Genomic DNA, 127,749 nt, shown 5'->3' with positions numbered 1-127,749 from the left:
TGTCAAAGCCCTGGCTTTCATTTCCTCCCAAGTCCGGGGTCTTAGCGGCGCAGTGCTGGAGGCTGGGGTGGTTTGGAGCGGAAGTTGGGAGTGGGTGAGGAATAACTGCATGGCACGTCCACCCCTTTACCCCGCGGCCGCCCGTTTGGCAGCCGAGAGGTCAGGGGACAAGGTGCCGAGTCTTGAACCGGAGTCCTGCTTCAGACGCTCTAATCTACTAGTTCTTGCAGGAGGCTAAGAACAAGGATAAAACCGGAGGGGGGGCGGAGCCCCAGGCTCCCAGGCATTTAACAGCTATATGCATACCTCTGGCATCGATTTGCATAGTTTTGCATTACTGTGCTCTGACATTGTCTATGAAATTGTTTTACCTTCTTGAGGAGACTGAATGAATCAGATAGTCCAGGACAAAGACAAAGAGAGCAACATTGTTTATGTAAAGGCAAGTTCAAGAAAAGAGGAGGGGTTGATGCAAAACTCGTGCACATCCTGATAACGGTCTTTCCCACGGGGAGCAGTGGGGAGAAACCATGATCCCCTCTCCTCCGTCCAGACTGCTTCTGAATTTTCTGCAGTTCTTTTTACCTGAAGATCTAGTCCCCCACCGCCCACCCACCCGTCCACTCGCGCGTGTACACACACACTCACTCGCTCACTTTCCTAGGCTGGAGATAGCATTGGGGTGTCGAGGGAAGAGAGACCGGGGGCTTCCTATCTGGGGTAAGGTCGTGTTGATGGCTGAGTGGTGGAGTTCTAGCTCAGTCATCAGTTTCTGTATGATGAGATCACCTTAGTGGGGTCGCTTCTTCTGACCTGGGAGGGGCTAGGTGAACAGGTCGAGATCCAGAGAGGCGTCTGCTATACGGTCGTAGAGCTCCACAGTAAGCACACTCAAGAGTTGGGAGTATTCGGGCAGGCAGCGCTCCAGTGAACCGGAGACTTTGTCAAAGGATGGCAGGCTTGTCCCAAAACTCCACCCTCAATCCACACGCTGGCCCCTGTGGCCTCAAACTAACAAAGTAACAGGTGTTTAGGTATCTTCCTACCCTCTCCAGTCAGCTTTGCCCTGAATTTAGCAAAGCCGGAAGCAAAGGTGCTGGGGGTGGTGGGGGTGGTGGGGGTGGTGGGGGTTGGGGCGCGCAGACAGAATTGTGGGAGGCAGCGCCCTGGGAGCTGTTCTTTCAGCACCTCCTCTGCCCGTGCTGAACTTGGGGTCTGGCGCCCCACAAATGGCTTAAATCCGAGCAGACCATGAGGCTGAAATGAGTTGGGGTAGATGAGAGAGGGGGTAGCGACACATTCTCTCTAAAGCACCAGGATACTAAAAGATGGGATATGACGCCTGTCCCTTACCCCAGGGCCAGGCTGCATTCAGGTAACATAGAATCTAAGGGATAGGTTTCCCTCACCAGAAATCAACCCGTTCAGGAATGACCAGCCCAGAAATGAGTTCTGATCCCATATATGCCAATTAGAAGACACCATCGCTCTGGACTTCAATTTCCTCATCTGTTAAGGAGAAATTGTACTACTTTCTCTGCTCTGATGCTTCAGATTTCTGGCTGGGGGCCCTCTGCTCTGCCTCCTGCTGACTGGGGTCACCCAGGTTCCATCACACCAGGGCTAAGGCAGGACAGAAATCCGGGGTCCTGGCACCTGGCCCTGCTGTGGGGCGTGGAGGGTTGCAGCAGACAGGAAACTGCATCCTGCCATGTGGCTCCTGCCCCATCCTAATCCCCTGATTTGCTCCCTGTCGGCCTCTCAGCAAACACAGCGCCTGCCAGCGTCTAGGGGCTTGTCACCCTGTTAGCAGATTTGTTCCCTGAGACGGCGCAGTTAATTGGCCCTTTATGTGGGGATCAGGGCGTATTTGCTCAGGGTTCCCTGAGCGGAGGCTGCAATTCAGCCCATGGGCGAGGCTGCTTCCTAATCCCTGTCATCCTGATTTGGAGGTTTGACAAATAGTGGGGCCACTCTCCTTTCCGGGACCCTCCTGGCCTGAATCTCCCATTCCTCTTCTACACCTCACCCCTTCTTGGTACATTCTTTTTCCTATCCACACCTTTCTTCTTGTTTCTCTCTGTTCTTTCCTTCCTTTGTACTTCTCTGTATCTCCAGAATACTCTCCCATTAAACCAAGTCAGACCTAATGACAAAAATTAGGTGAATACTCAACTGGGGGTATACTGGAGAACAAATACCTCCCAAGTCTAAGTTCCCTCCCCCTGCCCAAGTGTTCCTAGAACCCTAGAACCCAGAGAAAAGACAGAGAAGGCCCAGCAGGGGTCACACCTTCCAGTTCTGCAGCCCACTCTTTCCCTTCCTTTCTTTACTTAAAGTCAAAGGGGCAGCATGAAAACTGGCCCTGCACCTTTTCAAGTACAACTTTTCTCTGGGCTATTCCCAGAGGCCATTATAGAAGGAGTTTGCCTCCTATTTGTCTCCTCACTGGCCGCCCCTCTCCTCCCACAAAATACCAAACTCTGGCTTCTACCTCTTACGTAGAGAGAGTAAGTAACTCTATCTCCATTTCCTGACTTGTAGACTGTAGGTGCTTGTGTAGCATCTGAAACACTATGTGTGCATTGCAATCACAGGGCCCTTGTGTAGGGATCCATTCAATTCATTTGTAAGTTTCCACCTTAGGCTGAAAAAAGAATCAGAGTCGAGTTCTGGGCCCATCCCTTCTACTGTGTCAGGAGACTACTTCTTTTCCAGAGACTTATCAGTAATAGAGTCTGCACTTTATTTTTTTTTTTATGTTTATTCATTTTTGAGAGGGGGGAGGGGCAGAGAGAGAGGGAGACAGAGGATCCAAAGCAGTCTCTGTGCTGACAGCAGAGAGCCCAATGTGGGGCTCAGACTCACGAACCCTGAGATCATGACCTGAGCTGAAGTCAGATGCTCAACTGACTGAGCCACCCAGGCGCCCTTAGAGTCTGCACTTTAAAAGGAAGTGTAAGGTAAGGAAGAGAAAAGGAAGTTTGGAAGTTAGCAGACAGAAGAGAGAGTAGCAGCAGGCAGGGAGGTTGGGGAAAGTTAAGCCTATGGAGAAAGAAGTTTGTTCTGATAGGGTTATGGTATCTAGGGGGAATGTGTGTGTGTGTGTGTGTGTGTGTGTGTGTGTGTGTGTGTGTGTGTGTTGAGGGAGAGAGTAGTTACCCCAGGCCAACTTGCTTGGCCTAGGGCCAGCACAGAGGCCAGAGAATGTGGCTGGGAATTTTCAGTGACCGAGCTGGGGGCTGTATAGGAGGCTTCTTGGTGGTCCAAAGCCTGCATGCCAGCTGGTAGTAGATGAAGCTGCTGGCATGTAATTGCCCAGGAGGGCAGTCTGAGGACAAACCTCCCCCCAATCCACACAGATTACTGCCACTGTCTGTCTCCCCAGTACGTTCGCATGTGCACACACCCACCCACACACCCACACATACATATCGCCCAGTCCATTTACATCCCCCTAGAGCCTGCAGCTCCTCTCCTCCATTACTCTCTCTGCCTGGACCTCTTCCCAGAGCACTGGTACACATTGAGCATATGTGTGTGTTTTGGGGAGGGGCAAGGAACTAACATCTGTCCTCCACCCCTACTAGGCTATGCCTGCGAATGGCCCAGCAGGGTCGCTGGCTTCAGAGTGAGGATGCCAGGGGGCAGTGACCCAGCCAGCAGGGGCCAGAGGGCCAAACAGTAGGGGGGATCAGAGAGCAAAGAGCAGACACCCGGCTGGAAAGCAGACAGCAGGAGCCTGCCCCCGGCAGGAGCCAGAGTTTGTTGGCTCGACCCCTGTAGCTGCTGAGATAATAAGCCAGGGCCCCCTGCCCAAGGGTACCCTTTCCCCCCAGGGCTCCAGTGGAGGAGCGTGCAGGGAGACACTTTGCAACACACTCCAGCAAGTCTGGAAATCTGGAGGCAACTGGGCAGAAATATCCACACCTCAGTCCAAACGGAACAACAATGACTGAGGGAGAAAGAGCTTTCTCAGTTCCTTTTATAAAACTTGGTATGGAGCAAGCACTCCGTAAATACTGGTTTAGTGATTACATCTGATTAACGCCTAGTCCTCACAACTGCGCCCTCAGAGCCCACTAGCCTTCTCTGCCTGGCTGCCTCCACCCTACTCCCCTTCTTATATTATTTCTGAGGCCTGCTGTTATGAAGTACCACAAACTAGTGGCCTCACACAGCAGAAATTTATTCTCTCACAGTTCTGGAGGCTAGAAGTCTGAAGCCAGTGGGTCAGCAGGGCTATGCCCTGTCTGAAGGCTTTAGGGGGAATCCTTCCTTGCCTCTTCCAGCCTCTGGTGGATGCTGGCAGTCCTTGGCTTTTACAGCATCACTCCAATCCCCGCTTCCATTTTCATATGGCATTCTTCTGTGTGTGTGTGTGTGTGTGTGTGTGTGTGTGTGTGTGTGTGTGTGTGTTATAAGGACAGCAGTCATTGGATTAGAGCCCACATCAGTACAGCATGACCTCCTCTTAATTATCTCTTCAAAGATCCTAATTCCAAATAAGCTCACATTCTGAAGTTCTGGGTGGATATCAATTTGGGAGGATATTATTCAACACAATGTGCCTTCTTTTCCTGTTTTTCTTTCTCCCTTTCCCCCTCTACTGTTCCTGATGCTCTCCTAGGGGCCCTATTTTGCTAGTTTTAAAAATAGTTTTGTTATTATAGGTATGATACATACGTGCACATGCAAAAATACCCAAGCAGAATAAGAGAGTATCAGATGGATGGTCAAAGTCCCCACCACTCTTAAGTCGTTCTTCATCCTATAGACCCATTTGCCTGGGGTAGCTACTGAAGGTTTCTTGTGTATCTTTCCAGACTTCTAAAAAGCATATCTCTATCTTTTTTAAAGCACAATTATCATCATACTATTTGTACTGTTTCACAGCTTGCTATTTTAAACTTATCAATATTTTTAGGGCATTGTTTCATGTCACTATATGCGTCTCCATCTTTTTTACTTCAATGACTGCCTAATATTCCATCGTGTGATTTATCATTCAATTGTAATCAGTCCCCTATTTATGGAAATTTGGATGGTTTCTTCTTTTTATAAATAAGCAAATCGACAAATAAACATACATGTATCTTTTCACGCATGCATATCTGTAGGGTAAATTCTCAGAAGTGAAGTTGTGGGGGCAAATAATAGCTAATGTTTATCGAGTGATTCTATTCCTTCAACCACCCAGCAGATGTTCACCAGGCACCTACTTTGCGCCAGATGTTTGGATGTGGGGGCTACCAGTGTGAGAAAGATAAGACAAGAAATCTGGCCTGAGCATTCTGAAAGCATATTCTTGTGCAATTTTCGCAGGAAATTTATGAGGTAGGTACTGTTCTCTCAAATTTTCAGATTAGGAAACTGGGCCTAAGAAAGGATAGTATGTAATTTTACTTAAGTAAACTGCCCAAAGTCACTCAGGAAAGCTTTTGAGCAGAGGAGTAACGTAATCTGGCTTATTTTAAACAGGATTTCTCTGGCTACTATGGTAGGAATACACTGAAGATGGGCAAAGGTAGAGAAGGGAAAACAAAACAGAATGCTTTTGCAATAACACAGTCAAGTGATGATGGTGATTAGGACCAGTCGTGATGAACAATAGCCAGATTCTGGATGTATTTTGAAATTAGAGCTGGCAAGATTTTACTGAGGTTGGGGAAACTCAGATTCAATGCATAATCTCAGGAAATTTCTCAGGAAATCTCAGGAAACCTAATTTCCTGTTAAGTTTGAGATGCATGTTCGAAATCTTGGTGGTGTCATCACATGGGCAGTTGGATGGATGACCTAGTCTGGAAGTTCAGAGGAACAGTCTAGGCTAGGGATATGAATTTGAGAGTCCTCATCATACAAATAGTATATGAAGCCACAGAACAAGATGAGATCATTAGAGGAGGTAGAAAAAACATGGACAAGTCCAAGGACTGGGCGTTTGGGTACTCTAACATTTAGAATTTAGGGAGTTGAGGATGAAGTGAAAAGAAAACTAAAAAGGGACCAGAGACCTAAGAAGGAATCTGGGAGAATGTGATGTCCTGGAACGCAAGTTAAGAAAGGGGAACCCAGGGGCGCCTGGGTGGCTGAGTCGGTTAAGCGTCCGACTTCGGCTCAGGTCATGATCTCACAGTCCGTGAGTTCAAGCCCCACGTCGGGCTCTGTGGTGACAGCTCGGAGCCTGCAGCCTGCTTTGGATTCTGTGTCTCCCTTTCTCTGCCCCTCCCCTGCTCATGCTCTGTCTCTCTCTGCCTTAAAAATAAGTAAAAACATTTAAAAATTTTTTTAAAAAAAGAAAGGGGAACCCAGGGGACAGAGGAGGGATCAACACTAAGTGGGGTAAGATCAATTAGGATGGAGACAAAGATGAACCACTGGATTTAGTAACGTGGAGGCCACTGTTGGCCATGTGAAAAGCAGTTTTGGTGGGTTGGTGGAGACAAAATCTAATTGGAGTGGATTCAAGAGTAAATGCAAGGAAAGAAATTAGTTTTGCTGAAATGAGAAGATTCATATGGAGGTGGCTGGAAAAAAGTAGGATAAGAAATATCTTTACAAAGATATAAATTTGACTGAATTACCTAATAGGGAAAGGAAATCCATGATGTAAAGAGGGAGAGCTCCTGGAGCAATGTCCTCAAATAGGAGAGAGGATGAAGTCTAGTCCATAAGTAAACAGGTTCAAGTAGTTAGTAACATCGTTCATCCACAGTAACAGACAAAGGGTAGGGTGTGTGGACACATACAAATAGGTGGTAAGGTGTGGTTGGAGCCAGTGGGAGCTCTCTTCTGATGGTTTCTCAATTGCCCATGAAATGGGAAGAAAAGTTATCAGCTAAGAATGAAGATAGGGAAAGAGGTGTGGACAGTTTGAGAAGAGATGAGAGTGTATGAGAGTTGTGTGGGAAAGCAGAAGACTTAACGACTGAGGAAATACAATATAACTGCTAGACAGCAGTAGAGGACTGCTTGAGGTTAGTAATCATGAATTAAAAGTGAGACAACTGTGCATGATTTTGTATTTTTTTTCCAGGTGCATTCAGGTGCTTGGGTGCAGGTACAGAAGAGGTAGAGAGTTGGATTTGACCAAATTTGTGCATTAGCCAAACAAGCTTATAGAAGTGAGAGTCATGGGGGAAGTTGAGAATGTATGCAAGAAACCAATCATGATGATTGATGATGGGAATTTATGCTGAGGAAAAAGGAAAATAGAGGGGTGCCTGGGTGGCTCAGTCAGTTGAGGGTCTGACTCTTGATATCAGCTCAGGTCATGATCCCAGGGTCATGGGATCAAGTCCTGAATCAAGGCCCCATGCTGAGTTTGGAGCCTGCTTAAGATTCTCTCTCTCTCTCTTCTCTCTCTCTCTCTCTCTCCTCCTGCCCTTCTTCCCTGCTTGCACGTGTGTGCACACTCCCTCCCTAAAATAAAATTTTAAAAAAGTGAAGTAGAGCCATGAGTTGATAAACCAAAAAAGTGATAGTGAAAAGGAGTTGAAATCAATGGGAAAAAGTGATCAAAGGATTATGTTGATGGGGTCTAAGGTTTGTGGGAATTGGAATATCAGAAGAAGTGAACAGGAAAAAATAGGAGATGCTGATTAAAAATGAGAATGCTTGAAATTAAGATTATGGCTAATTAAGATTATTCGTTTATTGGTTATGACAAGGTCCACCAGGGTATGACCACAGGAATTAATGGCTAGGGTAGAGCAGACAACAAGATTGTGGTAGGAGAGATCAAGAGACTGAGCTGCAAAGGTACTGGATGGATCATCTAAGTGGCTATTAAAACCATCAAGAATTAGAGCAAGGGAAGAGCTAATGAGGGACAGTAAGCTGGGAGCTAAACCCCACAAGCAACAAGGTGGTATGCCCAGGAGGAGGTAGTGGGTGGTCCTGAGATGGTGGGTGAGTCTTATGACATTAGAGTCAAACTTGGAGAGTTTTTTAGGGAGGAGGGTGGGTGAATGGTTCAGATTCGACAATGAAGAGCAAGGAGTATGTTTATCCCCCTCTAGGACCAGTGGTACAGGTCTGCGGAGGAAAAAAGCCACCTCATTTTTATGTCCTTTAGTAACTTGAAAAGTTTTCATCATGTAGATCTTGAACACTCCTTGTTTGTTTATTCCAATGTTTATTATTGTTGTGTTTCAATTGTATACAGGATCTTTCTTTTAAATATATATTTTTTTAACATTTGCTTAATTTTGAGGGAGAAAGACAGAGTGTGAGTGGGGCAGGGGCGGAGAGAGAGGGAGACACAGAACCCAAAGCAGGCTCCAGGTTCTGAGCTGTCAGCATAGAGCCCGAGTCAGGATTTGAACCCACAAGCCACACAAGCCACATGAGCCGTGAGATCATGACCTGAGCCAAAGTCCGCTCAACTGACTGAGCCACCCAGGCGCCCCAATTCAGGATCTTTCTTTTGAACTCTTTCTAACTTCTTCATATCCCCCTTAAACTCTGAACCCCAGAATGCTTGGGTGGCTCAGTCCATTAAGCATCTGACTCAATTTCAGCTCAGGTCATGATTTCACGGTTTGTCAGTTCAAGCCCCATGTCAGGGATTCCACACTGACAGTGAAGAGCCTGCTTGGGATTCATTCTCTCTCTCTCTCTCTCTCTCTGTCTCAAAATTAATAAACTTTAAAAAAAACCTCTGAAACCCAAGGTGAGCATGCCACTGCCGTGAGTTTTTGAGAGGCATTTCATCAGTTCTGTACCTCCTGCCCATCTCCAGTGCCATGGCCTCACTATCTTTCATTCTGACAATTGCAAACGAACTCCCTGCATCTACTCTCCCAGTGAGAGTCCATTCTCCACACTGCTGCTTAGGGGAGTTGTCCTATGGTTGTTCAACCCCCATTTAGTAAGCACCTACCAAGTACCAAGCTACATACTTAGCTCTAATGTTCAAAACTGATCATGTCGCTCACTCGAGAATTATAATGGCTCCTCAGTTCCTATGGGGTAGATCTCATATACGTGGCACACCATTATGGCCATAGTCTGGATGCTATCTGTCTTTCCTCCTCCCTCCTGGCCATCTATATCCCACCACCAAGCTACCTTATTTCTGTAAAGGGTGGTGTTTCCCATCACCTCTTCCTGAAATGCCGTTTCCTCTCCATCTCCACCTGCTGGATTCCTTTTCTCCTGGCAATCCAGCTTTAGTCACCTGGTTAATGGAGCCTTCCCTGACTCTCCCACATAGACTACAGTGTTTCCCCAGACCACTTGGTTTATTCCCCTACTGTATAACTTAACATACGATGTTTTAATTATTTGCTTACATGTCTATCTTCTCCCATAAGCTCCAAGTTCTCCTTAAAGAATAGGGACTATATCTTATCTTTGCACCGCTGGTGCCTAACTTAATGGGTAGCATATAGTCAGTGTTCATTTAATGTTAAGGAAAACATGAATTACAATAGATAACATTTTTTTTTAATGTTTATTTAGTTTTGAGAGAGGGAGACAGAGCACGAGCAGGGAAGGGACAGAGAGAGATGGGGACACAGAATTTGAAGCAGGCTCCAGGCTCTGAGCTGTCAGCACAGAGCCCGACACAAGGCTTGAACCCATGAGCTATGGGATCATGACCCGAGCCGAAGTCTGACACTAATCGACTGAGCCACCCAGGCGCCCCACAATGGATAACATTGATTGCAAGCTTACTCTCACCAGGGCTGTTCTAAGTGCTTTATTCATGTAATTCTCCTAAAACTCTATGAACGGGTACTGTTATTACACTCGTTTTACATATGGAGAGATTGAGGCACAGAGTGATTAAGTTGCCCAAAGTTACTTGGCTTAACTCAGGCTAAGGCTACAGCTGTGTGCTTAGTATATTACAACTCTGCAAAAGACCTGCATCTGAGGATATCAGAAGGAAGACACCCCCACTTCCTCGTCCAACATTCTATGCTTACGTGTAATTCTAGTAACAGAATAACTTCACACTCGTGTTGTTGAGTATAATCAACTAAGCATTCATATCTTTTCCTTCCATTCTGTTTTTTGTTCCTAAATGCCCTAGTCCCTGGTACCTGCCATTATAATCCTGCTGCTTTTTGTATTTGCTCATTTCTGTAATTCTGACACTTTTACAGCTTCAGGGAACCCAGAAATGGACTCTGTTTCTCTCTCTCTCTCTCTCTCTCTCTCTCTCTCTCTCCATGAGTATCAAATTCACAAAGGAAGAGACTAATTAAGATCTTCAATTCCTCCACATCCAACAGAGGATATCCCATTTTTCAATTAAAGATGACTGTTCCCTTGCCTCTAAGGATTTACATTCAGAAGGAAATGCTTTTGCATTAAATATATGTGAACGGTTTTCCACTTTACACTACTAAGTCTTTATTCCCTGTGTTACTTTGGTTGCTTGTGTGTGTATTCATAGATTTGTTTATATTTACCTTGAATACCATAACTATCTCCTGTATTTGCAGAGAGCCCTCTATCCTGGAGTCCCTCCATCCACCGTTCTACATGGATCTTTGGTTTTCTATACCATAAGGGGCTTCTTTTTATGACATATCCTGGAGCTCAGTTCCTTGGAATGAAGATGACGACAAGATCTCTGTGGGTCCCACAAAGAAGCACAGTCTGACCAAGGAAAGTTCAGCTTCACTGTGACCTCATTCTCCATCTCCACGATGGGTAGAGAATCACCTAGATTTTAGGAGCAGCAGAGAAGTCACTATTCTGACCAGTAATGGGAACCTCCCTCCCTCCCTCCCTCCCTCCCTCCCTTCCTTCTTTCCTTCCTTCTTTCCTTCCTTCCTTCCTTCCTTCCTTCCTTCCTTCCTTCCTTCCTTCCTTCCTTTCCTTTCATGTGCCCTTCTTCTTTTCCCATGGCTTCTCTGCCATGTCCTCTCCCCTTCCATTTTCTCTACTCCCATCTTGCTGCCTGTTTATTTTTAAAGCCTTACCTCCTAGGTCCTGATTGCATAGCTCATAAATATTCAACATTTCCTAGAAGCAACCTCTGAATGATATTTCACCGCTCAGTGTTGTTCCTTCATCTAATCAGAAATGGGGCTAGACTTTTCTCAGGGTCACCTGCCTCCACCCCTGAGCCCTGCACTTATCAGTATGGGTGCCTTACTTTCCTCTCCATGATCTTAATCATAAAGGGATTGCCCACTGAGACTTTGGAGCTCCTCACTGGCTCCAGCCTTGATAGGCCCTGAGACCCCTATCTCTCAATGTGAGAATTCTCAAATATTCCACGATGAGAAGGTTTACCTATTCTAGGGTAATAACCCTGGCATAAGAAGAGGAGAAGGAAATATAGGAACAGATCTGGAGTTATGATCGGAGTAGAAAAATTACAAGCATTCTGCTTGACCCACAGAAGATATTTAGCAAATATTTTCATCGTGCTGAATGATTTCCTATATGCATATAAAAATGGAAAGAGGGGTGCCTGGGTGGCTCAATCAGTTGAGCATCCTGACTTCGGTTCAGGTCATGGACTCGTAGTTCATGGGTTTGGACCCTGTGTCAGACTCTGTGCTGACGGCTTTGGAGCCTGCAGCCTGCTTCGGATTCTGTGTCTCCCTCTCTCTGCCCCTCCCCCACTTGTGCTTGTTCTCTCTCTCTCTCTCTCCCCACCCCAAAATAAATAAATAAACATTTTTAAAAATAGAAAGAAAAATAAACTGAAATATAAGCAATATTTGGTTAGGTGTGAGGGAATATCTACAATGTTTCCATCTTTTCTCCATTTAACAATATTTTGTTAATTAATAGTGGACAATATAAAAGTATAATTTTTAAAAAACAATTAATGTTTATTTATTTTTGAAGGAAAGAGAGACAGAGCGCAAGCAGGGGAGGGGCAGAGAGAAGGAGACACAGAATCTGAAGTAGGCTCCAGGCTCTGAGTTGTCAGCACAGAGTCCTATGTGGGGCTCAAACCCACAAGCCATGAGATTGTGACCTGAGCCAAAGTCAGACGCCTACTGACTGAGCTACCCAGGTGCCCCTAAAATTATCATTTTTAAAGTGTTAAGTAGAGGAAGGAAGACAGGGAGGTTATGGGTCCAGGACTCTTCTCAGGACATAAAGCCCCTGCTTCAGTGGGCATGAATGTAGGAGCAGCCCAACCCAGGCAGCAGCCAATCTCAACTTTCCTCCACTGGTTTGGAAAAAGGCCCAGCAAAGCCACCACTCTCTTCATGGGGGAAAGGAGCGAACAGAGATGAGGGAATAGGACATAAATGCAAGGAATCCAAGAGTGGTAGGTCCCTTTGCAAATATCCTCCCCAAACGTCCCTCTATGACATTTCAAACAGACCTTATCCAGCCTTGGCTTGAATCCTTCCAGAGACAGGGAGCTTAAAGGCTGGCAGGGAAGCCTAGTCCATGATGAGGCAGCTCCAACAAAGAGAACAGCTCTTTTCTGTGGATATCTGCTATAGACCTAGCTTTGTCTCTAGCTGAAGTATTGGTCAGGAAGTGGTTCGGAAGAGAAATGGGATCAAGGAACAGAGATGGAATCCAAGAATCAAAGGAAAAGAAATCTCTCGTTATGATTTCAATAACAGTTGAGACACTGGAGACTGAGGGCCAAGTTCCCCTTTTTAACATTGCCATGAGCCATCTCTGCCCAAAACCCACAAGAAGACCTAGATTGGCAGAGGTTGGGGATAGTGTGAACAGCAATGACTTGGGCCAGTGTCCAAAGAAGCAGCTTCATGGCCCCCTTTTGGGCCCTATTTTGGCACCGCTTAGGTTGGAGAGGGGAGTGAGGAAATATTCTATGGGACTATTTCAAAAGGCTAGGGCTGCTGTCAGAGGAAGCTGTAAAAGTGTGTGTGTGAGGGGGGAGGGTCGGTGTGGGGACAGGGCCCATGTGTTTTGGGCTCTATTAACTAACTCCCTCCCATCCATCACAGCCTCCCCCCGGGGCCGCTGCAGCCCTGGCAGCTGGGTCACCCCGGGGAGGCTGGGCTGGGGGTCCCTAAAGGGAGCCAGGCTTCAGGCAGAGGAGCGGAGACACATGTGTGCCTGGCTGGGTTGGGGCTGGCGCCTCATTGAGAAGGGGGCTCTCCAAGCTGGGCTTCATTAGGGCAGTGGCACTAATAGGGGAGGGGGTGCAGGGGGCTGGGCTGACAGCCAATTACTTGCTCGTCTGCATTATGGATTAACCCATCTGGGCCTGGGAGATTGGCTCTGAAAGGGGCACAAAAGGGGGGGCGTGACCACAATCACACACTGAATTATCCTGTCTGAGCGCAATTGTCCACCAACAAACGGGGCCTCAGGATGGGTGACCCCCTTGGGTTCTCTCCTTCCCCCACCCCTCACCCCACAAGAAGAGCCAGAGATAAACTGCTGCCTGGTTAAAAGGCAGGGTCTGGGACAAGGACAACAAGGATGCCGGTCCAGAGAGGCAGGGGATTTAGGGGAGGAGGCTGGGTTTGGGATGAAGTCAGAGAAGCCAGGAGCCAAGCAAAAGTTCTCCCAACAGACTTTTGTACTTCACTCCTCTACCTCAGAGGGAAAGCGTGACCTAAGAAGTTCCCCCATCTGAAATATGGAACAGAACCAGAGAGTAGAGGGTCTCAGTAGAGTCTAGGGAAAAGAATGAAAGGAAGGGCCCTCAGAGTCAGGTGTCTCACATCTCACCCATCACCTCTTCTAAGGCTAATTGATTCCAGACATGAATAAGGGGTCCTCAGATGGGGTCTTGGAGGACCCCTGCCCTGCTCTGGCATCTCTGATGCTCTCCCAGTGGGAGTGCCTGCACCCTCCCCCCACACCTCCTCCTCCAGGAGTAAGCCCAGGAGCAGGGTGAAGGAGAGAAGAATGGGAGGGGGCGGCAGGCAGGGGGGCTCTCTCTGGCTAATCCCCTCATTACCATCTCATAATCAGAATCACGCTTTCAATGTAAATGGGGATGTTAAATATTGGTTTCTCTAGGCACAAGCTCCTTTGGAGAAAATTACTGATGCTCCCCTTTTGCCAGTGCTGGCCAGCTCCCACAGTGAGGGGGGTGGTGTGGAACATTAGTGAGGGCTGGGGGCTTCAGTGTCCAGTTGGTGGGGAAGATGGAGGTGTCTGACAAGACAGGGCAGACAGATTTGGTTTTCGTTGGCCTGGGCAGCCTCCATTTCCGTGATTCTGCAGAAGAAACTCATCCAGAGGAAACTGGCTCATTTCAAGCTCACCAAGACTTTGTTGGAGCTGGTTGGCTTCTGGTCTCACACCACTCTTGACTGGAAGAAATCAATATGGAGTTGCAGATCCCAAAGTCAGATTACTGGGGTAAGGGAGGTATGTTCATCAGGGAGCTCAGGTGCTGTTGCCCATTGCTAGACCCGCCTGGCACACCCCAGGGGGAAGTGACCTGGACTCTCCTTCCAGGAAATACAGTATCTGTATTTCCAGATACAGATCACATCAAGTTACAAAAGCTTTTAAATGGAAAGCTTCGTGCCTGTCCTTTTACATCAGTCCCATGAAATAGGTATATGGCCGTTATCATTCCCAACTGGCAGGCTCGGCGTCCTCAAGCAACTCACTCAGGTTCACACGGATGGTCCATGGCAAAGTCATACTGTAACATGGTTCTTCTGAGTCCAGCCTCATTGTACCACACTCCAGCCTTTAAAACTGAGGCTACTGGCTACTGCTCGTATGCCACTTGTGGGGGCACAGAGGACACTTGGGGTGTCTGTAGTCTGACCATAGAAGTATGTGCCCGGAGGGGTAGGTACAGGGGGCTCATGCAGAGGCCATTTTCTGTTCTTCTCTATCAGCATGGTTAGGACACAAGGCCACAGACTGATGGAGAGGCCATCACACTGCCTGTCCTCTCTGTTCAGGATCTCCATCCCTCATTGCCTCCTCTCTACCCCAGGTTCAAAACTGGGAATGAAAGAACAACTATTTATTATTTTTAATTATTTTTAATGTTTGTTTATTTTTGAGAGGGGGTGTGTGTGGAGGGGCAGAGAGAGACACACACACACAGAACGGGAAGCAGGCTCCAGGCTCTGAGCTGTCACCACAGAGCCCCATCCAGGGCTCAAACTGGTGAACTGCAAGATCATGACCTGAGCCCAAGTAGAAGGCAACTGAGCCACCCGGGCGCCCCAAGAATGAAAGAAAGTATTGTCAATATTAATAATGGTGGCTTCTTCTCAGGTTTGCTTAGCATTTTACAGTTCACAAAGTCCTTTTCGTGTGTTATATGATTAGATTCTTGTAACCACCTCATGACCTAGCACCGTTGCTTAATGCTTAAGGACACAGGTTCTAGAGTCCCACTGTGGGTTTACTACACAGGCCTTCGTAGCTGGGTCATCCCAAGCAGGTAGCTAGGTGACCTCAGGTAGGTTATGTCCCATTCCCTGCCTCAATGTCCTTATCTATGGAATACAGATGATAACAACAGCCTACTTCCTAGAGTTGCTGGGGACAATAAAAGAGATTACAGGGGCGCCTGGGTGGCTCAGTTGGTTGGGCAACCAAGATTTCGGCTCAGGTCATGATCTCACAGTTCGTGAGTTCGAGTCCCGCATCGGGCTCTGTGCTGACAGCTCAGAGCCTGAAGCCTGCTTCAGATTCTGTGTCTCCCCCTCTCTCTACGCCTCCCCTGCTCACGCTCTGTGTCTCTCTGTCTCTCAGTAATAAATCAACATTAGAAAAAAATTTTTAAAGAGATTACACATCCCACCTGCTTAGGGTCTGGCATATACTAGGTTCTCAATCAGGGTTAGCCAGTTTGAAGGGAGTAATAAGGAGTATGACCCAATTTTACAGATGCAGAGACTGAGGCTCAGATTACCAGGAATTTGTTTAAGGTTACTCAGTTGATAACGACAGAGCTGATTTTTAATTCCAGGTGGGAATGGAATCTGCAGGTGGTCTGGGACTCCTACCCAAACGTTCCTCAAGGTGAAAAGAAAAGGGGCGGTGGATCTTCTGGGGTCCTTTGTTGTGTTGTGGTTGGCAAGGGCAGGTTCTTTTTCCGTTTAGCCAGGTTAGGCACACGCGGAGGAAGGAGAAGCGAGTCCCCCACTGTGGCCAGCGTGCGCCGGCAGCGACCCCTCCTCTCCCCGGCCGGAGGCGGTGAATGGAGCCAGGGGCACCATGTGGCTTGCGCTAAGCCTCTCCTGAAAAGAGAGGGCGGGAGATGCCTTCGGAGGGCCCCCTCCGGGGCCTCGGAGATGGCTTCCGCTGCTCAGCTCCCTCCGTTTAGCTTTCTCCTCATTAACTCCCCGGCCTCATTAATCAGCCCCGATGAAATGCGCCCCCGGGAACACTGCCGGCCAGCTCCGCCGTTTGGCGCTTTAATTATCCTCCCAGCGGGAGGAGGCGGGGTGGGCGAGGTGCTCGCGCGGACGGACGGACGCGCGCGCGCACACACACACACACACACACACACACACACACACACACACCGGTCGGGGCGCGTGCACACACACCGATCCTCCCGCACGTTCGCGTGCACACACCAGCCCGCGGATGGCCAAGCCCAAGCAGGTCCTGGGTCGTGACCCAGCCAGGGCAGCAGACACCGGGCTCGGTTCCCAGGAAGCTCCATCAGCCCCAGGCAGCGCTAGCTTCTACTGGGCATCTGTCGAAGGAGTACTATAGAGTTGTCATTTACATCAAGTCCCCTTCCTACAAGGGAAGGGAGAACTTCTGTCCAAAAAAGTCCTCAAACCTTCAACTCTTTAGTCTAATTTCATTTACTCCTCAAACCCTCGCTGCCCCGCCTGCTGTGTGCTGTGGTTTCAGGTGCTGGAGACACAGACACAGTGGCTGGTTAGGCTTCAGGGAGTTCCCACACCATCCAGGAGGGAGACAAATGGAAAAAAATCCAATACAACTTGAAAACGCAGCAACAAAAACAAAAACCCACCATGGCAAGGTGATGTTCTTAAAAGAAAGTATAGGATGCTACAGAAGTGCAGAAAAGGACCTGGAAAGAGGCCAGGGCACGCCAAAAAAAAAAAAAAAAAAAAAAAAAAGGTTTTCCTGAGAGGATCACAGCTGGAAGTGGGACGAAAAGTCTAAATGGGAGTTAGGTGGTGCCGGAGTAGTGCAAACAGCAAATACAGAGGACAAAATATAGGCAGCACTGTGTGTGCAAAGCCCTGTGGGTAATTTGATCTGGTTGGAGCACAGGGTCCTGACCACGGGACAGCACCCAGGTGATGAGGGGCTTTGTGTGCTATGCAAAGGAAGTTGACTTAGATCTAACCTAAAGGCAACGGAGGAGTTACAGACGGATTTTAAAGCCAGACAGTGACATGATTAGACTAATGTTCTCGAAAAACCTCTTTGCCAGCGAGGAAGAGGATTTGGAGGAGGACAGGAATGGAGGCAGGGAGGCCAATTAACAAGTTAGGTGACTGATGTGGTGTGGGAGGAGAAAGAAGAGGGGGGGTTTCAAATATTCCCAAGTTTCCTCTGTAAAGGGTGGTTGTGGGAATTGGGAGGAAGATTATGTTGAGATATTCCAAGGTGTCTGACTCAACTCAAATTAGAGGGAAGGCTGACTCCAGCTACTTCTGCCCTCGTGGGAGGCAACCAGGAGATTTATCTTCCAGGCCTAGGTAAGTAAATTACCTCATCGGCTTTCTCGTCCATAAGATGAAACACGGATTGGATGGGGTTTACAAACTCACACCTGTAGGGTCCAAGGAAGATAAAAGAAAAGATCTAAGCAGACCAGGGTGAGAATAGGTGCCCACTAAGAGGGCAGTGCCCTTCAACCACAGACTACTCCAGCCATGCTGGAAAGAGGCTCAGGATTGCCAGATGATCTATAGGAAAAGCCAGAGCTCAGTATTTTTTTTAAGATTAAAAAAAAAATTGTTAAAAGTAATCTCTACACCCAACATGGGGCTTGAACTCACAATCCTAAAATCAAAACTCCCATGCTCTACCGATGAAGACAGCCAGGTGCTAGAGCTCAGTGTTTTTAATATGGTATCTCCTAATTTAAAAATACCCATGCAATTAAAACATACTTGGTTTGAAACATATCAAATATATTGAAGTCCATGAATTTGTAAAGATATATTTTTAGGTTTATTTATTTATTTTGAGAGAATGCAAACAGAGGAGGGACAGAGAGAGAGGGAGACAGAGAGAATCCCAAGCAGCTCCCTGCTATCGACACACTGAGCCAAAGCTGGTCGTACAGGGCTTGATCTCAGGAACCCCATGAGATCATGACCTGAACCAAAATCCAGAGTTGGAGGCTTAACTGCCTGAGCCACCGAGGTGCCCCCATAATTTTATATACATACATATATAATTACATTTATATTTATATATTTAAATCACTGCTCACCTTTAGATGATGCTAAGTAATCAACTTGTTATTTTGAGAAAGAGTGAAGAGAGGATCAAGCATTTATCCTACCTTTCCTATTCAGAATGTATCTCAGGATAAACAAATCGTCTATGACAGGTTTTCTTTTTGCTTTTTTTTCCCTTAATGCTTATTCATCAATTTTTGAGAGAGAGACAAGAGCATAGCTGGGGAGGAACAGAGAGAGGGAGACACAGAATCTGAAGCAGGCTCCAGGCTCTGAGCTGTCAGCACAGAGCCCGATGCGGGGCTCGAACTCACGAACTGTGAGATCATGACCTGAGCTGAAAGTCAGACACTTAACCAACTGAGCCATCCAGGCACCCTGATGACAGGTTTTCTTTACAGAAGTATTCCAGCTAATAAATGAAGATGGAATCACAGAATTAGAATGTCACAATTTGGCAATCCTTAATGAAATAATGGGTCTGGGTAATAATCACTGCTGGATGCTAATATAACAACACAACAACAAAACAGACAAGCAGCCATTACTCTTGGGACAAACGATATTGCCTATGAAGTATTCGTGCAACAACAACAACAACAACAACAACAAACCCAGACATTAATTGATTGGGCTTCTATATCTGGCAACCAATTTACAGAAAATATAGGGGCAGAAGAACATGTTAAATGACACCATAGGGATACATTCTCACAAAATCCAGACTATGGGAAATTCTACAGAACAAATGACTCAGTTTTTCAACAAATAAATTGCAAGGGAAAAAGAGAGATTACGTGGAGAACATCAGGTTCAAAGAGTCATTGCACAGTACAGACTCATTTGGATTCTAATTTGAACGACAATACCAATGAAGAAAAATAATTGAGACAAGTGGGGAAGTTTGAACGTTGGTTATAGAGGATATATTTTAGGTTGATAATGGTGTTGTCATTACATTATGTAATGAGTCCTTACTTTTTAGAACTACATTGAAATATTTACAGAAGAAATATGATTTCCAAGATTTGCTTTCAAATCATGAGGGGAGTGTGGGGGTATAGATGATGGAGGTTGCCTTTCAATGGATAAGTGCTGAGGCTTGGTGATGGATATACAGGGCTATTCTATTATTCTATTATTCTATTATTCTCTCTAATTTGGGGTATTTTTATTATCCATAATATGCTCTTATCCATAGTAGAATGTTTTAAAAATACTTTATGGGCCAAAATGTGTCTGTTGCCTCAGTTTGGCTCATGGGCACCAGGTTGTGGTTCCACTCAACTCTAAATTGCCTGTGAACCAAACCATCAGTGGTGAGAACCTTTATTACTAGACCTCATCATCCCAAACCTCTTCCTGGTCCCTTTTCAGCTTCTTTCTCAGAGGTGCCCATCTCCCAGGGAACAGGAAATGGTGTGGCAGAGGGGAGCATCAACAAAGCCATGAACACTAGGAAGAGTTCCCTGGGACAGAAGACACAGGGATTAGGGAGACTTGGAACTGCAGGTTAAGAGCTGTCACAACCTAGCACCCTTCCTTAAAATCCCTGCCTGCGCCCTTCCCATATCCCACTCTTTCTCAACCTTAAAGGTACACACAGCATCCGGCTGGACCTCCCACCGTTTACCTCTGCGTTCCAGAACCCAGACAAAGGCATCCACTGCCCAGAAAACAAATAAAATAATAAAAGACAGGAATCTCCCCCGAGGCAGTTCAGGTTAGAGAAGAGCTTGTCAGTATGGGGAGACAGAGCATTTGGGGTGCGGGCGGGGAGCGAGTGAAAGTCCCCTTATCCGCCGGCTCCTGTGGGGGACTGAGTTGGACCCGGGCTTAGTGCTTTTTCTGTGCAGCCTCTTCTGGTTGCATCCCCTCCTCCCTCCACCCCTACTTCTCCCTCCGCAGTGGACGACCCTTCCCCCGGCACGTGTCTGCGCTGCTAGCTGCTCATTTAGAGCCGAAGAGGCGGGCTGGGAGAATGAATTACGCGATCTGAAGGCTGGGGGTAGCGGCGGGGCCCGGGACGCCAGGCGGGCGCGGAGGGGAGACGGACAATAGGCAATCAGCAGACCCCGGGGCTGGGGAGCGGCGGGGGCGGGGGCGGGGGGGGGGGGAACGCCCACAGGGAGCGCGCTCCCAGGGCGCGTCCCGGCCCTCCCCAGCCTGCAGGCCTCTATTGTTCCTCGGCTCCTCCTCTCCCGCCCGGCCCTGGGAGCCCAGCTTGGCACCGGCCGTAGGGGTTTAGCAAGGGTCGGTTCCGGGCCGCTACCGAACCGGTGTCCTCTGTGCAGGCCTCGTCCCTCCACTGTCGCGCGCTTCGGCCCAGGGGTCTGCGAGCAATGGTCAGGAGGCCGGCCCTCCCTTGCTCCCAACTCTTTCATCATCCGCTCCTCTGCGGGTCCCGGTAATGAGCTCCTGGTCCCGCGCCATTGTGTACACGTTAGGGTGAAGGCGGGTCTCCGCGGTGCGATGGAGGGTGACCGCGCGCGCGGCTGCGACCCCCCGCTTCACACCTGCTCCCCGCCCCCAGCCCGGGGCCGACGCGGGTGTGTCCTCTCCCTCCCCGCGGGAGGGGTCTCAGCTGGGGCTGCACTTGGTAAAGAGGCCGTGGAGAGGACGGCAGCGGCCGGAGGAGCAGCTATAAATTTGGAGCAGATGCGGCCTGACAGTCACCCAACCCGGGGAGGTGGGGGGCGGGGAGGGCTCTGTGCCCCTCCCAGGCCCCATCTTCGAGTCTGCAGCTGAGTTAGACGCACTCCGGGCCCGAGGTTGACCGGGACTTTGGACAGCCGGGGCCTGCCTCCTCGACTCACACCCTCGCTTCTGCTCTTTGTGTGCCCACGTTGGGGGGGGGGGGGGGGAGGAGGAATGGAGGTCAGACAGATACCTGAATAAGTTTTATTATTTTTCTGCTTAAAAAAGGTGTTTTGTTTTTTGTGGTTTTGTGTGTGTGTGTGTGTGTGTGTGTGTGTGTGTGTGTTTTCAGAAGAGACTGACAAAGTCTGCGCCCCTGGCTCTGAGCTGGCACTTCTGGGCAGCAGCTAGAGGAAAATAGCAGAAGCATGCTAACGTTGTTCTTTCCACTCTTTTTTAAATCAAGTGCCCATTTTGTGCTAGAAATGCCAGGTAGGGAGGCTCAGGCAGACAGGACGAGGCTGGGGAGAGGAGAGTGGGAAAGGATGGGAAAAAAAAAAAAAAAAAAAAAAAAAAAGGAATAATGCCTGCCCTGAGTATTCTATATACAGCAATACTGTACATTTAAATAGCATTTCCTTTAGTAAGTAGTATTCTCCCCATTCAAAAGAGGAGGGAGCAGGGTCCAGAGTGCCACCAGAGGTTTGGTGGGTTACTGTTAAATCCAGGCATCCTGAACACTAGTGTGCATGGGGGCGGCGGGGGGGGGGGGGTTATCACTACACCACACTGCCAGGGAGGTCCAATGGGAAGAAAGGGAGAGAGTTGGAGCTGAGCGTGGGTACCGGTGGCTTATCTTACCTGCCCTGGACGGCTCCCTCTCTAGAGTAGCATGAATTGAAGGCTGAGTCTGTGTTTCTAGTGTGAAGATCATGGTACCATAGCCAAGCCGACGTAGAGTGAATTTGGGGGTTAGTGTCCACAACACAGAGTTGCCAAAAGCCTCTGCAATGACTCTGTCATCCCTCTTTGCAGGTGTTCCTCTGCTTCCTCGAACACTGTGGGGCTAACTGCACTGGCTTGTAGGATCCATTGCTCTTTCTCTTCCCTTCCACTCTCACAAGTCTTGCTGGTCCATGCCCAATGGCTTACTAGACCAGTGGTTCTCAGACTTTAACTTGCATCGAAATTACTCGGAAATCTTAAAATACTTCCAGTTTCTGATTCAGTCAGTCTGTGGCAGGGTGTGAGAATCTGCATTTTTAAAAGTTTCCCAGGTGATGACCCTGCTGATGCCTGGGACCATACTCTGAGACCAGCCTAGGCAGAAAGGAAAAATAGGGGCTGGTGAATGAGGAAAGGACTGTAGTACTGTATGTGTGGTATTGGAAATGGTTATTGGCAGTTCAGGCTCTCAAGGGTACTGGAGTATCTTCTCTGTGAGGGAAAGATAGACTAAATCCCCAAGGAATTGTGGGCATAGTTCTGAATTAGCCCAGGGTATGATACTTTCCTGGAGACTTAGCACTCCCCCTAATGGACTCTAATGATTCTGCACTTTCCTCAGCCTTACAAATGGCAGCAAGAATTACCCTAATTTTCCCAACCTAATTTGGTTCATCCACTCATCTCTTTGTCACTAAAGGAAGAGGGGTGTTGTCATATACATTTGTTTGCAAACTGGTTAGCATAGGTTTTTGCTATTCAGCAATGAATCAGTGAATGTGTATGAATTGTCTTTTTCTTCTCTATACGAGAGCCCTAACACTTACAAGTCCCCTCCTTCTCACCTTTGCTTCTCCCAGCTGTTCTAAAACACTTTAAAGGTGATTTAAGATGGTTGAATTCCAGATATTTGCTAGAAAATTCTCTTTGAGGTGTCAGTATCTTTATCACCAGTTAAGAGCCTTTGTCAGGTGGCAAGCAAGCAAGTCTTAAGTCAGAGGCTTAAGGATGGGTTTGCAAAAATTGAATTAAGGGTGAGGCGGCTAGGTGGCTCTGTCAGTTAAGCGTCAGACTTTGGCTCAGGTCATGATCTTATGGTTCATGAGTTCAAGCCCCACACTGGGTTATGCACTGACTATGAGAGCCTGCTTGGGATTCTCTCTTCACTCTCTCAAAATAAATATATTTAAAGAAAGGGAGGGAGGTAAGGAAGGAGGGAGAGAGATAGGATGAAAAAAGCAAGTGGCATTTTATTTCTTACCACCAGGTGGCAGACCATGCCTCATGAATGAGAAGAACCCTACATTTGAAGCCCAGCCTAAGCTCTACTTTTTTCAAATCAGAGCCAGGACAAAAGGGCTGTTCTCTAATTAGAAGACTTGGGAATTGAGGCAGGGAGACCAATTGCTTGTAAATACCTTAGTAACTGCTGCCAAGGTACTTGAGTGATTCCCTGAGCTTCCTCATCAGTGAGAAAGGGAGCAATGGAATGTTCTAGTTTTTCCTACCGGAAAAGAGGTACACCCTCTTTGCAGATTTAAGAAAATGGGTTATTTAACTAAGAAAAATACAAAGAATGTCACTTCAAACCAGAGGTTTCTGATGCCTTAAAGACATATGGCAACTCTAAACCACTTTATAGGCACATCTTTGTTCTGTTGTTCATACTGAACTTTTTTTGAACATAAAATTAAAGCTTTATTCTAACTCTAGAATCTGCTCAGGGGTTTTCTTACTAAATTCCAGTTGGCAATCTAAGGGACACGTGGATGGTCTCAAATGATCATGCCCTCAGATGATACTCAACAGTCAACAAAACCTAAATCCTCCAATAAGTAAGCAAGAGTTACACACGTACAGCACAAACATATGTATATATCTCTTACAGGAGGGCTCAATGAAAGTTTTGAGAGAAGGGAAGGTGAAGATTTCTGTTTTATACACCTTTCTCATTTCAGGTGTACCAACAAACACTGAAAATACAGTAGTATCCACCACAATGTCAAGGTCAGAACAGATCTATTCCTTACATAGAAAACAGGAAATTGTAGGGTTGCCTGGGTGGCTCAGTTGGTTAAGCATCTGACTTTGGCTCAGGACATGATCTCGTGGTTCATGGGATAGAGCCCTGCATTGGGCTCTGCACCAGCAGCAGGGACGGAGCCTGCTTGGGATTCTCTCTCTCTCCCTCTCTCTCTACTCCTGTACCACTCACTCACTCACTCTCTCTCCTGTAAGTAAGTAAATAAATAAATAAACTTAAAAAAAAAGGGGGGGAACCAGGAAATTGTATATACCAGTATCAGGCTCTCTAACATAGATGGGATATTATCCTGTTAGCCTGCAGGGGACATTAGTTCTCTTAGTTGATCAACTTTAGGCTTCCTCCCTCATTCGGGAGTGGGAAGATCCCAAGTACACACTGACCATCTCAGACTAAGCAAAGCTTCCCAGCCCAGAGTACTTCATTGATCAATTCTCTGCCACTGCAGCAGCCCCTTGTTCACTTTCAATGTTTATGGATATGAGTGGTAAAGACAGAGACCATGAGAAAAAAAATATGATTTAAATGGTACATATTTGGGGTTTTTTTCTTTGTGGGTTAACAAAGTCACTCAAAACATATTTATGGAATGCCTTCAGGGCACATAGCATGGCACTTCACCCTTCATTGAAAATCCATTAAAACAATTACCAGGTCATGCTTGGAAACTTTTTTTCACAAAGGAATTTGCTTTAGTTGTTGGGTTAGCAGAAACTAATTTGAGATGCAAAATTAACAACCCCGTTTGTACTAGGAAGCCCTTATGTAAACCGTCACACAGTGAAAATAATATATGTGAATTTATTATACCTATGTCTGAGCATATGGATTTAGAAGCTACAAACCTAATGAGACAGTGTTCATATGAGGGAAGAATGATTTTAGAAGTTAATGAATCATCTTCTATTAATGCTCCAAAGTTAAATGTTTACCTGGAAGGTTGTGCCCTGGTTATAGGCCATTAATGACCACCAAAAAATGAAATTATGTTCACATCTATAACACTTATGGAATGTCATATCCTCTTGACTCATACCAAGAATCTAGGCTCAAAAACAAAAAACAAAAAACAAGCAAAAAACCCTACTTTTTACTGAGATACTGTTGATCAAGGCAAATATCCAGATTCATCCAAACCAATATCTCGTCTTTGAAATTAATTTATAATTGTTTCTTCCCACAGCTAACTTTAACAACCTTTATTAGCATATGTACGTATACAAAGTTGGTTCTGTCTTCTTTCATTATTCATTTCACAAGGAATTTCCATTGCCTACATAAGGCGCTGAAATGGAACTTTCCCCCACATCTTGAAAAGCCCAAGTTATCTAGCAGAGAGATGTTTGAAAGAGTTGTGGGGTCTTGTTAATGGTTCCCAGTCGCAGTAGGACTGCCACCATTCTATTTCTGTCCCTTGTTTCTAGTCCTAAATCTTTCTGCAACCAGTGTCTAATCCAAACTTCTCTACTGTATCCCCTGCCTTCTCAGGGCAGGAGGGGAGACAAAAACTAGAGATGGAGAGAGGGTCCAACTCTGCCTTAAAAGAAGGATACAGTTGAGGCACCTGAGTATCTCAGACGGTTAAGCATCCAACTCTTGATTTTGGCTCAGGTCACAATCTCATAGTTTGTGGGATTGAGCCCCAAGATGGGCTCTGTGCTGTCTGCAGAGAGCCTGCTTGGGATTCTCTCTCTCCCTTTCCCTCTGCCCCTCCCCCACTCGTACACGTGCTCTCGCTCTCTCTCAAAAATGAATAAACTTTTTTAAAAAAAGGAGACACTTTCCATCAAATTGTAGAGCTGACATAAGGTGATTAACATAAGAAAAATAATACAGGTTTAGAGCATAAACTGGTATCAGATAATCTCAGGTTTGAAGTTCAGATCCACCACTGACCAGTGATATGATTTGGGGCAAGTAACTTAACTTCTCTGAGCTTAAGCTAACTTCACTGTAAAGTGAGGTTTAAATAAGGTAATGCATATAAAATGCTTAGTGTAGTATCTACTAGAAAGCATCAGTGAATGAAAGCTCTTAGTATCCACCAGACCCTAAGCTCTGTGACAACAGCAGCCTATATCACCCCTGTGGCTTCAGGTGATTTCTGGCAAACTTTTACCTGTGATGGAGAGAGTGTGAACAGACTAGCAATACAGCAGAAAGCTCATTGAACTGTCAGTAAACCAGGGTACTGCATCATAGCGACTTTCTTTTCTGGGAAAAAAAAAACAAAAACAAAAGCTCTGTTGTGAGTAAGTAAGTAAGTAAGTAAGACCCTCTCCCTTTCTTCTAATTGTCAGTAGGTTAGGTGGGTCCTTCCAGAGGTAGACACTGAGACAAAGATTAGAGAGCGAGGAGTTTATTTGGGGAAGAGGATTACCAGTAGGACAACAGAAGCGTGGGAGTGAAAGGAAGGAAGCCGATAAAGGCTGGGTTGCGGGTACCTGGCATTTTATCCCATCAGGGAACTCTGGGAGATGGCACAAGACACATCTCAGAGTTATACCATGTAGGAGCAAGAAGTTGGGCTATTTAGCTACTAACTCTCCATCCAGCATTGGTTAAGATCTGCTTCTGGGAATGTTTAAAAGGACGGACATGCAACAGGACCCTCAAGGTCTATCCTGCAGCCTTCCTAATGGAGCCTGCAAAGGACTACTGGCACAGGCGTCCACGACAAATGACACCAGCCTCCTGGAATCGACTAGTCTTACGGCCTAAGCAGTAAGGCCAGTGAAACTGCAGCCAGAACCTGCTGCAGGGAATCTGCCCTTGCTCTGGGCCCCCCTCAAAACTTGTTCCTCTATACACAGATTGAAGCAGTAATCCTAAGTGTGGTATATGTTGTCTCCAAAGTCCGAAGAGGCCTACCAGTAGGGCAGCTCTGAGTGGTAGCAAAGGCAAGTCACTTGTCCCCAAACTTGGTGTGGACATCTTGGCATCCTTCAGACACCCGGCCTCCTCGAAGCTTCACTGATGTGGTAGACCCCTGACTCATTTCAGCATTTGTTTCTTCCCCTCTGGTATTCAAGTGATCCAATTAACATAATGCCCTCAAAGTAGGGGAACTTTGTGTTGTTATATATACGGTCTTTTGGGCAATAGTTTGAGGCTGCTGTGGGAAAATATCCTGAAGATTCTCAGAAGCCCTAGTCGAGAGAGCCCTTTAGACATTACCTTAAATCATTCAGGGTCTTAACAAGGGTTTACAGCCATACTCTTTTTTTGATTTTTGGCCTCAGACTCTCTTACTATTTTTTTATTTAAAAAAAATTTTTTAAGGTTTATTCATTTTTGGGAGAGACAGAGAGACAGACTGTGGGGGGGGGGAGGGGCAGAGAGAAAGGGAGACACAGAATCTGAAGCAGGGTCCAGGCTCTGAGCTGTCAGCACAGAGCCGGATGCAAGGCCCAAACCCACGGACCATGAGACCATGACCTGAGCCAAAGTCGGACTCTTAACAGACTGAGCCACCCAGGCATCCTGGCCTCAGACTCTTAGCTTTGAGAAATTTTTACCAGCTGGGAGAACTGGGGGAAAGTTATGTTTTCCAAACCAGCTAATCCTTGGGCTTTGAGATACCCTTGAGATTCTTCTTCTAAGTGCCATAGTTCTTGCTTTTGCTCATCTCTCTCTTCCTGCCCATTGTCATATGGTTAGAAGCAGCCAAATGGCATTTTCAACATTCTGTCTGGAAATCTCCTTAATCCTATTTCTGAAAGTCTATTAGGTATCTTTTCCATCTTTCACGTTTTCACAGGCAACCATTTGCCAGTTACTGCATCACTACACAACCAAAGTTGTCCTCTCTCCGGCCTCTGATAACCATTTTCTCACTGCATTCCCAGCCTCCAGCAACTGTTTGTCCTCCACTCCTCCAGTCTTTGCTAATAGCCTCTTTGGTGTTTCTCCAGCCTCTAACCACCAACTGGTCCAAGGGCAGAATTCCAGGAGCATGAGAGTGGAAGTTACAAAGCGCTTGAGGTTAGGCTCTGGAACAGCATCACTTCTGCTACATTTTATTGTAGCAAGCCACAGGGCCATTCCAGATTTAAGGAGTCTGGGGAAATAGACTCATCTTTTAATGGAAAGGCTTGTCAGACATTGTGACAATGCTTTGCAATCCACAGCAGACATCTTTACACTGTGTGTAGATACATCTTCAGAATAAATTCCTGAGAGTGAACTTGCTGATGAGTCCAGTGCAAATATGTATTTGTGAAATATTGCCAGTCACCCTTCACAGAGGTTATACAAATTTTGAAACTCACCAGCAACATATAAGGATGCCAGTTGAGGTTTCCCCAAATCTCACAACACAATGTGTTTTCCAAATTATTTTCTCTGCCAATCTGATAGGTAAAAATGACATCTTCTTGTAGTTTTAATTTGTATTTTGCATATTGTGAGTGAGATTGGGAATATTTTATTAAGAACCAATTATATTTTCTCTTCTTGAAACCAGCCGGTCATATGTTTGCCATTTTCCATTTGGTTTGTAGGTATGATGCATCATCTTCCAATGCACTTAAGAGTGGGATACTTGGATACCAACTCTGGGACAGGTTCTCTTGAGTCTCTGAACTAAAAGATTTCTTACATACCCAATTTTGGTCTTGCTGAGAGTAACAAATTTTCTCCCTTGGGAAAGGCAATTACTATGAGGAGACCATAAATGAGCTCTAAGGAAATATGTAGTTCTCTAACTGGAGAAGACCCAAGTTTCTAGATATCTTCCTCCAAATCTCACTGCCCCCAAAGGAGAAAATCAGGTGGGAGAGAATCCTAAGTCTGGAGGGACCCAGGTGCCTTCAGTTTCCTAAAAGGTGCTAATGGAGAACTGATCATAAAGATTCCCTGCCCTCTCCTGCATATGTGTTGTAACTGACTCCTGTAGCTTGTGGGCTCTGGTATAAGGAGTTCTGCATTGAAGTAGAAGGCCGTGTTTGAGTCTAGTGACTTCGGACAAGTGTCTTCCCCTTCACTTCAGTTTCTTCACGTGTAAAAGGAGGGTGATATTACCTGTTTTGAAGCTCAAATATGAAAGTAATTTGCAAAGGTAAGATATAAAAATATATGTTATGATGTTTACCTAGAGGTTCTAGATGCCATCCAGAATCTAATGCAACATGTGGAAACTCAGCGATTCTAAACCATCATTGCCTGAAGGACACCACCATCTTTCTCAAGCTGAGATACTAGATATGCCTGCCCAACTTCTTCTAGTGCTACCACGAGGAGCCAGAGTTGAGGGTAAGGGCACAGTCCTCCAGGCTTCCAAGTGTACCCAAGACTCCAGGTACCAGCTGCAAGTTCAGGGACCCCTAGGGCCACCTTTACTTCCGATCAGCTGGCTACAAATTAGGGAGCTCTCATGACCACCATCAGGTTCAATAATTTGTTGGAATGACCCACAGAACTCAGGACTTATGATTACAGTTTTACTATAATGAAAGGATACAAATTAGAATGAACCAGAGGAAGAGACACATATGGCAGAATCTAGAAGTGAGAGGGTTCCGAATGCAAACTTTTGTGTCCTCAAGAATGGGTCTCCCTCCTAGCATTGATGTGTGGTAACATGCAGAGTGTTGCCAATCCAAGACGCTCATCCACATGCCTTGTGTATTCAAGAAACAGCAAGGAAGCCAGTGTGACTGGAGGTTGGAGGCAGCAATAAGAGATGAGGTCAGAGAGGCAACTGAATGGAAGCAGGAAGACCACTTAAGCAGTTCTTGAAATAATCTAGGCAAAACATGATAATGACTTGGAACAGCAGTGGAAGCTGTAGGAAGTCATATTTTGAATTTGGAAGGTAGACCTAGCAGGATTGGCTGATAGCTTGGACACAGAGTGAGAAAGAGTCAATGACAATACCATGGTTTTTGGCCTTTGAACAGCTGGAATGATGAGGAAGACTGGAAGGAACAGGTTTGGAAGAGAAGATCAGAAGCTGTCTTGTACATTCAGTTTGAGAAGCCCATTATGTGACCATGTGGAAATGTCAAGCAGGCAGCATGTTATACAAGTGTGCAGTTTGGAAGAGAGGCCTTGCCTGGAGATATACATTTGAAAGCCATCAGCATATGGAGAATTATTGAAAACTGTGAGACTGGAGGAGATCACCAAGGAAATGAGTGTAGATGAAAAGGACAAGAAGTCTAAGAACTGGTTCGGAGGCACTAGCAAAGGAGACTGAGAAGGAGCAATAAATGTGGTAGGAGGAAAACAAGGAACCAGGAAAAGTATAGGTTTCTGAGAGCGAAGTGATGAAAACATTTGAAGGACGAAGGTGAGATCAACAGTGTCAAATAAGGCCGCCAGTTCAGGTAAGATAAAAATGAGATTGTGCCTATAGAACTTAGCAACATGGGGGCACCTGGGTGGCTCAGTCAGTCGAGCATCTGACTTCGGCTCAGGTCATGATCTCTCGGTCTGTGGTTGGAGCTCCACGTCAGGCTCTGTGCTGATAGCTCAGAGCCTGGAGCCTGCTTCGGATTCTGTGTCTCCCTCTCTCTCTGCCCCTCCCCTGCTCCTGCTCTGTCTCTCTTTCTCTCTCTCTTTCTCGCTCTCTCTCTCAAAAATAAACATTAAAAACAAAAACAAAAAAAACAAACAAAAAACGGGTTTGGCAAGGGGCAGGAGGAAGGAGACAGGAATTGAACGTGAAATACTGAAACACTTTTGAGAAGCTTTGCTCAAGAGGGAAGAAGAGAGAGGATCATTTCTGGAATGGTAGTGTGAGGAGCTCTGCGGATGCCCTCTCCAGTGAAACAGCCATAACTGGTGAAAACTATTTCTTAAAAACCAATCTTTCAGTCCCTGTAAATTGTCCTAAGGGCATCAAGCAAACAAATATTTATTCAACAAAAGTGTATTAGATCTCAGTTTAAACAGGGAGAGTCTGTGACACTTAAGCCACAACACCCCTCCCCCTCTTGACCACTCTCCCATCTCAGCTGGATAGAAACCCTGCATGGCAGCAGTGGCCATGAAGACAGGGCTTCCTTTCTCTCCAGCTCCCAGTCACAGACTGTTATCTCCCTGTGCAGGGCAGGCTACCAGCATTTTCCATACCTCCAAACTCTGTGTGGCAGAGGTTAAATTCCAGGGAAGTGCTGCCAAGAGGCTGGAGTCTCTCCTCCTTCACCAAACCCCCATGTGTAGGTCGGAGGCCTAGAACACTGGGGCCCTCATCACTCACAGACAGAGGTTCCATATGGCCAGAAGCAAGCCAAGGAGATCAGATGGTTACTACCCCCACCCTGTGCCCTGCAGAGGCAGATCACTTTGAAATACTTGGACAACTGTCCCCACCACTGGCCCTAAAGCAGTAGTGTAAGATTTTGCCCTAGAGGAGAAGTAGGCCATAAAAACAGAGAGTGCCAAGGCTTTCATCAAGGGAACTAACTTTATTTGGAACACAGTGTGGGGAAGTTCAAGCCTAAGGGCACTTTTGAAAACAATGGAGATTTTGGTGGTAAGCAATTAAAAGGCTGGTACCTCCATGAGGACAATAAGCTAAATTGTAAGCCAACAAGTTTACCAGAGAGAACTGGGGAAAGAGTCAGCTAAGAACAGCCCTCCTGGGGTCAGGACAAACCTCAAAAACTACCCCTGCAGGGGGAGCCTGGCTGGCTCAGTAGGTGGAGCATGTGACTCTTGATCTAGGGGTTGTGAGTTCAAGCCCCACACTGGGTGTAGAGATTACTCAATAAAATCTTACACACACACACACACACACACACACACACACACACACACACACCTACCCCAGCAAAGAGAACCAGATTTCATTGGTTCCCACTGTGGGACAATATGTGCCCCACTCTATTATAGAAAACAATAGACCAATCAGCTGGCAATTAGTGGTACCTAACTATCAAGTGTGAATGTAGATGTGAAAATCCTAAAAAGATAAAAATACTAATAAACTGAATCCAGCAACATATGGAAGGGATTATAATACATAACCAAGTAGGATTTATCCCCAAAATACAAAGTTGTTTAAACATCTGAAAGTTCATTAATATAAGTCACCGTATCAATAAAGGACAAAAATCATGGACAAATGATCATCAATAAAGGACAAATGATCACCATATCAATAAAGGACAAATGATCATCTCAATAGAAGCTGAAAAAGTATTTGACAATATCCAACACTCCAATATCCCTTCATAATAAAAATATTCAACAAACTAGGAATAGTAGAGAGTGTCCTTAACTTGATAGAGGACATCTACCAAAAACTCACAGCTAACAGCATTAATGGTGAAAGACTTAATGCTTTTCCCCTTACCATCAGAAATAAGATAAGAAAATAAGATAATTACCTTCTAGCCAAGGTAGTTAGGTGAGAAAATGAAGTAAAAGACATTCATATTGGAAAGGAAGAAGTAAAAATATCTCAATTTTTTTTTAAATTTTTTTTTAACGTTTATTTATTTTTGAGACAGAGAGAGACAGAGCATGAACGGGGGAGGGTCAGAGAGAGAGGGAGACACAGAATCTGAAACAGGCTCCAGGCTCTGAGCAGTCAGCACAGAGCCCGACGCGGGGCTCGAACCCACATACTGCGAGATCGTGACCTGAGCCGAAGTCGGACGCTTAACCGACTGAGCCACCCAGGCGCCCCTAAAAATATCTCAAATTTTTAGATGAAAATCATGTAGAAATTATATAGAAAATTATATAGAAAATAATAAATAATTCACTAAAAATTATTAGAATAAACAAGCTAACAAGGTTGGAGGCTACAAGATCAATTACATACATCAATAGGATTTCTAGACACTAGCAATGAACAATCTGATAATGAACTTAAGAAAATAATTCCACTTGGAGTAGCATCAAAAAGAATAAACTACCTAGGGATGTATTTAGCCACAAAAAGTGTAAAACTTATACTCTGAAAACCACAAAACTTGTTGAAAGGAATTAAAGAAGACCTAAATAAATGGAAAGATATTCTATTTTCATTGATTGGAAGATTTAATATTGTTAAGATGGAAATTGATGTACAGATAAGTTGCAATCACTACCAGATATATACTGGCTTTTTTGAGGGGGAGGGCAGAGCACAAATTAACAAGCTGATGCTAAAATTCATATAGACATACAAGGGACCCAGGATACCAAAACAATCTTGAATTTGAATTGGAGGACTTACTCTTCAGAATTTCAAAACTTACTATAAGGCTACAGTAATGAAGACAGTATGATTATGACAAAGTGATAGACAGAAGATCAGTGGAATAGAATTGAGAGTCCAGGGGTACCTGGGTAGCTCAGTCAGTTGAGCATCCAACTCTTGATTTTAGCTCAGGTCATGATCCCTGCATTGTAAGATCAAGTCCCATATATAGGGCTCCATGCTGAGCATGGATCTTTCTTAAGATTCTCTCTCTCTCTCTCTCTCTCTCTCTCTCTCTCTCCCCCCCCCCCCCTTTCTCCGCTGTTTGTGCTCTCTTGCTCTCTCTAAAAATAAATAAATAAATAAATAAATAAATGTCCAGAAATAAACCTCACATTTACAATCAATTGATATTTGACAGGGAGGTGGGCAAAACAATTCAATTGGTAAAGAATAGTCTTCCCCACAGTGTTGGGACAACAGGATATCCAGATGCAAAAAAAAAAAAAAAAAAAAAAAAAAAAAGGAAAAAAAAGTTGGACCCCTTCCTCATTTAATATGAGACAAACAAAGGCATCAAATAATCTAGTCATGCAGGAGAGTGAGAGAATGAATGAGGGAAATAAAATGATTGTTCAACCATATCAAGGGGCCACTTGAGGTCAGCAATCACCATTTAATTGATAGGCAGACCAGTCATTCTGATTTGTGGTTTTCTCCAACCAACAGCAGCTGCATGGTGCAGGGTTCATAAGCAGACAGTCGGATTTAAACAGGATTGTGATTTTGCCAATGAGTGCTACAAAGACAGAAAAGGAGCAAGTGAACGAAAGATTACAGCCCTCGTTTATAAGGGTTGAAGCTGGAAGCTGGGGACAGCCAGGGTTTACTAGGAGCAAGAAGGTGTACAGAAGGGTCAGAGAAGAAACTGAGGACATAGAGAGTTTTTTTGATCACTGATCACAAACCCTGGAGGACACAGGAGTTTGAAGGGGTGGGTAATGGAATCAGAAAAGAGAATTTACAGTTTCAGGGTTATTAAATTCCATGGCATTTAAGATGTCCTTATATTCCTGTGAGGAGTGACTTAAACAGGGAAAAGGGTGTGATGAGATTAGTTCTGATAGTCCCAAGTCTGATAGCGGTAGTGTAGAGGTAGCAGTCACAAGGCTGTCACTGTTGTATTGGGTCGGGGCTTGGGGTGGGAGCAGCTATCTTTTTTTTTTATGTATCCACCTTTAGAGAGAAAATGGACACACACACACACACACACACACACACACACACACACACACACGTGCTTGTGAGTTGGGGAGGGTCAGCGAGAGGTGGAGAGAGAGAAATCCCAAGCAGGCTCTGGGCACTATCAGCGCAGAGCCCAATGATGACGTGGGGCTTATACCCCCAAGTGAACCATGAGATCATGACCTGAGCTGAAACCAAGAGTTGGATGCTCAACTGATTGAGCCACCCAGGCGCCCCAGCAGCTATCTTCTATTAAGTGCACTTTATCATTATCTTATCTATGCTTCATACATTTCCTAAGAGGTAGGCACTATGTCCCCATTTGGGAACAAATTGACACAGTACACATTCAGTGTTATAGTGCCCACAAGTGCTACAGCCATGGGAGAGAGGGAAAATTATTGCATTACTTCTTCCAACACTTCTTTTTAAATTAACTGGGTCTTAAAAAGCAGAATCAGACCTGTAAACCCAAAGAACAGACTGATCATTGCCAGAGGGGAGGAGGGGTGAGAAGATGGGCAAAATGGGTGAAGGGAAATGGCAGGTACAGGCTTCCAGGTATGGAATGAGTAAGTCACGGGAATAAAAGGCACAGCATAAGGAATACAGTCAATTATACTGTAATAGTGTTGTAGGGCGACATATGGTAGCTATGCTTGTGGTGAGCACAGCATAATGTTTAAACTTGCGGAATCACTATGTAGTACACCTGAAACTAATGTAACATGTGTGTTAACTAAATAAATAAAATATTAAAATAAATAAAAATTTAAAAATTAATTAAAAAATAACTGAGTTTATTTTGTTTTCTTAGGTATCACAAAACCATCATTTTTTTTCTTTGTGAGAAAACAAAGATCAACAGCAAAATGAAAACCAGAATTAGATACAGGCAGTATTAAACACTGTTGCATATTATTTCAACCCTTTTAAAAGTTAATAAATTGTATGGAAGCCTATTTTTCAATAAATTATTAATAGACATTTTTTTTTTCCTTAGAGCAGCTTTAGGTTTACAGAAAAACTGAACAGAAAGTAGGGACAGTCCTCCTCGCCCTGCAGTTTCCCCTATTATTAACATCTTGCTATCCTGGTACATTTGTCACAATTGATGAACTAGTCCTGAAACCTTACTATTAATTAAAGGCCACAGTTTACATTAGCACCTGCCCTTTATGTCCCAGAATTGTATGGGTTTTGGCAAATGTATAACGTCAGTATCCATGTGTATGTCAGTATCATACAGAATATTTTCACTGCCCTAAAGATCCTGTGCTCCACCTATCCATCCCTTCCTCCCTTCCTGCCCAACCTCTGGCAACCACCGTTCTTGGTCTTTCCTCATTGTCTCCATTGTTTTGCCTTTTCCAAAACATCATATAGTTGGAATCATGTAGCTTTTCAGACTGGCTTCTCTCACTTAGCAATATGCATTCCTCTATGTCTTTTCATGGCTTGATAGCTCATTTCCTTTGTTCGTTGTGTGGATGTACCACAGTTTTTTATTTTGTTTTATTTTTTTCCATTCACCTATTGAAGGACTTCTTGGTTGCTTCCTGGTTTGGACAATTACGAATAAGGCTGTTACAAACATTCACATGCAGGTGTTTGTGTGCATGTAAGCACCACCATTAGATCTCATAGTAAGACTATGATTAGATTTGTAAGTGGTTGTACCATTGCCTTGAAATCCATTGTTTCATATATTTTGTCTGGTTTTCTAGCTACTTAAGATAGGAGGGTATGTCTAGTCCGTTACTCCATCTTTGTTGATAGTGAAACCTGCCTGACACCATTCTAAGTGCTGGACCTATTAGAAGAGAACAAAATGGACACTCTTGCTTCAAACAGCTTACATTCTAGAGGGGGAGGGCAGACAATAAATACATGAAAGCAAAATAAATGTGCATAAATAAATGATTTTGGAAAATGTGTATTTTTAAAATTTTTATTTATTTTTGAGAGAGAGAGAGTGTGAACGGGGGAGGGGCAGAGAGAGACGGAGACACAGAATCTGAAGGAGGCTCCAGGTTCTGAGCTGTTAGCACAGAGCCCTACGCGGGGCTCGAACTCACAGACCGCAAGATCATGACCTGAGCAGAAGTCAGACGCTTAACCAACTGAGCCACCCAGGTACCCTGGAAAATGTGTATTGATAAAATAAGACAGTAATGTGGTAGAGAGGCAGATAGAAAGACATCTCTAGGGAGGTGATTCATGTTTGAGGAGATGAATTATGAGAAGGAGGCTACCACTTAAAGAGTTAAGATGAGAGTGTTCTAAGACAAAGGATCTATGATCATCCCAAAGGCCTCAAAACAGAAATAAGCTTGACTTGTTTGATAGGACATATATAAGGCCAGTGTGGCTGGAGTGGGAGATGAGGTTGGTGAGGTAGGTAGATTGAGCTTAGAGTAAAAAGGGCCTTGTAGACCATTGTTCCAATTACCTATCACTGCATAACAAAACACCCTAGAAGATAGTGGCACAGAACAACAACAATCATTAATTTTGCCCATGAATCTGGGGATACCTGGGGTCAGCTAGGCAGCTCTTGCTAGGGTCTCTCATGTGGGTACAGTCAGGTGGTGGCTGAGGCTAGGATTGTCTCAGAGCTTCTGCATTCACATGTCTGGCTAGGTACACAATAACTGGAGGCTGGAACATTTCTGGCTCCTTGGCTTTCTCTGTCCACATGGACATAGGGTAGCTCAATTTCTTACATGGTAGCTAGAGGTTTTCAGAGCAAGAGAAACTGGCAGAAGCTTCAGGGTATTTCTAAACCTATCCCTGAAAGTCACACAGTGTCCCTTCTACCACTTCTGGTTCATTCAGGCAATCACAAAGATTCACCCAGGTCCAAGGGGAGGGAATGCAGACTCACCTTCCTGTTGGAAGAGTGTCAAACAACATGTGAACATGTTTTAAAATCACCATGGTCACTGCGAAGAGTTTGGATTATATTTTTATAATAAGAAGCCATTGGTGGGTTTTTAACAAGGGAATGACATGTAATGATTTACAGTTTTAAAAGACTGTTCCATCAAGATTACTAGGTACAAAATAAACACGCAAGAATCGATTGTATTTTTACATACCAGCAAAAACAAGTAGAGAATAAAATTTAAGAAATGATACCATTTATAAGAGTGTTAAAAAATATACCAACCACCCAGGGATAAATCCAACAAAGTGTATAGGACCTTTGTGTAGGAAACTATAAAATTTTATTGAGAGAAACTAAAGACTAATGAAGGGATATCATTCCAAGGATATATCCCAAGAGATATCATTTCCTTTTCTTTTTTTCTTTTTCTTTTTCTTTAGAAAGAGAGAGTGTGAGTAGAGGATAGAGGCAAGGGGAGAGGCGATCTTAAGCATGCCCCATGCTCAGTGCGGAGCCTGACGAAGGGCTCGATCCCAGTGGGGAGCCCAATGTGCAGCTCAATCCCACAACTCTGGGATCATGACCTGAGCTGAAATCAAGAGTCAGACGCTCAACCAACCGAGCTACCCAGGCACCTGAAGAGACATCATTTTCAAGGACTGTAAGACCAATTATTATAAAGATGTCAGTTTTTCTCAAATTGGTCTATAGATTCAGTGTAATACCAATCAAAATGCCCACAGCTTTTTCTGTAGAACTTGATAAGCTAATTCTAAAATGTATATGGAAATATTAAGGATCAAGAATAGAAAGCCACTCTTGAAAAAGGAGGAGGAAGAAAAGGAAGAGGAGGAGGAAGGACTTTCTCGACTTGACATAGCCTTATTATAAAGCCAGTGTGACTCATTATTGTGGCAGTGTGATATTGTGGCAGGGAACACAGAAAAATAGACAGACAAATAGACCAATGTAATAAAAGAGCCCAGAAACAGACCCATGCACATATGGACACTCGATTTAAGTCAAAGATAGCATTGCAAAAGGAGGAGGGAAAGGATGGTCTTTTCAGAAAATGGAGTTGGAATAATTGGGTATACACATGGAAAGAAGGAAGAGAAGAAGGGAGGGAGGAAGGCATATACTCTTGACCATATGCGCTGGGAGACATGGACAAGAATGTTTGTAGCAGCATTATTCATAATATCCTAAATTAGAAACAGCCCAAAATTCAATAGTAGGATGGATAAATAAAATTTGACGTATTCATAAAATAAGAGTATTTTACAGCAATGAAAATGAATAAACTGTAGCCTCATACAGAATAGATGACTCTTAATTAAAAACATAATACTGAATGAAAGAAGCCAGATATACAATACATGTGATTTCACTTACAAAAAAAAAAAAAATCAAAACCAGGAAAAACTTTTAGTGATGTAGGATACATCACTAAAATTATTGTAAATAATTTTAAAATTAAAATTAAAAAAATAATTGTAAAATTATTGTTTTTGGGGGGGAGGGGTTCGACCAGCAAAGATTTGTTTTTTCTGCAGTGCCATATTTTTAAAAAAATAATGCAACATTTTAAAATTAAATTTAAGAAAATTTAAAAGCCAGACTTCTGGCCTTCCTTAAAAGTTGGAAGCTTGGCAAGGTGGGCCTACATTCCTTTCTGACAGTGCTTGGGTGGATGAGATACAGTGATAAAATTATAAAGAAAGGCAAGTCAGTATAGTGGTTATCTCTATAAGGGAGATAAGGGTTTAACATCGGGAAGGGATTATGGGGCAAAGCTTCTAGAGTGCTATCTACATTCTATTTCTTTGACTTGATTGTGGCTATGCACTATTTGCTTTATAATAAACCATAGAGTAGTTGTACATGTATGTTTCATATACTCCTCTGTATTCATGTTACATTTCACAAGAAAAAAGTTTTAAAAAACCAAATTCACCTTGGCTACTGTGTAAGCAGACAAGTGTGCACATAGAAAGTCCACTTGTCCAGAAAAGACATGATGGAGGCTAGAGTTGAGAAGTAGTCAGATTTAGGAAAGATTTCAGAGGTAACAGGACTTGATGTAGAATATGAAGGGAAAAAAAGATGAAACAGCAAACACACTGACAGTCATAAAACACAGCAAGGGAGTAAGTATATAACAGAATGAATAAAGCTTTTGAAACAGAAAACATTAATGTGAAATGCTAAATTGTGTGAGTGGGTACTAGACGGAGAACTTTTTTCCAACTGATTAGGAGAGGCTTCAGACAAAAGTTGGAAATACAAACACTGGGCACAGAGGAATATGCACTGGGAAATAGATGGTCTTTTCAACAAATAGTGCTGGGAAAACTGTACAGCCACATGCAAAAAAATGAAACTGGACCACTTTCTTTTAAAATAAACTCAAAATGGATTAAGGACCTAAATGTGAGACCTGAAACCACAAAACTCCTAAAATAGAACATAGGCAGTAATTTCTTTGACATCAGCCATAACAACATTGTTCTAGATATGTCTCTTAAGGTAAGGGAAACAAACACAAAAATAAACTACAGAGACGACATCAAAAAGCTTCTGCACAGTGAAGGAAACTGTCGACAAAATGAAAAGGCTACTACTAAGTGGGAGAAGATACTTGCAAGTGATACATCTGAAAAGGGTTCATATGCAGACTATATAAAGAACTTATACAACTCAATACCCAAAAACTCCACAAACAATCCCTTTACAAACTGGGCACAGGACCTGAACAGACATTTCCAAAGAAAATATACAGATGGCCAACACACACATGACAGGATACTCAACTTCACTAATCATCAGGGAAACGGAAATCAAAACCACAATGAGATTATCACCTTATACCTGTCTGAATGGCCAGAATAAAAAAGACAAGAGGGGCGCCTGGGTGGCTCAGTTGGTTAGTCCAACTTCAGCTCAGGTCATGATCTCACTGTCCGTGAGTTCAAGCCCTGCATCAGGCTCTGTGCTGACAGCTCAGAACCTGGAGCCTGCTTCAGATTCTGTGTCTCCCTGTCTCTCTACCTCTCCTCCACTCGCATTCTGTCTCTCTCTCTCTCAAAAATAAATAAACATTAAAAAAATTAGAGTAAAAAAGACAAGAAATAAGTGTTGATGAGGATGTGGAGATAAAGGAACCCTCATGCACTGTTGGTGGGAATGTAAATTGGTATAGCCACTGAGAAAAATGGTATGGAATTTCCTCAAAAAACTAAAACAGAAATACCATACAATCTAATAATTCCACAATAGGGTACTTACCCAAAGGAAAATGAAAGCACCAATTTGAAAAGTTATATGCACCCCTATGTTTATTGAAGCATTATTTACAATAGCTAAGATATGGAAGCAACGCAAGTGTCCATTGACAGATGAATTGATAAAGAAGACATGGTATATACACAATGGAATATTACTCATCCACAAAAAGGATGAGATCTTGCCCTTTGTGACAACATGAATAGACCTAGCGAGTATAATACTAAGTGAATTAAGTCAAAGACAAATAGCATATGGTTTCACGTATATTTGGAATCCAAAAAACAAACCAAACAAACAAGCAAACAAAAAGCAGAAATAGACTCATAAATACAGAAAACAAAGTGATGGTTGCTGGAGGGGAGGGAGGTAAGGAAATGCACAAAAGAGATGTAGGGGAAGGGAAGATTCAGGCTTCTAGTTATGGAATGAACAGGTCATGGGAATAAAAGATACAGCATCGGGAAGATAATCAACGGGGGGAAAAAAGAACGAAAAGTTGAGAAAACAAATACTGGGCATAGATTGTGGAGGAAATGGAAAAGGGGATGATGCAATTAAAGGGAGGTAGTTGACAGTTTACAGGTTGATTACTCTGTATCGTTCTGACCTCTTTTGCACATTATTTTGAGACATTGTATACATTATCTCTCAAATAGGTTTTTCATCTACTCATGCTACCATTTGAATCCACAAAAAGTGTAGTACATTACTTCAAACACATTCCAGAAATTCTGATTGAACTATGAAGCCTTGAAGGAGCACATCACACAGCTCCAGGAATCCAGGATCAGCCATGGTTAGACAGCATGACAAGCACATGATCCAGGTTGCCTATGCAGCAATGCCTCCATACTGTGTAGTACATATTAGTGGCTTTTATGTTATTGAATTAATTGTAACCTCAGGATATTACTGGAAATTTTATTTTTGACACTTTTTCTCATTGGATAGACTGATGAGCTGTGGGAATAAAGGGGGGGGCATATAGAAATAATGTCTAGAAACAGAAGTTTGTGGGAAGGGAGACTTCCCAGTCAACCCACTTTATCTAGGAAGGCTTCCTGCATGAGTCAGAGTTGATTTGAGAATCATCCAGAATTAACAAAAGAAGGAGGGAGGCTCTTTTTCAGGCTCCTGGGAAAATGAGAGCAGGATAAGCAGTGATTTTAAAACTCTTCGGAGTCTCTGATTTAGGCATGACTCTCCCCTTTCATGCACATTAAATACCTTGTGACATTAAAAAACGTACTGTTGGGTGGAATAAGAGTGAATTTTGCTTTGACAGGTGTTTGAGATGCCATAAGAGCCCTTAAAAGAACTGAAAATGAAGACACTGAAAGCTAGTGGTGGAGAGAAAGCGACAAAGGAAAGAGTCTCTATTAACTAACCTACAGTAGTCCTCCTTATCCACGGAGGATTGGTCCAAGACCCCCAGTGGATGCCTGAAAGCACACATAGTCCCCAACTCTACATGTACTATGTTCTTTCATATACATACATACCTAAGATAAAGTTTAATTTATAAATTAGCCATGGTTAGAGATTAATGACAATAACAATAGCCCAATTATAACAACGTATTGTAACAAAAGTTATGTGAATGTGGTTCCTCGCTCTCAAAATACCTTATCGTACTGTACTCACCCTTCCTGCGATGATGTGAGATGAGATACTGCCTACACGAGATGAAGAGAAGTGACTGACAGAGGCATTGTGAGATAGCTTTAGGCTATTGACCTTCTGGCCATAAATCAGGACGATCTGCTTCCTGACTGCCTTTTGGCACTGGCAACTGAAACCCTGAAAGTGAAATCGTGCATAAGAGAGGACTGTCACATAGCCCAAATGAGATAATAGCTAATGTTCATCTAACGTTTACTGTGAACCAGGCACCCTTCTAAGGGCTTTACCTGTATCAACCCATTTAATTCTCATAACAATGCTGTGAGGTCATCCCCATTTTATAAATGAAGAAAGCAAGGTACTGAGAGATTGCTTAACTAAATTGGCTGAGGTTGCACAACTGGAATTTGAAGCCAGGCATTTCGACTCTAGAATCCAAACTTTTTTGTTTTTTTAACCCCTTCCCAACTCCCATAGAATCCATACTCTTCACCAAGGTGTTTGACCATGTCTTTTTCTTAGAAAAAGAGGAAAATATAGCATAAATTCTGGAACTTCTTTATGATTCCTCATACTGAAAACTATGGGGGACTTTTAATATGATAGAGACGGTTACCTCCTCTACTTCATCCCTACTGCTTATTCCTTTGGCTTTCTAAGCATATTATTCTCTTAGTGTGATTCTAGGGTGTAGCTGACCTCAGCTCTATATTTATTTATTTATCTATTCATTCATTCATTCATTCATTCATTCATTCATTGTTTCCACACCGGGCAGGAGCCCAATAGGGGGCTTGAACTCACCACCCTGAACTCAACACCTGAGCTGAGATCAGGACTCGGACACTTGAGGGACTGAGCCACCCAGGCACCCCCTCAGCTCCATTTTCTTTTAAAAACCTAACAAATATTTGCTTTCCAAAAAAAATTCCACATATTTGAAAAAGATCCGCTGAGGCTTTTAAGTTAAGGATTCAAGATAAACAATCAGATATTTGGCTTTGAAGATTATTGAAATACCTTACAGCTACTATTGGCTTTGGCGTGCTAATGTTCATTAAACTGCAGCACTTTGAGGAGTATTCAGGAACGGCTGATAAACTAATTACCAGAGGTCACAAGAGCTGCCATAATTGGCAGTCGTCTTTTCAAACTCCTTACACTCCAGGGTGTGAAATACAGTAGGAAAACGAGGCAACTTCCAAATCGGGGATGATGGAGAATGGTTTTGGAAAGTAACTTTTCTGCCGGGCCCCAGAGTTCCTACATGTTTGAACTACAAAGTACAGACGCGATAAAGACATCTAAGTTTTTCTACACATGGTCACACCTACCCAGGCTAACTGGAAAACAGATCTTAACTGGAGCCAGAGTTGCTGTTCCTCAAATAATGGCGCAAGGGTTTCTCGAAAAGCCACAGCGAACCAACTCTAACCCTGGTCCACAACTGCTTTTTAAAGCCTCCCCCAGAAATGCTCTCCTTCAGCCTCGGCGCTTCCCGGAGAAGCCCTCGGCAGGTTTCCCCAGTCTCCGCCCTGGACGTCAGCCTCGGCGCCCCGAGGCGAGCTCAGAGGGAGGGGAGGCAGAGCGGAGGGAGAGAAGAGAGAGAGCGAGGGAAATGGTCAAGTCCTCCTTAACTCTGGGCCCCCTCGCGGGCCTCACCCCTCCTCCCGGGGGCTGAGATTGGAGAGGAAGTGGGAAGGCTCCAATCTGTTCCTCACACCAGCGCCCTCATGCCCCCACCCTTCTCGTCAGCTCGGGGCTTCGGCGCGCCTCATCCCCGCCCCTCACCCCGGGAGAGGAGCGGGCGGCGCGGTAGGGCCCGCGGAGAGAGGCCGGGGGAAGCGGACGGCCTCCGTTCGGCAGCAGGGGCGCGTAGCCGCCCGCCCTCGGGCGAGCCAGGCCCGAGGGCAGCCCCGGAGACCGCGGCGGCCGGATGCGCGGGCGCGTCACTTCCGGGCGGTGCAGCGGCGGCCGCTTGGAAGATGGCTGCGCCCTGTGGCTCGGAGCTGCCCGCCAACTCGCCGCTAAAAATCCCGAAGATGGAGGTGCTCTCCCCGGCTTCTCCTGGTGGCCTGAGCGACGGAAATCCATCGCTGTCCGACCCTTCCACGCCTCGGGGTGCCTCCCCGCTCGGGCCGGGCAGTGCGACGGGCTCGGGGGCAGCGGCGTCTGGGGGTCTCGGGCTGGGGCTGGGGGGCCGCAGCGCCGCCTCGTCCTCGGTCTCCTTCTCCCCTGGTGGCGGCGGTGGCGGGGCTGCGGCAGCCGCCGCCGCCGCCTGCCGGGGCATGTCGTGGACGCCGGCCGAGACGAACGCGCTCATCGCAGTATGGGGCAACGAGCGGCTGGTGGAGGCGCGGTACCAGCAGCTGGAGGGAGCCGGCACGGTGTTCGGCAGCAAGGCCCCTGGGCCAGCCATGTACGAGCGCGTGTCCCGGGCCCTGGCCGAGCTGGGCTACGAGCGGACCCCTTCCCAGTGCCGGGAGCGCATCAAGGTAACCGGCCGCCCGGCCTGGGGCAGCGAACCAGAGGCAGAGAGAAGGCGGGGAAGCGGGCCTCGGGGGCGGGGGCCGGTCTGAGCTCAGGGCTCCCCTCCGGGGCCCGGTGGGCGATTCGCATCTCCTCCGCCTTTTTCTTCTTTCCCTGGGAAGGGGGCTTTTTTCCAGATGGCCGCCAGCCCGTAGGTTTCCTGAGTTTGAAGTTGGGCGTGCCTGCCGCCGCCCCTCTTTCTTGCCAATTGATGTTCCTACGCTCTGAAGTTGGTAGTTTCTCATTGTGCGCTGTGCGGCAGTTCCCGTGTCGCTGGCGCCTCTCGCCCCCACCGCCGGGGCCCCTCGCTTTGTTCCAGGCTGAGGGGCTCCCAGGCCGAGGCTTACCAGCCGGGGCGGAATTGAGGAAGGATAGAAGAGGGGGGCCGGTGAGCCCTCAGTTTAGGAATTTTCAAATGAGTGGCAGTGCAGAGCCACGCAAAAAGCGCCTTTGGACGACTGGCCTTTGTGTCAGTCGCCTTGCTTTTCTAACTTGAGCTTCGAAGGATAAGACTTGAGATGCTTTGGAGAATTGAAGAGGCTCGGTTGTAGTCAGATAGTGTATTGTTATCGCGGAGTTAGGGGCACAATTAAAGTTAGCCTGGCTGAGAGTTGGTCTGGAATTTGTAGAGTGTCGATGTCTCCAGAGTTAGGTTGGCTTGAGGCCCTTCTATGTTTCTGACTAAGCTCCTTCACGAAAGCCAGTTTTTCCCTGCTTTAGTTATTGTGCCGGATGTGGTGAAAAGTAAAGCTCTCAGTGTGCATCTGGCTATCTGTGGATCTGAGTGTTCAGGTACAGAGGCTTAATTTGGGCTAGAAATTTTTACCAGCAGCCAGGTTATCTTTCCGTTGTTTGTTTTGACCTTTAGGCTTTCAGATTTGTATTATTGGCAGAGAGGGAGTTGTCTTTTAGGTAAGCTAGTTCCCTTGTCATAGTATCTGCTAAAAGATTCTGGTAGGAATCTTTCTCCCAGTTTTCAATGAACTACTTCTTGTTAATAGTCATAGTATCTGTGTACTTCTCTTCTGGCAGGGATGGCACTTTCCCCCCCAGCTCCTTGGGTAAAAACCCAGTGAGAACAATCACAATCACGCTAAGGGAGGAGATTGTTCCAAAGTTGGAGAGATCTTGGCTCAAGTAGTGTTCATCCCGGGACATTGTCGCTTAGAAAATTTGGTCCAGAAACTAAGATATTTCAAACTTATTGACTGTCGTTCAGGGAATTTGGCACCCACTTCTCAATTACAGAATTGAATTGGTTTACTTGATAATGTTTACATTTAGGTCTTCTTACGACCCTCTCTTTTTATATACCCCCTTAACAAGGGTGTCATTAAAGTAGTAGTTTATAGACAGGATTAAAGTAGTAGCTAATAGGAGCCACTGTGTTCTGAATCTCATTGATTGTTCTATTAAAGAATAAAGTTATAAATTCAATTTCAAGGTCATTAAGGTTAAATTTCTGGGAGTTTTTGCACCGTGCTGGTTAGCATCCACCCATGAACTTTTCATGAGTTTAGAAGTGTACTTAGGCATTTGTAACTGTTTTGGCTTGATTGATTTTGTCCATAGAAATTTCCCAATCAAAAGGGTAAAGTGTTGTGCAATCAAAACCTCAATGAATATAAATCTCTCCATAAAACTGTTTCTCAAACAACCAGAAAATAGCTAGTTGCGTCTTTGTCCACTTATGAGAAGCATAACCTAAAGCAAGGAAAGGAGATTGAGCTTCTCTGAAGAATTGTTTTTAATTTTTTAAATGTTTATTTATTTTGAGAGAGAGAGAGCGAGCATGAGCAGGGGAGGAGCAGAGAGAGAGAATCCCAAGCAGGCTCCATGCTGTCAGCGCAGAGTTGGAAGCGGGGCTCAAACTCACAAACCATGATATCATGACCTGAGCCGAAATCAAGAGTCAGATGCTTAACCGAGTGAGCCACCCAGCTGCCCCCCTGAAGAATTTTTAAAAGAGGATCTGTTCACCTGATGTCAAACAGATAAGACCAAATTGACCTCAAGCTCTTAGAATATTTTGAGAACATGTTGACAGTGGATTCTCTGATCAACAGTTGTAGGTGACAGGAGGGCAGATAACTGTATGTATTTTTTTTTCTCTACTTGTTAAGTGATTTCAACCAAGGAACCAGATTTCTTCATTAACAATGTTGGTCTTTCCTGCCAGAATATAAGCTCTGTAAGGACAAGTTCTGGTTTCTCTTATTCACTGCCATATTTCCGTGCCTAGCACATAGTAGACACTGGACACATATTTATTAAATTTACCAAATACAGTCTAGAAGGAGAACTTTGGAAAGTATAGAGATCTAGATCAGTGTTACTCAGACTTTAATTCAAAGACATAGACTGAAACCCAGTTTGAAAAATTTTGCATTGAATACTAAGCTCTGTCCCTCTAGAAGACTTAGTATAAATGTAATCTTAAGCAAAGAAGCAAATGTCGTCACTGACACCGTAGCCTTACACAGTTATGAGGTGGATGTCCCCAAGTAATCCAGACAGAGTATGTTTATGAAAATAAAAACACAACTTTAAAAAATTCTCAGAGAGTCTCAGATACCTGAAAGCAAATCTTTAGATCCCAGTTTCAGAAATGCTTATTCAGGATGAGTAATTCAGAAATCTCTTCTTCTTGTTTTTTAAGTTTATTTATTTATTTTTGAGAGAAAAAGGGGGAGAGAAAGAATCCCAAGCAGGCTCCATGCTGTCAGCCCGGAGCCCGACTCAGTGCTCCATATCACGAACTCTGAGATCATGACCTGAGCCAAGATCAAGAGTCGGACGTTTCACCGACTGAGCCGCCCAGGCGCAACCGGAAAGCTCTTCTTTTACTTTATTGTCTTGATGAGAACTGCAAAAAGAAATTCAACAATCTTTTGTGCTTTGAATTTCACACAATAGAAAAAGTACAGTAAGATATGGACCATGAGGAACTTTTTGTACGGACTAGTGTGCTCACTTAAATGTGAATTCATGTCAGAGGGTCACAGGGAAGGAATATCCTGTGTGTCCATTAAATTTCTGGCTCAATGCATTTGAAATATGCATTAAAATGCAATTATGAAAACTCAGTAAACAATTTCTTCCAAGTTTGAAAGGAGGGAAGAGGTATATAGGAACTTCGGTTTTTCCAGGAAACTTTCCTTTAATCATAGTTTCAGTATGTTGAAGTAGCAGCCTTCATCTCATCACAAGAAGGCATCAGAAAGCTGAGTCCCATCCCAGCCTCTTCCCTGGCTACCTTCCTGAATAACCTGAAAAACACATCACTTCCCTTTTTTGGACTGTTTTAGACTTCTTATCTATTGAAATTGTAAATTTTGAAATTAATAGCTCTTGGATTTTGCTACCAAAGTACTATTTTTGCATGTTAAGTGAATGTGTATATTTCTAAGTGCACAGGGTTTTAGCTTAAAGTCAGATATAAACGTTTGTTTATTGCTGCAAAGAGTTTCATTTTGAAGTCCGACATGTCCATTTATTGGTATTCGTTCAGTCATTTGGAAATGGATGTGTTTGATACTGCCTTACTGCACAGATTACTGTTTGGTTCTGAAGTTTTGCTGCTTTTTTTGTTCGTTTGCCAGAAGAAAATCCGTCCCTAATTTTGGAGCCAGATAAACAAATGGGTGGTTTTCTGTCTGGTGATTGCATGATTTTTCTCTTATTCTATAGGCCTTTTCATCATGTCTCCATTCACCATATAACTTGAGTGCTTACTATGTGCAGGGCTGTATGCTAGATGTTAGGATAAATAAAGAGCTTACAGTGCAGTTGAAGTATGTATAGACACATCAAAGAGTTAAAAGCTGGACAACACAAGGGATGGTATGTGATGGCAGTATTTGATTAAGTGTCATATGACTAAAGCAGACAATAAGTGTGATGACTTCAAAGGAGGGAGAGATCTCATCACAGTCCATACTGTAGTAGTTGAAAGATCTATCTAGACTTGGCATTCATGAAAGCATTCACTTCTGAGCCAGATGCTGTATTCACACTTCAGTCAGTTAATCTGATGCACTGCAAAACTCATTCTCAAGTCCCATATTTTTGGGTGTTCTCCAAAAATTTGCCTCTTGAGAGTTGGCTTTATGTCTTTGAAACAGATGTGTACTTCTAGCTCTGCCTCGAGATGAAATGCAAGGTGATTGTATGACCTAAAAAGCTTGTGTTTGCTGGATCAGTACTGGTTGCTCATCAGACAAATTTAAAAGTGGTAGGGAGTCTTCTGCCTAGCAACCAAAATGATCAGTGTTTTAGGGGTATTGCTTAGATTTATTCATTAGTAATTGTTATAATCTTTAGAACAAAATTCATGCTTTAGCAGACAAATTACATATTGACCTTTCGTTTTAGCCCTCAAGCCTTGTCATTTGTTTGTGAGAACCAGTGAGGTAAAGATGGCTTGAAGCCAGCAGATAACCTGTGTCCCTGTGTAGCATTTTAATAGACTCCACCCACCTCTGAGGATTTCTCTCTGGTGTTTGCAGACAAGACGTTCCCTCTGTACTGTCATTGAAAGATTTCCGAGAAATATGGTATACCACTCAAATCGTTTGCAAGAAAGATTGGGTCAGATTTGTTTGCTTCCATTTTTTACATATTCTGTTTCTGTTGTTCCCATGCCACTGTCATCCAGAGGCTTGTGTGTTCCAGAACGCTTGCCTGCTTGTGAGTCTGATAGAGGCTTGATGTGTATCTTAAAGGAATAGACCATCTTGGACTACCGACCATACACTTACAGTCTTTCAGTTTAGGAGGTGAGGGTCTAACAAGCACATGTTAAAACTTTGGATGAATAGTCTTCTGAGTTTATTTCTTGGCATTTGGGGAAATCTAGTAAAGAGTGGAATGAAGTTATTATGGATCCTTCAATAAGATGATACGTAAAAAGAAAAAAGAATTTAGAAAGCACATAGTACAAACAGTGCTGTGTAATAAAACTTTCTGTGATGATGGACATGTTCTATATCTAACACAGTTCATTGTGATAGCTACCAGTCACTTGTGGCTGTTGAGACCTTGGAATGTGGCTAGTGTGCCCGAGGAACTGAATTTTAAATTGTGTTTCATTTTAATTAATTTAATTTTAAATTATAAATGCCACATGTGGCTAGTGGCTACCATATTGAACAGTGCAGGTAAAAAGTTGTTATTTGGAGTATTAAAGAAGTCTATTTTACGAAACAGTTTTCTTAGCTACATACTCAAACCTTTAGGGGAAGCTCAAAGTTCCTTTTTTTTTGCCCTCCCTGTGTCTTTACCCCAGAGTAGGAGGAACCTTGATACAAGTAAAGAAAAATGGTCCACCCTACTAGGGAGGAAGAGCTTTTAGTGCACAGAATAAAGTCTTATAATCTCAGTTAGCTAGGGCAAACAGTGTCATATTCTTGATTTTCTAGGACAATGCTGTCTGATAGAACTTTATGTGATATATGTGTCCTGTTGTCTGCACTGTCCATCAGCCACTGAGCAATAGCCACTAGCCACAGGTGGTTATTGAACACTTGAACTGTGGCTAGTGTGACGGTGTGAAACTGAATTTTTAATTTTCTTTAATTTTAATTTAAATGGTCATATATATGTAGCCAGTGGCTACTGTATTGGCCAGAACAGCTTTGGAATAATGATATTCAAACTTTGTTTTTGTGCTCCCAAAAGACTTTTTGTACTCTCTTGAACATTTTAAAATGGACATTAAAGTTTTTTTGTTATAGGTGAAAGTTTACAGGATGTTAATAGGATATAGGAAATATTAAATCTAGTATGAGATGAATAAAATGAGCATTGACTGTAAAATGTACTCAGTAACGTACTATGAATCTGAAAAATCCACGCAACATTCGTATCTGTAGATTTTATCAAATGTATCTTGAGAATGTTGATGATCAGACAATATTCCACTTAACATTTAAAGAAAACCAATATCCCTAACCTATATTGCTTTGGTTATTTTAAATTCAGGGGCCAAGCTTTACATGTAAGAAATACATGCCAGCTGGAAATGCCAGGAATCCCTAAGGTTTTATGATGCCTTGATTAATCATGAAAGAGTAGGAATACCCCAGTGGGAGGCCACTGCTTTAGAACTCTGAGCATCTTTCTGATATCTTTCTTGGCAGCCGTAGCGGGACTGGACCCTTGAATTCCACTGTCCTTAGGAAGCAGGAGAAAGATGTGGAGCTTAACTCTTGGCTAAAGTGCAAGAATCTGTGGGAGGATTTGGAGATCTTACCCATTCCCTTTCATCAGACCCAGCTGACAGATTTCATCACAGGGTTTCTCCAAATACTAAAGTCTGAAATAGGGACTTACTTTTTTATTATTATTATTATTCACCACAAATATTTGAGTGCCTTGTGCAGTAGGTCCTAGAGATGCTGCAGTGTACCATTTACTGTCAGAGTGTCCACCTTCCAGTGAAAGAGTCAGACTACAAAAGCACCAGTTACAGGGTTGTGAGCAAGGTCTGTGTGACACGTTGACATTAAGCTCATGGTGCTTCAGGCATACACAGGAAAGGCACGTCATCATAGGCTTTCAGGAGGTGGATCCTGAAGGTAGAGTGCACTGAACTGAGTAGAAGAGGGTAGTTAGAGATGAGCACTTGGGGTAAAAGACCAGAGGCAGCATAACCTAGAACAGTGTAAACTGCCAGTATAGTAAAATATATTTTGTTCAAGAATCTTAAACTGGAAACATCCAAATACCGCATTTGTTCCAGAAAATTTATAAGTGACTATTTTTTCCCCCTTCCCTTCCCCCATGGTCTTCTAAGTTTCTCAAGATCCACATATGAGTGAAAACATATGATATCTGTCTTCCTCTGACTGACTTATTTCACTCAAAGAAGATTTATAAGTGGTAAGCTGTTTAAAAAGTCATCCCTTCTGGGGCACCTGGGTGGCTCAGTTGGTTAAGCATCCCACTCTTGACCTCAGCTCAGGTCTTGATCTCAGCGTCTTGAGTTCAAGCCTCGTGTTGGGCTCCATACTGGTCGTGAAGCCTACTTAAAAAAATAAATAAATTAATTAAATTAATTAAATAAAAACGTCATGCCTTTCAACTGAATAACAGTTTGCTATAGTGCATGGCATTTGGTGAAGGTATGACTTAGAATCTACAAATGACTCGTTAGTGGTGTCTTAAAGAACCAAGAAAGGGTGGAGCAGATAGTTTTGGAATAACAGTATGGTGGGCATACCAATTGTAGACAATTTATATGTTTTGATAGATAACCTTTTTATAGTGTTAGATTGTAGTTGTGCAGGTATCTATTACATATCTCATTCTTATATACTGGAATAAAAAACCAAAGCAATGCATCTTTTGAACATATAGTAAGAAGAAATATATTTTACCCTGTGGCCTAATAGTCACGTAATATATATGTTTAACTGAAACATTTCCACAAAATAATAATGATTGTAGCCAACACTTCTGTAACATTTACTATGTGCCATGCACTGTTCTAGGTGCTTTGCAAATATTCACTTATTTAATCCGCAAAATGACATGCTACTTAACTATGTGCAGTGCCCTCTGGTATGTTCTATTATATTCGAGCACAGCTAATCTGGCTCTAGAACCACCAGGTCATATGTCCTCTCGAGTATCATAAGTATACAGCACACGAACACACCCAACACGTTGCCTGTACCTGGTAGGCTCTTTCTCTAGTCTCCTCCCTACAGGTACGTAGTCCTCCTCCACCACCACCACCACCACACCTCCTCTACCCCAGTACTTGGCAGCATTGCCTCCCCTTTTCACCACCCCCCCTCCTGGTACCTCTCATCCTTCCCTGCCCCAGCCACACACTCATTTGTCTCCAGAAGTTCCCTCACCTAAAACTGGTGCAAAGAAAACCTGGGCGGATGGGGGTGCCTGCTCCCACTGGTATTGGGCAGCTGGCTTACTCCTGGGGGACTGGCAGCTCAGGGTCATGTTGGTCCCCACACGGGCCACACCCAGGAGACGGCAGGACGGAGGAGCTGGAGGAACTGGAGCAGGGAGACAGGTTAAAAATTCAGTCCCCAGGAACCAACAGACCCCCACCTCCACCACCTCCTACACTCCCCGCCTCCCTCTTCTGTCACTCCATCTGCCCTCCTCCAACCTTTACAGGCAGCCTTTTGGGAGAGACCTGCCTGACCTCCCTGGGGGCTGGGGCGGTATTGCAAAGTGTGTGCTTCACACTTACCCAGCACACTGAGTTCTAAAGTTTTGCTGCTGTGGCTCCTATTTATGCCTCGATGGTCTTGCACATTCACAGAGCAGTGGGAGGACCCAGAGTCTTTCTCCAGGAGGCCCTGCAGCCGCAGCGACACGTTGTGGGAGGGCATGGAGTAGACCAGGGATACCCCAGGTTTGCTTGTCGTGGTCTTGCTGATGTACGCCAACACCTGGTGTGGGGCACGACGCCTCCCGGTTATCACATGTATGCACTGTGCCCGCGGGCTCAGCCAATCCCCTCCCCCACACTGGCAGTCTTCAAGTGCTCCTCCCCTGCACCCATCCCCTCCAACCTGTACCAGCTCCCCATTCACCCTGTTCCCCCCTAGCCACCCTCACTGGCCCTGGGTCCTCTTTACCACGACGCTTCTTGATCCCCTGTGCCTTGTCTCTTTATCTCCCACTTGGGGTGTTTAGAAAGGTGGTCACAACCTACTAAAATTGATTTCCCAACTCATCCCACTTGTGGGCTATAACCTGCAGTTAGATAAAAGAAAATTAGAAGATACTGAGGTGACATCGGCTTTTTTTTTTTTCCCAATCATTGTGCTCTTTTAGATTTAAGGCATCAAAACTTCAGAAGCATTAATTTGGAACAGGTCATGTCCCCAATAGTCTGGTGAAATGTTTTATGTGATGTAGTTCTAGCTAGCTGGAGCCTGAGGTTAGAGGGAAGAGGGTGAAAGGAGGTGGGAAGTGATCAGAAATGAGACTGGAGACATACATAAGAGGTGAGATGAGGTACTAGGGGGTTTAGACTTGACCCTAGACTTAGTCATCAAAGAGCTGTAAGCTGGGAAGTGGACATAGTCTTAGGTCCTAGGACTGGCTGTAATGTGGAAAATGAATTGGCAAGGGTAAGATGGGAAGGACAAAGATCACTCAGAGGCTTCTTGCAGTAAGCTAGACAAGAGGTACAATAAAACAGTGGCCATGAAAACAGAAGACAATGGATTTCAGATATACTAAAATCAGCAGGGCTGTTTAGGAATCTGAAAATTTTATGGGGTTTGTTAAATCTTCTACCAGCTTACACAGGATTCTTTGTTGTAGTCCTCAAAGATCATCACAGTGCTTCATTGCCTGAATTTTTAGAGTTGATTCTAGAACCCAGTGAAATCCAACTAAAATACCATTTTGGCACAGCTCTGTTACCTCTAAGATGTACTCTAGACTCTTGGATTCTAATCTCCCTAAACTTCAGAAGTGATGATCCTGCCTTCTTTTTTCCCCTCTTTTTTTCTAACATTACCAGAGGGCAAGAACTAAAATTCATATCTCCAATTTCAGATATTGATTGTCATACAGGCACTCGGAAGTTGCTCGTACGCTAGGCTGAGGTAGAAGAGCAGTTTTCCCCCTCTTGGAAGGTTGTATCTATGTAATGTTTAAAAAAGGCTTAAAAATGGCAGAAAGAATGTCTTGAGTTTCAAAAACAGACCAGGACCACAAAGAGCTTTAACTTTTAAACAGTTGATTGTTGGGACTGCTTTGATTATTGGGTACTCTTTAATCCTGGTTTGGGGCTGGGGAGCGGTTCATGCAGTGTGTTCTTCTCTGCCTGCTGTTGACCATTGCAGAAACAGCATTCAGTATTCAGGATGAATGCTTAACAAATCTGGGCCTAGTATGCATATGTTGCAAATACCTGGAATTTGTAAACTATGTGGAGTCTTCCCCCTACTATTCCAAATCATTGGAAAATGTCTGCGAATGGAAAAAGGCATGTATTTAAATCTGTTTTAATTCTTACCTGTTGTAGTTGAGAGAGTCCTTGAGAGCCAATGGAAATGCTTACTTTTTTTTTCTTGGCACTAATCAAGTGAGTGTTCTCTTGTCACTTAGTGGGAAGTGTTGTTATTCCTTAGTATAAAATACAAACCTGTGTTTATTCTCAGACATTTTAGGAATAACAGCCATCAGTTTATTTTTATATATGTGCTCTTGGCTGTATTCATAAATTACATATTTTGAGCTACCAAATAATATTTCAGTCAATATAAATTGATACAATAGAATGGAAGTTATTTACTTAGATACGTCTTCTAGTTGCCTTTTCTCAGCCTATGTAAGACTATTTTGTTGTAATAGCCTGAATTTTTGAAACTCACAGTATTATTGTCGCTCTACTATCTACCTTCAGATTTCATTTATTCAAATAAGTCAATTATGTTTGTAATTGGTATTAATAAAACCAGAATAAAGTTCGTATCTATCAAAAACTGCTTTTATTATTATTATTTTAAATTTGCAGATACTTTCTCTAAATGGGAAGAGCTGGTTTATGATTTAGAAAGAAGAGTGTGATAGGTCAAAAAGTACCTCAACCTTACGTTTAATCTCTCAACTGCCATATAAAATCTTAAGGAATTTTCTTTCATTCATTCATTCATTCATTCGTTTAGCAAAAACCCACTGAGCTGCTTCTGCGTGCTGGCCATTGATGTAGGTACTGGAAATACATCAGTGAACAAAACTGAAATAAACTCCTGCCTTCAAAGAGCTTACATTCTGGTAGAAACCAATATGATATTTAAAATATGCAATTCAAAACAATTAGCACAATAGAAAGAAATTGCCTCAAATACGATATTACTAGATATCAGCCTTGTTGACCTTAGAACATTAGAGCTCTTATTCATTATATGTTACTTTTGCCTTTACCAAATGTTACCATTTGCCTTTACTTTCTTAAGAATGATTTACATGACTTTATATCTTTTTATTGTGGTATGTCCAGTTGTCACTGGGGTTTGCCCCATCAAGCAGCAAAGTGCAACATTGTTAATAGTCATTCAGTCATTAGATTATGAGCACCCCTATTCAGTCTTCTGTATAACCAGGTAATGTCCCTTCTCTTTTGCAAATTAGAAGACGTGGTTAATAGTTGGATTTTGAGGGATCAGATTGTACCTGTTTTAGAACAGTATAAAATATTTTTTCCTTTATATAAGTAATGTAAACCACATTATAAAATTAAGAGGAAAAATCAAGGGAGAAATTTTAACTTTATAGCAGAACTAACATATCTATGAAACCCTAATTTTCAAGAAGTGGTGGTCAATCTGATTTTACTTCCAGTAAATTTCCATGCACCAAAAAAGGAATGAGAGGTCTACATGTTTTTTGTTCCATTGAACTCCAGGAAAATATATGAGCCATTCATACTTCACTGTTTGTCTACCTACAGCTTCTTGTAAGCAGGCTGCCCAGTGAGTGAGGCATGTTCCTATGGTTAGTTAAGATTCCTTGTTTCCCCTTTGGTTTATATGTCAGTGTTAGTCACCGTATTCTTGCCAGGACTACAAACCTTTGAAAATGGTTAGATAATTAGCTTTTATAAAGAAAGAGGAAATAAGAGCAAAAGGTTGAAGAAGTTATGCTAGTATAGCCAGGTGTTTCTGAAACTTGAATAATCTAAAGCATGTTTATACAACAATGTTACTTGATGTGTAACAAACCTAAATCTAGGTGTAAACTTGTTATTTGTAGATCTCGTGTGTTATCAAACAAAAATAACTGTAAAATACTTTTATGTACTAATAAAACTAAAATTCAGAAAATCAAGCTAGCATTCCTTTAACACTAGATGATGTGGTGTAACTGAAACTTGTTTTCCAAACGAGATTCTGATACTGACTGCTACAGTTTGTTATTCCTACCATGTGCTTTGTGATAAAACTTTGGGGTTACCTTTCCCTACTTGAACTAACCTTTATAAGTGGTCTCCATGTGGTGTGACTATTATTTTTGTAACAATCAAAATGACTAACATTTATTGAGTACAAGCTCTTAGGCACTGTTTTAAGTGCTCTGTTTGTATTTTTTCATTGAACACTCACAGCAAATCTGTGATGGAGGTACTGTTATTAACCCCACCTAACAGATGGAGAAATTGAGGCACAATGAGATTAATTTGTATAATGTCACAAAGCCAGCAGGTGGTATATTGCCCCTTTATGAACCATCAACCCACCTTTGAAAAATGTTGACAATTGAAGTAAGATTTTGGCAACAGTGTGATTATAAACGGTCCAATGCAATAGCCAAAACAGAGCAGTACAGATGGATGTTATGCTCATACATGTTACTTCTCACAGTAGGAAAACACAGGTTTTAAAAATTCTTGCAGATAATTCATGGTGTCCTAAGGTTATAAACACGTGAAAAACGTTTGATTTGGAACTCCCAAGGAAGAGTTGACAACAGGCATCAAAACATTTAGAATAGGCTTTTATTGTCAAAGACTCGGTTCACTCAAATCTTTATATAAATGATGGCATTTATTGAACTACTGACTCCTCTTGAAGTAAGTTTGAATTACAGAAGGAATTTGCAAAGTAGAAGTACTTTTTTCTGCAGTAAAAGGTTAAGGATGTGGCTTACCAAAAGGAGGCCATAGAGCATCCATTACCTATGCCTAAGTGTTCTTAGAGATGACAAAGAGGAGATGGGTTGTTTAGAATATATAATGTAAACGTACGAAAAAAGCATATGCATATGAAGAAAGCTAAAAATAGAAAATGAGAGATCAGAGGGTGCAGTGAGTAACCCAGGTAAATATAGTTACATCCGCTAAATATTAAAATGAGCTGTGAACTTCCTGGCAACTATGGCAAAAAGGTAAACAAAGTGACTTTCTAGACTTTTCAAAGTCTACTGAAGAGAGGAACACCAGGTCCTAGTTTTGAAACCTAAATTTACATTAAAGAAGTTCTGTTAGTGACTTTGGATAATAAGCTCTTACCTTTCCCTTAGCTCTCTATTCAGTTAAATAGAAATGCATCACATATCTTCCACATACATGTGATATAGTCCCCAGACCCCTCCTCCAGGAATGAGACACCCAGCCCCTCCCCCAGCTGCCTGGAGCAAGGATTGGTGACAGCTTCCAGTTGAATTCCTTCGCCCAAGGGAGCTGTCTCCCCCAAGGTAAGGCTCCCTCTCCAGGGAAGCCTGAATCCAGTGACTGGTCCGTGCTGAAATCCAAAGGAACAGTTTTCTTGCCCCAGTTCAGGACAAATCTGAAGGTTCATCCGGTTTCCACACCTCACTTTGGGTTAGCTGAGGCCTTTGCTGCAACTGTGTCTTCGTCAACCAACGTCTTCGTCCGCCCAACCCTGTTCCGGTCAGTTTCACAGGTATTCGTTCTCAAGAGCCCTCCCCAGTAAGCCTGCTGCACAGACTCCTCAGTCTGTTTCCTGGGACTCTCTCTTTTAGCATTAAAGTAAAAATTAGGAATAATAAATATAAACTGCTTAAGTCTCAACACACAGTAAGTAGGCACTGAGAAAATGGTAGTTATGGTTTTTGCCTTCATTGCACAGGACATTGAGCCACATATGGAAAATGTTTCATTTTTGTAGACAGTACATTTTTCATATGGCTATTGCTTTTAGCAGTCCTCATAAAGGTAAGAGTAAAATATAAAAATGTTACCAAATGAGCTATAAAAAGTATTATGATTGCCTGAATTTCTAACAACTTTCTAAATATGTTCAGGTTGCCTACAGACAGATGTATACACTTAAAACATGCTTATTTTCAGGTTTTTCATAGAGTATTTGTCAGCATATGAATATTTGTTCTTTTCATGCATTTATGATCTGTAGTTTACAGCATGTAAAATGCAAAAACAAAAAAACAACAACAAAAAAAAACAAAACAAAACCACTTTTTGAAGTAGAATTGACCCTGAACAACATAGGTGTTAGGGACACTGATGCCCTGTTCAGTCAAAAATCTGGATATAACTTCTGACTCCCCAGAAACTTAACTACTAATAGCCTGCTGTTGATTAGAAGACTTACTGATAACATGAGCAGTGGATTAACGTATTTTGTATGTTACATCTATTCTATACTGTATTCTTACAACAGAATACTCCAGAGGAAAGAAATTGTTATTAAGATGATCATAAGGAGGAGAAAATACATTTGCAGTAATATATTTATTGAAAAAAAACCTTGTAGTTCAAATCCATGCTGTTCAAGGGTCAACTTTAAGTCAACATTTACCTTTTTAAAAAACACCTGACTGAGTCTTGACCCAGATTCAGGCGAGACTAATATTTGTACCCAGATACCTTGATGGAGGATTTCTAATAACCTTACTTTTTAGATGATTTTATCTAGATGTCACAGCCAAATACGTAAAAATTACTAATGGAAGGAATTTGTATTATAGATTATTTTTTCATTATCGATGGTAGTTTTTAGTAAAAAAAAAAAAAAAAGACTACAAAACTTTCATGAAAGGAATAAAGTGACCTGTTTTGGAGGGGGTGGGGTAACTGCTCTGCACCATTTCCCTTTTAAACACAGGTCTTACCACCAGTAGAAAGTACCTTTGTGTTTGGGAAGCAATGTGATGTAATGGTAAAGCTGTGTGAGATGTTATTGTAATGTGTATGCATGCATGTGTAGTTCTTAAATTTTAGACATAGTTGATTATGGACCAGTTAGTGTGCAATTCAGGGTGTTTGTGTGGGAGGCCTTTAAAGGTGAATGATTCTCCCCTGCTGTCCTAGAAATACTGTAGATAATACTCAAATATGGTTTTTTTTCCTCACATATTAGTAAAAGTTAACGTTTTAAATAAATATCATCTGAATACCACTTTGAGATGGTGCCCGGGGTGTGAAGTAAACAAAATCTAACAGAAATGCTAATATAGCAACTTCAGAGGTGATGTAGGAGGTCAGATGAAAACAACCTACCTAATCCAGGATAATTCTTTACCAGACAACTGGTTCCCACCCAACCCCCGCCCCACTAGATGGGAAGGAGGTTGTAGGCAAATAGTGGTATCTGACTGTCTTTGATGACTGTAATGTATCTGTTGCCGCTTATGTCTGAAATAGTTAAGTAGTTCACTAAAGCCCTAATGTTTTTACCCGTCTTCATGCCTGGAAGGATTCTTGTATCCCAAAGAAGTCCTTAAACAGGACTATGCTTACTAGGTATGGCTTTTATGATATTACTGCCAATAGGAGATATGATTTACCTACAGCATAGGGTTAAAAACTTTATGATCATATGAATATAGTTCCTTGAGCAATGGAAGGTGTTTGTTTTTGACAATTAGTATTGTCCTCCTGGAGGGTTTTTTTTTCTGTTCATAATCTGAATGGACAAGACCCTCACCAGCTAGCATGGAGGAACCTAGAAAACTTGGAGGAGTCGATCCTCACTGAGAATCAAAATTTCCTGAATTATTTGTTCCACACAAGAATCTCTCCCCGATGAAGACAGTACTGACCAGTTGTAGACAAAAAAGTGAGTCGTTCATAGCCAGATTCGGAATGCAGTGCAAGTCGATAGCATTCAATCCTGGACAGTTCCCCACAGAGACTGGGGCTCCAGAGAGGTAAGATCTTTTGGTTTCTGGTGGTCGTTCTGTTTGACCCTCTCAGAATCTAGGAAACAATTGAGTCTTTTTCCTTTTCTATCTTTGACAGAACTCTGTATCCTTGAATATATTACTTATTCAATGTGTAAGGCATAAGAAATCATAAAATTTGGACAGAGCAACAGAGGTCTGTGTGGCAGGAGACCCCTCTCCCACCACCGAGAAAAATTTTAAAAACAAGAATGGTAGATCTTTTTACAATAACCTGGCCCTCTGCAGTTATTCCCTTTGTCACAAAGGGAATTTGCTTTGCTAATTTGAGCTGTATCTATGCTTCATACCATTTTCTGCTCCTGCTTTTTTCAAGTAGGAGCCTTACGTACCTTAGATTTATCGATTCTATAAATATAATCTACCATGTGGTTAAACAGTGAGTTCCTTGATTTTCTTTGGTAAGAAAAAAAATTTATCTTCTTGCTAATGATTTGCAATATTAAAATTACCTTAATTCATTTACTTAATAAATGTATATTGAACCTTTACGTGATAGGCACTCTTCTGGGCTCAGAGAAACCGAGAACTAGGCAGACGTACCTAGTTCCTACCTCATAGAGTTGATGATCTAGTAGAATAGTTCTCTTAGGAAGCATTCACATTATATGAGTGGCATTTGGTAATTTTTGTTTGTTTGTTTGTTTTCCAAATCCCCTTTGAAGAAATACTTGTCTTGGGGCCTTGGCTCCTCATTTGTTAAGTGAGAACTCTGTGATCTCTGAGGCTCTTTTCCATTCAAAACATCCATAATATTTTGGAAGTTTGGAACTTGGTTTGCTATTAGAGCCTTGGGCAGCTCCACCCACCCCCTGTCAATCAGTAGATTATATAAAAGAGATATTTGGCAAGGATAGTGTCATAGACAGATAGGCATTATATCAGGTGTTGCAGGAAAGTCAAATGAGTTAAGGACAAAGTTTGAGGGTCATTCTTCTCAGTAATTAAGAAATCGCTGACCATGATATGAATGGTTTCGGCAGAATAATAGATCAGACTGAGTCCCATTGGGTTAGGGATTGAATTAGTGTAGACATTGCCTATTCCTTTCAGACCCTTTGGTCTTTAGGCAGTATTAAAATGGGAAGATGCAAAAGCTTAGCCATCGTGACTACTAAGGAAAGTAGTCAAGGCTTCCTTTCCTATGCTTGTTCCAAGATACGTGAATTTCCTTTAGGTAATTTATGTAGCATCTGTATTGATAAGTGTATCAGATAATGAATGGTCAAGTATTATGTGATTCAATTGGGACAGATAATCAGCATAATTTATGAATCATTTAATATTGCTTAGTTTCCACTTCAGAAAAAGATTTCTTCCCTAGCAGGTGGGAAAAAAAAAAAACAAAAAAAACCTATATTTTTGTGAAGAGTAAATTGATATCCCTGTGTGTTCTTACTGCTAGGAATTGTTTCTTTCAAAAAGCATGGGAATTTGACTAATTGGCCTCTTAAAGAAGATATTAATGCTGCTTTATCTAAATGAGCAGAATATGGAGCAAACTGGATAAATTTTACTTAAACTGGTTGTCCCAATCTTTATAATCTCTTGTCAAACCTAATGCACAAATTAAGTCTACCTTATTTTAGGGCTTCTGACTAATACCTGTTATATTCTTTTATGGAAGAAACAACCACATGGTATAGAGCAGTTTTTAACCCGAGGTTCTGGTATGGGCTCTTCAGAGTCCGTGTTCTTGAAATTGTATGGAACAGTTTTGTATGTGTGTTTTTTTCTGGGGATGGATCCATGACCCAAAAAAGAAAAGAACTTCTATTCTGGAGAGGAAAAGGAAAAGGAATATTTAAGAATAAAAAGCTTTCTCACTTGCCAAACCTCCCCTGTAGCGCTAAGAACTGGGGGAGTGTGATGCAAGGACTATATTTTTGGTTTGAGTTTTGTTTTGTTAGGGTTTAGGGTTGGCTGGTTTTAAAGGATTAAGTGATTGGCAAATCAGTTTGCCAGATTTTGATGTATAGAAAACAGGTAGTAAATAGGTAGTAAAACTTCTGCTGGCCCCAGATAGATTTTGCCTTACGTGACTTCCTAATCATTAGTTCTAGCTCGGTGTAATATACATCTCTATGTAGGAATTTATGCTGTATTCATAATACCCCTCTTACTGTGTGCAGAAATGTGTTTATTTATTCTCCTACTTGGAGTTTTATTTTATTTTATTTTCTACCTTTTGTGCTCACAGTAAGAAACTAAAACTAATTAAAGACATATTGAGTCTCTCCAAAAGATATTGAAATAAATTCAATGGGTTTTTTGTTGTTGTTGTTGTTGTTGCCTCATTAAGAGCAACTAGTTGTAACAGTTACAATAAAGCGGTAACTTTAAAGGAAGATTAATGTATTTCACAAAGACTTTTGCTTTAAAAATCCACATCTGCTAAGGCTGAGGTATTGTTTTTAATTCTTTTATAAACAGCTAGTCATTGGAGATTTGCCCCCAGTGTAATTTCCTCTATCTCTTGTGAAATATGATATGTGATTCTTAAGACTCTGACTGCAAATAAGTATATTCTTTATGGAATCATTTGGGTTAAAAAAAAAAAAGCTAAAATTTATCATATTTAGTTTGCAGAGGGTTAAGATCATCTATGTAATCCATTTCTAGTGTGGCCAGTTTGACAACTACATTTGAAAATCTGTTTCACTGCTTGTTTTTTCTTATAACATTGTTTCCTGCTGTTATAACTAAGCTATCCTGCCCTGCGGTTTGACTTTTTCATCTGACATCTTAGGCTGATCATGCCAGTGTTTTCTGGACAACACATTTATGTAGCTATTATGCTACACATTTCCATTCCTCCTTATTATAGACCCTGTTCCACCTGTAGTCAGTTCTGTTAGAACAGTGGTTTTGTCACGGTGATTATGTTTCAATTGGATGAAATGGGGCAAATTTTGAGAAAACGAGCCAGTAGCAGAATTGGTTGGCATATGCCCATATGATTTATTTAGTTGGCTTCCTGCTTTGCCATACCAGGGAAAAATTCAATTCCTCCCACTTCCTGAAAGTCAAAGGAGGGATTGAAGGACACTGAAGCGAAAGAAACCTTATTTTTACCCCCAAAGTAGCTTATATAATGTCAGGAAGGGCTTTGACGAAACCACTGGCCCTACTTATAGATCTTATTTTCCAAGCCTTTCATTATTTTATTTGCCCTTTTCTGAACTCTACAATTTCCCTCTCTTGTAGCTGGTTCGATGCCCAGAACTGAATGCTGTGCTCCAGCTGTGGCCTCACCGGTGCTGAATAGAGAGGAAGAGCCACCTTCATAGCTTACATGTGATTCCTCTGCTTATACAACCCAATACTGGATTTACTTACTTTGGCAAGATAGCTGCATTGTGCACTGTATTTAATGTTACATGTACTGTAACCCTGGGTCTTTCTCTGCATTGCTGCCGTTAAACCCCCAATCCTGCCAATCTAAAACTCCTACCTTTGTTTACCTGCCCCCTCCCCCGCAGACCTCCCCCCCACATTCATCCGCAATGAATGTCATCTTTATTCTCTCATTTCCTTTCCCTCCAATCTTAAACTTTGGCAGAACTTTCCCTCCGTCTATAAATTATCAGTTGTCAGCCATCTTGTTTTCCTCCCTGCTTTGGTAATGGGACATCTTTTAAGCCTTGTCTCTGGTTCTTTTCCTGTTGTGGTGATTAAACACTTGGCATTTCTTCCAAATCAAAGACCTACGAACTCTTCTGATTTGACCACCTGATCAAGTTGTTACCTACCCTTTAGTTCTTTCTAGATTCTCTTGACTCCTCCTGACCTCTATCCCTCTGACTTCCTTCAAGAATACAGTATTACCTCACTGCTCTTCCCCAGGGAGGAGACTGTAATATTGATTTACCATGGAAATTTCTAGCAATAAGGAAAGTGTTATTCTTCCTAATTATGAATAGGCTGGTCTTTTAATAATTTTGAGCAAATTCTTCCCCCCCCCCCAACTTCCCCCAAAATCTTAACTTTTAAAAGAAAATGCTAGAGGTTAAATTACCATACATTTCTAAGATGAGTGAGGTAAAGAAAGAAGGAAGGGGAGTAAGGTATTTGTGTTGGGTAGGAAACGGCCCTCCAAGAAAGCTAAACTTGAGGTTCTTGTTGGGTTTGGTGTGGCTGTCTGAAGTGGGAGGTGAGGCTTTGCTTTTCCTAGAGTTTGGAGCATTATCGTAACCTCAGATTTAGAGTAGATTTTTAAGTTGGCTTATTTAGGACTGTTGACACAGACACGCAGTCTTTTAATTGCGTGATTTGGTTCATCGTTTGGGGTGTAGGAAGTGTGACCTTTCTTGATTGGAAGGCCTCCATAGGTTCCTTTTATCTGTTTCTAAAGTCCCTGCAGCTTTACTGAGTTCAGTGTCTCCCACAGCGGTGGTCTTGCTCAGGTTTGAGTTCTCCCTTTCGTTTTCTATCTTAGTTGATGTGTCCTATTCAAACAGCCTCTCCTTGGATCCATGGATCCTTTGCTGAACCCAGAAGGTACCTCTTATGTGTATTTTATGTCTTGAGAGTGTTAAAATCAATTTGGAAGTCTTTTTAACATTATTCCAATATATCAAATTCCTATCGTATGGATTTAGGAATTACCAAGCATTTTTCCTCCAGACCCCTAAGAGGTATTTTTCATATCAACACATGACACTATTAAAGTGTATCACAAAAGTACACTACAAGGAAAGAGGTGGCAAGATCTCATAGCCTTTTTTGATGAAATATAAAATACATCATCTGACTGTTCTTCTGTGTCTAAAACCATTAGATATTGCTATTCACAATTACATAAGCCAAGTGAAATTTTAAGCTCAATTTGGTGGTTTCAAAGAAACCTGTCGTTTCCCACCATGTACATTGTCAAAAGATTGGTGGCTTTGCTTAAGATGCCCGTGTCACGACATTCCTTCAAAGGAACGTAAGTTTATTCCTTGACTTCTGAAATGACCCCCAGTGACAGAGGCGACTGGACTCTTGTGTGCTGCGTGCACTTCTCGAGGCAGCCAGAAAGTAGTGAGCAGTGACATCTCCATTTATGGCCTTGGCAGGGTGAAAGGGACACGGCCGGGACTCTCCATGTACGGTCCTTGGAGGAGTCGAAAAGAGCAGTTGGGGTGTTCTTGGAGGCAGAAACTAGACATTGTAAGATAAAAATAAGTTGGCAGGAGATGTTTGCAGTTCAAATTCCAATCCCTGCAAGGAGGGCAGAGGGCACTGGGAAAGGGGAGTATATAGAAAATTAAATGAGATCTGCTGCTGGCATTTGTCTCCTTCCATTGGAAAAGTTACCCTGTGACGCATTCCCCAAGTTCATTTCTGACTTTTTTCTAGAAAGTTTTGTGTTATGTAGTTGTGACAATCTTTTACAAAGAGAAAGAGGGAACACTTTTAATCAGAAACCTTGGCTCTTTAAGGCATCATTTGAGGCACCAGAGATCTCAAGAAAGGGAGAAAGGCAGATGCTTATGCAGGGGGTAGACTGGCCGGTTTTGGGACAGGGTGACTAATCACCACTCTGTGTATGTCTGAGGAAGATCATCCTATGTGCCATGCTTTTATTACTGCTTTTGCCCATCTGGATTCCTGGCCTCGAGGGACAGATCTGCAAAGTATTTGACAGAGTGTCTTGTCATTTGTCACCTGTGATTTAAAGATACTGAACTTTCGTGGAGGCTCTGTAAAGATTATGAAGAGTTGTTTTAGTTTGGTGGGAATATGTGATATATTGGTATGGAAAGTAATCTCACATTTAGGAGAAACGTACAGTCTGACTAATGCATATAAGTTAAGTCTGAAGTGAACCAATTTTGCACAGTTGAGTCAGAAGGTATATGAGAGCCACAAGGGAAAAGGGGTCTTGTCTTTCAAGAAAATTCCGAGAGAAATTCAGTAAAGTAGAAGGGAGATTAGAAGGAGCAGAAAGAGCAGAGATGGGATAGAGACTGGATGTCAGTAAACTAAATTTGGATGCTGGGACTAAGTCCTTGGTTTATCTTTTGAAATACCATGTAAGACAGAGTAAAAGATGCCAATAATTAAGGAAACTGGGCTAATGATCAGAAACAAGTATGCGTTGGAAGACCATGAAGAAAATGGTTTGTGCAAGACATTAAAATGATCCAGGTTTTCCCTGTGGACTTGCATAGTGATTTTTATTTGCTGCATAGCATAAGGCAGAAAAAGAAGTGCAGTGGTATCCCTCCACCTCACTTCCCCCCCCAGGAAAGGAGATTATTGGTTTGTTTCCTGGCAGTCTGAGTTGGTAGAATAGATTAGAACTGGCTAATCTTTCGATGTAGGAATTAGCACATTGTTTCTTGATAGTTGATGTTTGAGACTGGGGCTCTGTAGCATAATTATTTGACCTCTTTTAAATTTAGCAATTTCCCTAAAGACCGAGTAATTTAGTAAGGACTGTGGACTTTGAGGGTAGTATGTTTTACTAGCTGATTCACTTAGGCGATTGTTTTTACCCTGATTTCCTTCTGAAGAGTAGGGAAGGTTATATTCTTCGCTTGGGAAATTCTTCTTTCTGTCCCCCCTTCCCTCACTTTTTCCAAATTCTGGGCACAATAGCAGCTCTTTCTCTTCTGTGGCAGGTGTGCATCCTATTGGCTGGCTGGTATTTCTTGTTTTCTTTTTCTTTTTTTTTTTTCCTACTTCTTCTTTTTAAATGGGGGTGGGGGTATAAAAATATGTGTTATGGGGTACATGCAATAATGTTGTAATGTTTCTTGTTGTTTAATGGATGATTAATTGCAAAATAATTGTTTGAATTATAACATGTTTGAGTAAATGCTAAATTAGTTTTTTTTCTAATATAATAATGAATTTGAAATCTAGCATTCCTGTAACAATGTGTCTGTGTTTGTCTGTCTGTGTCTGTCTAATAGTAATTAATATCTGTGGTCCGTACCTGGAAGAGGAAGTACAGCTTTAAAGGAATAACAAAAGACTTTGTGTCTTAGACCCTTCGCAGGTGTTACAGTCGGGTGAAAGAACATGGTGTTGGGAAAAGAAAGAGCAGTTACACATTTGAACAGTTGGAACAGGTGTTTGGTCAGGGAGGATGGGATGCTCAGCCCTGCCAGCCTGTACTTATTAACAGTAGTGGCTTGTACCAGGAGCTGGAGTCAGATGGCAGCACTATGGAGGAGTATTCACAGGAGGACTGGGGAAACCACAGTCAGGATCTCCATGGCTATCCAACAGATCAGGAATTGGGTAAGAAAGCCAATATATATGATACTTAACGTGTGTGTGTGTGTATGTGTGTGTGTGTGTGCACGCACGCCCCTTTATATGTGTATTTGTACTTAGTAGTTCAGTTCCTTCTGTCAGCACAAGGCACACAGCCAGCCCATTTGGGGCAATCTGGACATTGTTGGTTTAGCCCTCAATTGCCAGCTAGTGCCTGGTGTTAGCCATTTGGATTTGCGGACCAGCAAAAGTCCTAAAGACCCACAATTCCTAATCAGTGACAGGTAGAAGAATCCTATATGCCATTTCAAATATCCTACACCTCCTTGTTCTAAGATAGCTGCCAAGAAGGTTAACTCTTGGCTCAAAACTGCTGTAGACATGACTTTCTTTTCCTTGCTTTATTCCAAATACTGTTTATTTTCTGTTTGTGATTTGGAAAAGGTCCCCACCCACACTTTAGTCTGAACAAAAAAAAAAAAAAAAAAAAAAGAAGAAGAAGAAGAGAAGCCTCTGTTTATGTTGAAAAGAGATGATATTTGAATTTTATCAGTGATCATACTCCTTCAGAATTCATTAAGGATCCCATCTGAGCAGTGGCTGGAATGATTCAGACTTAGCATTAACAATGGAAAATAAAACTCCTGGCCATCAAATCTAAACGCAGGTGGCCTAATTAAGAGGGGATACGTAGTTAGTTTTTGTTTCTTTTTGCAACAGACTCTCCAGTTTGGATTTTTATAATTTGGAAGTGCTAATCGGTTTCTGCTGCAGTCACTGGGCTTCAGTAGCAAGTTGTGTGATGCGTGTTCCCTTACAAGTAAATGTTTTCTCCCCAGTGAGCTACTCGGGCAAGCTCCAAAGAAGTATAAGCAGGATTGGCACTATGAACGTGCTTCCCTGGCTTAAGATAAAAGTCCACAGGCATTGTTTTACAGAATTCCTGATGATAGAGAAATGCTAATGCAAAAGAAAAAGGATTAAATGCTAATATTTCTTTCAAATGCGATTTCTTTTTAAATCTCTCAAATATTGGAAGACAGGGAGAGAAGAAACTCTTAAACTGTAAAACTAATGCCATGTAAAAGAGAGACTTAAGGACTGGAAGAGTAAAAAGGGCAGATACCAAGTGATCACTACCTTTTAATTTCCAAACAGTAGTAAGGTCTAAATTACTTTGGCATTCTGTAACTCTGGTTTTGCCATGGAGAATTAAGTCACCCAAACCTTTGGGAAAAAATAAAATAAAATAACATGCAGAGTATATTGATTCTGATATTGGGAGAATAGTTGCTGTGTAAAACCTACATAGAAAACCTAAATAGAAGAGAATTATTTTTCATTCTTGTTCCTTCAAAAATCATGTTTGCAGTGAAATTAAGCTTTAAGCTCCTAGCTAGAAATCCCACTGGTGACCTTGAAGAATTTTATACTTGTAGAGCTGGTTTCTGATCTTGCATATAAATGTATGCATCTCATTATATAAGAGTTATATTTATAAATCTGGCATTGGACAGTGTTTGACACTAGAATTACGGTCTTGCGTTGGAAAGTATGGAACAGACAGTAAACACAATGACTTATGTACATAAATGTCTGCTACTTAGAAAAATATAATCTCTTTCAAAAACCTTGCTTTTCAGATGAAATACCTGTCACAAAGAGAACATTAAAAATAAAACAAGAGTCTTCTGAAGAAGCACAGTAAGTAGATGCTTCTTTCTATAAAGTGTATTTACCTAAATGTAATGACCATTGGGAAGATGCAGAAAGTCATGGTTGTCGTTAGACTTGTGGTGGAAATTGTAGGCATGCCACTGAGGAAGCACGTGTGGTCATTGTTTCACATCTTCTTAGCTTAAGTTTGCCAGTGGTTAACCAAAAACACCGAGAATTTTGTGCGCGACACAAAGAAATAAATGTATTACACAAAAATAAGTGTGTTTGTGGTGTTTGCCTGTACGTGAATGTGGATGTATGGATGTCCAGTTGTGGTACCGAGATGATCCATGGGGCCCTGAGTTTATCTGGGCTTAGGTGAGAGGACAGGAGGGCCAGAGGGACACTTACATTCTTTATGATACCACACTGTAAGAATCAAAAAGCAAGCTCTTAGACAGCCTTTTTATACATCTGGAAAAGAAAGCAGTTGCTGGAGGAAAGATTAACCTGGGCCAGGGCCCTTCACCTGGTCTCCACCCTAAGTTCAGCACTATCTCTTCTGTAAGGATATCACAGCTCTCTGAATTTCAGTGATACTATATTTGTGGTTCTTTTATTTGTTTGTTTGTTTGTTTGTTTGTTTTTAAGAGAGAGACTGTGAGTGGGGTAGGGGCAGGGAGAAGAGTGGGGGACAGAGGATCCAAAGCAGGCTCTGTACTGACAGCAGCGAGCCCAACGTGGGGTTTGAACTCATGAACCAGGAGATCATGATGCTTAACCACCTGAGCCACCCAGGCGCCCCTGTTTGTGGTTATTTTGGTTTTTTTTTGTTTTTTTTTTGTTTTTTTTAATTTATTTTTGGGACAGAGAGAGACAGAGCATGAACGGGGGAGGGGCAGAGAGAGAGGGAGACACAGAATCAGAAACAGGCTCCAGGCTCCAAGCCATCAGCCCAGAGCCTGACGCGGGGCTCGAACTCACGGACCGCGAGATCGTGACCTGGCTGAAGTCGGACGCTTAACCGACTGCGCCACCCAGGCGCCCCTGTTTGTGGTTATTTTGAATAGCTTTAAGTAAATCCCTGATTATATCTATGAAATATATTAAAAGATAAATTTAGTGGAAAAGTGGAGGGACACCATTTTTTTTTTTAAGCCTGGTCATCACCCATTTTTTCTTCTGTACTTCATTCCATACATTCGATCTTGATGTTTGAGGGATGGTGGAGAAAGGGGGAACAGGCAAGACAGAAAGAGGTGTGATAGGCAACAAGCAATATAAAAAGGAAACTGATGTTTTCGTTTACCAAACCACCACCACCACCACCCTTTGCAAACGCTCCTGCCTTTTTCAGAGCATCTGTGGGACCAAAGAATTCCCAATATCAGCTGCTTCCATGACTGGGGAGATGGTGAAAGTTTAGGGATCAAGAATTGTTCCTTAAAATTGTAACCACTCCCCACTCCTTAAAAAAGAAGTTTATGGCTCAAGTCAGTAAGTTTGAAGCCGTCTCTCGTTGGGAAGTAGGTCTGTTTTCAAATTGTGACATCGGGAATGTCCCAAAGAAAGGTTAACTTTGATGAGTATTTTTAAAAATGCATTATTACAAGTCCATATCTTCAGACCCCTATTCTCCAAAAAGGCCATTCTCTCCCCTTCATTAAAATGTCCCATCTCTCCCTTTCACCCAGGGGAGACCCAGTTGATGTAACTGGAGATGAAGTGAAACTTCACAGAATTGGTGTCACTATGTTCAAACCATCTGCACTTTTCTTGTGGTTGGAACTTCAGAAATCAGGAAGTATAATAGACAGTTCTCTGGAACCACTTAAGTACCTGGGTCTCGTTTTCACTGTGCTCTGTAGTTTTGCAAATGTGATGAGTCTTAAGCCCAGGGACCTTCAGGCTGAGGCAAGAAACTGAGCAGGGCAAGAAACTGACAGGCTATGTAGAAATAGACAGTTTTGCTGCCTCTTCTCGAGGTTTTGGCTCACAGGGGAAAAAATATTAGATTGATTCCTAGTAGGCCATTTATTTTCCAGTACAAGTTTCCTCAGAACTGTTTCTTATTGATGATTTAGGGCAATGACAGTGCTGAATAAAATAACTTCATTTGGGCTTTGGATTATGTTTTTCCTCTAAGTATAGGTGGGATTAGCCTGAGCCTGCTGACATAGCCTATAGTTAAAATATTCCATGCTTCATCCATAAAGAAGAGTCACCTAATCTGCTCATTCAGTCCACATTTATTTGTCAAGTGCCTCCTTTATGTCAGGCATTGGGACACGTCAGTGAGCAGAATAGATGAAAATCTCTGCCCTCCCTCCCAACTCCTTAGCCTGTCCTTGAGGTCAGTGTCACATTTCAAAAGAGGACAAGGAAGGATGTGGCTGTGAAAGATAGCTTTTTTTGAAAGCGTTGACCCATGCAGAAACATGGTTCTATATCTTCACCTCACAAGCACCAAGCTAAATGTGAGAGAAGTGATCACTGAGTGCCTTTGTGTTCTCTGAGAAGAACAGTCCCCACTAATGCAGTGGTTTCATCAAGGTGGCCACGCTGATACTTGGAACTTCCATGACAAACTCAAGAGCGGCCGATAAGTCCAGGGCAGTCTTTGGCTCCAAGAAGCAGCTGATAACCAAATATTGGCATTTTGTCATCTTGCAAAGAAAGCCAAAGAGAGTACGGGCACAGACTGAGAATGGCTGTGTGGAAGATTCCCCATTTTGTTCCAAAAGCTCTTCCCCTCAAAGATACAAGAATTGAATAGGAAGCTTTCAAGTATCTGTCTCCTTCCGAGAAGCCATTAGCAACCAATGTACATCCTCTTCTCTTGCCTGTTGGATTGTACATAAGGATGGTAGTTGAGTATTTTCGTAGTTTAAACCTATAACCGGTGTAGACTGTGATAGTTGGTTGCGAAGTTAATACAGAACAGACTTCAATCTTCCAATATCCGAGTTTTGCCATACCTGAGAAACAAACTTGTAATTACGTATCCTCATTATAGTACATGAATTATTGAAGCAGCAGTTACAATTATAGGAGTTAAGCAGCATGTGAAACAAGAACGTCCCAGCATTTTCTGCCTTACTCCTTAACTATCCAAATCAAAATTGAAATTGTCTCTGGGGCGCCTGGGTGGCTCAGTCGGTCAAGCGGCCGACTTCAGCTCAGGTCACGATCTTGCGGTCCGTGAGTTTGAGCCCCGCATCAGGCTCTGGGCTGATGGCTCAGAGCCTGGAGCCTGCTTCCGATTCTGTGTCTCCCTCTCTCTCTGCCCCTCCCCCATTCATGCTCTGTCTCTCTCTGTCCCAAAAATAAATAAACGTTAAAAAAAAAAAAATTTATAAAAAAAAAAAATTGAAATTGTCTCTATGCTTTTGTTCCCTGTTAGAAAGTATTTTGTTAAAAAATTTTTTTTTAACATTTTTATTTACTTTTGAGAGACAGACACAGAGCATGTGAGTGGGGGAGGGGCAGAGAGAGAGATTGGGAGACACAGAATTCGAAGCAGGCTCCAGGGTCTGAGCTGTCAGCACAGAGCCCAACGCGGGGCTCCAACCCATGAACCACAAGATCATAACCTGAGCCCAAGTCGGGACACTTAACTGACTGAGCACCCAGGCGCCCCGAAAATATTTTCTAGAATAGGCTTGATTCATTCATTTTCCCCTCTTAAAACCTGAGCTTGATGTAGACCTTTTCCATCTGAATTCTCAGGTCTTAATTTTGTACTTAACTGACAGTTCTTCTAAATTTGGGAGTAGTAATGAATTTTATTTTATTTTATTTTATTTTTTAATGTTTATTTATTTTTGAGACAGAGAGAGACAGAGCATGAACAGGGGAGGGTCAGAGAGAGAGGGAGACACAGAATCTGAAGCAGGCTCCAGGCTCTGAGCTGTCAGCACAGACAGCCCGATGCGGGGCTCGAACTCACGGACCGTGAGATCATGACCTGAGCCGAAGTCGGACGCTTAACCGACTGAGCCACCCAGGCGCCCCAGTAGTAATGAATTTTAGACAAATAGAAAATGTCATTTTGTTTTTGCATGAGGTCATTAGTCCTAATCAACTGTATATTTTCCTACAGCAAACACATATGGGCCAAAATTATTGAACTTTAAGAATTTCCAGGTTAGAAATTAAGCTGTTCATTATTTTAATTGATACTGAATACCTTTTTGAATACAACATCCTTTGTCTGCTTTTGGTACTTAGGTCTGAAGGCCACCATGTGCATTATAACAGCCACTTTATAAGTCACTCAGAGAAAGGCAAATACCGTATGATTTTACTCATATGCGGAATTTAAGAAACATACAAGCAAAGGGAAGGGGTTACCAGAGGGGAGGTAGGTGGGGGATAGGTGAAATAGCTGAGGGGGATTAAGGAGTGCACTTGTGATGAGCACTGGGTGATGTATGGAATTGTTGAATCACTATATTGTACACCTGAAACTAATATGACACTATGTTAACAATAGTGGAGTTAATAATAATAATTTTTAAAAACTCTTGATCCTTGGGATCCTTGGGATCAAGACCCTAGGATTTCTGAAACCCTAGGGTCTTAACGTATCAGTAGTTACTAGGTTTAATACAGCCAGACTATAGAAGTAATGGAAAGCAGTTTGTCATTAATTCCTAGAAATTTCCTAGGAAGAGTGTTTCTCAGATTTTAATACTATGATTATCTAGACCTGCACTGTCTGATAAGGTAGCCATTAGTCACATGTGGCTATTTAAACTTAATTTCAAATTATGATTAAAAATGTAGTAGTTCACTCACACTAGCCACATTTTCAGTGCTAATGGCTACCATATTGGACAGCACAGATGTAGAACATTTGCATCATTGCAGAAAGTTGTGTTGGACAGTGCTGATCTAGACACCTGGAGAACTTGACTTGTGTTTCTCTTTCCAGGAAGAGAGACATCATGCAAAATATCGTACAGATTTTGGAATCAGTACAATTGAAATGGGAACTGTTTCAGAGCTGGACAGACTTTTCAAGGCTTCATCTTTCTAATAAACTGGCCATTTTTGGAATTGGTTATAACACCCGTTGGAAAGAGGATATCCGTTACCATTATGCTGAGATCAGCTCCCAGGTGCCCCTGGGCAAGCGACTCCGGGAGTACTTCAACTCCGAGAAGCCCGAGGGACGGATCATTATGACCCGTGTGCAGAAAATGAACTGGAAAAATGTTTACTACAAATTTTTAGAGATCACGATTAGTGAAGCTCGGTGCCTGGAGCTGCACATGGAAATTGACTGGATACCCATTGCCCATTCCAAACCAACCGGTGGGAACGTTGTTCAATATTTATTACCAGGAGGCATTCCCAAAAGTCCAGGCCTTTATGCCATTGGCTATGAAGAATGTATTGAGAGGCCCCCCTCACCCCACATGGAGCGACGTTCCCTAGACCCAGGAAAGGAGGGCCGGGTTGACTTGGAGACCCTGTCAGCACAAGCCTCATTACAGGTGGAAATCGAACCCACCCGAATAATCTATTGCTACCTCGGGATTGCTGAGGTCAGGACTCTCCAGCAATGCTTATTTTTACATTTCCAAGCAAATACCAAAACCTTCAGCAAAGATTGGGTTGGTATTAATGGGTTTTTGTCTCAGAACTGTATTGTGGATCCTGGAGTTTCCCCCAAATCCATCTATATCAAATTTGTCGAAGTAGAGAGGGATTTTCTTTCCGCTGGCTCTTTAGTTGAGTGCCTGGAAAAAGCCATTGGATACCCCTTAAAATTTAACAACTGAATGTCATCCTTCATAAGGATTTGGGCTCTTACCTCCCTCTTCTCTACTCACTTTCCATTACTCAGACTGCCCCTCATCCAGATGCTGCCATCAGACTCTTCATGGGAATTCTTTCCACAATTGGGCCAGTACAACTTCTACGGAATCATATTAGACTTTGGGCAGAAAAAACAGACCTCACCTGAAAATGCTCATTTTGAGCAAGCAAGATATACAGCGAACTTGCATGGTGGGTCAACTGTTTCTTTTTTAAAAACAAAAAACAATTTTTAAATGGATTTTAGAGCCCTAATATAAACAAATGTAGGTACATTCCATATTGGACAAAACTTATACTTTGAGTTTCATATGAAATTGAAAAATTGTATTTTTTTCACAATGTTTCATTTTTACACATCTCTATGTCTCTATATAAGTGTTATTTACAACCCTGAATAAATAAGCAATAGATAATGGCAAGTTAAATCTTGAGTCACCGTAAATAAGACTGTTTTTCAATATCACCCTTAGCTATATTGTATATAATTTAGAGTTTCATTTTTTTCACCAACCAAGTGTTTTGCTATTCCCGATCAGTGTTGCCTGCAAAGACCTTTGTTTCTGTGATGTACCAACTTTATGGTTGTGTTACCATTTAAACTTTTTAACAAAGAAATTATTAAAGTAATTCTTGACCTCTTGGAGTACTAGTTGAGCTTTTTGTAGCAGAGCTGAGAATGTATGGAACAAATGGGGCATTTCATTTCATATTTCCTTTTTTTTTTTTATTTTAAATGACTAGGATATTCCTGCTGACCCTAAGCATGTGGATTTGTAAGAGATTTTCATTCCTCATCTTTACACTCAGTAGTCAGGGGCGACTCTCTCAAAGAGTACAAGTGGAGAACTGTCATCATGCTGTTTACAAAAAAGGAGAGACGATCCAATAGAAACACCCAAAACATTTTTGAAAGTGATCCACAGGGTAGGAGGTTGTAAGAAAGAAGTCCATTAGGAAAGTGGTTATCACATTTCGATCTCTCAGGGATTTCTTTGCATCAACTAGCACTTTACTTAGAGGTTAGTGCTCTTCACTAACGACTAGATTACTAGAAGGGCAGTCAAGGATCACTTTGGTCTTATGGCCAAGACTTGTTAGATTGATGATTTATCTTTAATGAGTCCCCCAACATCTCGCGGGTGCTCTGCTTTACACTGACTGCAAATCCAGGTAAGAGCTCTAATTTTCCCCATTTTTTAATACTATTGAAGATAAAATTGCACATTGATAAAAAATATTCTTTTCCTTCCTGCACCCTGGTCTCAAATCAGTGGTTTTCTCATCCTGATACCTCTTGGCTTGTTGAAGCTTATTTTTCAAATGGCTAGAGGGCTTCTAATCAGTGGGATGACTTTTATGAATGTCATTTTAGTCTGGGTTTAAGGAGTTGGCTGTTTTCTGATAGAAGCTGCTAAACAGGGTTTGCTAGTCGGGGTGCCTGGCTGGCTCAGTTGGTAGAGCATGCAATTCTTGATCTGGGGGTCATGAGTTCAACCCCCACATTGGGCATAGAGATTACTGAAAATGATTTTTTTTTTAATGGATGCTAGTTCAGTAAGAGTATAAATATTCTTGGAATTTGAGTGTAGCACCTCTTCTCCCTAGGTACAGTCTGTAGGTATGGGCCTTATGAAATTCTCATGAGCTTGCTTTTCTTTGGAACTTGGAATTACAGACCTAAAGGCTGAGGCTGCACTGACCATCTTATAGCAGTAATTTCTTAATATTTCAGCGCTAAGTGCTGCAGGAAAATGCATTTCCAGAGTACCACACGGTATCCCCGAAACTTTGCCACTGACAAACCCCCAAACCAATGTGCTTCATGCATTTTTTCCACTCTATCCCACTTCCTGCTGCTGTTTAGTTACTTAGCTGGGGCAGATCATTTGGGGAACATTTAGTGAGGATGTTTCAGACTGACCTAACATTACTGAGAATGGGGCACTACTAGACCACTGTGAGCAGCACGAAGAAGATGGCCAAGACTGGATCCAGGATCCAGTATGTTTTCACCATTTGGCTTCGGACGGATGAGCCGTAGCGGCAAGAGGACAAAACTGAACACTGGGAAATGGACGCTTGGAAAGAAAGTAGCTGCTGTTAACTGAATATCTAGTTTCTTTGTCCAGAACAATCTAGAAGAGAGGATAGCAGGGAATCAGATAACTATATGAGCTTTGCAAAATAAAACGGGGGGGGGGGGTGAGGGGGCTTTAATGAAGCCTTATAATGAGTCAAGGGGGACGGAGACCCTATGTGCATACATAAGAATCAGCATGAGAAGATACTTTGAGATATGAGGTATAATTGGAAGAAATACTAGTGACCTGCACGTCTCTTAAATACGAAACTATGAACTTAGCTCTTGCATGCAACATGTTTGTGGAAGCAGGCTCCAGGTCACTCACGGGTTATCTGCCAACATTCTCATTTTACACAAGGGTAGAGAATAGGGTTCGTCCCAAAATGCATCTTGGCACTTTCGGAAAGGAATAGAGCTGCTCTGCTAACTGCTGTCACTTTGACTGGCTCAGGGTCAGCAGAAAGAAGTGGTTGGAATAGGCGTTCCAGTGGGAAATGTTTTGGTTGGGGTCAAGGGCGGTGAAAGAGTCCTCACAGGACTGCCCCTGTGTCACATGGAGATTTTCACTGCCTACACATCTTTGGTTGCAGCTTTACTTCTGATGTTGCAAGTTATTTGGGATCTAAATTCCAAAGGAAAAGTTGGCTACAGAGAGTGTGTATATTGAGGCTCTAACATAGCACTTGATAGGTATGAGCACAGCCTGCGAAATTAGTTGCTTTGGCGTTCCTGAGATGCAGCCAAAAGACTTTGTACTTTCTTGGAGGGAGTTACTTATTTGGGGTACATTAACCCTGGTGTGGAAATGAAGGAGGAATGTTTACAGGAGCTGGTTTGCAGTGTAAACTAAAGGAAAATTTGAGTGTGATAGAATAGAAAAACCAAACCAACAGCCCCCTCCCCTAGTACACACACACACACACACACACACACACACACACACACACAAAACACCTTGACAGTCTAAGCTTGTAGGTCCTCGAATAAAGGTATGAGACTGGCAGTAATCTATTTCTGTTGCCTTTGCTGCCGCTGAGCTGCCAAGTATTAGATTCCAGGGGTTACATGAGCGGTCTGGTGTTTGCATAGGCATTGCTCAAAGCCACTGCATGGCAGGTATTTGAAGAGCAGCCAGCAAAGTCACGCTAGGAAGAGGCATCTGAAAGGGTCTGTGGGGCACTGTGTACAAAAAGATCTTGTGCCGTGCAAGCACAAGGACCACACTCGGTGTTAAAACAGTGCAGAACTGTATGTGGAGTAAATGGAATCGGAGCCCTGACTGCTTTTCTTCCCAGTCCACTGCCACTCGGAGCAGGCAGCGCCAAGGATTCTTTGTTATGCTTTCTGCCCCCGGTGACCTTTGCTCGGCGGTTAAGCTGTGCCCGGATGTTTGAAGCATCCGTATTTTGGCTGTTGGACAGAGAAGCTAGAACAGGTGCGTCCCCTTCTGTAAGGGAGCTGCGGCCGCCAGAGGGCGCAGAGGTGCCTCTGGACAGACCCGGCGGAGGGGCGAGAGTGTGGGGGGCGGAACGGTTAAATTAAATTCGCAGCGAACGCGATCTAGTCCCGGGAATTAAAGGATCAGAGCCGGCACGATGACGGATAAGGGACAGTGAAGATACAAGGATAAAGAAATGGGGGGACTTTGTCCAGTTTACCTTCCCACAGCTGCTCCTTCCTCCCCAGTCAGCGTAAGGCCTATAAACCATTCTGGCTGGAGGTGAGGAGCTGGGAGCCGAGCTCCTGTTTCCTCAGTTTCCTGCTCAGCATTGCTCCAGTCCTTTCCCTGCTAGGGGTGTGGGGCACAAGACCCGGTCACCTTGAGGGCTGGGTTTTAGGGGGTCTCCGAGGACCTGCGGAGAGCGCCTCTCTTCGCCGCCCGCAGGTGCAGACGGTCCCCGCGCGCACCTGCGGGCGCGGCCCTAGGCCTGCCGGGTGGCAGCTGCGGGGGCCCCCTGCGAGGCAGGGTGGAGGCGGGGCGGCCGCATCTCTTCCCCGCCCGGCTCCGAGGAAAGCAGCTGTTGCGAGCGGGAGAACCGCGCCCCTTCCCGCCGCTCCGCCCCACACACTTCGGAAGCGCAGTGGCTCCGGGACAACGCGGCTCCCCTCTTCCTCCAGGAAGGCTGTCCGGCTTAGGCCGAGGACGCGGTCCCCCCAAGCCCGGAGCCAGAGCCCAGGCCGGCTACGGTGTCAGGCGTGCGGGTGGCTCCTGGACGTCGGAGGATCCCCAGACCTCCCTCCCTTCCCCGTCTTCCGTTCCCACCCCAAGCGAGCGGAGGGGGGAGGGCATGGCCCCAGTGTGGCAGTTCGGGACCTTCCCGTTTCCCCTGGCCCCCGGCCGGCTGTGGGGGCTGTGGGGACACCGCCACTTACCCGACCCCACCCTGCGTTCTGCCTGGGCGGAGGCCGCTAGGTCCGGCCGTCGGAGCGCGGGAGCCCTCCCCAACCCCCGCCCGCGGAGGGTCACCCGCACGCCCCGCCCGGGGAGACCGCGACCTCTCCGCCCCCTCCGGACGCCCCGCCCCCCTGTCCCCGTCGGTCCCCACCCCGCCGGCTGGACACGCGCGCACAGACTCCGGCTAGAGCCGCCCTTGGTGTCAGTGGCCGGGCTCCCGCGTCCGCCCCAGCTGCGGAGCCGCCTTAGCACCTGTCGGTCGCTGAGTCCCGGAGCCGGCGCCCCTGACTCCGTCGGGGCCAGGAAGGGGGGCCATGGTTTCCCTGCCCGGGTCCCCAGCGACCAACTTGCTGCGGTTTTTGTTCCTGGGGCTGAGTACCCTCGGTGAGTGCCACCCGGGACCGGAGGGGGGGGGGGTAACTTGAGATGGGAAATGGGATGAATACAGCCCCCGAGGGAGGTGGTTTGGGGCACTGGTGAGGAACTGGATGGAAGGGGACTCCCGCCTCTGACTCTCGTCCTCCTCCCCACACACTCCTCCGCCCTCTCCGCACCCAGGGAGGGCATCGCTGGCTGGTATTGACTTCTGTCTCCGTGTCGTCCTCGACAGCTACCACTTTGGGTGCGGTGTGTGTGTAGTAGGGGAGAGGGGCAGGGCATCTAGCTGGGTAGACCTCTACCGGAGATGTGGGAACATTCCTCATGCGTACTCCCCACCTCCACCCAGCAGAGCCGGATGAACTGAGCTACTAGATGAGACACTGGCTAAAGAGCTTAAGGACTTAACTCCAGCCCCCCTCATATCCCCCACCCCCCACACAAGCTGATGTGCAAGAACCCCCAGGAATTCCCTGGATCCCAGGCTTAACAAACGCACTTCGTGTCAATTCCCCGGCCCAGATCCTCTCTCTAGCCCCCTCCTGCTTCCTGCCCTGGGAATAAAGGGAGGTGCCCCAAAAGCATGACCGTGAGGTCACTTGGGACACAGGAAATGGGGGAGGGGTTTGAATGCCTAGAGGAGCAGAATTGTGACCCCCCCCCCACGAGGTCCACCACCCCCATTCGTTCCCAGAGCCAAAGGGACAAAGGAAATAGAGAGGAAGTTCCTCAAAGAGTCAGAGAGGAAGGGTGCCTCCTTGGAGCAAGTGCCTAAGGAGTGTTGAGGGCTTCCATTCCTACATCTGGAGGGAAAAGGACCCATCATGAACTAAGCCCATTCTAAACTCCTTTCACTTACTCCAAGGCTTTCTTGCCATCTCTTTTCAAGGATCCCAAATAGGGTGAAGGGTGAGTTTGTCAAGGTCAACTTTAACCCCTTATTTCTCTCACTTTGGAAGTCACCAGATGCAGAGAGCTATGGAGTGCAATTCAGTCACAGTGATGGGGTCTGAGATGGGAACACCTAATGCTCACCCGTGCCCGCTTTAGCTTTGTGCTGCAAGGTGTGGGGACATGAAGTGGGTCCCCAGACAAAGAGGGCTCTAGAGCAGCCCACCGGCCGCACTGAAGATGGAACATCTTTCTGCCCCTCTAGGCTTCGTGGGCCTACTCCAGGATCTCTTAACTTCTCAGGTCCCTTCTCCCAAGGTCAACCTCAATGCCCCTTTCCCCTTCTGCGTTTCCCCCATCTCCCTGCTGGGCATTTGGGAAGCAAGGGAAGAGAAAAGTCCAAGTTCATTGCTTGGGCCTGGTCTACATCTCTCCTGTAACATCTTCGTTTTCTACCCTAACTTTGAACCCCAGTTTTTACACGACAGCCCAGGCTCAACGTCCCTAGCAGGCCACTGCAGGGGGCTGCTGACCTCTCCGTGGCTGCTCTAGAGTTAAATGGCACTCTGGCCGCCACCGGGTGCTTGGGGCAGGCATCCGCTCTGCTGGGCTAGGCTGCACTGGGCTCTCCCGGAGGCCAGTCTGTTCCGCGCTCCTCCGCGGTTCTGCGCTGCTGCCCCTGGGGCGTGAGAAGCCGGCGGGGGGAGTTTCTCAGAGAAAGGGAGACTAAAAATAGTAGCCCCGGGGAGCGGGCCCATTTTTGTGCTCTTTACGCCCTTGCCTGCTCTCTCACTCTGGTCTCAGAGTGGGCCAGAAGGGTCCCTTTCTTGGGGTGCCCCTGTGTCCTGCACTCAGACCCACTACTCCAGTGTCCTCTCCCCAGGGCACCACGGACCTTGTGAGCGAAAGGGGCTTCTGCTGCAGCGGGCACCCAGACCCGAGGGCAGGGAAGCCTCGGGCCCCCTTCAGCCATTGGTTTCTGACAGGGGCATGTGCCCAGACCCCAGTGTGTCCATCGCTATCTTTTACCACCCCTAGTCTTCCTTTTGCAAAGTGGTAGGATAAATGCAGGACCTGGGGGAGGACGTCGGGGTCGCCTGTGGCGAAGAAGCTCTTGCCTCTCCCGGGACCCAGGCAGGGTTCCCAAGGGGAAACGTTTGTGGTCTCTCGGGAGTGTGCTCCAGAAAGGCCAGGGAAGATCCGGCACTGCCCGAAGGCCTCCCGGCGTCCCCGGCCTCCCCGCTCGGCGAGCAGCGGGCCAGGTCCCCAGGGGGGTCGGGCTCCTTGAGGCAGAGGTTGTTTTCGCCTCTAGAGCCTCCGGTCTAGCTGCGCCTCCGTCATTGTCTTCTGCCTTATCACCGGGCACAAGTTTCCCGCCCGGCCCGCGGGGACCCGCCAGGAAATGGATAAGGGGGGTGCGGCGAAGGCCAAGGAATAGGGCCGGGGGTTCTGTAAAGACGCACAGCCGGAAAGCCGTGGGGGTGGCGCGCATCCTGGCCGGATCTGCGCCTGGCCCTTAGAGGCCTTTAGGGCCTGCTCCTGGAGGGCGGAAAGCCGGGCCTGCGTGCGGCCTCTGTCCGCGCCTTGGCCGCCTGGTCACCATGTAGAGATGGCGTCTCAGATTCCAATGCAGAGTGCTGAGGCCAAGGACTACGGTGGCCAGCATCCTCAGGCCTGGTCGGGTACAAGCCCGAGGTTATCCGCCCGCCCCCGGAAGGGTTTAGCATTGGGCTGCTCCATTGCCTCTCTGAAGGGCAGATACTGCCCATTGCCTCTGAAGGGCAGAACGTGAATGTTTCTGGACGCCATCGTGCAAGCATAGATTCCATTGTCCTCTCCTTGAAACTGACACCCCAGTCCACCGCCTGAACTCCATACGCAAGCAGACATAAGTTTTGTACTTGATTATCAGGGGACCATCATGCGTGTTCCCGCTCTGCCAAGAGTTCCTGTAACCTCACAGGACCCGTCCGGATCGCCTGGACCCAAAAAGGGCCCCTTCTGGGTTCTCAACTCTCCGCTTTCCTGGGGAAGTCCCTGGGTCGGGACTGAGCCTGGGGGCCTGGGGAGCACTACCGTCAGTGGGCCAGGTGGAGCGCTAGATCAGAAGGAGCCGCGCGGGTTAATCGGTAACCGGCAGGCCTTCCAACCCCCTCTGCGCATCGCTGGCGACCCTCAGCAGCATCGAGACCCATTCTAGCCCAGGGAAATTGGGGGAGCAAGTGGGCTATGCAGAGTGTAGATGAAAAGTGTTAAACCTACCCTTCCTCTCAGATGTCTTCCCCTCCCCACTGGAAATCTGCCCCCTCTTCCTGGTGCTCTGAAATCTGGATATCAATAAATGCACAGAAATGTGTCCCTAACCCTGTTATGAACCCAGGAGCTGAGGTTGTGGAGAATAAGGTCTGATAAAATCCCAAAGCAGGACACTAGGTCTGCCGTCCCTGGGCAGTGTGGGCTCTTGCAAGGTTCGTCCTCTCCTCTGCTGCCTTGGGCAGGGCCCTCAGGCAGAGTGGGAAGCCAGCCCTCCGCACTCACACCTGTGGCTCTTGTCCCCAGCGTCCCCCTCGCAGGCCCAGCTGGAGCTCCACGTGCCCGCTGGCCTCACCAAGCTGAAGGCGGTGGAAGGAGCAGAAGTAGTGCTCCCGGTGTGGTACACCCTGCAAGGGCAGGTGTCCTCCGGCCAGACGTGGGAGTTGCTCGCTGTGATGTGGTTCTTGGAACAAGAAGGGAAGGATCTGAACCAGGTGAGGGAGCAAAGCATCTCAGCCAGAGGCTGGCTACACCCTGTGACTGAGGGCAGGGAAGAACTGAGGAGAACAGGAGGGGTGGCCAGGGAATGGGGGACAGGGAAGGAGTTTCAGGAAAATACACGGTCCCTCATGGGCTCAGTTTTTGTTCTGAGCTTGGAGGCTGCCCCAAAGAATTTTCTTGTCCCCAGTTTTCCCTAGAAATCCAGCACACGAAACACTGGAAAGTGGAAAGGCATTTTGCTTTGCTTTGCTTTGAGGAGGGGCAGTGAGGATTGGGGTTTGAGGAGGGAGGAAGGGTTAGGGCAAGTATTACATCATTTTAAAAAGCTGAGCATCACCCTATTTTCATCTTCTCTGTGCTTTGGACACTGTCACAGGCCACTTCTCTTCCCACGTGATTATCTGTCCTGCTGCCCCTTCATACACTCCTTTGAGAGGCAAGCGGTAGGCTCCTGCCCCGCCCCCCCTCCATCTCCTAACCTCAGACCTATTCTCAGAGGCAGATTTACTCAGAAGCCAATGAAATGTCATTTTCAGAGCCCCCTATTTGCATGAGCTCCTCCCTAGGCTCTGAAAAGTATGTTCTAGAAGTCATTTGATAAATAGGGGGTATGTGTGACAGAAATTGAGATTACAGGGGTAGATGTAAGTTTTGCAGGGCCTGAACTTATACATAGGGAAGGGGGGACATCTTCAAGAAAAAGAAGATTAAAAAAAGATATTTAAAAAATCCTGGATCGGGGCGCCTGGGTGGCTTGGTCGGTTAAGCGTCCGACTTCGGCTCAGGTCATGATCTCACGGTCCATGGGTTCGAGCCCCGCGTCGGGCTCTGTGCTGACAGCTCAGAGCCTGGAGCTTGTTTCAGATTCTGTGTCTCCCTCTCTCTCTGCCCCTCCCCTGTTCATGCTCTGTCTCTCTCTGTCTCAAAAATAAATAAACGTTAAAAAAAAAAATCCTGGATCTATCCCTGAATTCTAAGTTTCTTTCATAAATACCCCCTGTTTACATTATCCCTCACCCATTATACCACCTTTCTAAACACCCCAAGTGGGAGATAAAGAGACAAGGCACAGGGGATCAAGAAGCGTCGTGGTAAAGAGGACCCAGGGCCAGTGAGGGTGGCTAGGGGGGAACAGGGTGAATGGGGACCTGGTACAGGTTGGAGGGGATGGGTGCAGGGGAGGAGCACTTGAAGACTGCCAGTGTGGGGGAGGGGATTGGCTGAGCCCGCGGGCACAGTGCATACATGTGATAACCGGGAGGCGTCGTGCCCCACACCAGGTGTTGGCGTACATCAGCAGGACCACGACAAGCAAACCTGGGGTATCCCTGGTCTACTCCATGCCCTCCCACAACGTGTCGCTGCGGCTGCAGGGCCTCCAGGAGAAAGACTCTGGGTCCTACCGCTGCTCTGTGAATGTGCAAGACCATCGAGGCATAAATAGGAGCCACAGCAGCAAAACTTTAGAACTCAGTGTGCTGGGTAAGTGTGAAGCACACACTTTGCAATACCGCCCCAGCCCCCAGGGAGGTCAGGCAGGTCTCTCCCAAAAGGCTGCCTGTAAAGGTTGGAGGAGGGCAGATGGAGTGACAGAAGAGGGAGGCGGGGAGTGTAGGAGGTGGTGGAGGTGGGGGTCTGTTGGTTCCTGGGGACTGAATTTTTAACCTGTCTCCCTGCTCCAGTTCCTCCAGCTCCTCCGTCCTGCCGTCTCCTGGGTGTGGCCCGTGTGGGGACCAACGTGACCCTGAGCTGCCAGTCCCCCAGGAGTAAGCCAGCTGCCCAATACCAGTGGGAGCGGGCACCCCCATCCGCCCAGGTTTTCTTTGCACCAGTTTTAGGTGAGGGAACTTCTGGAGACAAATGAGTGTGTGGCTGGGGCAGGGAAGGATGAGAGGTACCAGGGGAGGGGGTGGTTGTGAAAAGGGGAGGCAATGCTGCCAGGTACTGGGGTGGAGGAGGACGTGGGGAGAAGGGTGGAAAAAGATGGCCCACCAGATGCAGGCACTGTGTTCAGGGCTTCTGCATGCTATGTACTTTTGTTACTGAAGAGGGTCTAGAGCAGATGATCTGCATTCGAATTCCAGCCCGGCCATTGACTAGCTGTGTGACTCTGTGCTTCCATTTCCTCATTTATTTATTTTTATTTTCAAAATTTTTACTGTTTGTTTTTGAGGGAGAGAGAGAGAGTGTGAGTGGGGGAGGGTCAGAGAGAGAGAAGGAGGGGCAGAGAGAGGGAGGGAGGGGCAGAGGAAGGGGGAGGGGCAGAGAGAGAGGGAGACAGAATCTGAAGCAGGCTCCATCCAGGCTCCCAGCTGTCAGCACAGAGCCCAACACAGGGCTCGAACTCACAAACCATGAGATCATGACCTGAGCCGAAGTCAGACGCTTAACCAACTGAGCCATCCAGACGCCCCTCCATTTCCTCATTTGTAAAATGGGGATATCACAGCCCTGATTTGAACACACCAGCTACAAAACATATTTGGGGACAATTGGAACGTTTTCAATATGGATAATTAGATAGTTATTATTAGGTATTAGATCATTCTTTTAGAGAACTATTAATTTATTGGGTGTGGCAATGGTATTGTAGTTATGTGGTCAGGGTCCTTATTTTTTGGAGATTCATGCTGAAGTGCTTATTTTTAAATGTCTCACAAAAATTCTTTGGGGCTCCTGGGTGGCTCAGTTGGTTAAGTGTCCAACTTGGGCTCAGGTCATGATCTCACAGTGTGTGGGTTCCCAGCTCAGAGCCTAGAGCCTGCTTAGGATTGATTCTCTGTCTCCTTCTCTCTCTGCCCCTTCCCCGCTCATGCTCTGTCTCTCTTTCTCTCAAAAATAAATAAACATTAAAAAAAATTAAAAAAATCTCACGAAAAGAGAAATGAAATAAATATAGCAAAATGTTAGCAATTGTTGAATCTAAGTAGCGGGTATATGAGTTTTCAATTTGTCCCTTTTTCTACTTTTCATTTGACCAATTTTATAATGGGTTTATAAATATATAAAAATATATTTATTTTTTAAGCTACTTTTTTTTTTTTTTTTTAAATTTTACAGAGGGGGAGGAGGGGCAGAGGGAGAGAGGGAATCTTGAGCAGGCTCCACACTGAGCGGGCTCAATCCCATGACCCTGGGATCAAGACCTGAGCTAAAATCGAGGTCAGACACACACGGACCCAGCCCCCCAGGCTTCCCAAAAGTTGTGTTTTTTTTTTTTTTTTTAAACAGTGTTTATCTCATAGGTTTGTTGTGAAATTTTCACAAGTTTGTACACATAAGGGACTTAGTCTCTGGCATAGAGTAAGCAACCAATAAACTTTAACTGTTATAATAATTATTTCATATAATCCTTTTAATGCCATCATGGAGGTCATATTACCCCATTTTATAGATGAAGAAATTGGGCCCCAGGAAGAGGAAGTAACTTGTTTAAAGTCACATGGCCTATTCGGGAGCTCAGGTTTTCTGATTCCTAGCCTAATATTTTCTTTTTCACCACACCGCCAATCTGGAACAGAAGTAAAACTGATATTTGGGTTTCTCTGGGCATCAATTCCTCCTTAAATCTTTTTAGATTTCAGTTGGGGACACTGGGCAGAAGAAATGGAGAGGGGCATGGAGCTAGCAGCTTTGTACGTGGGGGAGAACTCAGCATGGCGGTCACAACTTTTCCCACCATGAGTCTCCCAGAGAATCAAAGAGGGCATCCTGGAAGGGGCAGAATTTTTCAGTGGGAAAGAAGGTCCCTGGACTGATGGTCAAATTGTGTCCACAGATGCCATCCGGGGGTCTTTAAGCCTCACAAACCTTTCCAGTTCCATGTCCGGAGTCTATATCTGCAAGGCCCACAATGAGGTGGGCAGTGCCCAGTGCAATGTGACCTTGGAAGTGAGCACAGGTCAGTGAGGGGTAAGTGTGGTTAAGGAGAAGATTGGTCACTGGTGGGGGTGGGGCTGCAAGAGGAGAGGAGGCCTGTCTGCTTGTCCTGGTCAAATGTTTGTACAAATGTTTGGTCACTGGCTGGCTGACCATTTCCTGCTGACAGTCAACCCCTCTTCTTAACATGGAAAAAGAGAAAAACTGTTAATGGTGGCAGTGGGGTAGTGGGATTGGAGGGAGTGGAGAACGGCTGGGGATCTCCCTCTGACACCAAGGTCTCCCCAGGGCCAGGGCCTGCTGTTGTTGCTGGAGCTGTTGTAGGCACTCTGGTTGGACTAGGACTGCTCGCTGGGCTGGTCCTCTTGTACCATCGCCGGAGCAAGGCCCTAGAGGAGCCGGCCAATGACATTAAGTAAGTGTCCCCAGTCTCTGTCCCAATGGGGTTCTCCTAGCTTCCCTCAGCTGGGAGTTCAGGCAGCTGTCATCTAAAGGAAAGGTGGGCAGTGACTGAAACATCATTCCATTGGGGGATTTTAAGGGAGAGGAGAGTGAACTGGTGTGTGAGGGGGGAGTAAGACAAAGCAGGTAGAAATCCCCCCTCTTCCCCCATCCAGCTTCTGACATCTTATTGCTTCTTTGATGACTAGGGAGGACGCCATTGCTCCCCCGACCCTGCCCTGGCCCAAGGGCTCAGACACAATCTCCAAGAACGGGACCCTTTCATCTGTCACCTCAGCACGAGCCCTCCGGCAACCCCAAGGTCCTCCCAGGCCTGGTGCACTGACCCCCACACCCAGCCTTTCCAGTCAGGTGCGGCCCTCACCCAGGCTGCTCAGGACAGATGGGGCCCACCCTCAGCCAACATCCCCCAGCCCTGGTGGGGTGTCTTCCTCCACTCTGAGCCGCATGGGTGCTGTCCCCGTAATGGTGCCCGCCCAGAGTCAGGCTGGGTCTCTGGTGTGATGGTCCAGCCACTTGTCAGCTAAGCTATCTGGTTTATCCCCTTCTTCTAGCGGTCACCCCTAGTACAGAGGCCTGAGTCTTGGGAGACCATCTTCTAGACCTCCAGTCCTCTGCCCCCACCTTTCTTTCCTATGGGAAAACTGAGTCTCAGTTAAGACTCAAATTTTCAGGAGGTAGAAGGGGAAGTGGACCTCAGATTATGAAGAGCGTCCGCCCCCTTGCCCAGTTCTCTCAGTGGCTCTAGTGAATGCTGCTGAGGTTGGCTACCTGCCCACTGGGGCCCTGGTGGGGACTGCCAGTCAGGGAGTCCTCCAGGCCCCCTTGATCTGTACTCCACCCCATCTAACATCACCCTTCACTCCTGAGCCAGCTCCCTGCATTCAGATAACCTGTCCTGCTGGCTTGGCTGGGTTTTGCTGGGGCAGGGGATAGAGAAGGTATTTTTTAAACTAACTTGAAATGTCTGTTTTTGTTTTTATTTTGCAAATTTTAATAAAGATGCACTGTGTTTGTATGGAAAGTGAGACTCAAATTGCCTTTTCAAACCCAAGAGCGCTTCTCCACACAGCTTCCCAGAATCTTTAAAAGGGTCATTTGCTATCAGGTGGCTGGGGGAAGGCCCCAGAAGCCTGAGGCTGGGAAGATCCTAATCCACTCTGGGGGGTAAGGGGATGAAATTTGGTGCCCTGTCTGCTAGGGCTTGAGTTCCCAAGGCTTGGGGTGTGGTGCTCTTAATCTCCAGCTTCTTCTTAAGCAGTGGGAAGAGTCACCTGACTTATGCCTCTTTGTCCCAGACCACTGAGTCCTTAACAAACACATCTCCTTGCCCAGCCAACAGTGACCCCCTGGTAGTGGGGGAAAGCTGGACATGGTACAGGCAGGTGCCCCAATTCTGCCACACCCTTTCCTATCAAGAGTGGGGTCTCTCCTCCAAGACTTCTTTGCCCCCGAAATGGAGTGGCTCTGGGAGTGGGGACGTGGCTCTAGTTTCCACGGAGACTTCTACCTCACAGCAAGTGGTGATACAGGTGCCAAAGAAGGGATCTCAGAGAAAAGAAGAAGGGCTTGGAAGGAATAGGCATCTCTGAAGGGATCAGAAAGGGTCTTCTGTTCTACCCAGGTCTCATGCTTGGGGTGAGGCCCCAAAGCAGTGATGTCGTTTGTTATCAGAATGCCCCCCTCTTCTTCCAGGGTGACCATTTGCCTACAGAGAGCTCCAGTTCCGACCCCTTCCCCTTGGGTGCCCACCCAAGCCCAGCCCTTGTCCCAGAGCCTGACAGCTTCATTAGCTGGGGAGAAAGAGGACAGAAAAAAGGAGCATGGCTAGAATGATTCCAGTATTGGGCCTAGAGGAGGGAGGAGCATTTCTTTACCTGAGGGCACAGGCCTCTCCCCTTGTTTGCTCTGAGATAGCCAGTCTCGCTCCTGCCCAGCTCGAGGAGGCTGCCCTGTGGGTGCTGCCTTCCCTCCCCACCAGACCCAGACGCCCAGACCAACCCATAGCCATAGATGGCTGTAAGGCAGGACTCGGCCATGGCCCGGCTTTCTGGGCTGTTGCTCTGTGGGGCCCTGCTGGGCTTCGCTTGCCTGGGTGAGGAGGCGGCTCGGAGGGACCGCGGTCAAAGCTGGGGTGGGGGGGGGGGGGCGAGGCCTGACCTCCAGGCTCCTGGGGCCTGCTCAGTTCTGCTGGTCGGGCTGGGAGGAGGGGGCTCGGGACGGCGGGGGCGAGGCCGGGAGAGGGCGTCGGAGGCCTGTGGCGAGGGCCACAGGCGCGCAAGCGCAGGTGGGCAGGCAAGTTGGGTCTCCCCGGGAGGGTCTAACCACCACCCGACTATTGTTTTCCTTTCTCTGGCAAACACACCCGCGTACCTGACCCAGTCTCAGTCCTTTTACCCACAAAAAAACCGGCTGGGGTGTGTGCTCCTCCCTCCCGGAAACCTCAGGTTTCGAGAAGGGATGGGTTGCGGGGAGGTAGGTGAGCTCCGCAGGAGGGAGGGAGCCCCCAGCCTCGGCCTCGGGAGCCGAAGGTGGGGCCGGACCCTCAGACCGCCGGGATTTGGCGCCGGGCCTCCGCCCCACCCCAACCCCGGGCCTGGCGCCGTCGAGCGCTCCTCCCGCCGGCCTCCCTCTGCGTCCCCCAGACCCCGGGTAGCCGTGGAGGTGAAGGTGCCCGCCGAGCCCCTGAGCACCCCCGTGGGCAAGACCGCCGAGCTGACCTGCAGCTACAGCACGTCGGTGGGAGACAGCTTCGCCCTGGAGTGGAGCTTTGTGCCGCCGGGGAAGCCCCTCTCTGCGTCCCATCCCGTGAGTTGAGAGCAATTGCGCTCGAGCGGGGCGGCCCTCCTGCCTCTTGGTGGGGTTGGCTGGGAGGGGCTGGTACAGAGGGCCCACCCAGGATGAGGGAGCGGGGTCAGAGAGGGTGCGTTTGGGGATCAGTGTGCTCCGAGGAAAACATGAGTGGACTCTTTCTAGATCTTCTTAGGACCACAGCCTGCACGACCCTGTATCCCGTATATGGCTCTGTGTATCCGGCCTCCTCTCTCCTAGCTCCGACGTGCAACTCTCCTATTCTAGCGCAGTCCCAGTTTCCGTTAATAAACCCATTGAGGCTAAGCTCTGGAGACTGTTAGTAGGATCAAACGATGCCCCTTCCAGGAATATTTGCATTAATTCCCCAACCCTCTCTCCCCATCAAGAGCCATGCTTAGCTGAAAGCAAAAAATCTAGCTCAAGTAGCACCTAGGAAGGGATGCTATTTGGGGACAGATAGACCTTGCTGGTTCTGACTCCAGAGCATCAGTTTCCCTGTCTGATATAAAGGAAGGGCCTCTTTTTTTTTTTTTTTTTTTAGGTTTATTTATTTATTTTGAGACGTGGGGAGGGAGAGGGAGAGAAAGAATCCCAAGCAGGTTTCAGGCTGTCAGCACAGAGCCGGATGCGGGACTCAATCCCACCAACCTCAAGATCATGACCTGAACCGAGATGGAGAGTCAGAAGCTCAACTGACTGAGCCACCCAGGTGCCCCTAAAGGAGGGGCCTCTTTGTTTTGGAGAAAGGACTGTAGAGTTGACACCAGGCAGAAAAAGGCACCCATGTGTGTCTTTTGCTTCTCCCCAGATCCTGTACTTCACCAATGGCCATCTGTATCCAACTGGTTCTCAGGCAAAGAGGGCCAGCCTGCTTCAGAACCCCCCCACAGGAGGGGTAGCCACCCTGAAACTGACTGACGTCCACCCCTCGGATACTGGAACCTACCTCTGCCAAGTTAATAACCCACCAGATTTCTACACAAATGGGTTGGGGCTAATCAACCTTACAGTGCTGGGTAAGGCGGGCTGGGGACCTACCAGACACCCATGTACCACGAAAGATTGCAGTGGCCCTGCTAAATCTGCTAAATCTCTCTACCGCCCCCCTTCCCCACCCCATATCTCGATTTCCAGCCCAAGCATACAACTGCACTGGGGACCCCAAGGGAAAATGCCTCCTTCCCAAAGTCTTCTAATCTAGATGATCCTACTCCTGCCCCACCCTCCTTGAAGAACGACTCCTCCCTCGGCCCCTAGAAAAAAAAGATTCATGAGAGAGAAAGCCCTTCCCATACATAGGGATCTGAGTCATGGCCCCAACAACTCTATCTTTGAGAAAATGTCTCATTTGTAGCCCAGATTCTTTCTCTCCTTAGGTGAGTGGCAGAGAAGGAGAGTGGCCACTAAAGGAACAAGGGCCCCTCTCACAAAGCAGCAACTTTGTGCTCAGAGTTTCCATCTTACTCCAACCTAGAGCCTGCTCATGGATGAGCAAACAGAAACTATTAAAGAGGCTGGGGATGTCTAGATGGAAAAGCGAAGGTTTAGGAGGTGTATAACAACAGCATTCAAATATCTGAAGGGTTGTCTTGTGGAGGAGAGATTTTTCATTTCTCTTTGTGGGCCTGGAGGGCAGAAATTAGGACCAAATGGGTGGATGGTATATTAACACAGATTTTGGCTCAGTATGAGGAAGAATTTTCTAACAATCAGAACTTCCAATAGTGGGAATCATTTCCTGGGGATGCAGTGGAATGTGAACAGAAGTGGACTACTATTTGGTAGGAGCATTGGAGCAGGAATTCTAGCATTTAATGGGAGTGAGGCTAAAAGATTGCTAAGGTACTTTCTGTGATTTTTGCAGTGCCTCCCAGTAGTCCCTTGTGCAGTAAGAGTGGTCAGACCTCTGTGGGGGGCTCTGCTGCACTGAAATGCAGTTCTTCCCAGGGAGCCCCCAGGCCAGTGTACAACTGGGTACGCCTTGGATCTTCCCCTACACCTTCTCTTGGCAGCATGGTGCAAGGTAAGGGCCCAGAACATCTGGGAAGAGAGGACTCAAGACTGGGGCAAATCTGTCTCTAGACTCCATATACCCACACTATCAATTCCATGCCTGTGGGTAGGAGAAAAATTGCTATACCTTTCCCTGCATCTTTCTTGGTGTCCCGTATTGCTCCCTCCTGTCTATCTTCCTGCAATCTGTGGCTCTACGGTCCTGGGAGCATTTTTTAACTTAAACGTATTCCTGATATCTTAGAAGAGAGTGGAAGGCAGGGGGCATAAGATTCCCACTTTTGGGGATTTGTTAAGGGTCATGAATCATTGCCAAACTTCCTAGAGAGGAAACTGAGGCAGAGTAGCATGGACTGGCTTGAATCACAGTCAGTTTCTTTGGAGGAAACATATAATTGGGTAAGAGCCTTGGCTTCTCAGCCTCCTCATGCTTGCTCTAGCCCCAGCCCCAGCCAACTCCTTTATGGATCCAGAGAACCTTCCAGATCATCTGGTGTATGCTCTGCCTTCTAAAGGGAAAGTAAAAAGCTTAGGAAGACATTTGGGTGAGCTGAGTCACCCCAGAGGCTATAGCTTCTAACAATCAAGACTTCCCCCCCCCCCCCCACTCCAACCAGAAACCTGACATCAGCTAGTAAGCATCCCTCCCCAATTCCTTGCCTTCTCCCCATCCTCTGAAAAGGCAGCTGTGTAGAGTGGAAAGAACACAGAAGTGGCAGTGGCTTTGGCACTTTCTGGGTCACCTTAGACAGTTACTTTCCTTCTCTGAGCCGGCTTCCCCACTTTTAATAAATGAGGTTAGCCCCTTCTTGACAGGATTGTTGTAAGGAGGTAGTGAAATTTGCTTTCATCTTAGTAGGTGCTCACTGTGATTCAAATGAATGATGGAAGGCTTCCTCCTTACCCTCTAGATGAGGTGTCTGGCCAACTCATTCTCACCAATCTGTCCCTGACCTATTCGGGCACCTACCGCTGTGTGGCCACCAACCAGATGGGCAGTGCATCCTGTGAGCTGACCCTCTCTGTGACTGGTAGGGGACACTGGGCAGAAGCCCAGCTGGCAGGCCTGGGTTGGAGAGGTTGCATGGAACTATCTGGGGAGGGGCCAAGGAAGGTCTGCTGCTCTGAGCTTCCTGTGTCTCCTTAGACCCCTCCAAAGGCCGAGTGGCTGGGGCTCTGATTGGGGTGCTCCTGGGCGTGCTGTTGTTGTCAGTTGCTGCATTCTGCCTGATAAGGTTCCAGAAAGACAGGAGGAAGAGGCCCAAGGAGACATATGGGGGCAGTGACATTCGGTGAGCTGGAGGGCTGGGGGAGGGTACAGAAAGGGAGAAAAGGGCTTAGGTTATGAGTGGGTGACTCCAGCCCTCAAACTCTGACATCTTTAGGGGTGTTTGGGGGTAAGGAGTGCTGTTCAGCTCTGGGATTTGGTGTGTGGGGGGGCAGTACAGCAAATGCATCTGTGTGTGAGCAGTGTGCAGGGTGGGGGACTTGGTTCATGGCTTCCCTCAACCTCCTCATACTTCATAGAATTTTCAGTTTTTGAGGCCTTTTCATACATATCTACAGGATGTGGATGCCAGGAGTTGGATTTGCCCTGAGCTCTCAGCTGAGTTCAGTTTTTCTGTGTGGGGGTAGTAAGGAAAGGAGAGGCAAAAGCTGCCTGTGTCAACCGCTTTAGCTTGTCAACCTTTGGGTCCTGAATAGTGATCAGAGTGCTAGTTCTCAGAGTGTGGTCCTCAGATTACCTGGACAGAACATACCAGGAGCTTGTTAAACATTCAGATTCAGGCTGCTTCCTATCCCTCCTGAAGCAGAATCTGTGGGGGCGAGGGTGATGGACCTGGAATCTTCATTTCAGCCAAAATTCCACAGATGATTCTCATGCACAGTAAAAATGTGAAGTCCTCAGGTTAGAGGATGGGATGGGGGGCGGAGACCTCTGAGGGATGCCGCCAGCCTTCACTAAAAATTTGCTTATATCTACCAGGGAGGATGCCATTGCTCCTGGGATTTCTGAGCAAACTTCTGTGAGACCAGATTCTAGCAAAGGGCTCTTGCAGAGACCCCCCTCTTCCAGCAGTGTGACGACCACCAAGTCCAAGCTCCCTATGGTTGTCTGATTTCTCCCCCTGTCCTTGAAGGGGAATATCAAGAATTAAAGCCTTTGGGTATCATATGGTCTCCCTCTTCTTTCTGCCGGCATAGCAAATTCCTTCTCACCAGTAAGAGACGGAATGGGCTGGGAGTCCTAGAGGTGATGCTGTAGGTGGGAAGTTTGGCTCCAAGGGAGTAGGTTTTAACAGAGGTCCTCTTCCCCTTTGCTCACCTCCACTTTTTGGTTTGATCAAGTGAAATTTGCCCAAGCTTCAGGTGGTGGCCTTGTGCACCCAAACTCCCTCCCCTCTGGCACCCTCTGAATACTTGGACATTCCTCTTTATTGTTCACATTCCAACCCAGCACGGTCACATGCACACACGGAGATAAAAATCCTTCGGGCCACAACCCCAGGAGCCCGGCGGGGGCAGGGCTAGCAGGGGCGGGGGCGGGGCCGCGGCAGACTCCTCCTACCGAGCCTCCCAGGCGCTCGGCGTTTGCATAAACAAGGTGAGAGCTGGAGAGGCGGCTCTCCGGGTGCGCTGGGGGGGTGGGGCGGGGAAGCAGATTACAGGCAGGCGTGGGGTTATAGGTGCGAAATAGGTACTTCCCTTACGATCAGAGCAAGAGGCATCCGGCACCATGAAAACCCTCTTCCCCTCTCTCCTCGCCCCAGAGCCAAAATTCTGGGGCTGGGCTGGGGCGCGAACAGCACAGAGACGCAGAGCGCCCCCTTCAGCTGCGCACAGAACGAAAGGACTGTTTTTTGTTTGTTTTTTTTTTAAGTGAGTATACTTGGGCGACGCTTAGGGCGCCCCCCGCAGTGCGCGCAGGGAAGTGCGCGGAGACTGCGGAGGCAGAGCTGCATGCGGGGTGCTGGCGGAGGTGGGCGAGAAGCAAAAGAAGGAAGATGTGGGAGCGCAGGGTTTGGGGCTAGGGTGGGAAGAAAGGGCGAATGGGGACCATTCTAGACTGGAGGACTAACTAAAAGGGCACAGACTTAGCGACTCCTCGATGGAGCCTGCCTGGGAGTGGGAGTCTCTGGGGACGCAGGGAGGGCTCCTGAAGCTGGCAGGTTGGTGGAAAGGAGAGGATCACAAACACGGCAGGGAAGTCTCATCACTGCGAAGGGGACGCGCCATCCGTCTCTCCTGGCAACTGAGGACAGAGAAGGTCTGAGCACCTGCCCTCCCCGGTGCTTCCTCTCCTTCTTCCTTCTCCCTTCCCGAACCAGGACAAAAGGGCGGGAAGGGCCAGGGGACCCCAGTCACCCAGAACCCCCAACCCGAGTCACTGAGCTGAAATAAGCCAGCGGCCAGTGCGTGCGTGCGCCTCAGTGTGTTTATAGCCTCAGGCCGGGTTTGTGCAGCCAAATGGGGGTGGCTGCGGTTCTGTATAGGTCCAGGCGTGTCCCTGTCGCAGCCTCAGGCGTCCAGATGGATCAGGAAACCCTCAGGCTGGGAGGGGGTGAGGGCGGGCAGAGGGAAGGGTGGACGATTGGGTCCTTTTCTCCCACTCAGGCCTCCCACCCGTTTCCGAGTCGTATTCATTACCTTTGAAAATGCTCAGTTCTTCGGTCCAGGGCGGGGCAGGAGGGAGGGAGGAGAGAGAGGAACAGGTGAGCTCTCGGAGCCCGCAGCACCTTCAGCCTCCTCCCAGCCACCCACCTCACGTCCCGGGGGTAAGTCCCCCACCCTTAGCTCCCTCTCCACCTCTCCACCCGCTGCACGCCCTGAGTCCGCACTCTTTCCCGGGGTGGGGGGTGGGGAGCGGGGCCGCTCGCAGCAGGTCCCGGGCTTGGGAAAGGGGAACCCTGCGGCCCGCCGCGCCCCGCCCGCCTCACCTGGCCTAGTCTCCGCTGGGGCCGCCGCCCGCGCCTCCCCGGGCGCCCCCAGCTCCGCCCGTTCCCCCGTGGCCCGGGCCCTTCCGGCCGCGCTCTCCGCTCTTTATCTTCTTCCTTGCCATGTGGCCCCGGAAACTCGCCTGGATTTTGGCAGCGGCCGCGTTGGCGCCAGGATCGTCCAGCGGGATGTCTAGAATGTCGTCGTCCGGCTTGGAGCACGCGCTCTCCTGGGGGCGGGGCGGGGCAGGGGGTACTTGTGGGGTGACTGGGCCGAGACCCCGCGCGAGGATAGGGTAGGAGTAGAGCCTTGCGGGGCTGAGACGAGGGAGACGCACGAGTGGGAAGCGCAGAGAGGGGAGCTGCGGGCGCGTCGAGAAGGGCTGAGGAAGGGCTGTGCGTGTGTGCGTGTGTGTGTGTGTGTGTGTGTGTGTGTGTGTCCCTCCTAGGGAACGGCAAGCAAAAAGGAAGGGTCAGGGGGTCAGGTGGCCACGGCCCTATTCCCAACTCGGGAAAGAGACGTGCACGGTGGGACGGGGTACAAGACAGCCAGATAGCCCTGAGGGAAGGGTCCTTCACCATCAGCAGGGCTGAGGAGCTGCAGAACTGATGGCTGGTGGGCTGGGAGGAGCAAAATAAACAATGAGAGGGACTGGTGGACGTGACTGCCCCTCCCTTTGTCCTCAGAGGGTGCCTCCGGCTCAGAAAGGCTCCTTGCAGGAGTCCAGGATTCCCTTGGACAGGGTGTAGAAGAATCAGGCCGGTCCCTTCCCTGAGTAAAATCACACCAGGACTCAGCGCTGGAATTAGGGTGAGAGTGGGGCTAGCCCCTGGAGTCAGCCTCCTTCTCCCTAGGGCTAGAGGCCCAGAGACTGCTTTGCCATGGACTCTTCCTTTTCTAATGTTCCCCAGGAGGCACTCAAACACAGAAGAGAGGAGATGGTCTGGAAGAAGCTGAGAAGGCTTCACTCCAAAAAAAGGCAAAGGAAAGATGAGTAGGAGCAAGTAGCCCTTAGCCTTGTGTGCTCCAGAAGAGAGGAATTATGACAATAGCTACCCATTAAGCACTTCCCTTGTTCCAGGCACAGTAACACAGTGTTTTACAGACATTATTTTATTTAGTCCTGGCAAAGCTATGACGCACCTTTTATTGTTATCCTAGTTTACCCCTACTAAAACAGATGACTTAAGTGTTTATAAACCTTACATGAGGTGATACAGATGGTTACTATGATTTAGATGGTATCTATGATTTAGACCCTTGTATGTCAGAGTCCAGAGTATATTTTTAACCCCTATTCCGTAAAAATCAGCAGAGGCCGTCAAGAAAATGACCCGAGCTCTACCACTTGCTACTTGTGTGGTTTGGGACAAGTTCTCTAATGTCTCATATCAGCTCCTTCATCTGAAATCAGGATATAACATCTGCCTCTGTGGGTTGTGAGGAACAATAAACCCCATGATACACATAAAGTTTCTGGCACAATCTAGTCACTCAATGTATAGTATCTATTACTATGATTCTTTTAATTAATAAGTTTATGTGAAATAGTTGTTTCTGTAGGCCGAAAGTGGTCATATAAAAACAATTTCATATGGTTCCGCCTATAATAATCACATCCACCCCTACGCCTCAGGTTTCTGTCTCCCATAACCTGCCCTATCTGACAGTGGAAAGGGTTAAGGAATAGATGGCGTTGATTTTAGAGGTAAGGCTCTGGAATGGAGAGGGCCTCCGTCCCTGTGCCCCTTTGTTGGTTAACATTACAGCATTAATGTGGGTTGGGATGCAGATAGTTACTATGGAGTTAAAAAGGCATTTTGCTTTTGCTTTGGCCCTCTGGCTTCTAAGAATTGTCCTTTTTTTCTCTCCCCTAAGGACTTCTACTATTTTAAAAATGGCTTCCGCTCATCATGCTTCACAATGCTGTTGTCATTTCCTGGGTTTCAGAGTTTTGCAATTTGTGCTCAAGATGCCCACGATTGATTTAAATGCAGTTAAAAGGAGTTATCCAGAAGCCAGTGTGGTTGTGGAGGGGACTGACACTCTTTTTGTCTTCTGCAGGTCTAGCCCTCTCTCTCTGACATCTTAGTCTCCACCTGTCATCAGAAACAACTCTTTTGGGTTCCTTGATTCTTAGAGCTCAGGCCTCTCTTGGGATATCCTTAGGGAACAGTGAAGTGTCTCCTCAACAGAGGACAATGATCACAACAACAACAACAACAACAACAACCCATTCCTGACCCACCTCTCTTTGGCCAGTAGCTGTGGAGGAAGGAGTAACTTCCCCCAGTCATGTTAAGGCCAACCTGCTGTCTCTACCCACCCCAGCTGGATACAGAATGGAAACCTGGAACAAGAGGAAAAGCCACCCAACACACTGTTCCTCCCCCAATCAGCCTCCTCTCACTCCAGCTGAATTCTCAGGGCAGAACTGCTAGAGAGAGTAAAAGGAATCTGGGAAGCGTCATGGTTCCTGGGCTGGTGCCTTCTAAAGCCAAGATCTGATGATGTGTGCCTGAGAGCTCTGTAGGAACTGGAGGTGCAAAGTGCACCAGTGGCTAAAACAGGAGCCAAGGCTTCTGGTCCCAAGTGGGCATATCCCTTCACCCCTGAGGGTCTGTTTCTTCAGCCACAAGTGGAATTTAGCCTAGATGAATAAATTCTTCTTTAGGTCCCAAATCCTAAAAGCTTTAAGAATTATCCCTTCCTAATGCTTATTGTATGCCAGGCCCTGTGCTAAGTGCTTCGCACACATTACCTCACTGAATCCCCATTTCAGAGGTCAAAAAACAGCCTCGGAGACATTTTGTAACTTACCAGAGGCCAGCAAAGCTAACAAATTGTGATGGGATTCAGAAGCCTGGCTGTTAATGACTGCCTCAGGACAGGTAATTATTTCTAGGAGTTCAGCTAGACCTCTAAGTTCAACTAGACCAAGCAAAAGAAAGGAGTGGGATCCAAAAAAATGTCTTTGCCTTTTCATATTAAGTGAATGTAGGAAAGGCACATATATGTGACTATGTAAATCAGCAACTGGTACATTTGAATCGACAGCACTGCCTCTTAAAAAAAGAGGCAGGTTTTCTTCTCATTTCTGTCTGAGCCTCCTTACCAAGGGGTAAGAAGGAAATAAGGCAGGAGTAAGTGTTTCCCAAACACCAGGTCAGATGGTCAGCAAGGAGAGCCCCAGAATGAAAGATGAAGAGAGTCCTTCCTGCCTTGGGGTGCCTGGCTGGCTCAGTGGGTAGAACATGCGATTCTTGATCTTGAGGGGGTTGTGAATTCAAGCCTCACTTGGGCATAGAGCTTACTTTAAAAAAAAAAAAAAAAAAAAAAAGAGGGCCCTGCCTCTAGACCCCAGATGCACTCTGTTCTCTCCATGTCCCAGCTCCCTTCCAGCTAGGAGTCCACCTGCACATAATGGAGATGAGGTAGGAAGGTGCCCAGTTCCAGCCCTGTCCCAGCCCTCTGCCCTTGTCACCTCTTCTCCCTTTTCTTGCCCTCTGCACAGTTTTACAATCGGGCTGCCTCCTGCTCAGTCCTTTAGCTCTGCCCATCTAGGACAGGGCCTCATAGGGTTGTTGGGATGATTAAATATAAAGTCAGGCACATGGCAAACATTCACAAAGTGACAAATATTACTGATATTATTAAATCATAATAACTATCACAACAATTTGTCCCTAAGTTCTTTCTGCCTCTTGGTACGAAGTCTCACCTCTTATAAACTGGGCTATTCTTTCCTTCCAAACCTCATTTTTTTTTTTTCTTTTGTAAGCGGTAGTGTGGAAGGTGGGGGGCAGGCAAAGTCATAACCTTATCGTTAGCCAGGTTGGCTGAATGACAGAGAACGCAAGGGCTTTGGAGTGGTCCTTCTCCATAGATAGGGGCTAAAAATAAATAATAATTAAAAATAAAAAAAAAAATAAACACATTTTATATACGCATGATCACTGTATTCCTCTAGTGTGCAGGGAGCCAGGTCCTGTGCCGGGCGCCTTCATACCCAAGTCACCTTAACAGCAACCTACTTTGGCATTAGGCACTTGCCGCATCCAGGTCTCCGTGGGCGCTGACAAATTGCAGACACTTCCTTCCCTCGCCAGCAGGGCTCTCTCGCGGTCACTTCACCCAGCCCCCTTCCAGGGCTAGAAGGCGATGGGGGACGGGCCAACCCCTCCCCAGAACCAACTGACTAGGCTCTCTGCTGCCCATCATCACTACTGAGCTAACCGATATGAACCGACTGTCCTATCCTGCTCTGTACAGTGCACGAGGGTCATGGAGATCATCCCGTCTGCCCACCCACGGCGGTGGCAGTGGGATGGGGAACGGGGCGAGGGCAAAAGCCAGGGGGAAAGGATACCCAAAGGAGTCGCCGCAGCTTCGCTACACTTTACAGCGCCTCTCTGGAGGAAGTTCCTCTTCTCGTCTAACCTGCAGCTTCCTTGCTGCAGAGCCCTGCCGGGTTCCCAGTCCAACCTAGGCTGCCTGGCGGCTGGGCGCCCAGACGCCCCCGCGAGTTGGGGAGCATTTTTCCTAGGGCTCCAAGTCAGGCGAGTGCCTTCCACCACCCACCACCCACGTCTCAGCAGGCACCCCTATGGCTCTTGGGTCTTCTGCACCCTCAAATGCACTTCCATCCCTTACTCTCCCTGGGGGGGGGGTTCTTGGGGACCCCTTGCCCCAGATCAGGCAGAGTGCCGGTCCCCCCGGCCCTCTAACTTACGGTGCAGCAGTCCATGCTGGTGTTGGGGGTCCTTGGCTGGGGCACAGGCTGGCGCAGGGCAGGGGTGGGGTCTGGGTGGGGACTCTGGGGCCTTGGGGCGCCCGCTGACCAGCGTCGAAACAGCCGCTCTGCTCTCGGGTCCTCTCTCCCGCGCTCCGCTCTGCTCGCGAATGTAACCTGAGCCCTTCGGTCGAGAAGCCAATCAGGATAAGCTTTGGGCAGGGCGGGCGGGGATATTGCAGGGAGGACCACGCCCCCTCTCTGCTCCCTCCGCCTCCCTCCCCCTCCAGCCCCAACCCCTCCGCCTACACACTTCCATCCATTCCTCCTACACACCCCAGCTTCTCAAGCTCAACCCCCTTGTTTGCTGAGGCGGCAGACTGCCAGGCAGATGTATGCCGCCGCGGGCAGAAGGAGGCCCCCGGCTACCCGGGCACAAATACACTCACATCTGGGCACAACACCTCTCCCACCCATATGTAGAAAACCACGCACCTCTCACCCACCTCCCCACACTTGCACAACTTAGCTAGAGTCCCAAATATGGCTCGCTCTAACTCCTCCTCCCCTCACCCCCGCCAGTCCTCATAAAAAAGCCCCCTAAGACGTGCGTTTAAAAAGTCCCATCATCACTCTGCTAGGGAATCAAGAAAGCTGTTGATACATAACCTGGGGATGAGCACACATAAACACAAAAGCTCACAAGCCCCACATGTGCATATATGATACTGCCCAGGCTCACTAAAATGTGCACTTCTTCAACAGATTCTACAGACACAACCTACAAAAATAATTGCACAGAACTTGTACACACACGCTGTGCAGATAAATGCAGACGTGTGCATGCAGACGTATGACACAGGGGTAGTCACCCTATCTGAGATGTTGCATTACATCCTTATCTATCTATCTATCTATCTATCTATCTATCTATCACCTATCAATCATCCATCATCTATCTAATGTATATATTTATGCATAGATACTGGCTTCAGAGAAACATCCTTCCCTTCCCATACTAGAATCTCCCTAACCTCTTGGTATCTTGCTTCAGAATAAAACAAAAATGCCATTCTCACCTTGCCTGGTAGGAAGAAAAATACCCTAAACCCTAGTATTGGGAAATATAAAAAAAATCGTTGTCTTTTGGGGTCCGTGGCGGAGGAAGGATGTGGGCTTTTGTGAGAGGCTGGGAAAAGGAGATAGGGGAGGAGAATTGTGGAGCAGCAGCCTGACTGGATTGTGGTGGCCAGTGTCCCCTAGCCAGTCAGGGTACTGGAGCTGGCAGTGTGGCTTGTTAAATGGATAGAGTGGGCCATCTCGGAGGAAAGTAGAAAGAAAGTCTTTCTCAGCTAAGCTCCCAGAGGAGGGAAGGAAAGAAAGGATGGCTGTTGCTCAGGCTCAATAACTGAAGCGGGCAAGGAGGGGAAAATGCCCTGTGGTTCTGGTTGGGAGAGGGGATCTTAAAACAGCACTGCAGTGAATCCACAGCCACTGGCCAGTCATAGCATAGCTGTTGCACGCTTTCCTTCCTACCTGAATGTTTGGGCTACAGGCTCTGTTTGCCAAAGGGAAAATGAGTGGGAGGGAAATTCTGGTGGCCACTCATGATGGGAATGGGGTTAGTCAGCTTAGGCTCCCAAACCGAGCTGGAAGCTGGCCGGGATTCCAGGGCTTGGGGCATAGGGGTGTCTCTCCCAGCATGTTTGGGACCCACCCACCCTTGTAACTGAAAATCTGTTCCCCAATCTGTCTCTGGCACATCCTCGATTCCCCCCCGCCCCCCCCCCCCCACCTCCACCAAATGGCAGGATGTCCTGGAACTCTGCCCCTTGCCTAAATCATGGGCACATCTGGGGCCTTGGTTTGTGCCAGCTCTTGTTGAACTTCTAATTCAGAATCCAGAGGGGAAAGGGAAGGAGGAAATTGGGGATAGAATGGGTGTCAGGCCTGGACTCTGTGCTTTTCTCTTCCCAAATTAGAGCCGAGGAATTCGGGATTTAGCGAGTTTGCAGTAAAGTCTCCCAAGTTGCTAGGCAACATCCCTCTGCAGGCTGCGCTGCCTCTGGGCCCTTCTTCCTGCTGGTCAGAGCTGGAGGGGGGGGGGAGTATCTTTACAACATGCCCCCCCTAAACTCCCACACAGGCAGCCCAGCCCTTCCCTCTTCCTAAGACGCCCTTGTGTGGGGTGAGGGCGTCTCTGAACACTGGCGGCGGTGGAAGAGCAGAAATGGCAACTGTCAGTTCCATCCGCAAAACAAGCATTTCATCAACAGCCCACTTGAGGCGCCTACGCGGAACTGGCCACTGTGCTTGCCCTGGGGGATGGGCAATCTCTGAGGTAAGGAAAAGGTAGACAGAGAAAGGCAAGGACGGGAATCAAAGACAGACTCAAATAATCCCGAGGCAGGAGCAGCACCCCGTACAGCCTCATTTAAATGACACACACCCCGACCGAGAGGCACGGAAACACACACTGTTCACACATCCACAGAGATACATGCTGTGGGCACATTGCCACCCACTGCCATCCAAAGATATGCACAGAAGTGGACCCCTTCACTATCATGCATCGAGGGCACATGATTCTTTTTGGTAAGGGGTTCCTCTTTTGGACTAGGTGGCCAGAGTTTGTCAGCAAGACGGGCTGGCTGGAACTCTGAGCCTCCGCTTTTCTTTCGAATAGATGAGCTCAGAGAAGGGACAAGAGATGTGTGGAAGGCCTGGGTCCGGCTGCTTTGAGGAGCAGGCTGCCTCACTCTGCAAAGCTTGAGAGCTTGGCGGAGCAGTGCCGGAAGACCCTAGTGCCTGCCTGGGCTTAGGACCTGGGTGCCAAGGTCATCTTTTGGGTTGCCACCTATTTACCAGCTGGATATGGGCCCTGTCTGTCCTCCTGGACTCTTCGAATTTCATAAACTCTTCTCTATTTTCGGCGGCCCCCACAGCTCTCGAAGGAGAGGGACTGCAGGTCTGGAAATGAGATGAGCTCCGGAGGGCCAGGTTAGAGAGGGAGCTGGGGCATGCGGGTGAGGTGGGCTGTTTCTAACAGGGAGCATGGAGGTGGGGGGGGGGCACGAAATAGAAGCAGAGGCCAGCAAAGGAAGAGATTTTAGACAAAAGAAAAGAGATGGATTAGTGGGAAGCTTCCGGGGTCCAATACAGATCCATCTGGGGACAGATGGTGGGGGATTTGGAGAGACTTGGTCCTCATAAGCAGAGAGAAAAGCCAAGACACATGGCAAGCTATTTGCCAATACTTGTGGCTTCCCTTCCTTGGAGTGGGCACTTTCTGAACATCATATCCCAGCTTAAGCCCACAGAGGGACTCCATGGTGAGATGGGGGTGGAAAGTAGGAGGCCTGTGCCTTCAGTGGAGATGATCTGGGGGCTTCTTAGGTCAGGATTTCACCCATTTGAATGGAGGGGGTGGGGGTAGCAGGAAATTCAGTTTTCTCTGCAAATATTTCAGCTTTTGCTGTAGTAGTATTTTTAGCAACTTGGTTGGCAGAGGAGGAGCCCGGGTACATTTTTAAAGGGGCCTCTGCCAGACTGGAGGCCTCCTCCCACCTTCACCCCACATGTCCTAAAGGAGAGGTCGGTGGGGGGGGGAGTACATGGCTCAAGGTGCATTCAAATCAGCTTTGCTGGTCATTAGCTGATCATTAAGTGGTCTTCACCAATAGTCGTTATCAACCATCAGCGGCACCATTATCATTAGCAGCTTTATCAAGAAGAGGAAATACTCCTTGGACTTCTGTTGTGTGCAGGGCACTATTAGGGGCACAACACAGAAGGTCTAATACACTTGGAAAGATGGGGAAGGATCCAACACTTGTGAGCCTAGATGTCATGTGCCGTGCTAGCCACGTTATATATGTGGTTTCATTTAATTCTTATAACAATCCTACAACTTAGTCATTGTATTTCCAATTTATAGACGAAGAAGCAAAGGTATTGAAGAACTTACCCAAGGTTATATCGCCATTAAATGGAAGAATCTAGATCAAAACTCAGAGCAGAATAATAACATTATCCTAAATCTGGATAGTGCTTTACAAAGTGCTTCCAAATTCACGATTTAATTTGCTGCTCCTGAGAACTGTGTGAAGAGGTATTAGTATTTTTAATCTCTTTTCCTGAGGACAAAGTAAGGCCTAGAAAGGTTAAATGACTTGTCCAGAATGAGACCTCTGGTGAATTGCAGAACCAGGACTAAAAGGTAGGAGTTCTAACTTTGAATTCTGTGTTTTCACCTCTGAACTGCTCTAATATCCGGCCCTCGTACTGGGCTACATGGACTGGATTATAGTGGTTAGCAGATCAGATATAGTCTCTTCTCTCTTGGATTTTATAACCTGATGATAAAAGTACATTATGTATATGTGTGCAGGTATACGTGTATAGATGTATAGCTATAGATGTGTGTTTATGTGTGTGTGTATGTGTGTGTATGAGGTATATTTATATCTCCTAAAGTAATAAATGATGGATGCCAAATGAATGATGCAGATGGTAAGTGTTATGGGAGAAATGATTGAGAATTTGAATGATCCAGGAAGGCTTCCTGGAAGAGGAGGCTGGAAATGGGCAGAAGGACATCTTAGGCAGGAGAAGATGTTGTGAGACTTGCACTGCATTTAGTGTCACTGTGCTTCTGCTACCCCAGTCCAGAAAGGCCCTGAGGACAGCAATTGCAATAACTTTCCCCCCACACAAGATTTTATGTCTGAAGTTTGGTGCCCTGATTTTATCTATGGCAACATATCGAAGCACTCCAGGACCGGCAGGTGCACACCAAATGTGTGCTTGTGCCCCCTCTGCAGCCCTGCTGTTCCTGGTGCTTGCACACATGCTTGCCCTTTGCTTCTACTGGTGTGGTACGAATCTGTCTCCTGCCTACCCCACCCCTGTCCCCCTTGTTCTCTGGGCCTATGTAGTTCAAAGTCCTGGATGTAGTTTACTCCCCGTTCCTGCATTGCCCTAAACATCTACTGGTTTTATTCCCCTTCGCTTCCCTTTCCTCAGTTTGCTTCCCCACCTTTCCTTATGAATAACAGCTAGTGATGGCTGAGCAATGTGTTGTACCTTCTGGGCTGCCACATCCCAACTGTAACCATGGGACCTACACAATCATTCTTATAACAAGGGAACAACGATCTTGATAATATTTGGACGCCAAACTCTAGCACAAGCCTAATAACCATCTCAATTTTGGTCCAGACAAATGCCTGTTTTAATTAATTTTTATAAAAAGGCTTACATGGGGGCACTTGGGTGGCTGAGTCAGTTAAGCGTCCGACTTCAGCTCAGGTCATGATCTCAGGGTTTGTGGGTTCCAGCCCCTGCACCAGGCTCTGTACTGACAGCTCAGACCCTGGAGCCTGCTTCAGATTCTGTGTCTCCCTCTCTTTCTGCCCCTCCCCTTCTCATGCTCTGTTTTTCTCTCTCTTTCTCTCTCTCTCAAAACAAACAAACAAACAAACAAACAAACAAACAAACATTAAAAAGAAAGACTCACATGAGGCATAATTCTGACTTCTTCTTTAGTCCACTTAAAGACCCTTTCTGGTGTAGTTCAGCCAGACATTCAGCTAAAAGAAATTCTTGGTTCTACCAGGAATGAGTCAAGTGAGGTTCAGGTCATTCTCCCTGTCATTGTCTACCTCAGGGCAGAAAGAAACTCTTATCCAGGAGATGGAGACCCTCTTACTGTCGTCGAGAATGAGCATCTCTTGGAGTCTGTGTATGCGGTCAGTATCCCAGCCTCACAATTCTTCCCGTTGACACTGTCTAATCTGAGAGCTTGGAGTAGTGGATTTGATCTGGATCCACTGGCCATGGCTCTCATTCATTCAGCATCTACCAACGCAGTCTTTTTTTTTTTTTTAACCTTTTGTCTTATTTTAGAAAATTTAAACTCTTGCAAAAGTCAAGTAATATATATTGAACCCCACTGTACCCGTTACCTACGTTCAACAATTCTCATCTCATCACCAAACTCATTTAACCTATTTTCTTTATGATTCCCCCATCATCATTTCATTCATAAATATTTAAGTGTGTGTCCTTGAAACATACTAACACTTTAATGCCTATTTTTAAAGCATATGTTCCTTAGCCTGGAAGCTCCATAAGGTAAGAGATTAAGAGCTGTTTTCTTTATCCCTGTAGTCTTAGCACAATGTCTGGGACATAGTGGACTCAGTAAATATTTTTTGAATGATTGAATGAATAAGGGGGTGAATGAATAATACTTCAAAAGGAAACAAGAGGTAAAAAAAAAAGTGCATGTATCTGTGATCATGTATGATCTAATTTGCAGTGAGATTCTGTTAGAGGCCAGGTATGTTTTCAGCAAGAACTTAGTAGGTGGGCCTTATATACAGAGTCAACTCTTCATCTCTCTGAGATTCAGTCTTAGGCCTGCCATTCTGAGGAGCTGAGACACAGACCCATGTGTTCCTTGGAAGTCCATGCAGAAGTGGACCATTTCTGGGAACAGCATGGCAGATGAAGCATGACAGGGACCTAAGATCTTGGGAAGGAGCCATGCCTATAAAGCAGTTTATTGAGTTTAATGTTTCTATTTCTGTCTTATTATTTCTTTCATCTGGGTTAAGCATTTCAACTTTGTCTTAGTTATGAAAGGGGGGCATTTAAGGAAGAGTTATATACTCAGTCTCAGACCAGAGAGCCCATGGTGGAACAGCCAACTTGGTGGCAACAGCCATTAGCGAGGCATGTTACAAGGAAGGTGGCTCTCAGGGGTCAGAGTCCAGCTTTGTGGTCTTGCTCCCCTGTTCCATTTTGAGATTCTTTTCCCATTGCTAACCTTGGAGATTTTTGTTTTGTTTTGTATTTTTTAGAGGAGGAAGTTTAATTGGGTGGTCTGACCATGATTGATTCCAATTGCCTTGAACAAGTTTATGTATTAATATTTTCTGCCTACCAGGCCAAACCAGTGGCCTGGTCAGTAGATGAAAACCAGTCTGCCACTGTCATTTATAAGGAATTAAGGGCTTACCACCTATCACTTTCCTTAAGCCAATACCGATGAGGCATATGGCTTGAGATGGTGTTACCAACAATCATCTTCTACTGCATTTCCGTATGAACTTCTGTGAGAACAGTATGTGTTGGTATGGAAAGGTGTCTTACTCTAAACTTCAAAAGGAAGGAGAATTGACAGAATTGCCCTAGCAGACTGTCATCCAATATGGCCAGGATATGGGGGAACAGATACTGGAATTCAGCCATTGTAAAGCCGGGGTGGCAGGCCATCTACCTGCAAGAGAAAGCTTCCTTAAAGGTACCACCCAAAATGAAAGACACATCACACACCCCTGGAACTGGATGACACAGGAATATGGTAATTAATTCAAATATCTTTCCCTATGTAAAAATGGCGGGGGGGGGGGGGGAATAGTTCTACCCAGCTTAATGCTGCCTCTAACCTTGGAAAGTGATGTTTGTTTTGTTTGAATTTTTTTCTTTTTTGGTCAGATGGAAGCACTGAAAGTAAGGGATTATTAACTACAAGCTTTTGTTATTCTGTAATTTGGATGGAGCATTTGAGTTTAACGAGGTAAGCACTGGTGGTTATTTGGGGTTGATATACTTCTGTTATTTTTGCTTTGCCTGCCGTGGGATTGTGTGTTGGAGTGGGGTGAGTGGAGAGTGCTGGAACATGAGCTGTTTTGGGACTGGGGTGTTTGTTAGTGGAAATGTTCCTGCTGTTTAGATAGAAGGCATGCCAGGTAAAACTACCCTGTCCTTTTGACCTTGAAGCCTTAAGGTATTTAAGTAGTCTTTCTGTCTGTATTCAGTGTTCACATATATGCAGAAGGCAGAGTCAAAGGTCTATACTGTAGACACAATCCTATGTCGTAGATATTCCTCAGAAGCAAAAGAGTATAAAGCCTGGTCCTTAAAAAAGAACGTTTGTTGTTCTACTGGGAACAGCGTCATGGAGCTATGCTATGTTATGATTTGCTAAACATATGTCAGATCATAACAGCAGGAAAGTTCCACATTTGGGAAACTATGTGAGGATGTGTATAGATCTTACGAAAACCATCATGGCAGATACTATTGGCTTCCTAGCCAATATCTACGCATTTCCGCTTCTTGCTTGCTAACAGAACTGCGATTTTGTTGCGAGCAGTCATGGGTCCGGACCTGACATGGTGCCATAATCAGTCTAAGTCTGTTCCCACTTCAGCTTTTATGACAGCTAAGGCTGGTCACAAGACCCAGATATGGCCAATAAGATATAAGCAAATTTCTGCTGAGAAATCCTCTGGGAAAGCTTTTGCTTTCCCGAGAGGAGGAGGCAGAGGCAGCTGGCACCACCAGCCCCCTTCTTTCTGCCTTAAATACAGACCTGAAGTCTGGAGCTACATCCACTATCTTTCCACCATGCAGCAAGTCAAATACTGAAATCACGAAGTAAAAAAAGACCCTCCTTTATATTTAAGCCGTCATCATTCAAACTTTCTATAAGGTTTACACAAATGAACCCCTAAGATGACATAATAATACAAGAAAGGTTCAGGTGCAGATCAAGACGCCTATCACTGACAAGACAGGGACTGCATGTGCAAGTTATTTCCAGGGATTCTTTGATGACAGACCTGAAAATTCTAAGTTAAAATAGCTAGTAATTCAGACACAAGTGTATGGGATCCTGTACAGCTTGACTTCCTAATTGGTTGCCCTAGATCGCCTCTGCTTAATTAAAGGAACCATTGTAGGATTCTAAGTGACCATTTATAGTTCCTGTAGTCACGCTCGAAGACTTTGTCCCTGGCTTGTTGACATTGCTATCACATCACCCTCTCTCAGTGGTCCCATGAATGGTGCGTGGGTTGGCTATAATTAGAATTACTGACAATTAAGGAAAATTCCTTTAGGACAGAGACAAGAATCCAGAGATAGATGAGGACTGGACAGGTTTGGGCATTTTATCTCTAGCCGGATGTCTGATCTATATTGGTTTTTAAAAAGTTATAGGTGATAGATCCTTAATTCCTTATAAATGGTGGAGACAGGCTGATCTTCATCCACCCAATAGACCACTGGTTTAGTTTGGTAAGGACGAGTCATTAACATATTCAAGATAGGGGCGCCTGGGTGGCTCAAAGCGTCTGACTTTGGCTCAGGTCATGATCTCATAGTTCGTGGGTTTGAGCCCCACATTGGGCTTCACGCTGGCATTGCGGAGCCTGCTTGGGATTCTCTCTCCTCTCTCCCTGCCCCTCCCCTGCTCATGCTATCACCCTCTCTCTCAAAATAAATAAATAAACTTAAAAAAATTTATTCAAGGGAATTGGGATCCACCATATCAGACCCCCCCAATGAAGCAAGTTCCCACTTCTTTCAGTAAAAATAAAACGCTCCAAGGTTATCTCTGGAAAGAGATAGATTCAAAGAAGAGTAGATATTCGTCCAGAATCTCTGTTTGTACAGACTTCACAGCTCTTTTCAGGACACGCTCCTCTCCTCCATCATTCCTGCAGACGGTGCTGGTAGTCCACATGAAGTTGCCTGTCTCATCGGGCTGATATTCTGAAGGGTTAATTAGCTATCCCTAGGACGAAGATTCTCTATCAGTCCTTTGGCTAACGAAGGTTCCCTCTTTTAAAATGGGCATGACTTTTAACCACTACAATGGAATGCTTTGTACCTATCAGCAGAAGCCTCTGGGATACTGGAAGGGCACTTATTATTATTGTATACCAGTATATACATGCCAGGACTCCTGAATTGACCTTAAATTAAAGATTTCATAAGTCTGGAAGGTCTCAAACCATTTTCCTTGAAGCACTTTCTGTGCCAAATATTTATTTTGAGTGTTTATTATGTGCCATCTGCTTCATACGAAGGACATCACATGCTGTATTAATCAAGATCCTCTTGGTTGTAAGGGATAGAAACCCAATTTACATGAACAAAAGCATCAGTTCACTGCAAGGACACAGGTGGAGCTTCAGGAACAACCAAATCCAGGAATACAAAATATTAATAGCACCCTCTTCCCTTTTAATCTCTTGTCTTTGTTTCTTTCTGCATAATGCTGCCATCCTCACATGGCTGGAACTATGGCTGCAGGCAGCTTTGAACTTAAACCATTATAGCCTTGAAACCAAAGAGGAAATATCATTCCTCAATCCCAACTTTGTTAATAATAATTAAAAAGTTCCCAGGAGAGGCCTCTGATTCGATCATACCTCAGTGTCATGCCCATCCCCACGCCAATCCCTATGGCTAGGAGAATGAAGTGCTGTAATTGACCCAGCCTGTGGCACAGCCATGTGGCCAGCTGGATTATATGGTTGGCGGTGCCCTCCAGAAGTTCGGTCAGAGTGGGGAAGAGCCGTTCCACAAAAGTGAGTTGTTCCCGACCAGGCTGACTGAGTACCGTAGGTCTATTTCAGTCCATTAAGTCAGGAAATGCTCATAATAGTCCAGTGAAGCAATTACTATTATCCATGTTTTATAGACAAGGAATATGTGGGGAAACAGAGAGGTTAAGTACCTTGAACAAGGTCACACGGCGGGTAGGCAACAGAGCTGCGATTCCACTCGAGTCTGTTTATCTCCAAAGAGATTCCATCACCTGACCACCTCTCCTCCCTAGTTGAGTTTCTCCTCAATCTGTATATCTTAGAGTCATGGAGCCATTAAAACAAATTACCCAGACAAGTATCATATGACTTCATGCATATGAGGACTTTAAGATACAAAACAGATGAACATAAGGGAAGGGAAGCAAAAATAATATAAAAACAGGGAGGGGGACAAAACATAAGAGACTCTTAAACATGGAGAACAAATAGAGGGTTACTGGAGGGGTTGTGGGAGGGGGGATGGGCTAAATGGGTAAGGGGCATTAAGGAATCTACTCCTGAAATCATTGTTGCACTATATGCTAACTTGGATGTAAATTAAAAAGAAATAAACTAAATAAAAATACAAAAAAGAAAGAAAGAAAAGAAAGAAAGAAAGAAAGAAAGAAAGAAAGAAAGAAAGACAAATTACCCTAAGTTTGCACACATGGAAGCCGCCTTCTACCCTTCAACCACCCCCCAGGCACCCCCATCTCTTGGTACTGCAGGCTCTTTCCAGGCTTTTACTTCCTCTGGAGTTGCTAGCTGAAACAAAAACAAGGATTTAGGGGGTCACTTGATTGAGTTGGCATGGCTGGACTCAGGGGCTTAGAATGGTGTTACAGAACTCTGTTTTCCTTTCCATTTCTCAGCAGTGCTTCCCTCAGAGTCTCTCTGGGTTAGATTTACCCTCGGATTGGTGAGAAGGCTGCAGACACACCCCAAACTACAAAAGAAAGAGACCATCTCTCTCTATGCGTCCTTATACCAAATTCTGTGGAACGGTCCTGCACTGCCCTTCTTGGGTATGTGCTCACATTGCTACAAATACTTCTGGACAACAGAGACCGGGCCAACCCTTGGACGGGATGCTGGCAGTCATATGCATGGTCACACCAACGCCCAGCAAGGTGGAATCATAGAGAGTAAAGAGTTGTGATCAGTCCTTCCTTCTGTATATCCCCTGGGACATGTGTGTGCTTTATCAGCAGTTACCACACTACTCAGTAATTGTTTACATCTTATCTTCCTCAAAGGCTGTGAATGCCCATAGAATCAGAACTTGGTCTTTGATTCTGATGTCTCAGGATCTAGCATAGTGCCTGAAATGCAGTAGAAATTCGATCAGTGTTTATTGGTTGAATGAATATAATATAATGCTGTGGTTTGCAATGCTCCGGTTAAAAAAACAAGCACTCTCCAGGGGTCTGGCATGCACAGCAATAGTAAGAGCTACCACTTAGATGCCACTGTATAATTTACAAAGTAAACGATAACTACTTTGCAGAAAAATGTTATATGTGCATCTCATTTAAACCTAAATGCAATGAAAATGTATGTGCTGCTTCTTATAAGCTTTGCACTTAGCTGGGTGCAGAGGAGGGTGAGGGAGGTTCCAGAAGCAGAGGATGAAATCTGTAACAGAGTTTAGTCTTATGGAGAGGGAAGATAACAAAGTCAATTTAGCAAACTTCTTTGAGACAGTATGCGGTAAATTGATCTTCAGGGGCTCCCTGGCGAGGGTCCAGTGTCTGATCACGGGCCAGGGAGGAAGCTGGAGATATAATCGGAGCAGGGTTAGAAGAGTAACAAGGAGATCAGCTAAAAAAACATGACGTGTGTGGCAAGGTTATGACTCAGGTGGGAGAACAGAAGGCCCAGAGGAAATGGAATCATTTTCTTCAAGACAAAGAAGGGCTCTCTTGCTGGGGGATGGTGACCAGCTGTCCTTCTTTGCCTCTGCATTCAGAGCAAGGGGAAATGGGCTTAGACCAAAGGCAGGGCTAAGATTAGAGAGAAGAAAGAACTTGGCAGTGAGGGATGTTGTATAACCTAGTTTTCGAGACACTTGGGGACTGAGGAGACTCCCACACTCCTGGTCTGGGCCCAGTGGACGTGTATTTGGGGATGGTCTGGCATGCTGGCTGGGGACAGAGGAGGGGGTCCTGTGGGCCTCCTGTGTGTGGCCTGATCTCTCCTGGTGTCCTCAATTTCCCGTTGGAAGTTAAGCTCCCCAATTTTGGAGCTGGCAAGGCAGCACCTCCCCGCCCCCCCCCCCCCCACCACGCACTGCACCAGTGTTCTGGGCTGGGTAATAATGCCTGTCATTTCCTCTCCCCGGGGGAGGGGGGCTGCAACCGCCCTGACAACCCCGAGGGATTGAAGGCAACTAAAAATAGTGCATTAAATGGAATCTGTTGAGGGGCACATTTGCATTGCTTTTCTTTCCCCCTTGCCTGTCTCTTAGTCCTTTTGGGCAGGCTAGGCCCTGGGTCTAGCTCTGGGCACTGGGAGTCAGTTCTGACTTCCAGCAGCTCCCATTTTGTTGCAGAAGGGTTGTTTACACAAGAGATCCGAGAGAGCACATCCATAAAGTACAATCGAGGGACTCAGGGGTGTCCAGTACCACTCCTCGTCACTTTCCCTTGGGCCCTCTGGGCCCCGAGGCACAGGGAGGGAAGCTGGGAGTAGGGGAGGCAGTGTCAAGAAGGAGAACGGGCTCTGGCTGTGTTCTCCCGTCAGCCACTTCCGTCTGCTACACAATCTCTGAGGTTAAATATTAATTAAGAGCAGAATGACAAGGAGAGCTGAGCAGTGTCACTTTTTGTCCCAACACAAATGCTAATTTCCTTCCTGGTATAAAGTGACTTTGGAGTGGGATTGGCAGCCCAGGGAGAATAGGTGGGGAGGCGGAAGAAGGGGAGGTAGGGAGAGATGGGTGGCCCTGCGTTAAAACCCCTAAGAGGAATGAGGCAGGGGAGGTACTGGTGCTGGAATTGGAGAGGGAAGTAGACGGCTTGTCAGGTTATTAGAGGACATGGTCACAACACAATCCTAGGTTCCCCCCACTGGAATGGGAATAATCTAAGCAGCCGCGGTAGAGCGGGCTCTCCCCACATGTCTAAAGCAAGGTTCTTTTAACCTGGGGTCCAATGCATTGGCGTCAAGGCTCCCCAAACCCTGGAAATCGTTTGCAAAACTGTGTGTACACACACAAACAGCTTTTTGGGGACAGTAGTGAATTTCTGTCAGAGCTGTAGAATCATCCTCAGCATGTGGTACCCACCTTTGAGGTCACCTCATAGCCCAAGATGGCTACTAGATAGACTTAGATGAACATCTATCTTCTGGGCAGGAAGTGGAAGAGAGGAGGGGGTGGGCAGAGGGGGGCTAAAAGATCCACTCCCTTTTTCTGTCCCCCTGTTAGGAAGCTATTCACCTCCATCTGACTGTCCATACCCACCTGCAGGAGAGGCTGCGAAGTAGGGCCTTTCGGCTGACTTCATATAAAGTCAGTGTTTCTGTTAATAAGGAAAAGGAGAGGATGGCACACAAGTAGGAATTTCTGCTGCAGTCTCTGTCTCACTAAAGGTCAAGAATCGCGGATTTGGCGGAGGAGATTTTGCCATCTGTGCAAAGGTTGCATGCCCACTGCCCAGACAGAGCTGCCTAAAGAGGCTGAGCGTCTGGGTGCCTGCTTTGTTCACACAGAGTCCTCTCATCCCCTCGTGAGTTGACAGTTGGTCTTCAGAGGCTGGTCCTACCAAGGGAGATTGGTAGGGTGAGCCTCTGACAAAGATGGCTAGTTGAAAGGAGGCTAACTAAATGGGCGCTTGTTCAAGCAAGCACCCACTGAGGAATGTGGCTCCACAGGGGGCTTTGTGGTATGTGTTTAGGAACAGCTTTGTTTTGTGTCTCATAATTATCTTCTTTCTGGCAGCGTTTTGCTCCCCACAGCCTGGAATAGGTGGCTGAGGAGAGGGAGGACATTGTGACTTCTTGAGGAAAGATGCTAATCAGGGATGGACCAGCGGAGTGAGTGTCAGAGGTGGATTCCAGCCTGAGATCCCACTTGTCAAGCACCTGGGTTGTATATTCAATTCAATCTTTTTTTTTTTTTTTTTTTTTTTGTCTTTGAACCTTTACCTGAGCTCTTCCTGATTGAAGTGGCCATCCCATGGTGGATGTTCATCCCTCTTCAAGAGTAAGCTCCATGAAACCGTTCCTGATTTTTCTTGCTCATTTTCCACCCCACCCTTACCCCTGCCTCAGGAAACTTCTTGCAATACTGGACATACTTTTATTACAACATTCATCACATTGTTTAAAACTGTTTTCTTGTCTGCCTCCACGGGGACAAGAGCTCCTAAATGATAGAGAATGTTTCGTGATTACTTATGGTGTGTAAGTCCTGGTAGGGCTCAATACATGCCTGATGGGGCTGAACAAATTTTAAAAGTGTTAATGAACATCTATTGTGAGCAAATATTCTAGAAGTAAGAAGGGGATTGAAAAACAAAAATTGCCAAGACACCGCCTTCTAGGAGTTCAACACTCTTGTGGGCAAGACAGAAGAATAGATTAATGATCCGAAACAAATCGTGGTGATAAGATGCAGGTGTTTTTAGAACTGGGAGGGAGAGATTAATTGAACAAAAGGGGACCTGGGAAGGTTCAATATAATGATTTATAAGATGTATATATATATATGTATATATACATATATATGTATATATATGTGTGTATATACGTATATATACACACATATATGATTTATAAATCAATTTACATTTATAAATCAATGATTTGTAAGCTATATATCTTATATGACATATATATATGTCATATAAGATATGATACATAAGATATGATACACCTTTGGTCATTCACATCACCAAAATGTATTTATCAGCTGTATTTGGTCTTCATCCACAGTTTCTGAAAACATTTCAGAGCCATGAGGTGAACCGGGTGTCTCGTTATAAATGCAGGTGACTTTTGGACCCCACCTAAGGACGGGGGCTGGTTGCCAGGAGGACCAACCTGTGATTAAAGGCTTGGAACTTTCATCTCCCTCCTCTAACCTCTGGGAGTAGAGAGGGGCTGGAGGTTGAATCGGCCAATAGGCAATACTTAGTCAATCATGACCCTGTAATGAAGCCTCCATAAAAACCCAAGAAGACAATGTTTTGGTTCTTTTTAGGTGAGCTTCCATGCTTGGGGAACCAGAATGCTTCCACATGCAACCGAGCAGAGCCCTGAGCTCCTTGAGGACAAAGCTCCTTTGTTCAGGATCTCACTCTGCATCCTTCATTTGGCTGTTGATTTGCATCCTTTATCATATCCTGTAATAAACTGGTAAATGTAAGTAAGTGTTTCCATGGGTTCTGTAAGCTGCTCTAGCAAATTAATCAAACCTAGGGGTGAGGTCATTGGAGCCTCCAATCTGTAGCTGGTGGGCCAGAAGCAAAAGTAACACCCTGGGGCTTGTGACTGTTATCTTAAGTGGGGGATGGGGGACAGTCTTGTAGGACTGAACCCTTAACCTGTGGAATCTGATGTTATCTCTGGGTAGTTAGCATCAGAATTGAGTCAAATTCTCAGACACGAGCAGGCTATCTGAGAATTGCTTGGCATTGTGTGTGTGTGTGTGTGTGTGTGTGTGAGATCTCCCCCCCCCCCAACTGGAATTGGGTTTGGGAACCCTAAAAGAGAAGGTAACACTGATTTCTGTGAGGTCTTGAAGGAAAAGCCAAGCCTCCTTCTTTAAGGCAGGCCTGGAGAGAAGTGGCAAGGGAAAGGAGGAAACATAAGCCATCTTTGGAGATGAGGTGTCTTGACAGAGTTGGAAATCCTTATAGGAATCTAGAAGTGGCTTAAAACTTTTTTCATGTTTATTTATTTTGAAAGAGAGAGAACACATGCATGTGAAAGTGGAGGAGGGGCACAGAGAGAGGGAGAGAGAGAATCTCAAGCAGGCACCGCACTACAGGCACAGAGCCCGTGTGATCATGCCCTGAGCCGAAATCAAGAGTCAGATGCTTAACTGACTGAACCAGAATCTAGAGGCGTTTTCATCTAAGATGGGGACACTGGTGCTCTGTGTGTGTTAGGTTGAGTTACATGGCCTAATCTTTTAGGCATAGAAGAAGAAGACTGTTGTTTTGCTCCCGGATAGCTTGACAATGCTTGTAAAGGTGTCAGCACTGGGAGACGGTGCTGTTCCGGGAAGCGCAAGAAAGAGGCCTGGATGGGGCCTGGGTCTGGGATGGGTGGCGTCTGGGTGTTTTCGACGCCTTTGGGAAGGAGGTCCCATGCGAGGTGCTCCCCTCACCCTTCCCTTTTCTGTCTTTCTTAAAATACCCTGTGTTCCTGCAGCAGTGCGGCTGCTAATCTAAAATAAAAACAGCAGGAAATGCAAATGGTCAGGTTCTCCTAGCAACAGGAGCCAACCCACGCAGGGCGTGTGGAGCAGAGCAGAGCTGTCCCAAGGCTGGGATGCGGGTGGCTGGGCAAGGGGCAAGTCTCCTCTTACAGCTTTGTCCTCTAATGTCATGGACTGGCTGTCTGGTGGGCACCTGCTGCACAGAAGAAACTCTCCAGGAACTGGATGGGGGCAGAGGTGCTGGGGAGCAGGTGCAAGGGTAGGGGAGATAGACCATGGCAGTGGTTGGAACCGGTGCTTCTCAGAGCCTGACGCTAGAGGACTAACTAGGTGCGTGACTGAGGAAGGGCTTGGATTTGTGTGCCTGTTTCTGTGTGTTTGTTTCAATCAGGCCACGGAGTTTTGTCATTCCTAAGGTTATGAAAAAAAAGGAAGTAAGGTTTCCCCCGCTATCCAAAAGTAGAGCTTTCCTAAGAAACCATCCCTAAATCGAAATGGTACAAAATGGTATAAATTGCAAAGAAGCAATTACATGTTAATTTATACGGAACATTTTTTAGCAGTAGCAGACCCCAAAAATAACCTCTCTTAGGACTTTCTGATACCTTAGGACACATCTTGCTGACGGGTGCACAAAATAAATCAAGATAAAGCTAGCTGCTCGCAGACACGCGTCAAAGCTCTGGTGGGGTCACTCTCACTGTTTGGGGGCATGGATGCGTGCACTGCCTCTTTGGAACAAACACGCAACACTATTTTCGCTTTTGGCCTTTTGTCATAAAAGCGAAAATCCCCTTTGGATTTCTTTCAGTTAGCGAAAACAGGTGCTATGATATGTCTTTGGTAAAAGCAAAGTGGTGGAAGGCGAACTTTCAGAAAGTGGAGGATACCTGTAAAAGAGGATCCGGTTCCTAGGCAAGGGGATCAAAATCAGGAAACTGCATAGAACTCTTAGAGACATCTGGCTCGGTCCCCTTCTGTTAAAAATGAAGAAACCGAGTTCCAGAGAGGTAAGTGACTTTCCCAAGACAGATCTAATTAGTGGCAGAAGTGGTGCTAGGAAACAGCTCGCCAGGCCAAGACTCTTTCCATTTTAAGTCAAAGCTGCTGTTGGCAATCCTTTGTACACAGCTGGATAATTAGAAGCTGTGATAACCTTACTGGGGCCCTGGGGGAAAAAGGTCTGAGGTGCATCAAATAAGTCTAAAGGCATTGGAGAGACCAATGGCTGGGTGGGGGGGGGGGAGCACAACCCTTGTGGAGTACCATGGAAAAGTGAGCACCCCAAGGTGAGAGGCATTGGCTGGGGGTTAGAGACAAAAGGATGTCACTCAGAGTGCCACACAGCTCCAGTGCTATAGGCATTCCCCTGGCGGCCTCTCAGTGGGAAATGGGAGGAAGATCATCCTTCTGTCAAGGTTACATGGGGGAAAAATGGGAGGTGTGGGCGATTTGCTCAAGGGGACAGATCCAAGTGTGGCAGATCTTGGAACAGAACTCTGGAATCCTGGCTCCCTGACTCCCAGAGTGGTCCATGTGGCCTAGACTGTGTGGTTTCCTATTACATAAGCAACTCTTTTCATTACTCACGCTCTGGCTTCCTCCTGCCTGTCTCCAGCAGCATCTCCCCCAGAAAACACAGTGGAAGAAAAACGTTCTTCATTCCAGTGGAGTCTTGGTAACTTAAATACATGGTCAATCTTAAGGATTCCAGGGCGGGTAAGCAGGGTGCATCACAGACACAAGCCATGTCAGGGAAAGTGGCTGGTGTGCTCAGAGCTTGATTTCAAAACCACTGACATAGGAATAATCTACACATCTGCATGCTTCACTTCCCTGTGGCCCTGTGCCCCCCTCCCCTGCCCCCCACCACAGTCAAAGTCCTGGAGAGGTGCCTTCTGTCCTCACCTTCCCAAGCTGCCCCACCTCTCTGGCCCAAAGCCCAAACTGAGGCAGTCCGTTGATGAACCGAAGAAGGAACATGGGCTTTGGTGCCAGCAGCCTGAGCTCAAACTCTAGCTTTGTCGCTAACTCTATGACCTTAAGCAACTAAAGTTGGCTTTTGAGAATTGGATTCTTTATCTGTAAAATGAGAGCAATTGTGTCTACCTCATAAAGCCATATCCCATAGATGTATGTAAAGTGTTAGCACAGCCAGACATACAGGAGGCACGCAACAGATACTGGCTTCTGCACTTCTTACTTATGGTTGCTGTTGCTTAGGGACCAGGTGGGAATTTCAGCTGCGATTGCCAAGGCAAGGAATGCTATTTTCCAGGTAGCCCAAGATGGAGCTCAGAATATAATTCTACCACACACAAAAATTAGTTTGTCTTTATTATGGATTAAATAGGTTTTTATGGAATGATCTGAGATTGTAACTTCTATGTCTGTTTTTCACCATTGTGTCCCCAGTACCTGGGATAGCACCCGCTCAATAAACAAGAGTTGAGTGAATGAACAAATGTGTTGTTTATGTCAGAAGAGGCATTTTAAATGAAAGATAATCAGCTTACAAAAGAATATTTGAAACATAAGGAGTTTATAAGTTTGGTCTGCTTACAGAATCTCTTTGAGGCTAGGCCCAGAGAAGATAGGTCAGGGTCCAGGTTGGGCACCTGATTTGCCAGTGGGTCTATGATGCCATGACACGTAGCTCCGGACAACTCTGGAAGGTTCCTGGCTCAGACAAGGCCACAGGCTGCAGTCATTCACATAAATGGGTTTTGTTGGAGAGGGTCTTCCCAGGAGATCTCTGAGGAGATCCTCTCTGGGAGGGGAGATCTCTTGGGGCCAGTAAATGAATAGCCTTGGCCTTGGCAGCTCCATTGTCTATCCATTCTCCCAGCAAACGAGGGGCATATTCAACTGAGATCTGCTCCAATGCGTGATTTGTTCTCTCTCCACCCAGCCCAGCCCAACCATCTCGTTCTCTCTGTCTCTCTCTCTGTCTCCCTCTGTGTTTCTCTCTCTCTCTCTCTCTCTCTCTCTCTCTCTCTCTCTCTCTCTCTCTCACACACACACACACACACACACATTATATATGTGTATATTATGTATACACACACATATGAGTTTGGATATTGATTTTACCATTTTAACTCCAAAAACTGTTTCTCAAGTGTGGACAGTTCTGGCTTATTCACTTATTGCTGGAGTTGTCATAAAAATCAATTTCCCATTGCTGAAATAGTAGTTCCCTGTGTCTCTTGGGGACTCAGCAGGGAAGATGGCCTCCCCGTTGGACCTCTGGGAAATCACAGAGGCTGTTATACTTGTGGGCTCAGCATGTGACAGTCCCGAGGGGATTACCGGCTATTCCTCCTGGGAGGAGTGCACCTGCTGCTTATTTGCATACTCCTTGAGTCCCCAACTCATTGAAGTGTTCACATCCTCTTCTTTATGCTTCCTACACAGGACATACTATAGACCTGCAGAATTCAGAATCCCTGAGTGAGGGGCCTTAGCTTTTTCCTTTCTAAAAATAAGGGTCTTCGATCCCTGGAAGCAGGCTGATAGCAGTATCCGGGAAACCCGGGGGAGAGTAAGAAATGGGTGGGAAATCAGGTCATCCTCGCCTAAGGTATCGAATACTCCCCGGGCTGTGGAGAGCGGGTTCTGGTTTCTACCCAGAAAAACTATAGAGGAAAACTGTGGCTGCCTACTACTGAGTATCAGGGGAAAAAGCGGAGATATTTTTAACATACGGAATATCAGTGAACAGAATGCTAAGGAACTAGAAAACTTATTCCAATAAATATGAAGCATATGCTCTGCCTAAAGCAAACCCAGCTTTTGCTATATACAAATTTCATGAAGAAAAAAAAATGTCGGAAATTGCAGAAATATCTGGTCGTAAGTGGGCTACAACCATTTGTTGCGGTAGACCTGGAAGGCTGTGCAGGTGGCATGGCCAAAGTGATTGGGTGGGCCCAGGGCGCGTGGGGGCCTTGGCCATGTCCTCACGCAGGTCTGGGGACTTGTCCAGCGCCCTCTGGAGTCCCCAGAGCACAGGCACCAGATGGACATTCCCACACACGCAACCCCAGCCTGTAATGTCAGGGTGTGCGTCACCGACAATCAGAACATCTTCTCAAGCTCCCCTACCCTGAATCCTCAGACATGGAAAATGCCTGCAGAATAAAAGGCACTTGGGGTTTTAAGCGGCAGGTTCTTCCTCTTGCAGCTAGGAAGGGCGATGTGTACTCATCTCATTAGTGAGGTTCCAGTAATTGGGGGATATTAATTTCATCGCTAAACCTGACAAATACTGCATTCCCAACAGCCTCTGCTTTTGTGCTGCCAGATGGAAAGGATGCGTATTTGCCATTTTCATTAATACAATTAGTACCTCAGCCTGACGCCTGCCCCCTCCCGGGCTGCACGCTGCCTGCCGGGGACGGGGACGGGGACCGGGGACGGGGACCCGGGGGTGGGGGAGGAGGAAGCGGGAGCCCCGCCTGCGGGCCGGGGTCGCGGCGTCCGCGGAGGACGGCCCGGGAGCCGGGGAGCCGGCGTGCCGGCGTGCACAGCGGGGGGAGGCAAGACGCTGCCACGCGCTAAACCGCGGCAATAAAAACACCGCCGCTAACAACTGTGTGGTTGACCAGAAACAGATCATTATGCCGCCTAGAGCTCCCCCGGCAGCAGCTCGGCCCCGGAGCGCCTCCCCGCGCCCAGGGCACCACCGCGCGAATGGGCGCGCGGCCGCCGGGCCTCCCCTGCAGCCTGGCCGCCGCCGCCGCCCCCAGCTGTCCCCACGCCTGGGCGCTTCTCTCCTCCGGGGCGGCCCCCGGCGAGGTGCTGCAAAGCCTGCAGGGAAGGGGTGCGTTCGCAGCAGGCAGGTATTTGAAAACCTGTTCCTTTTCCTCCAGGAGTAGGAGCCAGAATACCTCTCAGGCTGCCTGGGCCTCCATGTTGCTCTCTGGATCATTCGCTACTCCGTTCCCATTGGGGAAGCTGCTAACTTTGCCAAATATTTACTACGCCCTTGCCCGCCTCCTCAGCCATCACAGGACTCTGAGTGGCAGACGCCTGCTTCTGACACAGTTTCTGTCCCTGAGAGAGAGATGGGGGCAAGGGCAGTCGCGGTGCTGGGGATAGACTTGAGCTTGGGTCTCCAGGTTCCTTTCTGCTGGTCTCGCCAACGACACCCACGATTCTCTGACCGCTCCCCGAGTCCCCTGGAGTCCTTGCTGTCAGGGAGCAGCTGGGTGCAGGGTGCCATTTATTTCCGACTTCGCCAAAGCCAGAGGGAAGGCAGAACCAGACAGGGCGCCTTTTCCCGCCCTTCCCCTTCCTCTGGCCTCAGTGTGGATTTGGGAACCCTTAAGGGAAGTTTCCAGAGAGAAACCGCCTCCAAGACAGCCCTAGTCCGCTCCCAGGAAGGAGTCTGTCCTTCAAGGGACTATGGTGGTTACACAATGGAAAACAATTTTTAAAAAATCATCCTTGAATATATTAGGTAAGAGTGGCCATAGCCCCTACGCTGTGAAGATTGACCCAGAGGTATCACATTCATTTTCCCCATTTTGGGTCGCCTCCCTGTATCATATCAACAGAGACAGCGTTGGTGGCAAAGATTTACTTTACATTGGGGTCTGGAGGAACTTGGGGAGAATTAAGCCCATGATCCCTAATCCTGGTTGTGTCACCAGAGTACAGGAATCTCTGAACTTCATGGGACCTCTTCCTTCCTGGGACCAGGGTTTTGGAAACAAAGCTAAATGGAAATACACAAACTTTTATTTTATTTATTTATTTATTCATTTACTTATTTTAATTTTTTTAATGTTTATTTCTTTTTGACAGAGAGAGAGAAAGAGAGACAGAGCATGAGCGGGGGAGGGGCAGAGAGAGAGGGAGACACGGAATCCAAAACAGGCTCCAGGCTCTGAGCTGTCGGGGCTCCAGGCTCTGAGCTGTCGGGGCTCCAGGCTCTGAGCTGTCGGGGCTCCAGGCTCTGAGCTGTCGGGGCTCCAGGCTCTGAGCTGTGGAGCCCGACGCAGGGCTTGAACTCACAGATGGTGAGATCATGACCTGAGCCAAAGTAGGATGCTCAACCAACTGAGCCACCCAGGAGCCCCGGAAACGCACAAGCTTTTAGCTGTTTTCCCTGACTGGGATGGACTCCTGCTTCCTTTCCGCTATAATCTCATAGCTCTTCTTCCCCAAAGAAAAGTTCCTTGGCCCTAAGTGTGCAAAATAATCCTCATGGAGGATTCACTTACCTTTAGACAGCATGTGCTCCATTCACCTAACTTTAGACAGCATTGCTCTATACAATTAAAAGTGGAGGTATATCTTGGTCAGCAACCTGTTTGCAAAGTCTTTTCTTGTTTAGTGCTACCTCAAATTGACAGCCTTATTATGAGTTTCTTGATGAATGAGTAGGAGCAACACACTCATATGTAGTATATGTTGCCTCTAAAATCCAAAGGGTCCTGTCAAATATTTGCCTCTTTTTTATGGATGGATGCAACCAATTGTCTTTTCCTTTAGAGAGTATATCTTGGCATGAACTAGACCACTAGATCCTTAGGAACTTTACTGATGTGGTCAGCCCTTGAACTTTCTATCATGTTAAGAGTGGAATGGACTAGTATGATGTTCTAGAAGATATCAAGACAATCAAGGATTCTCCAGACTATATTATGACAGAAAACAGGATTATTAACAGTGAAGGTATACCATTGTCCCTGCCCCATGAAGTCAAATTCCTTCTGCTTATTTTTGTTGATACAGATGGAGAGTAGGGGGGAATTTGTTAATTTAATATCTGCATACCTAGGACTCTGTTGTTTTGCTCAACAAAGTAGCCACAAGCAGAACTGGCTGTAAATGGCACCACTGATTAAGTGTGTGATAATCTACAGCTATTCCCCAGGACCATCTGGCTTTTACAAGAGCCAGGAAGGAAGTTAAATGGAGATGTGATTGAAATCACACCTCTGCTTCTTTCAAGTTTTAATGGTGGCATTAACTTTGTCATTCTTCCAGGATGCTGGATTTGCTTTTGGATTACTAGTTTGGCAGGGGGAAATGGGTTGGGGTAGGGCAGTTCTAGGGCCTTCTACAGTGGTTCTCCCGTCTGGCCATAACAGACCTCACTCTGTGGATCAGGGAACCAAAATGAAGATTCTTCCAGTTACTAGGTACATCTGTTCAAAATATAGTTTCTGAGAACCATGAAATAGATTCATGGTTCCACTGGACTTAAATGAAAACTCCATTTTTTTTACCTTTCATAAACACACTCTGATTAGTGATCCAAGGTAGTATTTTAGGATTAACTCAATTCAATTAATTTCTTAATACCCTGAAGAATAGAGTACCTATCCTCTGGGGCCTCCTGAAGGAATAGGGATGGGGGTGTTTGAGCAGGTTGCATATAACAGATCCGTTTTAACATTCTCATATTCTGTAGCATTTAGATCTCTTCTTCCATCTATAATATGCCAAGAAGTTCTGACATTTTGATCTTACTGGATGTAGCTTATGGTTGATATTGGCCAACTTACTTGTCTAGTAATGCCACTTCCCAAACCATAACATTAAATCCCAATTCCCAGCATCCATTAAAAAAAATTTAGCTAATCAAGTCTTAAGGTTATGTTCTTCTTCGTCTAACAAAGTTAGAATCCACTTAAATACATGCTCCTCAGACTCCTGTTGATAAAGTTGATGAAGTCCTGCAACTCTTTTGGCATATAGTCTCTCTCCTCTAGGCCAAGGGCTGGTACTTTACAGTCTGAACTATGCGGCCATTTACCTTTCCTTGAGGATCTGGAAGCAATGACGGTAGTGGAGGTGAGTCCTGAGGGAAATTGACTTCCTTGGTTCAGTCATTGAAAAGTTTTTATTCAGTGGCAAAAGGGTTGCAGGATATTCAAGGGAGGTTTAGGAGGATTTGAGCATTCAAGTTCTCAGTCCCATCTTGTCTGCATAAACATGTCCATCCTATATCTTGGGGCCCCACTTCCTTCCCATCAGTACCCTCAGCTTACTGTAAGAGACTGAAACTGAAGAATTTGAGTATTTAACTAGGTTTGCAACTCTGTAACCATTAAAATCGTTTCCTAGACTTGGTCTTCATCCATATTAATTCAGAGGCTACAGGACATGGGGTCCTTTAGAGCTACCGTAGACACTGTCTTCCGCCTGGTTCTCAGTTGGGTATTGGAGGCTTTCAACATGTCCTTTTCACTGTTTACTCTCTGGGGAGCCATCAGAAGCAGCCAGCCGACTCCACAGTCTTTACAATCACGATTGTCACCATGGAGACTAAGTACCACAGTAACTTTATTTCTATTGTCCCCCACCTGCACTTCATTCCTTGCCACCATGTGTGAGAAGCTGAGTCACTGTGATGCCACTGAATGCCATGGACTAGCAGCAGCCCATTTTCTCCAGGTAAGGAGGTTAGTTCTGTGCTTTTCAAATAGGAGAGCAGTGGAATATCAGAATCCTGTTTTGGGGACGGTTTCTTGGGCCCTCCTTCCTGGTATCTTATTCTTACATCAGTCTAGAGCCAAGAAGGCAACACGTGGCACACTCAAATAATGTAATTGAGGTGGATTTAATAAGGCAACGATTTATAAAGGTTAGTGCAGGGATGGTAGAGGGAGTAGAGCTCAATTCTTCATCCCTATCTTTATCCATACCATTTCACATCCTCCTTATGGGTGGAGTGTACTTCCTTGCCTCATAGCTTTAGACTGAGTCATGTGACTTTTTGGCCAATGACATGCGGGTGGAAGTGAGAGGATGTCAGTTCCAAGCTTAGGCCTCAAGAGGAGTCACATGTTCTTGTATGTTCTTACGAGCCTCTGTCATCACCATGACCGAAGCATGCATACTAGCCCAAGGAGGATGAGAGAGACATGTGGAACAGAGTTGGTCCAACTGTCCCATAGACCTACAGTGAGAAGCAGCACAGCTGCTGTGGCTATCAGAGCATGAAGTAAAGATGCCCAACTGAACCCAGCCTAAATCAGCCAAGTTCTAGCTGACTTGCAGATGTATGAGAACAAATGGTTGTTTTAGGACATTGAACTTTGGAGAGGAGGATACGTAGATTAGTATAGCAATAGCTAGCTGGTCCACTAGAATAAAGACCAGTGAGGTGAGGCAGAACCTCAGAGATGTTGATAGTAGGCTTAAAGGATGAAGGGGAGGAAGAAGTTACTAGAACCTGGAAAGAGTAGCTACAGGACAGGATGTTTGACAGCAGCTGTGGCCTTTGGTAAGGGGATGTAGACAATTCATAGAAACCAGAGAGGGAGGCAAAGGGAATAAATATCACCCCCTTGCTCTCCTCCTAAACTCTGACTTTCTGCTAGTGTCTCTTAGCATCAAACCTAGAAGGCAGGGGAAACTATTGGTGCAGGTCATTTAAAAAAATTCTCCTAGTGCACAAAGCAGGATGAAAGGCTACAAGGGAAAATGGAAAATACCCAACATACTTTGCATGTCTGAAAATGTCTTGGCTTCATTATACTTGTACGATAGTTTGGTGGGATATAGAATAATTTTTTTCAAAATTCAAAGAAATGTCCAGTGCGGTATAGCTCTTGAGAAACCTCTCTTTTTTCTCTCTTGAAATTAGTAGAGTCTTTTTACTGTCCTTAAGTATTCACAGATTTTCTCC

General features: G+C 45.7%; 4 protein-coding genes and 1 long non-coding RNA gene across 13 annotated transcripts; 3 read left to right on the top strand and 2 right to left on the bottom strand.

The window, feature by feature from the left end:
* Nucleotides 1-9,693: 9,693 nt before the first annotated feature.
* Nucleotides 9,694-45,076, bottom strand: LOC102969894. Of its 3 annotated transcripts, none has more exons than XR_006208100.1 (5): nt 43,899-45,076; nt 42,129-42,284; nt 26,045-26,139; nt 21,798-22,256; nt 9,694-10,683 (listed from the first exon to the last, which is right to left on the bottom strand). It is a non-coding gene; the product is annotated as an uncharacterized LOC102969894 (long non-coding RNA). The 3 variants fall into 3 exon arrangements; XR_006208099.1 differs by lacking the exons at nt 21,798-22,256; nt 43,899-45,076 and adding exons at nt 17,602-17,662; nt 43,442-43,881; XR_006208098.1 differs by lacking the exon at nt 21,798-22,256 and having other exon boundaries at nt 43,899-45,052.
* On the top strand, nt 44,088-75,633 carry MSANTD2 (Myb/SANT DNA binding domain containing 2). 6 transcript variants are annotated; one of them, XM_042957737.1, is made up of 5 exons: nt 59,049-60,257; nt 63,498-63,587; nt 67,427-67,526; nt 69,146-69,206; nt 74,098-75,633. In XM_042957737.1, exons 3-5 carry the CDS (start codon nt 67,451-67,453, stop codon nt 74,948-74,950), a joined length of 990 nt encoding a protein of 329 aa, XP_042813671.1. In that variant the 5' UTR covers nt 59,049-60,257; nt 63,498-63,587; nt 67,427-67,450; the 3' UTR covers nt 74,951-75,633. The 6 variants fall into 6 exon arrangements, with proteins under 6 accessions (XP_007074152.3, XP_015394236.2, XP_042813673.1 ...); XM_007074090.3 differs by lacking the exons at nt 59,049-60,257; nt 63,498-63,587 and adding an exon at nt 44,088-44,602; XM_015538750.2 differs by lacking the exons at nt 59,049-60,257; nt 63,498-63,587 and adding an exon at nt 44,088-44,602 and having other exon boundaries at nt 67,271-67,526.
* A 3,998-nt stretch (nt 75,634-79,631) lies between these two features.
* ESAM (endothelial cell adhesion molecule) lies at nt 79,632-88,856 on the top strand. The gene is made up of 7 exons (XM_042959316.1): nt 79,632-79,852; nt 83,297-83,484; nt 84,772-84,973; nt 85,174-85,329; nt 87,270-87,392; nt 87,659-87,785; nt 88,021-88,856. Exons 1-7 carry the CDS (start codon nt 79,783-79,785, stop codon nt 88,334-88,336), a joined length of 1,182 nt encoding a protein of 393 aa, XP_042815250.1. The 5' UTR covers nt 79,632-79,782; the 3' UTR covers nt 88,337-88,856.
* Nucleotides 88,857-89,869: 1,013 nt separating this feature from the next.
* Nucleotides 89,870-94,808, top strand: VSIG2 (V-set and immunoglobulin domain containing 2). Its single transcript, XM_042959047.1, has 8 exons — nt 89,870-89,927; nt 90,288-90,296; nt 90,489-90,640; nt 91,455-91,662; nt 92,511-92,669; nt 93,571-93,690; nt 93,807-93,951; nt 94,647-94,808. Exons 1-8 carry the CDS (start codon nt 89,870-89,872, stop codon nt 94,777-94,779), a joined length of 984 nt encoding a protein of 327 aa, XP_042814981.1. The 3' UTR covers nt 94,780-94,808.
* A 912-nt stretch (nt 94,809-95,720) lies between these two features.
* Nucleotides 95,721-101,520, bottom strand: NRGN (neurogranin). 2 transcript variants are annotated; one of them, XM_042959045.1, is made up of 4 exons: nt 101,328-101,520; nt 96,598-96,824; nt 96,308-96,325; nt 95,721-95,912 (listed from the first exon to the last, which is right to left on the bottom strand). In XM_042959045.1, exons 1-2 carry the CDS (start codon nt 101,340-101,342, stop codon nt 96,603-96,605), a joined length of 237 nt encoding a protein of 78 aa, XP_042814979.1. In that variant the 5' UTR covers nt 101,343-101,520; the 3' UTR covers nt 95,721-95,912; nt 96,308-96,325; nt 96,598-96,602. The 2 variants fall into 2 exon arrangements, with proteins under 2 accessions (XP_042814979.1, XP_042814980.1); XM_042959046.1 differs by lacking the exon at nt 95,721-95,912 and adding an exon at nt 95,931-96,211.
* Nucleotides 101,521-127,749: the final 26,229 nt, after the last annotated feature.

The sequence above is a fragment of the Panthera tigris genome, chromosome D1 (genome assembly GCF_018350195.1).
Source record: "Panthera tigris isolate Pti1 chromosome D1, P.tigris_Pti1_mat1.1, whole genome shotgun sequence".
Taxonomy (NCBI): domain Eukaryota; kingdom Metazoa; phylum Chordata; class Mammalia; order Carnivora; family Felidae; genus Panthera; species Panthera tigris.
Note: the sequence above shows the minus strand (reverse complement) of the source record. Positions and strands in the feature narration are given on the sequence as shown.

Coding starts and splice junctions, on each gene's coding strand:
- MSANTD2 (XM_015538750.2), top strand. CDS start 44,093: ATGGCTGCGCCCTGTGGCTCGGAGCTGCCCGCCAACTCGCCGCTAAAA. Junction 44,603..67,270: donor AGTGCCGGGAGCGCATCAAG/GTAACCGGCCGC, acceptor TTTGTGTCTTAG/ACCCTTCGCAGGTGTTACAG. Junction 69,207..74,097: donor GAGTCTTCTGAAGAAGCACA/GTAAGTAGATGC, acceptor TTCTCTTTCCAG/GAAGAGAGACATCATGCAAA.
- ESAM (XM_042959316.1), top strand. CDS start 79,783: ATGGTTTCCCTGCCCGGGTCCCCAGCGACCAACTTGCTGCGGTTTTTG. Junction 79,853..83,296: donor CCTGGGGCTGAGTACCCTCG/GTGAGTGCCACC, acceptor TCTTGTCCCCAG/CGTCCCCCTCGCAGGCCCAG. Junction 87,393..87,658: donor GACCTTGGAAGTGAGCACAG/GTCAGTGAGGGG, acceptor AGGTCTCCCCAG/GGCCAGGGCCTGCTGTTGTT.
- VSIG2 (XM_042959047.1), top strand. CDS start 89,870: ATGGCCCGGCTTTCTGGGCTGTTGCTCTGTGGGGCCCTGCTGGGCTTC. Junction 93,691..93,806: donor GCTGACCCTCTCTGTGACTG/GTAGGGGACACT, acceptor GTGTCTCCTTAG/ACCCCTCCAAAGGCCGAGTG. Junction 93,952..94,646: donor TATGGGGGCAGTGACATTCG/GTGAGCTGGAGG, acceptor TATATCTACCAG/GGAGGATGCCATTGCTCCTG.